Source organism: Rattus norvegicus, chromosome 9 (genome assembly GCF_021556685.1).
Source record: "Rattus norvegicus strain SHRSP/BbbUtx chromosome 9, alternate assembly SHRSP_T2T, whole genome shotgun sequence".
Classification (NCBI taxonomy): Eukaryota; Metazoa; Chordata; class Mammalia; order Rodentia; family Muridae; genus Rattus; species Rattus norvegicus.
The window spans coordinates 89,633,802-89,777,980 of NC_141542.1; the positions used below are offsets into that span (position 1 = coordinate 89,633,802).

General features: G+C 44.8%; 1 protein-coding gene and 2 long non-coding RNA genes across 7 annotated transcripts; 2 read left to right on the forward strand and 1 right to left on the reverse strand.

The window, feature by feature from the left end:
* The first annotated feature begins 21,448 nt into the window (after window positions 1-21,448).
* Window positions 21,449-63,834, forward strand: LOC120094704 (uncharacterized). Of its 4 annotated transcripts, XR_015629633.1 has the most exons (5): window positions 32,903-32,999; window positions 43,486-43,868; window positions 45,271-45,400; window positions 55,389-55,458; window positions 61,619-63,834. It is a non-coding gene; the product is annotated as an uncharacterized LOC120094704 (long non-coding RNA). The 4 variants fall into 4 exon arrangements; XR_015629635.1 differs by lacking the exons at window positions 32,903-32,999; window positions 43,486-43,868; window positions 45,271-45,400 and adding an exon at window positions 21,449-21,577 and having other exon boundaries at window positions 61,619-63,833; XR_015629634.1 differs by lacking the exons at window positions 43,486-43,868; window positions 45,271-45,400.
* Window positions 63,835-108,406: 44,572 nt separating this feature from the next.
* On the reverse strand, window positions 108,407-109,016 carry Tnp1 (transition protein 1). Its single transcript, NM_017056.2, has 2 exons — window positions 108,861-109,016; window positions 108,407-108,662 (listed from the first exon to the last, which is right to left on the reverse strand). The coding sequence occupies exons 1-2, from the start codon at window positions 108,997-108,999 to the stop codon at window positions 108,634-108,636; spliced, it is 168 nt and encodes a 55-aa protein (NP_058752.1). The 5' UTR covers window positions 109,000-109,016; the 3' UTR covers window positions 108,407-108,633.
* Window positions 109,017-109,143: 127 nt separating this feature from the next.
* Window positions 109,144-117,850, forward strand: LOC102548134 (uncharacterized). 2 transcript variants are annotated; one of them, XR_015629636.1, is made up of 4 exons: window positions 109,144-109,232; window positions 111,150-111,210; window positions 116,780-117,106; window positions 117,670-117,850. It is a non-coding gene; the product is annotated as an uncharacterized LOC102548134 (long non-coding RNA). The 2 variants fall into 2 exon arrangements; XR_015629637.1 differs by lacking the exons at window positions 109,144-109,232; window positions 111,150-111,210 and adding an exon at window positions 114,197-115,567.
* The last annotated feature ends 26,329 nt before the right edge of the window (window positions 117,851-144,179 follow it).

Below are 144,179 nucleotides of genomic sequence, written 5' to 3' on the forward strand. Positions count from 1 at the left end.
AAAATAAAGTTATTTTTATGCAATTTATTATGTTTATGGTTTCCCTTTCCTTGTCTCTTCTCAAATTCTTCTCACTTTCCCAAACTTTCAAAAGAACCAAAACAGAACATCCAAGGCTCCATATTCAATCTCTAGTACTGAAAGAAACAAAACCAACCAACCAACCAAACAAACAAACAAAACAGACCTTAAAATTGTGTAACGAGTCAGACATGGGAAGAGGACTGATGGATGGTGGAAAGGGTCTACTGATCACTGACTGCGGAGGCTGGGGGATGAACTATAACAGACGATCTCCAAGCATGACACACACTTGCTTGTGACAAGGGAGTGTTTATTCTTAGTGCAGGCTGATAGCTACGGTGGGACATGGAGGGCCTAGATAGTCTGTCGTGATTCAGTGCTCAGGGCATGATTGTTACCCTGGCCTCTGAAACAGAGCACAAAGTACAGTGGCACTTGTGTGACTTGTCTTTGGTTCTTCTCAGTTTGAGCCCTCTGTTTGAGCCCTCTATGTTCAGAATTCTATCCAATGACAAGCTTAACCTGTAAATTGGTTCTTTGAGGGCAAGTGATACATGCTGATGCTCTTTAGGCTTGTCTGAGGCCTCCTAAGTCATTCTATTCAAATACTTGTCCTTAGCCTAGCACCAAAATGCTAACCACCTCCCCACAGGATTCTCCCCTCTCTGCAGGATCCCAACATTTTCCTGCCTTGAAGTCACCAGCATTCCAGACCCCACTGCCTTTGTTGTTGAGGACTTTTTCTGTCTTCTAACCTCATTTAAGCCAGATCACTAGATTTGACTTCCATCTTGTGAACAAAGGCCATGGACAGTCAGCTTTAACCCGGGGTCATCATGACCTTGTTTCTGAGCACAACTTTTCATTTAGATTCAGAGTGAGTCAAACTAGACAACTGCTGGTTTGAAGGATTTCAGAGACCTGCTTGGACACCTCCACTGGTAGCCCCAGAAGGTTCTAGAAAATTCCCTGTTGTGATAAAGACAAAATCCCCAATAGTCCTCTCACAACACAGAGAGGTGGTAACTGTACAACCTGAAAAGGTGTGAGGGGTTGCCAGGGAGTGGTGGCGCACACCTTTAATCCCAGTGCTCAGGAGGCAGAGGCAGGCAGAACTCTGAGTTTGAGGTCACAACAGTCAGGGCTACATAGAGAAACTCTTGTCTCAAAAAAACCGAGAGAGAGAGAGAGAGAGAGAGAGAGAGAGAGAGAGAGAGAGAGAGAGAAACAGAGAGACAAAGAGAGACAGAAAACCAGAAAGTGTCTGGAATTTTCTTTTAACTGGTCAGATTTTGTGTGGGCACATACACCTCTACTTGTGAGCAGGAGAGAGATGAACAGGAGGAAGGACCAGAAACAAGAGAGATTCGAGATCTGGAGGATGCTAGAGGATCAATGGTCAGTCAGTCATGTGAGTTAAATACCAGGCCAGATTACTTCAAGTGGAAAAAAATCAGTCACATTGGTTTGGCCTTGCATTTTTTTTGAAATGCTAATTGCCACTAAATTGGGTAAACACATAATTTCCAGGTAATAAATGAGGTTAAATATTTATGTTCCATTCCAGTTAAAGGGTAAATCAGACAGGAAAAGGAGGGAAATGTTGGGGTCAGAGTTAGGGAATTTCCTGTTTAGACAGAATGGTGTCTGGCTACTTGGAGACAGTTGATTCTTTGGAGGACAGGAAGTCTGGGAGGCCTGCTGGACAGGACCCTAAATTTACACTACTCAGATACAACCCCAAGCCACCTACCTCTCAAGAGGCTTCTGGTTTTCTTTTCCTAGAGATAGCTGTGTTCAGAGCATTGAGGCCGAGAAAGTGATCTCAAGAGTCTGAACCACCCTTTTATACCAACCCTTTCTAGACTGCGACGGGGAAAGGACATTATCAGGTTCTTATCTGATCGCCCCTGCCTTCTTCTCCAGATCATACATCTGTCAAAGGAGGAAGAAGCGGCCTTGGCCATAGCTCCTGTGATGTAGATGGTGCTCCAGGTATAGGACCTGGGCTATTAGGAGCTCACACTCCAGTCTCTGGCCCCAGTTTCTAATGTTAAGCCTGCACTGGAAGGATGGCTGTTCACTCACTTGATATCATCCATGTTTAGGACTCAAGCAGGCTCTATGGTTCCCAGAAATGTTCAGCAAAGAAAACACTTAACTATTGCTTGAAACTTTATGAAAGCTCTAATCTAGACGCATAGGGAGTTCTTGAGATCGAACACAATTCCCTTCAGCTGTACTTGAGCCTGATTCTTTTTGGTTCTGTTTTTAGTTGGAACAAAGAACAAGTAACTTAGCCTCATGTCTCCTACTTCAAGGAGTGTCTGGAATTTTCTCTTAACTGGTCAGATTTTGTGTGGGCACGTACCCCTCTACTTGTGTATTATGTATGTTTCTAGGGATTTAACTCAGGGCCTTGTTCATGGTAAACAATACTCTATCACTGAGTTATACCCTTTGAGAACCTTATACAGTATTTTTTAAAGTCATATTCTTTCCCCTTCTCCAAGCCCTCTCAAATCATCCTTGTCTTCCTGCCCACCCAACTTTATGCTCTTTCTTCCCCTTCCAAATCACTCTCTCTCAAATAAAAAACAAAACAAAAAAAAAGACAAAAAAAAAAACAACACCAAACCATAACAAAGAAAGCACACATACACTAAAAAAACAAAACAAAACAAAACATGGAGTCAGTTTTGCATTACTCCTGAACATGAGGCCTGCCCTTAAATATGGTTGATTTACCCAGTGTTACTCATGGAAAGAACTGGTTTCTCGTTTCCCAGCAGCTGTCAGTAATAGAGTGCTTCCTGGTTAGGGGCGGGGCTTGGCTCTCTGGTTACCTTCTCCAGACTGGGCTTTTGTCAGGCTTATAGGTCTTTGTCATGTAGGTCTTTTGTATACTATCAGAGTATCAGGCCTGGTATGTCTGGAAGATGCTATTTTCTCTGTCTCCTACAATCTTCCTGTATCCTCTTCCACATAGATCCCCAAGCCCGAGGAGAAGGGTTCGATACAGATACCCAGTTTAGAGCTGACTCCAGGTCTTTTGCCCCCTGGATGATTTTTTTAAAAATTTAATTGTTTCACCTTGTAAATCAGAAAGGTAGGCTTTCCCAAAGCTGATGGAGAAACAATTCCTGCAAAACAGCTATTAGAAGAGGTGTGGGTGAGTCAGTGACATAAGAGTTCTTGGTTGAGGGCTCCCTTAATACAGGGACCCAGCCTAGGTAACAGAGCGCATAGATCAGTTATGGAACGGTCCCTGTAATGAAGGGGCTTTTGGAAGATGGCAAAACAGACAAGCCCCAAAGCAAAATTTCTACTTAACAACCACGAGCAAATCCTCGATAATCCATAGCATTGCTAGGAAGAGTATAATCATGATATTATTATAGCAATGCTAGCTGACTTTTGCGAGGTATTGGCTATGTGCAAGAGACCTTTTCTCAGACTTTTCATCATGTGCTTCCCCCTTATGAGAGAAGCTGCAATTTTGTCTTACCGAGGGGGAAAACGAGTCATGAGGGGGAAAACGAGTCATGAGGGGGAAAACGAGTCATAGAGACACTGAAAACTTGCTTCCCTTCACACAGGAAGAGGGCAGAGGAATTTAGAATGTGAATCCAGATAATTTAATATCAGAATATGAATGATTATCTTTTAGAATTTAATTAACAGTTTAAATAGATTCATTTGCATAGTGCCTTGTCTGCATGAATGTGTGCACACCGCATGCATACACTGCTTCAAGAAGTCAGAAGAGCTCCCCTGGAACTGTTGTTGCAGTTGGTTAAGAATCACCACGTGGTGCTGGCAACCAAACTTAGGTCTTCTGCAAGAGTAGCGCCGGCTCTTATTGCGGATCCATCTCTCTAGACCTATGATTAAGTCTTAAAGGGAGTGAAAACAAGGGGTTGGGGATTTAGCTCAGTGGTAAAGCGCTTGCCTAGCAAGTGCAAGGCCCTGGGTTCGGTCCCCAGCTCTGAAAAAAAAAAAGAAAAAAAAAAGGAGTAAAAACAATTTTTATCATTATATGAGGCAGATTCTAACATTTGTAAAGTATCTAGTGGAGTATAAAGAGGTAGAAGACCATTTACACACCAAACTCTTTGCAACTATAAAGCAGGGCTATGGTATCTTCTTCAACTTAAGTAGGGACTAAAGAGAATCTTTAGTTTATGTTTAGAGATATCTGAAAAGCTCCCGAGTCTGAATGTGGTAGAGAGAGCTGGAAGTTGAAAAACCAGTCTTTGCATTGCTAGAGGCACCTAGATAAGACACTTCCCCAACAGACTGTCTCTATCTGGAAATGAAGGAATATGGGACTTAATCTTTTGGTCCTATTCATCTCCAAACACTTTAGTTTGTATTCTTCTTATGTAAAAAGACTCCACGGGGCACTAAATTACTCAGTGCAGCTCAGAATAGAGCATGTCCAAAAGCTTTTGGTATTTTTGAAGGATGTTGAGGCCAGATGTGCTGTAATCACAGGCTTGTAATACCAGGACTTGAGGTCAGCTTGGTCTGCACAGTGAGTGCTAGGCCAGCCTGGTCTACAGGCTGAGACGCTGTCATTTAGGATGCTTATTTAGGAGGATGAGGAGGGAATGCCTAGAGGTGCTGGCAGAGAGAAGGTGGAGCATAGAATATGAGGATACGGTGCCGAGGTCACAGCCACCTGCCTTATCGATGAGGAACCAACTTTCAAGTCATTGGGTTGGGTTGAGGACTGTCCTTAGCCATTGTATTATGGAGTCAGTTGGGATGTGTTAACTTCAACTCATAAAACATTTTCCTGAAACTTGTTTATAGAGTCAAGGTATCCAACTGGGCTAGGGATGGTGGCTCATTCCTGAAATGCTAGGATGTTGAAGCATTAGGATTGCTAAATGTCTGAGGGCAACCTGGGCACAGTGGGACTGGGTATCAAAACAAACCAACAAACCAATGAACAACCAAACAACAAAACCCCACAGAAGTCCTACTGCATGAACGTCTTTAGGAAAAGTCTTTACTCGAACTCCAGTGCACTGGTTCCTCTGCTCTCCTCTGTGCATTGGGTTTGGTACAGTTTGCCTTTGTCTTATGGATTCAAGATGGTTTAATATGGGCAGCCATGGTTATGTGCCTTTTTGTTCTTGTCCACCCTCAAGACAAACCACTATCCTGTACAAGATGGGTTATTTAACTTGAGGGGGTCCCTATTTAAAAAAATAGGAAGAGTTTCAAGCAGGTCAAACCCCAATATTAAATTATATGGCCCTGGTAACTTCTGGGGTTATGTGTGTGACTAGAATAGTCACAGCCTGTGAAGTTGATCCTCTCATTGGTGTGGCTTGGCCCCATCATTGCATTTCCCAGGGGAATGCCTTGGGCCAACTGGATTAAATTAGGGTTGTTGTTGGTTCTCGGAACAACTCTTAAAGTAAACTGATGGGAATGTCTGGTTGGTTTGACTATCTGGAGCCACCCCTCAGAGTTGTAGGGAGGCCACCTTCTACCCAATCTGTAAGTGCTCCATGGTAAAGACAGTGAGGCCAGCTGCTCATCCTTGCTGGGTTTCAGTGGCTCTGTGCCTGTTTTGGGAGTAGATGGATCAGAAAGCATCTCCTTGCCTTTGGTGGCTTGACTGAAAAGACATTTGCCATAGGCTCAGGGATTTGAACCACTGTCTCCCAGTTGGTGGTGATGTTTGGGAAAGTGTAGAACCTTTAGGATGTGGAACCTTGATGGAGGAAGTATGCTCCTGGGAATGGGCTTCAAGCGTTTATGGACTCACCTCACTTCTTGTTCACCATCTCAGCTTCCTCAGTTAAACTTCCTTCCCTGACAGCCCGTTACCATGTACTTCTTGCCATTATGGAGACTGTATTAGTCAGGGTTTTCGAAAGAAACAAAACCGATAGAATGACTCTCTCTATATAAAAGGCAGTTTATTAAAGTGGTTTACAGGTTGTGGTCCAGCCAGTGCCAACAATAGCTGTCTCCTATTGGAAAGTCCAAGAGTCCAGTGATTTTTCAGTACACGAAGCTGGGTGTCTTAGCTGGTCTTCAGTACCTCAAAACCCAGGAGTAGGCTCTAATGCCAGTGAACTGATTGAGGGCAAGCAGGAAAAGACACAGGTTTCTTTCTTCCTAATCCTTTCTATAAGCTGCCAACCAGAAGGTGTGGCCCAGTTTTAGGGTGGGTTTTCCCACTTCAAAGGATCCAATTTACTAAAAATCATTTTTCACAGGAGTGCCCAGTGATTTGAGGTTTTAGTTAATTCAGATGTAGTCAAGCTGACAGCCAAGAATGGCCATCACAGACATTCTTCTGCAACCACCACCCAAAAGAAACACTTTCTACCCAAAGTTGCTTCAATCATGGTATTTTATCACAGTAACAGAAAGTAAGTAATACACTGCCAGAGGAGCATTCAGATGGGCCTCCTCTATCACTTCGGTTTCCATTTTCCCCCTCTGATCCAGGCTTAAATATGCTTCCTTCCGAGCAGCACAGAGCCTAGACTTCAGCCAGCGTGGTGTTGTGCAAAGAACTTGAATTTACCTGGAAAAGATTGGAATCAGCCTCTCCACTTTGTTCCCACTAGCTATACCATTTTGAACATACATCTTGATCTCTCTGGGACCAATTTTTCTTTAAAGAAAAGCACGCCTACAGTTCCTATTACATAGAGCTGATGACAGTCATCTTGGATTGCATATATGAAAATGCTTGTCAACGTGGTTATGATATAAAAGGACTGCTGGTAGTTATTTTTACTTTTGGGGACAGCATTTGTGGGCTTTAATATTTTGAGTGCTTATTTACAAATCTCCTTGAGATTTCAAGTGAGCAACCAAAGAATGGGAAGCGAAAGAAATAAAGAAGAGAGGGGGATTTGGGAAGGTCATGAAAAGACTCTCAAGTTTTGAAAAGTAAGAGTTTCTTGATAGGTCTTCCATACAGAGAACAGACCTACTGGTCTAAACAACAGTTTCAGAGGAAAATCATCACCGGCCTTTTCTAACATGCAAACCCACTGGGTCTCCCCCCATTGTCTCTGCCTTCAACACACCCTTCTCTTCTTCCCATCATCCAAGTATCCCCACACTCCTCTAGGGTCTCCTTTATTATTCCTGTAGTGCCCTATCTCCTATGTCTTGGGAAGAATTACCAATCACTAAGAGTCAAGAATGGAGAGAACAGAGCTAAGTTTCAACAGGTGCCCAGAACTCAAACTTTCCTCCTACCCAAGACCCAAGCATCCGTCATTGCTGACAGTTGTTTGCATGGGGAGGTCTTTTCCAAGTCTGGAAATCCCAGGTGCTCCAGCAGGAGGGCAGTTTGCCTACAGCACATTCACACATCTAGATGCTTATCTCGACACGTGCACCTGCAGTTCTGAACGCATCTGTACATAAATTAGACATGCCCATTATACCCAAAGCTGGTTATTCCAACAGCATATCCCATCATGCCTCAGCCTCTTTGCTTTGCTTACTACCACACTGAAAAATGAAAGTGTGGTTTTCCACCATCTCACAGAAAGACACACCATAATGGACAATGTCAAAGATTTGGTTCTGCTGAGATGTTTACTCTTAAATGTCTAGAAGGAGGAATTAAATATGTTACTTTGTTCTTCTAGTTCCAGTTAGTGTTCATTAAAACAACCCCAGGAGTGGATTTATAAATGAGTCCTCAGAAAGATCACTAAAGGAGACTCAGTACTCTCTTTGGGCTACCTGGTCTACCATTTGCGCTATGGCAATTTGGTAAAGCATTGTAATCAGAAAGGTATTTTGTTTGATAATGACACTACTATAGTTTCATGAGGCAGAATTACCCAAGAGCGTGGTTATGGTCTAACTAAACATGACCTGTTCTTGTCTAAGCAAGTGGTGGATGGGAGTTCCAAGCAATGCCAGTTGGGTGCTCTTTGCTAGAACTTAGTGGAGGGTAATTAGCATGATGAGTGGGCTCCTGAAAGTGGTCTTTTTCTTGCTCCCAGATACCCAGACCTGCTCTGGATCCAGCTTTTTCAACCCTCAGAGTTTTTCTTCTGGTCCTGAGAAGAACCCATACCAGTCCAGAAAGCCATCTCCATTTCCCAAATAGATTTTGCTTATGTTTGTGTGGTTTGTCTATATTTTCAAGTCTCCAATGTCATTTTAAAAAAATTCCCAATCAAAGGAACTCATATAAATTTATGGTCCTTAAATTGTACTAGGCAAGAATACTCCCACCCATAGTTCAACCAATCATTCTTATATTAGATTTCTTTTAAAAAATGATTTTAAGCTCCATGGTTATTTCTCCAATGACAAACCAGTAAGTCCAACTGGAGTGGGCTTCTTTATCAGGATGACAATAGATACACATGTTTCACAACTAGAATCCCCCTCCCTCCCACTTCAACCTGGGGTTTGAACTCTAGGGTCCAGTATGAGGCACAAAAAACCCAGGCATTCCATTCCCACAAGGTGCTAGTGTTATGTGGGGGAAAGTCTAGGACCTGGTCAAAAGATCCAGGAAGGTTCTTCCAGGAGATAAAGTCAAGGCATAACTACAAGATCAATAGAATTAACCAAATAAATGCCATCATGGTGTTCTTTCTACCTCTCTCTGACTCACAACACTGGTTGATTATCTGAAATACCTTCACTTCTGATGAACATGTGACAGTGTCAGGAAGCAGTAGCTTGCCTTCCCCCTCACAGTTGTCCTCATCGATAGACCAGCACACTGTATTGGCTAAAGGGGTTCTGAAGAACCATGTTAATTTGGTACACTGTATTTCAGCTGACTCTATTTTTGACATCATATTAACTATGGTTTCCCTTTTCAAACCAAGCACAAAGCATTCCTTTACCACCTGTCTGCTCAGAGTATCATTTTCTTGAGTATCTTTGCCACAGTTGCCTGGACTGTCACCGATGCAGCTCTGGCTGAAGTCCATGTGATTTGTGTTGTTCCTAGCTCCTTGCCAAGAAATGTAGCTGGGTTTGAGGGGGTAGGGAAGACAAAACATTGACTGATTTTATTGGGAATGATTTTTCTATGGAGGGATAATTCTTCTGTTCTGCCTCCCCTCTTTCCATCTCCTGTCCCAAACCCACAATCTCAGGAGTTGGTACTAGTTGTTTCAGAGGGCTGGATGAAGCAGAGGAGGGCCTAAGGCAACAGTGACTGGCATTCGTGCCCTCACTACCCACATTATTGTACATCTATTAGGCACACTGAAGGCTCACTGATACATTCTCAAAAACAATCTCCTTTGATCTCCAAAGAACCTTAGGAGGTAGTCACTACTATTAAGCCCATTATACAGATGAGGAAAATGGGCTTAGAAAGGTTACTATTTGGATTCTTAGTTACACAGCTGTACATCAGGGTGGGTAGAGACTTGAAGCCAGGCACTCTCAGTGAGGACATCTCCACAGCTCAGCCTGCTTATTTTGAGTGTACTGAATTAGCTTAGGGCTGATGTCCTTGGTGTGAACAACTTGGGGGCTATGCTCACCCTATCGATACAGTGAGTTACCTTTTTCAGGGGTGGTGGTGCTGATGATCATTCATATGTAAATAATTTTTCTTCTTCCTTCTTTTTCTTCTTTGTCTCCCTCCCTCCCTTCTTCCCTTCCCTTTCCTTCCTTCCGTCCTTCCTTCCTTCCTGTCTGTCATGTTCCTTTCTTTTTCACTTCTTTCTTTTTCTTTTCTTTTTCTTTCTTCTCTTTCTCTTCTTTCTCTCTCTCTTTCTTTCTTTCTTTCTTTCTTTCTTTCTTTCTTTCTCTCTCTCTCTCCCTTCCTTTCTTCCTTTCTTTCTTTCTTTCTTTCTTTCTTTCTTTCTTTCTTTCTTTCTTTCTTTCTTTCTTTCTTTCTTTCTTTCTGTGAGGCAGGGCTTTACTGTGTGACCCAGGCTCACCCAGGACTCTATAGACCAAGTTGGCCTCAAATTCTAGATCTTTCAGCTTCCACCTCTTGACTGCTGGGATTATTGTCATGAGCCCGGTATAAACCCTTATTTTTACCTCTTCTCTCTGTCTCTGTCTGCCTGTCTGTGTCTGTGTCTGTGTCTGTGTCTGTGTCTGTGTCTGTCTGTCTGTCTGTCTGTCTGTCTCTCTCTCTCTCTCTCTTTCTCTTTCTCTCTCTGGCAAACAGAATCTTAGGCATTCTCATACTACAGAGAGTTGTTCTACCGCTTTCAGTTATGGTTTGTGCAGTGTTTTCTCAAACCCTGGGAAAAGTCTTTCCCAATAGCACTGGGAAAATACCCTGCCAAGTTCTCTTCAAATGTTCACCTGCTGTGCCAAGCTCTTTACCGACCTAGAACCATGCGGAGGTGGGAGTGCTTTCTGCAGCTCTGCCTTATGTGAGGGCTGTCCACAGCCCTGCCAGCTGTTGGGCAGGTTCCTCCCTGCCCCCACAGATGAGCGGGTTCCCAAGTGAATTTAGGTCTTGTTGTGAGTAAGTAGAATTTTTGAGCAGAGGTCTAGCTCTGATGTGAAAAGACATACATTGTTCATAGTTCCAGTTTTGGTCATCACTAGGGTAATTTTTAACATGGAAAGCCTTCTCTTTCCTCAGCAAGATCATGGGATCATGAGTTCAGTTTTAGAGAGAAATTGTTTAACATTCTCATTTCCCAGATGAGGAAATGGAGGCCTAAGAAAGGTTAGACATTTATCCAAGAAAGGTTAGACGTTTAACAACGCTCACGGCATTGGCAGCACTCTGTATCGTTTGGGGGACACTATTGCTTACAGAAGCTAATCAAGAGTTCCAAAAGAGCCCCACAGAAGGAGGTTTGGGTTACTAGGGTGTGAGGCTGGCGTAGTCTTAAGAACCTTGGTTATCAAATAGATTCTGGGATAATTCAGTGTATCTATCTTTCATATGAACAGTATTTTCACTTGCTTAGAATCTTACCAAGGATAAGGAGGTTGGAATCCTCACAGGCAGGAGATGTAACTAAATGGTGAAATATTTACTTAGTGTTTGCAGAGTCATGAATTCATAATGCAGCACACACACACACACACACACACACACACACACACACACACAGAGGCACACGCACACGCGCCCACTCCCACGTACACATGCATGCACACATGCATGCAGTTTTGGGAACTGTTTGGGGACCTAGTAAGCCTTCTTATTCCTGAGTATACTCCAAAGGAGTCTGGATGTTAGGATGCCACATGGTGACATTGCAGTATGATTTGTAGGTGTCTAGGGACAGAGAGTGGTCCCTAAACTCTATTCTGCTCTCAAATTCTTAAAACCACTGGAAGTTGGGACTCAATCTTAGGCCCAGAGATGTTTCTTCACATTGTTTTTAATGGGGGCTCACTGTCTCTGCCCAGATCACTAGATTCATTGGGCCACTGGACTTTCCAGCCGGCAGAAGTCAATCATGCTGGAAACTATCTCCAGGGAGGCAAACACAGTCCTTCTGGAGCCCTGTGGTTTGGTTTCCTGAGGCCTAGGCTGTCCTTCCTCCTTGGGGCAGTGTTAACTCTTCTCTTCATTGTAAATCAGCAGTTGTGGATGTATCCACACTGCACCCTGCTTTTCATCAGATCACCCAGCCCCATCCTCTCTCCACTAAACACAGAATTCCATGACAGTTTTGGTTCCCAGGCAGTCTGGTTGTACTTGGGAGTCTCCATCACTCACAGGCCCTGTCTTCCCAGAGAGTTGCTCTGGGAACAATGCTTGTCAGAGTTCCACCAACTTCACGAGAAGTCCTGGTGATGAGGCCAAGCCGATAGTCACCAGAGGCAGCCTTGAGCACATGCCGGGCATCTTAAAAGTCAACATGCCTTCCACCCTAAGCCTTCATTTGCCCTGTTCACTTTCATTCTTCTCGGTGGCAACCCGGAAGTTTTCCATGTCTCGCTGTCTGTCATGTGATCTTGTGACAGATTGAATACAGAGGCAGCAGGAATGAAAACCCAGCTGTCTTTGATCAAACTGAAACAAAAGAAATTTGAAAAAAAAATACGGAACAATGCCACACTTCTCACTAAATTCTTTAAAAAAGTAATTTTTGTAACAAGTCAAGTCAACCCTTTATGTTAATTAATAACATTAGAATTTCTTTGAAATAAGCTGATAAATAGTAAAAGCCTTCTCAGTATTAATTTCCAATGTTATATATATATATATATATATACATATATATATATATATATATATATATCAGCAGTCATAACACACCTGAATAAAAGTTCTTTGAACTCTCCAGTAAGTTTTAGATGTGTGTGTCCATAAACATGTATGTATTACTGGATTCTGAATTTATAGGCTCATGCACTTTAGGCACATGCATGACCTCTGTGCTATATTTTTAACTATTTTTACTCTTTTGAGACAGGGTTTCGATCCATTGGCTTGGCTGGTCTGTGTAGTGCAGGCTGCCCTTGACTTTGTAATCTTCCTGACTCAGCCTTCAAAGTAGCTGGGACTGCAGGCCTGTACTACTAAGCATGGCTACTTTTTAGAATTTTAAAAGGAAAGTTTAACAACTGCAGTCTAGTCTGGTGACAGCTGTTGGCATGTGACTCCAATGAGACCAGTCAGATTAGATTAAGAAAGGATTTCCATTCCTTGTCACAGCAGAGCTTTCTCTGTTGTGTCCTGGTGGACACAAAAGCTTTAATGAGCATTGACAATGGTAAACTATTGCAGCCATGAGTGTTAACAGGGCATAGTGGATAAAGGGGTGGCGCTAAGTGGTTTGAATGTGAAATGTCTCCTGTAGGCTTATGCCTTTAAACATTTAGTTTCCAGCTGGTTACACTGTTTTGACTCTTGACCATGGGGATCAAGCTGTCATATGTAGGCCAGTGGGAAAATCTAGACAGTAACAGATTGGCTCCAGTTCTGGCCAGAATCTTTTGTTTCTTGGTCTGCTGATATGAAAGAACCCCAGTTATAGCCTCCTAGTACCATGAACTCTACTACATCTTTTCAATTATAATAGATTGGACTCTCTCAAACAGTGAGCCCAAGTAAGTCCTTCCTTCCTTAGGCTGTTTCTGCCAAGTCTTCTGTCACAGCCATGAGACCAGTAATTAATACTAGCAGAAAGAGAAATGATTATGGAGTGTTGAGGTATCACCAACACACCCATATTCTATTATCTAAAGCTACCCATCTCTGCTCTTCTAGCAACATGATCAAGTTACTCTCTCATCTAGCTGGAGTTGTATTTTCATGACTTTCCTTAGGGTCTCCCTAGCTGATGTGACATTTAGGAAGTGAGGGTTGGCATGGCTTTGTTGGTCCCAAACACTGGAGAATTCTTTTGCTGATGTGTATTATCTATAAACCACTATATTAGATAAGACCCAGAGACCTCTCCAAGGCCAAAGAATCACAGGGAAGGAAGAATGGGGCTGTGACAAAGAGGAAGTAGCAAGTGTGTACCATGGAGGCCTCACTACTTTCAGATATAAGATGGATCATATGGACAGAATGGGAGACAGATCAGCAAATGTGGATGCTGAAGTCCTTTAGGCCTTGTTGGTGTTCTAGCAGCTGGGCTCCACCAGTGACAGCCCCTTCCCATCCACGTTCTCCAGCACCCCCTTTTGCTATAGAGTATTTCCTTTGTATAGCAAACTGTCCACATGTCTTGGAGTGGATGGACTCATGGTAGGTTTGTTCCTTGCTTGGCAAGTGAGGGGACCCAATTTCAAAGCCTTGGAACTGTCACACTGGAGGTTCACACTGACAACTTGAGAAGCAAAAGGAGATGTCATGGAGCAGAATCCTTACTGCCCCTCAGGAAGTGCTTCTGATACCTTTGCTTTCTGATGACAATTGTGTTGCCTTCTGCCTTGCTGCTTTGTTTCAGAACTATCAAAGGATCTTGTAGGCGAACTGAGCTGGGGTGAGGTGGATGTAAACACTGTATAGAATCACCTTCGTGCCTGTTCAAGCTAGTCTTCTGACTATCGAATCAGTTTCCTTCTCTACTGGAAGTGAATTTGGTGTCAAGGGGTTGTTCACCAAGGCCTCTGGCAACAGTACCCTGTGCCATGGATGAGCTGTGAGTGTGCACATTCACAGAGGCCTCCTAGTTTGGAAATCATAAGAGGCAAAACAAAACAAAAAACAAAACAAAACAAAACAAAACACCCCCCCAAAAAAAACAAAACAGAAAACAAAAAACCAAACCAAACCAAACCAAAAAAAAAAAAACAAACAAGTGAAAACTTGATTTTCACTTTTGCCTTGATAGGCAGGAGGCGAATCCAGGAACCTTAAAGGTTCTGGACTTTAATTTAGCAAATTGCCAGAAAGACACAAAAACATCTCTTCCTAGAAGAACAACATTGAAAGGAAGCCACTTGAATTTTTCAAAACACGATACAAAATACACTAGGCTTGAGATAAGACCCTAGAGAGAATTTATATTGAAGTTAGGATCATCAGAAAGAATTTAATCTTCCCAGTTCTGGAACAAGACCAAGGCTATATTCAGCAATATGCGAAGCCAGTTAAAGCAGAAAATGTGATGCCCTTATTAGTGTTAGTGTCTGTTTTCATTTCACTGTATGTGTTTTTCATATTTAGACAATGTCTCGAGAAATTATTTCTATCATAGTTTAAAGATGTCGCAGGGAATAGTAAAGAACGTTTTCTAATCTTCATTATTTACTCCGTTGCTCTCAGGGGTCCTTGAAGCCAAAGAGTGTCTGTTAGTGAATTAGGAGAAAACCACGGATAATTACTCTGTCAGCCTCCAGGGCACCACAAGTTGCTTTTCATTGTAAGAATGCTGAGAAGTTGCCACAAAATTAAACCAATTAGGATAATAAGGGGAGAGGGAGAAGATTGAATTTATTTCTATCTGATTTAGCTTATTAATTTCTCAGGGGAAAGGGATTTTCCTGCCACTGGCCTCTGTGTTTTAACCTATGAACCCCTCAAGCTCTCAAGGCATATCAGAAATTTGATTCGTCTCTCCCTGTCTGTGGTGTTAAAGTCTCTGTCTTTGGGAAGGAAGTTTGAAGGATGGCAGTCAGTGAACAAGTTAGTCAATAAGTTTGTTTGAAACCTCTATTGTGGCTACTCATGGTCATAGACATCTGTGACCCAGCACTTGAGAAGCTAAGCAGGAAGACTGTTCGAGACCAGTCTGGCCTATCTGAATCTATTTATATCTGTCTGTCTGTCCATCTGTCTGTCTGTCCATCTGTCTGTCTGTCCATCTGTCTGTCTGCCTGCCTATCTATGTATTTTACATGTATATGCCTATCTCAAAAACCAAACCAAACCAAACAATAAAGAATTATAGGAAAAGATGGATGTGCATATACAATTGTATTACAACACTGGAAGGCCCAGACTGGAGGTTCATAAGTCTGAGGCCACCCAAAGCTATAGCACATCCATGTTTCACAAATGCAGAAGGAAAGAAAAAAAAAGAAGAAATATTCTTCTATTTGCCTAGTATGTCTACACTGGCAGGATCCAGTGTGAATAGAGCAGAGCTCCTGGCCTATAAAAGCTGATATTTCAGAAAGGCTAAAATGATACTAAACACACAAGCAAATCCATCAATAAGCTGATGCAGTACAAGTGATGCAGAAAAATGATGGCCTACAGAAAGGAGGCAGAAGTCACCTCCCCGGCTGGGGGTGTGGCTCGGTTGGTTGAGTGCTTGCCTCGCATGTGTGACACTCTGGATTTAATCCCCAGCATTACATAAATTAGACATAGTGGCACACACCTCTAATCCCAGCATTTGGGACATAGAATCAAGAATTCGATGTCACCCTTGTCTATACCGAGTGTGTTTGAGAGAAGTCCTTGTGAGTCGAGCCGAAGTTGGGGAGGGAGGCAGTGCTGTTTCATCCCCCTCTTCCTCATTTCCACTTCACTGTGGCCTGTGCAACCACCATCATCCACACCCTTGCTCTGCCTGAGGACCAGGAGAAGCTCACTGTGCACGAAAATGTTAGAGAAGAATTGGTTGAGGTCTCAGGCCTCCTAAGCTGTCAGTTTTGATGAACCATGAAACTACTGGCTCCTCTTTCCCAGCCCCATAGAAAATATGGCTTTGGAGCAGGCTTAGGGCTTGGCCCCATCACACTGATCTTGCCAAGTCACTCAGTTCTTCCCTTTGCAGCCAATGGGAACCTGCATCTATGGGCAGCTGATAGGAATAGGAGATATAGAATGCCAAGGGTCAACTGGACGGGATGAGTTTAAGATTAAGAAGTACTCTGCAGCCCAGAGCCTCATGAGAGCTGGCCCCTCATGCACTTAATGTGGAGCTGCAGTTCCAGAGGGCCAGGGGTCCACCTGCTTCTGCTCCATCTCGTTAGGTCATAGTCCTCCCTCTCCCCAGAATTCCATCCCAAATCAGAGTCTTGAACGATGATTTTCATTGTAAGCTCTTGAGCCCCACCCCAAGTCTTTGCTGCAATGTTGTTTTCAGGGGGGTGGGGTGGGGGAGCCTATGAAATTGGAGCAGGTGCTGAGCAAGGCAGTGTACCAGCCTGTCATCCCAACTAAGCCTGATTACGCCATCGCCACTCAGCCTTGGGCCTCTTTCCAGCCGCTCTCCTGTACTGTACATGAAGGACAGCTGAAAATCCACAGTCAATTTTCCTTTACAGCTTCTGCAGTCAGAGTGTGTCCGCAGGCAATGTTTGATCAGGATCCGGCTGGTTTCATCTGTCCAGGGATTGGAGGAAAAGTTGACTGAGAGATTGTGTTCTGACTCCAAGCTCTAAGGGAAGGGCAGCCATGACTGACTTTCCTCATTTTTTTTTTTCTGCTCATTTTTATAGCTGACATACTAAACATGGATCTTGACATAGAGTAGGCACACGGTAAATATTTATTAAGTAAACAAGTCAATGCATAAAAGTAGAATTGAGAGAGAAGCCCTTGGCACTGCATCTCAGGCGCGTTCGTTTAAGCCCATGTTTGTTTAACAAATGCTAATAACGCTTGCTGTGTTCTAAGAGCTTCACAAATATTAACTCATTCAACTCTCATAATTGCTTGATGAGATATGCACTATTATTAATCCCATTAAAAACACAGACTCAGAGAAATCATGTTACTTGCCAAGGTCACATAATCATGAAGTGGTAGAGCCAGGGATGCGTGGGGGATGGGCTCCCCTTACTCCCTTGAGCTATGAAGAGAATTACTGGTTACCAATTTGGTATCCTGGGAGCATCTAGAATGCTGATCTGTAGCAAGTACAAGGTGTGTAGGGCTTCCCCTTTATGGCCCCTCTGTCTCCTGCTCTGGGGTCCCTTCCAGTCTCCTCTAGATAATACCTGCCCAGGTATTTTCTACCTTGTTTTTCTTCCAGTACAGATGGGCTTGCTAGCCTCTCAGAGGTCCCATGAGTCTCAGCAGCCCAGATGAATTCCACAGTAGGGATGTGGCTGAGAGAACCTCCTCTCTGCCTGGCTTAGATCAGATATGGGGAATATATTTATATTTGACTGCTACAGCTTTCCCCAAAAAGCTTCTGGAGAGACCTCAGCAGCACAAAGTATGTTGTCTCCTGATGCCCTATAGGGTCCAGTGGGCACTCTCTTCTTTGCTGGTATATTTGAGGGAAATGGATCTCTTGTAAAGACAGTTGGAGAGACAGCTCTGAGAAAACTCTGGGGCCCTAGGAAAAATGATATTGGCAAAGACTCTGGAGGGCTGGCTTCTTATAGTTACAGGCAGAATAATTTGCAAAATATAACACAACAATAACAACAAAAACAAAACAAAACAAAGCAAACCACCAGAGACTTCGGACACTCTCACAGATCACAGGGGGCTGCCTGCAAAAGCAGCAGGATGGGGGAAGAAGGGACAGAAGGATTTTACTCTTCCTTCAGAGTGCTTCCCATCCATCACCCTGCCTCTGAGCACTGCAGCTCTTCCAAAGCTCAGAACAGATACCTAGCCCCTGATCTTCTTTAAGACTGTGGAAGTCTAGCCCCTTCTCTTACATAGGAGAAAATCCAACTTCATGTAGATTTGCTGCTAATGACAAAAAGTTCCCATGAGATTAGGGGGTTGAGGCTTTCTGCACGTAGCAAGAGCACCATGAGGTTATAGCAGACTCTACAACGCCAAGCTTTTCTCTTTATGAGTCTCAAAGCTTCATTCTCTGCTCATCTCTTCAGAGCATAGATTTTTCTTCGACTAATTCTTTTTTTTTTCCCTCCCTCTGGTGTTTACATGAACTGGTTGAACCCATCACATGGTGACGACTGTGTTTATATTTTCAGAAGCACCACCCGGGGAAGTTCTGTTTGCATAGAGGTCACCCCATCTCCTGGGCTTGGCTGCAGCCCCATGCTGGGGTTTCAGTAGCAGGATCTGAGTGCATGCCAAGGCTACCTTCCTTGTTCGCTCTTCATTGTTTTCTCTGCTTCTTCATTTCTAGACTCTCTAGCCCTTCTAGAGAGTAGGAAGAGGAGGAAGAGGAGGAAGAGGAGGAAGAGGAGGAAGAGGACAGGGGAGGAGGAGGAAGAGTAGAAAAAGGAAGGAGGAGGAGAGGAAAAGGAAGAAGAAGGAGAAGGAGAAGGAGAAGGAGAAGGAGAAGGAGAAGGAGAAGGAGAAGGAGAAGAAGAAGAAGAAGAAGAAGAAGAAGAAGAAGAAGAAGAAGAAGAAGAAGAAGAAGAAGAAGAAGAAGAAGCAGCAGCAAACTGGGTATCTTAGTGATGAAACACCATGACCCAAGGCACCTTGGGAAGGAAAGGGTTTATTTTAGCTTACAAGGAGCAGGCCACCCATCCAACACTGTGGAAAGTCAGAGCAGGGACTCAAGTTGCTAAACTGAAGCAGGGGCCATAAAGGAGTGCTGCTCACTTACTTTCTCCTAATAGCTCACTCAGCCTGCTTTCTTAGAGCACCCAGGACCTCCTACCTAGAGGTGGCACCACTCACAATGGGCTGGGCCCTCTCACATCAATCATCAATCAAGAAAATGCCCTATGGGCCAATCCTAAGGAGGCATTTTCCCAATTAGGATTCCTTTCCCTCAGATGACCCTAGCTTGTGCCAAGTATGAAAAATAGCCAGCACATTGAGTGATGGAAGGTCCGTTGTCTTCCCACCCTCTTCAACCTAGCCCATATCCCACTCTTTCTGTCCTCTTTCTTAGATTCTCACTTGTTGAGGTATGGTGTGTTGCTATGTATTGTAATGCTAAATGCTGTACCTGAAGGTCTGGGCCTATGAGGTTCTTCTCAGGTTTACAAGCTTTTGTTGTGCAAACTTTGTGGCCTAATTTAAAACTATTGGTTAAATAAAATTGGCTACAATCACTAGAGGTAGATGGGTTAGGAGTGACTTGGTTGGGGGCAGAGAAGTGAGAGGAAGGAAAAAGAAGAAGAGGAAAGGAGGGGGCCATCTTGAGAGGAGATTGACCATGAGCACTTGGCCAAGAGAAACAGCAAGTATTTGGGGTACACTGCTGGGGAGGTAACCAGGCCAGCAGTTAGAAGAGTAGATTAGGGGTTACCCTCCAATAATTGTCAAACTCAAATAAAATAACCACAGTTTGAGTCTCATCTATTTTTAAGCTAGTCAGGGATAAGTTTAAATCGGTTCTACAACATTTGCTGGTCCCTAAACTTTGATAGAAAAACAGATGAACCCACCCTGTGACACATGGGTAGCTATTACTCAGCCAGCTGGGTTTAGAGTCAGGTTGCTGTGTGGTTGACCTCTTCACTGGGATTCTCTTCAGGAGGATCAAGACCATGGACTTGGCAGATGAAGGAAGATGGACATTGAGACAAATAAAGATGGAATCATATCTTCCCTGACTGCCCCCAGTGTGACTTTGGACAGCACCTCTGAAGGTTGGTTTTATCATCTTGAATGAATATAGTAGTCTTTGGCACTTATGATTGCCAGGAAGAATAACCTAGGGCAGAGGTATAGAGTGTTGAAAGATGCTGCTACTGTGGCTGATATGGTAGAAAGAAGAACTGGCAACCTTCCCATCCTTGAGTCACACCTCGGAGTGGTGTTAACGGTTTTTCATTGGTGCTCCAAAGAAGAGCCTTAGTAGAAACGTCTTCTCTTCCCCCAGTTCTTCATTTCTATGAGTTGTGACACATTAGAGACACGGAGTCATTGTAATTTCTCAGATGTTTTTTAATCCTCTGTGTGGTTAGTGTCAACTGTCAACTTGAAAGACTCTAGAACGGTCAGTTAGATAGGCCTCTGGACATGCCTGTGGGGGATTATTTCAATTAAGGTAGAAGAACTGCCCACTCTGTGGTAGCACTTCCTGACTGCATCCTGAACTGTATAAAATGGGCAAAGTGAGGCAAGCACTGGTTAGTTGCATTGCTTTTTTTCAGAGCATTTTATCAGCACTGGAAGGAGAAACCAAGACCCTGTTTCACAGCAGCATTGCCCCACTGAGAACTGATTAGCAGGAGACCATGCTTGCTGGGAAATCTACAGGTGATTGATCATTAGCCTTTGGTAAGACAGAGTGGCAATAAACCCCAGTGTAGCCCTGGCTCTCCACAGAACAAATGTAAAAGAAATTGAATGCTGGTTTAATAATGGGGACCCATTGGCCACAATGGCAGGTTATTTCATTATCCCCATTGAAAGTTCATTTCAGAATAGCTCCAGATCAGGCCCATGGGCTGGAGCTGTTTCTTCTCCTGGTGTCTGGGGTTGTGTGGTGGCTGCGTGGGCTGCTCTGTCTGAGAGCAGGAAAACAGGATGGACTTAGGAAATGAGGCCAGTTTGAATGGGAAGGAGAGGAGGGTGATTTATGGAGAGAGGCATTAATGACACAGAGACAGGTATGTGAGGGCATGTGAGTGGTCTGAGTTCAAGTGACTTGGTGGGGAGGCAAGGCTGCTTCATTGTTAAGCTTATTGGTTTAAGAAACATCCAGTGAGGGCTGGAGAGATGGCTCAGCGGTTAAGAGCACTGACTGCTCTTCCAGAGGTCCTGAGTTCAAATCCCAGCGACCACATGGTGGCTCACAACCATCTGTAAAGAGATCCGATGCCCTCCTCTGGTGTGTCTGAAGACAGTTACAGTGTACTCATATAAAATAAATAAATAAATCTTAAAAAAAAGAAACATCCAGTGAATCCCAAGACTTAGAAAGACTTAGCTGATGGGCAAAGACCTGCCCAGAGTATGGATGGTAGCATCCTGGGGACTGGGGTCCCAGACTTTACAAAAGAGGAAGAAGAATGCCAGCTAATGCCAGACATTCACCTCTTTTTTCTGCTTCTGGCTTACTGAGATACAAGTAAGCAGCAGCCATATACTCTTACTACCAGAGAGCTACTTACCACTATGCCTTTCCTGTCACAATGAATGGTACCTTCTCCAGCTATGAGCCACCGCCCATCCTTCCTCCCTTAAGCTGTTTCTTATTGGGTATTTGAACACAGGGACTAAAGCAGTAACAAGGGTTGTGGGACACACTGCACACGTAAGGAAGGAGAGCCCATGCAAGTCAATCTACTGTGGGAAGGTGCCCCCAGGGAATGCACTGTGTGATTCTGCACAGATGGCCCTTGTGAAAAGGTAGGATGACCATCTTCAAAGCTCATTACAAAGTAGTCAAACAAGCCATTCCTTTTTGGTTTTTCCTAGTTCTTCAATAGTGATTTGCATGTTACCACAGCTTGGTGTGAAGGTTGGTTGGTAGCCAAGGAGTAGGAGAGAGAAACACACACACACACACACACACACACACACACACACACACACATACACACACACACACACACACGGAGAGAGAGAGAGAGAGAGAGAGAGAGAGAGAGAGAGAGAGAGAGAGAGAGAGAGAGAGTTCTCTGGCAGACAGTGGTAGTGATCTTCTTTTGGGAGAGCACGGTTCCAAACACTTGGGATGACCAGAGGGCCTGGTGAAGTCTGCAGCAGAATGTACTGTGGAGACTCATAACAAATAATTCATGTCATTGCTTGTTTGGTATTGTTGAAATATCTCACTTGGTAGCTCAGGCTGGCCTGGAATTTATAGCAATCATCCTTTTGATTGGGATTACAGGTATATATCTCCACAGAGGGCTGAAAACGACCTTTGATCAAGTCCTGAACATTCCTACCTAGGCCTGAGAGGGGGATACAGAATCTGGGGAGGACTCTTGAGTGACAGTCCTTTTAGCTGAAGCTTGTAGCTTGCAAGCAAGTGCTCAGACTCCTGTCATTGGTTGTTACTTAGCTTTGAGATGTATCATAAATAAAAATAAGTTGTTTTCCTTAGGTTGAGTCAGCAATGGTGTGTTTAGGTCCTTTCTGGTTCTGACATCTTGTGCTATTTACTTCAGATATTCTTTAAAAATAAAATCATTATCATTACTATTCATTATTATTGTTGTTGTTGTTGTTGGTGTGGTGGTGGTGGTAGTGGTGGTGTGTGCATGAAACACGTGTGGAAGTCGCAGGAACACCTTCAGAAATAGGCCTTCTCTTTCCCCATTGGTTTCCAGGAGTCACATTCAAATTTCCAGGCTTGAATGACATGTGTCTGTGGTTTTCCCTGCTGAGTCATATCACTGGGCCTGTCTGAGGGATTCTTCAGGCAGCCATGGCACAGTGTTCAGAGGAGATTGGGAGAGTGCAAGCACGTGTTTGGGCTTATGGTTCTTCCAGCAGCAGACACTTTGTGGGCTGTCCACGGCTTCGCTCAGCTAGAAAAGCTCAAACATCTCACATTGTCAGGGTGTCAACACTCTTGGTTTTCCTTTCTTCCCCACAATTTGCTTCCCTCCTAAGAGGCCTCTTTTGCCACAGTCCTCCCCCCGTGGGTGAGCCTCTACCTATCATGTGGCATCAACTCTACCTTTGCAACCAGGGCAACCTTTGCAGGAAACAGTCCTCATGCCAAGTGGGAGGGTGTGAGGGAAGGCGATGGCTTGGAAAAGCTCCTGGAGCTTGATGCACAATGCAATTGTGAGGGGAGTGACATTGAGAACCAGAGGACATGGGGCTGGAGAGATGGCTCAGTGGTTAAGAGGTCCAGAGGTTCTGAGTTCAATTTCTAGCACCCACGTGGTGGCTCACAACCATCTATAATGGGATCTGAGACTCTCTTCTGGCGTGTGGATGTACATGTAGATAGAGCACTTGCATACATCAAAACAAAACAAGTAAACAACCAAACATCTGGAAGACAGTGGTTGTAGCCTCAACTCTGGCTTGACTTGCCCAGTTTCTTTAATCAGCTAACAATCTGGGTGTCTTCATCAGAAAAGATAGCAATTTCTATGATAGTCATCGAGGCTTTTTTTTTTTCTTCTTCTATTAATATGTGTAGTAGTCAGTTTTCTGCTGCTATCATAAAGCAGCTGAGGCTTGGTACTTTACAAACAATGAAAAATTGCTTTATTTATCTTCTAGTTCTAGAGATTGAAGAGCATGATACTCTTACCCTTGTGGTTCTTCTGAAGCTATTCCTCCTACATCAAAATGTGACAGATGGTGACATGAGGATATAGGAAGCCAAGGATCAGGGAGGGACCAACTTGGCTCTATGGGTAACAATCCAGGGGACTAACCTGAACTTTGAAAGAACTAGATTAACCCTCTCTTAGCGTGGCATCCCCAGTGACCTACTTACCTTCCAGGAGACTCCATGCTTAACTTCTAGCAATTCTATACCACAGCACTGGAGACCACACTTCCAGCATATGAGCTTTTAGAAGCCAAAGCATATCTAAACACAGCAACATGCCACAGTCCTTGTCCCTATAGCAGGTATGTCTCATTTGCTAACCCCTCAGGGCTTGGAAAACATCACACTTTTCCAAATTGTGGTGCCCATTGCTCTGTGAGCAAGGAAAAACAGTTATCTTTACTGGGCCTCTTACTATAATGCGTCTCTATTGCTTCATACTCCCATCTACAACCCCAGGCCCATCTGCTTATCCATAGATGGGAGGATAATTTCCTATGGGGAGTTGGGTAAGGGAAGACCATGATAACTCAGTTACTGGAAGCTGACTTGGCTAGGAAGGGCTCTCCATGAAACCAAGAAGACGAATGCCAACTACTGATGGTGCCAGTCCATCCTTCTAATTATTATTGTAAAACTGAAAAAAGAAATTTCCAGTCTTCTCTCAGCAGGTGTCAGTCTCTGGAGAGAAGAGTCTTGCATATACCCCCTGTTGGCCTTTATGGTTCCATCACACATGTCTCGGGTTCTAAAGGCCACAGCAAGATTGTGTCAAAGCGAGTAGTGGACTGTCCCACGAAGTCCTATAGTTTTCTCTTTTTCTATCCAGCTAGTGGGAGCAGATATTTCTATGGGGGCTGGAGAGTGAGAAAGGGTGGACTTCTCTCCATCTTGGTCCTTCTAAGTTCATCCCAGTCTCGTGGACTGTAGAAGAGGTATTGAATGGCAGGATGTGTTAGCCCTCCAGTCTAAGGCTGGAAGAGTTCTCTCCTCAGAGATCTTCTCTACAATATGACCATCACCTCTCCTGCAGTCATTCTCTCAACAAAGCAATACCCACCCTGCCCACGAACACCTTTCCCTTATTTAGGCAACATGCTGTTCTGCACATGTTACACTCAAGGTCTATTTTGGCATCACACTGGAGAGAATAGGAAGATACAAGCTAAGTTTTGGCAGAAACAAAACAATAACTAACCCTAGCTAATAGTTAAATTTACAAGTCTCAAGTGTTGAAGAAGGATAAGATTGAAAAAAAAAAAAAACCTCAGGACTCCTTCAGTGCAACCCATTTGGAACATGCCGAGACCAGAGAAAGCAAGGTAGAGAGACTGTGTATGTTCAGGGCATAGTATGGTATGGTTCTGGGACATGGGAACATCTATGAGTTTGTTTTACAGAGGAAATTAGGATTTGAAGGACAGATCCATTAAGTATCGTCAAACACTAAGTGCTTTTGTTCGGAGTCACATATGTATCTCTTGGCATCTAGGAAGAACTGACCATAATTTACCCGAGACAGAAAGATCCAGGAACTTCAGTGGTTTATAATTTACCTTACGAGTCAGCAAAAATGTCCACAACAGCTTCGGTTTTCATTGCTCTTATTTTATTTGGACCATAGAGCCACAGAAAGGACGGCCTTCTGTGTTGTATTTGGATGTGGCCTCGACGGAGCTCAAACCAGGTGACTTCAGTCTTCCCTTTCTGGCCATGAATCATATTGAAGGTTTTTCAACATTCTTTTCATGAATCAGGCTTCATCTTAGAAGAAGCCTGCATCGGAAGAATGTGTATGACGTGGAGAAATGAGTGTGCGCTGAGAGGAGGGAAGAGGCATCACTATCCAGGAGAAAACATGGGTTGTAAGGTAATGAGAACAGGAGGAGACACAAGGAAATTTCACCCGAGATGCAATCACCCACATCCTACCCTCATTGTCTCAAGAGATTCCAAATGCATGTCCTTTGCAGAGTGTGGCTGTTGAAAGTAGGACAGGTGGTACCTACTCTTCCTGGTTTCCAGACTTGAATTACACTTTTCTTATTCTGAATGGTGGTTTTTCTGTTCCTTATTTCCTTTGCCTCTGATTTTTTTCTTTTTTGAAAAAGAATATATCATGTCATGTATTTTAGGCTAGCTTTGGACTTGCCATACAGCCTAGGATGACTTCGAACTTCTGATCCACCTTTCTCTACATCCCCAATGCTGGCATTATAGGTATGCATCATCTTGCCTGGTTTATATAGAGTTCAATATCAACCCCAGGGCTTTCTATAATATACTAGGCAAACACCCTACCAGCTGAGCTACATTCCCAGGGCACCTCCGACTTTCCCATGTACATAAACATGAGTAGGCACACACACATTTACCCACTTATTCTCTTCCAATTTAAGCTGTGACGAGACAGAGTGGTGCCTCTGGGTGGGAGACTTATACAAAGGTACTTCATAAAGGCCTGTCAGGTGGTCTTGACCTTCCTCTAGTCACCTGAGATACCAGAAACCCAGAGGCTGCAGAGTTGGACACGGGAGAACAGCTGAGTTCACTGGTGAACCGCTCTCTTCTTCTTCTAATCTAGTCTGAGGTAAGAAAGAAGAGAGTGCTAAGATCCTCATGCCTTTGAATCCACTCTGAGGATTCCTATAGGGGAGGGTAGGTGGAAAGACTCCTAAAGAGGGTGGCGTCAATGTTGTTGACACTCAGCCAACATGGCTACCACCCTCTTTCTCAGGACTTAGAGTTACACTGACCTCATAATAGACCCCCTGCCTTTCCTGGTTCTGGACCAGAGAACTATCTCCAAATTTGGCTGTGACTCCTGCCATGTCACCTATCCTCAGCGCCACAACAGTGTAGTGGCTGGGACTCGGGGTAGGAGATGCCCTCTCATATCTGAGTTCTTTTTACAGCTAATCATGCCAACGGTCAGGCTCGTCCTTGGCCTACAGACGTTCTAAACGCCTGGTTTCCTGAATTTATGTGCTTAGCGATCTGAGCAAGAAAGCCAGATTCTCGATCCATTTGCAAAAACCATCTCTCCTTGCTCAGGTCTGTAGCCCTTGGCTGCTGTTCCTGAGCTTGGCAGTGACTTTTGTTACTATGTGTGGCCAGTTGCAATGGCAACAGGAACTAATGTTTATGGAGCACTTGATAGGCATCAGGTGCTGTCTGAACAATCCCTGTGCTAACCCACTCAGCCTTGCGCTCTGCTCCACAGGGGCAGTTATTTATTAGCTCTTTTGCAGATGAAGAGGCTGGGAGGCTCTTGCCCCAAGGTCCCTTAAGCCAAGAACGAGCAGAGCCTGCTTCTGAATGGAAGCAATATGACTCCAGCGACCACTCATTCAGAGTTACTATCGTTCTGAGAGAGTGGAGATGACTCAAGGGAACATGATCCCGGTATCTGGAAAGCAGTTCTCCAACATGGAAGGGAGGAAAGGGGCTCGGAGGTCCTGCTGGTGTACCAAGCCACCATCTTGAAGCAGCCATATTGCTTCCCTGTGTGTCCCCAATTACCAGTGTGAAGCCCAACTCCAAGCACAGGAGGCTTGGCTGATTGGCTGTCTTACTGGGTTGCTAAGTACTTGCTTGAGTCAGGAAGAGTTCCTGGCACACAGGGGCAGGAGGCCTGTCTACCGTCATACTCTGCACAAAAGAAGCTGTCTGTGGAGGATGCTTAGCATGGAGCAGGAGTTCTGCTTACTGCTTCTTCCTTTTTATGTCTCTATCACCCTCCTTTTCCCAAGCACACATGTCACCATTCCTATGGTTCTGCCCAAGGGTGTTTCTCTGATGCTTAGCTCTAACACACGGCAGATTCTTTCTTCTTCCATGCCTTGGAGTAGTTGGCTTCCCCAACTCTTTCTCTGGGATGGTCAAACAATCATGGAGGAACTCCAAGACTCCAGGACAAAGGCTAGAATGTTTTTGTACAAACAAATTATGGGAAAAAACAAAGGAAAACCTTAGCCTGGATTTCAAGAAGGTTCTCCTGTTGTTATGAATGTTAAGAAGAGTTCGCACTCTCAGCTTCCAGGATGGGCCAAACAAGAGTGTATGATGGTGTTGGTGGGTGGACTTGTGAGCACAAGGGAACCTTGAAAGCTGGTCAGATGACTGTCAACGTGGATGCAGTACATTTGGCTTTCTTTTTGCCTGTGCCAGCTTTTACCCCAAACTAGCTGGACTCTATCAAAGGGATCATGGCTGTAAGCAAAGCACCCCTTTTCTAATTTCAGCTGGCATGAGAGCAAACACATTGTCCTGGAGGCACACCCCAGCTTACCAACTCCAGACTGTGGCAAGTGATGTCCAGGGCTCTGGCCTGGACAAGAGGGGCATTCTGGGTATTGACATGCAAATACCCAGGGCACAGTGTGTGTAGGAGGGCGGGAACCTTGCCTACAAGGCCTAGGCATTCCCCATGAGATCCTCAATCTCTCTCTAAGGCAGCGGCTTAAGGCAAGGATAGCCTGGTACAGTGGTGCACACTGGTGATCCTAGCATTTAAGAGGTTCAAGTCAAGAGAATCTCAGAGTTTTAAGTTATCCTTGGTTATATACTGAATGTGAGATCAGCCTAGGGCTACAGAAGACCCTGTCTCCAAAATAAATGGTGGAGGGGGAGGGAGTGTGTGACAGGAGAGGAGAGTTCCAAGAAAAGAGACGAGAAAGTGGGCCACAGTGGGAACCAGCTGCTAAGAAACAGTGCTGGCTCATGTTTCAGGGGGATGCTTGAGAATGGACTTGGCCAGACCTCAAATGAAGTCTTGGCTGCCCAGCGTGCCCATCAGAAAGCTGTCTCTTCCATCTCCAGCTGCTGCCATCCAGGGAGCTCTGCAGCCATACTCTGATGCTCTTGTTCTATTCCTGCCTCACTGGTACCCATTCTTGGTGGCATTCTCTTGGCTTCCCAATGTCCTGTGTCCAGTTCGTCCCTCATGTCTTTGTTAGCAGCTTCAAGGTGTGTGGTGCCCAGTGGACCAAGGACATACAGTCCTGTGGGCACATTTGGTGACCTTCTCTTGGCCCAATGACCCAAGACAACTCCTGAAATCTTGTTGCTGCCCCAAATATGGCTTTGGACTCAGTTATCCAGAGGGCTTGCTTCAGTGAGGGTAGGTCAAGTGCTTGATCAACATCTTAATCTTAGTGGTGTCATATGATAACTGTTGGTTCTTTTCTATGTCTTTGGAGGAAGAGGGGTAGAATGATAAGGGGTGGGAATTGGAGCCAAGGACTTCCATTTCCTTGTCACAAATTCTCTGATGGGTTTTTTTTTTTACTGATAGCCCTTGTGGGCAAGAGCTGGAGTACAACGATATAGTGTTTGCCTGGCATGCTCAAGGGTCTGGGCTCCATCATCAGCTCTTGTAAAATGAAATGAAAGCAACTCCTGAATTCTCTTCTGGCACTGTACTCAAATGCCAGCATGATCGGCAGTCTTCAGTATGTGGGTTGAGATCTCTTTGGAGGTTAAATGACCCTTTCACAGGGGTTTCTAAGACCACTGGAAAACACAGATATCTACATTATGATTCACAGCAGTATCAACATTACAGTTATGAAGTAGCAACACAAATTTTATGTTTGGGGGGAGGGGGTCACCACAACATGAAGAACTGTGTAGAAGGATCAAAGCATGAGAAAGTTGGGGAACCATTGACATAGTTGGTCTTGAGCACAGATACTTGTAATTTTGAACCACTGTCTTTGGTGTCAGGAAGCCTAGAGTGGAAAGGTCATTCCTCCCACTCAGTGGTGGGCTCACAAGAGAGGAGCCACTTCTATAACATCCTTTAGAGACGCTGTTGACTACTGAGGTTAACGATGCACAGACAGTTAATCGATGGAGCAGATGCTCAAAGCCAGGCCGGCGTACTGTGTAATTGTTAATTGGCTACTTGCTTTCTGGGCTTTTGGTTCTCCATCTGCACCGTGATGCTAGTGGTAATGGACAAAGTGATTGTTTAAATAAACCCGTCACACAGAATGTCACAGTCATTACTGCAAAGGATCCCAGGGTTGTTGGGTCTTGCTCAATCCTGCCATGGAAGCTGGGATTAAGAGGTTAAATTGAGTAAAACCTGTCACTAAAGGCTCTCACTGTTTTTAGTGGAGACAGCATGGAGGCTTCCCTTCATAGAGACCATGTTCTGAGGGGAATGAGTGCTTTGTCATAGTGTGTTAGTGAGTTTGGGGATTGGTGGCCCCAGAGATGTAGTGTGATATGAGAGGAGTTCTGAGAGGCTGGAGAAGTGGGAAGAAGCTGTGCCCAGGGCTGATTGGGGGGTGGGGGAAAAGACAGTAAGCACCAAGGCAGTAGGAAGAGGAGCAGTTCTCCTGCCCTCAGAATGATGGGAGACATAGCAGAGGACAGGGAGACATTAGTTAGGGCTGTGGGAAATGGCTCAATGAGTAAATATGTCTGCTATTGAGCCTGCAGATCTGAGTTTGGTTCCCAGACTCACACAGTGAGAGGGGGGACCAACTTCTATGACGTCCTCTGATTGTCCTCTGACTTCCACATGTGTGCCACAGCACATTTGCTCACACTCCTCATCCAAAATGAAACAAGTACATAAATAAGTGGGGGAGACAGAGAGACAGACCAGACAGACCCACCAACCCACACCCACCCACCTACCCACCCAACCACACAGACCCAGAGAGAGAGAGAGAGAGAGAGAGAGAGAGAGAGAGAGAGAGAGAGAGAGAGAGAAAATACCTGAAGCAATATTAGGAAAACAGGACAAAACAAATTCAAATTTGACTTTGGCCTGCAGACAGTACTTGGGTCTTCTTGGCAACTTCCAGTCTTGCCTTTCGCTTGCCCTGATACCAGCCTCAGCATGTTGTCACTTTTGAAGCCCCTAAGTCATGCTCTTGCAGTGTGTGTGTGTGTGTGTGTGTGTGTGTAGGGCTGCAGGAAGAGGGTGTGTGGTATCCGTCTGTTGGAAGCTTCTGGACCGTCTCTGCTCTGCCTCTCCCCACCACCCTGTTCTTTCCTTTTCCAACCCCTTTGCTCTGTTCCTATTTTTTTCTAGTGCTACACTGAGTCCATGTCTCTTCCATCTGCTTGGAATCCCCACCTTCCCCACCCTCAGCCCACCTTTGTCCTGTGGACAGCACTTGAATGCTGTCCCTGTGCGCATTTCATTTCCTTCCTCTAACAAACTGGCTTCTCTTTACACCAGCCCTCAGGGATAAGCAAACGTTTACTTCTTTCTCCTTCCTGACGGATACAGGTTGATTGTTAGATTCCCTACCTTATGAAAGACACAGTGTGTGGCAGCTATCAGTGCCATTGTCTGTGGAGACAGGCTTACCTTTCTCTCCCCACTTGAACTTAGGTGCTGCCATGAACCTGCCTCGGAGAACAAGGTACGGATGGAAGTGATGGTGGTCACTTGGCTTTGGAAGGTTTAAGAGCGGGTGTGGGGCTTGCCATACTCGTTCCATTCTGTTCCATCACCAACACTGATGTCTAAGCTGATGGCTACTCCCATCAGCCCAGTGGCCTGGAAGGGACAGCATGTGCATTGCAGCAGACATATGTAGAGAAGGTGTCAGGAAGCAAACCTGGGCTGTCCATCCTTAGAGACTTTGGGGCTGTTTGTTGCAGACCATAACCTGCCTGAATATCATGACTAATCACTAATCTAGTCATTGGTTCCATAGACTCCATTATTGGCATGGACCATCAGCCCTATGACGATAAAGTCCTAGATTTCTGTGCACCAGGTGATGCTCTATAAGGAAAAAGGTGATGATCAGGTAAAAACAGACCTGGTACCCAATAGGCTCATTAATATGTGACTTAGACAACACTGGAAGTTGTTGTCCAAAGAAAGACCTGAGGAGGCAGAGGCAGAGGCAGCTACAGGTTGTCCATGGAGGGTAGCAACAGGCCTCACGTGTGCTGGTTCACTTCCCACTTTCCTGCATTGTCTGTGCAGTCTTTCTTTAGCTCTCAGATTGTACCAGGACGCTTTACTAGTGGGAAGTCATCTTGGGAATGGACTTATCTCTGTGGACCAAGGAGCATGTAAATTTGTGTTTTTGTGGGGCTTGGAGAGGAGCCATCACATGTGGTTGGACTGCAGTGGAGGAAGCCGCATAGGAAGGTGATGAATGCAACCTTCTCAGCATCCTAGGGTGCTTCACAGTTACATCCATTTTGAATCCATCTCTTTCATTCATTCACCAAAATCAACACTTATGGAGGATTGTAGGCACTGAGCTCAGTGCTGGGAATTTAAAGGTAGCTAGGCTGTGACTTCAGCTCTCCAGGAATACTCATGCAGATGTGGAAGTCTTCTATGTTTACTTATTTGTGTGTGTGTGTGTGTGTGTGTGTGTGTGTGTGTGTGTGTGTGTGTGTGTGTGTTGGAGTGGGGCACGACCATACTAAAGCATGTGTATGGAAATCAGAGGACAACCTGCAGGAAGTCATTATCTTCTCCCACCAGGTAGGTTCCAAGGATCGAACTCAGATCCTCAAACTTGGTTGCAGGGACCTGGTGAGCCATCTTGCTGGCCCTAGAGAAATCCCTAAACTAGGGTCTACTACTCAAGACTTCCGATATCCACAGGTGAGTGGACTCGACGCTTGCAAGAATGTCAAGGTCCTGAGTCGCACCAGTCCTTGGACATGAAGAACTGATTCATTTCTAGCCAAGTGGAAGAGTGACTTTCCTTTCCTGCTAAGAGAATTTGAAATGGTCTCTTAACAGTCAGCAGAAAACACTGGAGTGGAGGGGTGGGAGTGGGGTCTGAGATCTCAAAGTTCCTCCAGAGAAAGCTGTGGGGCTTCATAAACAGAGCCCTGCTGTTTCGCATGGTGTGTTATTATAGCAAGGGAGGATGATTTGTTTATTTAGTTTTAGAGTGGGTTTCAAAACAAACTTTGACAGCTGGGGATGAGACGAGAGGATCCGGAGAGTACTGAGCCACATCTGCCCAGCCTGCTTCCGAAAGCTGACAGACCTGTTGCTACAAAGCAGCCAGGTGCAGACTTGCACGGCACAGGGTGAAGTTAACATTTTTTAAAATTTGTTTCTTCTACTTTGGATTTTGAGACAGGTTCTCACCGGGTAACTTAGCTAGCCTGGAACTTGCTTTATAAAACTTGTGGCAATTCTCTTACATCTGCCTCCTTAGCAAAAAGATGCAGAATCTGTTTGGACTCTGCCTTTCTCATTAAGTTTTCTCTTCTCTTCCTCCCTACTCCCCACCCCTCCCACCACTCTTCAGAAAGTCTGGAGTGAGACTTGAAGGTTAAAGTTTTGTCACCAGACCCAGAAGACCTTGCTTGACCATTAGGGAGGCTTTCGCTCCCAGAGGCGGAATACCACGCCAGGAACCTCTTTCAGCTTCTGTCTCTGCCAGTTTGTTCTGGTCTGAGCCGGTCAGGCTTACACAGGCATTGTACAGGGGCCAAAAAGGGACTGGACAGCCTATTCCTTTGGGGCTAGTGGCTCCAACTCCAAATTAGGGGCTCAGTGAATGTCTTTCCAAGAAGGTAAGCTTGGGTTTTGTTTCTAGATGGACTCGGGTGTTTGAGGAGGAGAAAATCATCTCTTTCAAAGCACACAGCAGGCCTGGCAAGCGGGTGAACTCTGGGAGCTAAGGCGATGAAGATGATTCGAGTTTGCGCTCAGCCCAGAGTCTCACCATTTTAAGATAAGCGGCAAGCCAACAAAATGACCGTGCTGCCAATCCCGGCTCACTTTCCCCAGGGAGGACAGCTGGATTTTCATCAGAGTCATGAGATTTGGTCTTACTGTTGTAAATATAGGCCGGGCTCTAGGATGTGGCGGCCCTGCGCTTGGCCACACTTCTCTTCAGCAACCCCTTCTTCTGTAGGTTTGGGTCTGTTGAGTAACACGGAGGCCGTTTCCCAAGGATGGCATCATATGATTGCTGGAGCCTCCAACTCACTATGTAGCTAAAAATGACCTTCAACTTCTTAGCCTCCTGCCTCTGCCTTTACATGTCGGGATTACAGAAGTGTGCTACCATGCCTGGTTTCACGTGGTGTTGGGGATTGGACCCAGAGCTTCATCCATGTTAGTCAAGGGCGTTACTAACTGACCTATATTCTTGCTCGCTCTTTCTTTTCTTTTTTAGTGAGTCTTTAACTGAAGAGTACATTTCACGATGAATTGTAATGTTTCAATATGCAACGCTCTTTTTTTTTTTTTTTTTTTGAGACAGACTTTGTAGTCCAGTGGTTCTGACTGACCTTACCTTCCCCCTTATCCTTCAGAGTGTAGAGATTACAGTCAGGAGCGACCATACCTAGGCGTTATGGAATGATTTTTTAGAAGACAGCTTGAAACACTGAAAACTTAAAACCAGGCTAAATTGAAAATGAGGATGTGGGGAGCTGATCCTGCTGTGGCATCGGAAGCCGCTAATCACAGCAGTCAGAGCAAGAGCATCAGGAGTTTCTGAGGTGCATGATAGGCCCATAAGATAAAACTGTTGATCAAAAAGGCCAAAGGAATACTTGTTATATGTAGGTCTCAAGGAAGTCAAGATATGTGTAATTGTAAATATGGTTCCTGCTTGTGAGTCTCCTTTTTTTTATCAAGTAGTCTTCACAGTGTATGTGAAAATAATCTTGAACTCCTAATTCTCCTAAACCCAGAAGACTTCCACCATGTTGGACTTTTGTAGGCTTAGATTTTTTTAAGCCTACTTTAATAAGGTTCTCAAACACTTCAACACCCCCTCCCTTTCCCCCCCACTTCTAGTCTATTGTCTAAAGGTTGGGAAGAAAATATGGTGAATAGGACAAGGGGATGTGGACCTGTTTAGAAGGGGACGATTCCAATCTCTGACAGGGTACCAGCAGCCCAGTTCAGTAGGATACCTACCATGAATCAGCAGTGGTGGCAGGATCTAGTAGAAACTGCCAGGCCTCCCCCTGGATTCGGCACGAGTCAGTGGGAGTGACCAGGACTAGCAGGAATAGCAGGATAAGTTCCCTGCTGAGTGTCTCTCAACAAAGACAAGACAAAGGCATGAGACCAGGGAAGCATTGCTCGGCTGACTATGCAAGCATGCCATCACTGTCTACTGAGTCCTATTTATACTCTCTCCAAACATCATGTGCTCTCTCGTGGGTCTTGCCTCAGCAAAACATGACATGAGTCGGTCTCACCACGTGAGTATGCGTCATGTGCCTCAACCAGAAACTTTTTCACTTGAGGTTTTTATGAGTCTTTTTGAATCTTAGCCAGCAAGGACAAAGAATTCTCATCTCTGCTGTGCCCCCTTAATTTTCTTTGTCTGAGTTGAGCACACTTGTGATTCTAGTAACAGTGGACTACACAGCAGGAGGATTGCTTCAAGGTCAGTTTGGACTACATAGCCTGGACCTGTCTTAACATCTCCTAGAAGCCCCCCTATCCCCAACTTCCCCCTATAGTCTTGTCTTTCTATCCTGCTTCAAGGTAAGGGAGACTTAATTGGTGGAGACCATTAGAAGAATCCTGTAAGTTAGAAAATGTTGTAGTCTTAGTTTCATGCCAAAGTCTAACTTGAGGTAGGACAATGGGTGAAGAACTAGTAACCATACTTTAAATCTGTGGACTCAGTCTCCTGAATGGGTGGGGCTGGTTGGACTGAGGCTCCTTGATGATGCAGGTGACACTTTGGGGGAGGGGCATATCAAGGTAGGTTTTGGAGAAGAGTTTTAAACAGTGCCTCATTAAACATGCAATTCTAGGGCCCAGGTACCTGCTCATGAACAATTACCACAGAGAAAGGAAGACTCAATTTGATACCAACACAAATATTGACAGGACCCCCTCTAAACCTGAGAGCAACCCAGAAGTCCTTCAACAGGTGAATGGCTAAACCGACTGCCATCCATTTGCATAGTAGAGTAATATTACCAAGCCATGAAAAAGAATGAGCTATGACAGCTATTGGGCTAATCTCTAGTGAACTATGCTGAATGAATGGCACCCTCCTTTTTTTATTTTTTTATTTTTTTTAATTTATTTCATACTTAATAATAATTCTTTGGTTTCCGGGCAAACATCCCCCTTCCCACTCCCATTCCTTATGGGTGTTCCCCTCCCAACCCTCCCCCCATTGCCGCCCTCCCCCCAACAGTCTAGTTCACTGGGGGTTCAGTCTTAGCAGGACCCAGGGCTTCCCCTTCCACTGGTGCTCTTACTAGGATATTCATTGCTACCTATGGGGTCAGAGTCCAGGGTCAGTCCATGTATAGTCTTTAGGTAGTGGCTTAGTCCCTGGAAGCTCTGGTTGCTTGGCATTGTTGTACATATGGGGTCTCGAGCCCCTTCAAGCTCTTCCAGTCCTTTCTCTGATTCCTTCAACGGGGGTCCTATTCTCAGTTCAGTGGTTTGCTGCTGGCATTCGCCTCTGTATTTGCTGTATTCTGGCTGTGTCTCTCAGGAGCGATCTACATCCGGCTCCTGTTGGTCTGCACTTCTTTGCTTCATCCATCTTGTCTAATTGGGTGGCTGTATATGTATGGCACCCTCCTTTAAGATAGGATGAAAGACCAAACTTAGGGCCTCCTGCCGGCCAGGCAAATGCTATGCCACAGAGAGATAGTCCTGGCCAAGCAAATGAACACCCTCAAAAGGTCGGGTGTGATTCTATTTATAATAACAAAGTATCAACTCATAGAAATAGAGACTAGTGATGAAGGAGTGGGTGTGTGGGAGGACCGGGGATGTAGCTGTGAGAGGGAAGGGAAGGATCTGATGCTGGAAATAGTCCTCATCACAATAAACAGCAGTATCCCAGCTTTGACACCGTGCCGCACAGTTTTAAAAGACCTCCTTACTGGGAGGAAACTGGACAAAAACACAAAGGGTCTGGCTTATAATTTTTTTTTGCAACTGCATGTAAATCTACAATTTGCTCAAAATATAAACTGTAATTAGAGGGGGAAAAGGTTGAGCTTTACAGAGGCAGCCCTGGTCTTGGAGCAATGGTTCTGTACCATGCAGCTTCAAGAAGAAGGAAGAACAGGTCCTTTCCTCAGTTTTGAATGTGAGCAATGAATTCACTTTCTCTAAAGCCCTGAAGGTTTTTCGTGTTCCTGTCTTGTTTTGCTTGAGGACGGGTTTCTAGTTCAGATAGTTAAGGAAGACTTTGCACTTCTAATCCGGCTGTCCCCCTCTCTCTCTTGAATGCTGGGATTACAGGCAGGCGCTGCCACGCAGGGTTTTGATGAGGTACTGGGGGTTAAACCCAAGGTCTCAGGAGTGAGGCAAACACTCTATGAACCCAGCTACATCCCAAGTTATTTTTAGCTCAGAATCAGGTTGATGGCTCTCCACAGAGGCTTTCCTCAATAGAGAGCATGTCTCTGTGAGACTCTGTGAGTTCTCTTTTGTGCTGTCACGCCCTATCTTCCTTCTCAAGGTGTCATAATCTCTGCCTGACAGAAGGCAGCCAGGGCCTGCAAGATGCAGAGTCCAGGAAGCCGGAGAAGGGTGACCTAAGGGTGCAAACAGTGTGGCTGTCTTTCTTCCCCTCTTTCTTTTCCCTCCTCCCTCCTACAGCCACGTGCAGCCTGGGGTGGGAGGCTGGGTCAGGGGTAGAGGAGGGGGTGGAATCCTTAGGTCAGCAGCTCCAAGCTGCTCATTCTGTCTGGCTCCACGGTTGGCTTTGCTCAAGCCAGAGCTGTCAACCCTGCCCTTTAAAAATGGAGCAACAAAGGAGAAAAGGGGGAGGGGACACAGGCAGGGTGGGTGCGCTGGGGGGAGGGCAGAGCTGAGGAACAGGTGGGGACTACTTAAGCAAAAAGGCCTGACTCAGCCCTTTCCTTTCAAGGACTTTTCTAAAGCACTGTTTGTTTAGTTCTCCAGGGGAGTGGTTGTGAGGCTGGGCCAGGAGGAGAGAGCAGGCATCCACTGGACTCCAGACACCCCTCTTTCTGGGGACGGGGTTAGGCACCTCCACGGACTCTGGGTGGGTTCTGCTTTCTTAGTGGCGGGGCTTAGCTGTCTAGGAAACATAGGATCATAGAGGTTGGAGGGAACAGTGGGACTCAGAAGCATTCAAGGGTTATATAGATCTCTCTACCCCGACCCCTGAAATAATGACATAACAAATCTAGAAAACGTGCCTGTGACTCCTGGGTTTGTTATTGCAACACAATTTGATTTTTTCCAGACTGGAGTTTGGAGTTCCCCTGTTATGTGTTCCTCCCCCACATTGTATTTGGTGTTGGGGCTCTCAAAAATCCCACTAGGTAGAGCCTAGGTAGAGACTAGGGACATTATCGGTGTATGGGGCAGGGTAGGGCTCTTCTGGGGGGCGGTGGAATGGTTTTTATTTTTTTTTTGGTTTGTTTGTTTAAGTAATTATTTATAAATGAAAGCTGATTTCGATGGTTTCGAAATGTTTAGCCTTACTAAGCCACTAGCAGTATCTAGGAATCAATGAAGCAGTTGTAGGGTTAGTCTGATTTTTCCCTACTGAGTCAGGCTCCACCTGAACTCAAGTTTAGAACAGTTTTGTTCTAGAAGGCAAAAAAATCTGTGCTTGAAGCAGCGAGGAGACATCTAAGGAGGACTATATAAGTCATGAACTCTCTATCTTGCTTCAAGCGAGTGCAGCCGGGAGCCTTCTCTTTAAAAGTAGATTTGTCTCCAACTCTCTGTTCTGTGTTGGCTTTTCCCTCTGCCTCTTCTTCTCTCTCTAACTGCTACTTCGGCATTCTCCCTGCTGCCTCGAGGTAGCTTAGCCAGCCTCTGGTGTCAGCTTGTCTGGTGTCAGGGGTCAGGGGTCAGAGGTCAGGGTGTCTTGACACAGAACCCAGGGCAGAGGCAGGTGTAGATGCTTATTAATAACCATCTTCTGACTTTGATGCATGAAAAGGGAGGGGAGGGCTGGGACCAACCAGCAATATTTTACCTGGTTGTTTTGCTGAATGTCAGACCAGAGTCAAAAGGTAAAAACGCCGGTGGTTTGCTATTTTTGACTAGATTTGTAATCCATGCAGAGAAAGAAATGGTCTCTCACAAGGGTGTATCAGAACGAACGCCTATTCTAATCTCTCTACCGTAGCTGAGACCAAGGACACGGGACACTCAATCAGCACTCTGGTGACTTGGCCAAGTAGCTTCTCTCTTCTGTTGTTAAAAAAATGGACAGGCTTCGTGAAATAGCAGGTTCCTCTGTGTGTTTTTGTTTTTGTTTTTTTTTTTTGTTTTGTTTTGTTTTGTTTTGTTTTTGTTTTTTCCCCTCATTTCTGAGCTACTGATGATCCAATTAGTACATCATTATATGAGCTCTATGTTGTGGGGTATTTGTGACTAGACTCTTTAAGGATAGTATTTTATATTCTAAAGCTTTAAAATCAGAAGCTTTGGTCTGGAGTGGTAGAGCACCCGTCCAGCCTTTGGGAAGCAAACACGTGCTCTTGAACACGTCACCCCAGTTCTTACCACATAGAGTTTTCTTAATTCCAAGGAGGAAACAACTACACTTATTATCACGACTTCTCAGTGCTAATTCCTCTTCGAAACTATTCCATACACAGTCTTCCTTGCCCTCACCCAAACCTGTATGCAGTGCATTGTAAGACAGAGATAGCTGTGGTCCATTTTCACTATGAGGTGTGATTAGAGTTCATCAGAGTGCCTGCAGGAGCCTAGCTGTCTGCTGGCGCCTGCTTATCTCAGGCTCTGAGAGTTAGAAAGTTTCAGGGAGTCTGTTACTTAACTGAGCCTAAGATGGGAAAGGGATTTGAGAGGTTTAAAAAACACCATCATGGGCTGGACACAGTGGCACATGCCTTTTATCCCAGCTCTTAGAAGGTGGAGGTAGGTGGACCCATGTGATTTCAAGGCTAACCTGGTCTAACCTGGTCTGCATACATTTCAGTACAACCAGGAACACACACAGTGAGAGCCTGTAATCAAAACCAGAACAGAACAAATCAAAACAAATCAAACGCCACCGCCTCTTCTCCTGTCAAATCAGCATCCAAGTGGATCCTCCTACCCCTTTTCAAAAGCTTTTCTTCATGCCTGTATCCCTTCCCCCCTCTTTAAAGAGAATTTTATGATAAAGACTGCCTTTTTTCCATTAGCCTTCTGAATTTGTTATTTATTGTCTTTTTCCAATATATATTACCATCTCGACCCTGTACCAATTTGTTGATTAATTAATTATATGAGGGTCAGGAAAGTTAAATAACTTACTCCAAGCCTCATGACTGTAGAAAATCTTAAGAGTTGGAATTCAAGCTCAGATCTAGCTCACCCCAGCCTCCTATCCTTTGTCTCTCAATGGTGCTTCCTAGACACAAACGTTTACTATTCCTTTTAGGTTGCTGGCTTTCATTTGGTTTGTCTTTCTGTCCCCTGCCTTTTGACATCCAAGGATGAACCGCCACATTTAGGCAGACAGAACAGCAAGATAAAATACCCAAAGACAGAGACAAGAGGTAAAAATTCTAACAGATAAAATTTTACCTCATTAAAAAATATCTGTGTTTTAAAGCAGGGCTTCTTCAACTTTAACCATTCGCAACCCCTCAGGAGATTCATGTAATGTAGGCATGCGGAAATGGGGCTTCTTTTGTGCCTTGGTTCTGTTTAATCTCTTCGGTTGTCCGGTTGTCCCGCAGGCTTTCAGAGGAAGGTAAATAGCTCTGAGGTGACTGGGCAGTTTCCCCAGGTTCTTGCAGTGCCAATGGTCACTGTTTACTTATTTCCTTCAGCACAATTAGTGAGCAGAAGTACTTTCTCCTCAGTGGTTCCTGCCCAGCACAGCTTATTGTCATCTTCTACCTGCACATCAGCTCCAGAAGTAAAAACGCAGCTGTTACAAATGTCGTTCATAGCTCTTCCCCCATGCTCCCCTGCCTTTGTCACTGAGCGGTGGTTACAGGGTATAACTTCTTACCATCAGTTTCTTTATTACGGTTGGTAGCCAGACTATGCATGTGACAATGGAGTTACAATGGACATTAAAGAACAGGGCTGCAGAACAGAGAGAGAATGGGTAAGTTAGAGAGAATGGGTAAGTTAGATTCCTGCATGGGGTGACAGGAGCCTGAGTCTGAGCCTGAGCCCGATACTGGTGCTGTCCTTTATGACTTCCCTGGGAGTTAAAACACGTTGTCGAGCTAGCAGGAGGAGGATGCATCCACCAGTGGAGGTCACCTTGTTCTCATGAGACACGGGCTCTGTAATTCATGCCCCATGGAAGGTGCTTCGCTGCAACCGTGTTTTGTACCCCAGGGTTTGTCTCAGTGAAGGAGGGTGTTATGGCCGAGCCAGCGCTGTTTCTCCTCATTGAGGAACAGCACCTGGGTTGCTCTCTGCTTAGTTCTTGTCCTGTCCACCGCTGTCATTCCCTCTATCTTTGACTGCCCAGTCCTGTCCCTCTTTACCGATGGCCTGATAGATGGAAAGCAGTGGGCATAACTGAGCATGTAGTTTTTTTTTAAATTTAATTTTATTTTTTCTCCATCTTTATTAAATTGGATATTTCTTATTTACATTTCAATTGTTATTCCCTTTCCCGGTTTCCAGGCCAACATCCCCCAACCCCTCCCCTCCCCTTCTATATGGGTGTTCCCCTCCCCATCCTCCCCCTCCCCTCCCAAATCCCGTTCACTGGGGGTTCAGTCTTGGCAGGACCAAGGGCTTCCCCTTCCACTGGTGCTCTTACTAGGCTATTCATTGCTACCTATGAGGTTGGAGCCCAGGGTCAGTCCATGTATAGTCTTTAGGTAGTGGCTTAGTCCCTGGAAGCTCTGGTTGGTTGGCATTGTTGTACATATGGGGTCTCAAGCCCCTTCAAGCTCCTTCAGTCCTTTCTCTGATTCCTTCAACAGGGGTTCCGTTGTCAGTTCAGTGGTTTGCTGCTGGCATTCGCCTATGTATTTGCCATATTCTGGCTGTGTCTCTCAGGAGATATCTACATCCGGTTCCTGTCAGCCTGTACTTTGCTTCATCCATCTTATCTAATTGGGTGGCTGTATATGTATATGTATATGTATATGTATATGTATATGTATATGTATATGTATATGTATATGTATATGTATATGTATATGTATATGTATATGTATATGTATATGTATATGTATATGTATATGTATATGTATATGTATATGTATATGTATATGTATATGTATGGGCCACATTTTCTGTATCCATTCCTCTGTTGAAGGGCATCTGGGTTCTCTCCAGCTTCTGGCTATTATAAATAAGGCTGCTATGAACATAGTGGAGCATGTGTCTTTGTTATTTGTTGGAGCATCTTTTGGGTATATGCCCAAGAGAGGTATAGCTGGGTCCTCAGGCAGTTCAATGTCCAATTTTCTGAGGAACCTCCAGACTGATTTCCAGAATGGTTGTACCAGTCTGCAATCCCACCAACGATGGAGGAGTGTTCCTCTTCCTCCACATCCTTGACAGCACCTGCTGTTGCCAGAGTTTTTGATTTTAGCCATTCGGACTGGTGTGAGGTGGAATCTCAGGGTTGTTTTGATTTGCATTTCCCTTATGACTAACGATGTTGAACATTTCTTTAGGTGCTTCTCAGCCATTCGGCATTCCTCAGCTGTGAATTCTTTGTTTAGCTCTGAACCCCATTTTTTTTATTTATTTATTTTTTTTTAATTAACTTGAGTATTTCTTATATACATTTCAAGTGTTATTCCCTTTCCCGGTTTCCGGGCAAAATCCCCCTCCCCCCTCCCCTTCCTTATGGGTGTTCCCCTCCCAACCCTCCCCGCATTGCCGCCCTCCCCCCATAGTCTAGTTCACTGGGGGTTCAGTCTTAGCAGGACCCAGGGCTTCCCCTTCCACTGGTGCTCTTACTAGGATATTCATTGCTACCTATGGGGTCAGAGTCCAGGGTCAGTCCATGTATAGTCTTTAGGTAGTGGCTTAGTCCCTGGAAGCTCTGGTTGCTTGACATTGTTGTACTTTTGGGGTCTCGAGCCCCTTCAAGCTCTTCCAGTTCTTTCTCTGATTCCTTCAACGGGGGACCTATTCTCAGTTCAGTGGTTTGCTGCTGGCATTCGCCTCTGTATTTGCTGTATTCTGGCTGTGTCTCTCAGGAGCGATCTACATCCGGCTCCTGTTGGTCTGCACTTCTTTGCTTCATCCATCTTGTCTAATTGGGTGGCTGTATATGTATGGGCCACATGTGGGGCAGGCTCTGAATGGGTTGAACCCCATTTTTAATAGGGTTATTTGTCTCCCTGCGGTCTAACTTCGTGAGTTCTTTGTATATTTTGGATATGAGCCCTCTATCAGTTGTAGGATTGGTAGAGCATGTGGTTTTTAATAAGAGACCTAAAGGTAAATTTGGTGGTTCCTAGTGATGGTTCTCATTTACTCAGAGGAAAGATGTATTTGACCCTTCCTGGCAATGAAAACAAGATTTATTTTTTCAGTATATAGTGCCTAGAATACCAAAGCAAGTAACAATAGTGGATTTAAGAAACTGTCTTAGATTGTTCTCCATCCATCCATCCATCCATCCATCCATCCATCCATCCATCCACCATCATTTATTCATCTACTCATTCACAGCACCTACCCACCTGTCTGTCTACTTCCCTATCCTTTCATTTACATATGAAAGTATTCCATTCATCCACCCGCCTACCCAGCTGACCACGTATCCACTTACAGCACCTACCAAGCCATTGATCTATCTACCCACTCATCAATATATCTGCCCATCCTTTATGTAATCTTGAGTGTAGTCATTCATTCATTCACTCACCATTTATTCATCTGTTATCCGTCCACTTACCCACTCACCTATTATCTATTCATCCATCGTCTATCCATCTACTATCCATCCAAACATCCATTATCCAACCATCACCCATCTATCCATCTGTCCATCTACCCACCCACACACGCATCTGTCCTTCCTTCCTTCCTTCCTTCCTTCCTTCCTTCCTTCCTTCCTTCCTCTCTTTATTCCACACTTATCAATCTACTTACCCAATCATTATCCTTTCCCTTTGGCAGGCCAGCTGAGACCATCTGCCTTTGGACAGGACCCAAGAAGAGCCTAACTAGAAGTTGTGAAGTTGCCCATAATCTCTGAGGAGCTTCAAGCACTCCCATACAGCCATCCTGTTTAGAATATCCTTGACCAGGGGAAATGGGGCCATAGAAAGCCCCCCTTGGGGGTTGGGGATTTAGCTCAGTGGTAGAGCGCTTGCCTAGGAAGCGCAAGGCCCTGGGTTTGGTCCCCAGCTCCGGAAAAAAAAAAGAAAAGAAAAAAAAAAAAGAAAGCCCCCCTTTCTCTCTTCTCACTAACATTATCTTTGTAGACTCTGCCTAGTCCTGCCTCTATTTTCTCTTCAGGCATTTTGAACTTTTGAAGAATGCCTCATGTGTGCACAGAGGTTAGTCCCCTGAGGCCAACACACCACCTTCCAGTGCTTGCCTTAGCTACCAACCATAGTGCCTCAGACTTTACGAATGTTTAAGGGGCAGTTATAGTCTCCCTGGCTGCCAACAGGGGTTTCCATAGGAAGGTCTGACTGCTATGTATGTTAGATGAGAAAAATCCTTCAAGAGCGTATTCAGAGAGCTGTGTGGGTCTGGGTATTAGGACTCCTCACCATGGGAGCCTTTGGTATAGAGAGACCCACAGTAGATGTGGGCAGGGGCAAAGGTGGTGTGGTAAGGAGAATGTCCCAGACAGAGGCACAAGTCTACCCCTCAATGCTATGAGTTCTGCTTGGTGCCTAGACTTCATCTCAAGAGTCCTGCCTGCTTGCCTGTTGCAAAGAGTCCAAGTAAACTGTTCTCACCACCAGCCTGCTTCAGACGCCAGCTGCATTCATCCGTCAGGAAAAAGGAGGCCAAGTTCTAGCCTTGGGCCTACAGGTCCCCCCACCAGCTACATGTCATCAGCAGGTTCTTCCCGTTTCCTGACATCTTGGACTGGTGGTCTCTCCCCACTCTCCTTAACCCAGATGATGAAGGATTTTGCTCAGTAATTGGCAATGTTGTTAGTATAAGAATTTCCCCCAGAATGCAGGTTTATTATTGCTGTTGTTCTTCTTGTTGTCAAGACAGACTTTAGCTGTGTAAACACAGATGGTCCCTTAAGCCCTGAGACTGCAGTTGTGTGCAATTGCACCCAGCAAAAGGAAAGAATTCACCTATGGCATGGCTCTGGGTTCCTCAAGCTGGAGTATTTCCAAGCAAGCACTTTCATTTTTAACGTCTGCAGTTCTATGGATGGAACCCTGGGCCCTGTGCACGGGCACAGCCATGTTGTCACTGAGTCACACCCCCAGTCCTCAGGGCTCAAAGACAATGGGGGGGGGCGGTAGAGCATGAAGAGGAGTAGTTATAAGGTCTGTGTACCAGAATCACCTCTCTCTCAGGGTCCTTGGATACTTCTGGATAATCTGGGAGGTACCAGTTAATTTCTTTAGAGGACTTGGAAAAAAAAATCCAAGACTGTCTACAGAAATAAGAGCAGTTTAAGTTTACCCCACCCCCAAGGAAAAGATATGCAAAGTGAGGGTGAGCCTACAGACAGCCATGGGTACCTCGTGCCTAGCCTTGGGCTCTCAGCCCAGGTGCCCAAGGGCTGTGTCTGGATGATAGCTTTAGTTCTTGCCTGGTGTGCTTTTGGGAAACAGTGACATTGATAACACCTTTAGAGTCATGGAGAGTTTTAGATGGCGCTGCAAAGATACTCAGTTAGGAGAGGGAAGTCTAAAAATAGTTCCCAGAGAGGGCTCTTGAGGCCATCTCCCCTGTTTTCCCTATCTGTGTTGGACAGAGCAGCTGAGTACAGTCATCCTCCCGGAGCAGGAGTGAAGATGCTGTGTGGTAGACTGGGAAAGGGTCCAGAGACAGGACCTAGAGGTGATGAAATGGCTGAAAACTAGAGCTGGAGGCCAGATCAAGTGAAGAGGTGCAGTGCCCTGTGGGGAGCAGGGGTGAGGGGGTGCAATACCTGTGGGGAGCAGGGGTGAGGGGGTGCAATACCTGTGGGGAGCAGGGGTGAGGGGGTGCAATACCTGTGGGGAGCAGGGGTGAGGGGGTGTAGTGCCTGTGAGGAGCAGGGGTGAGGGGGTGTAGTGCCTGTGAGGAGCAGGGGTGAGGGGAAACAGTGCCCCGTGGAAAGCAGGGGTGAGGAGGTGCAATACCTGTGGGGAGCAGGGGTGAGGGGGTGTAGTGCCTGTGAGGAGCAGGGGTGAGGGGAAACAGTGCCCCGTGGAAAGCAGGGGTGAGGAGGTGCAGTGTCCCATGGGGAGCAAGGATGAGGAGGTACAGTGCCCTATGGGGAGCAGGGGTGAGGAAGGGAAAATGGTAATGACATCAAAACACCCTCTGTGTCTGTTCTCTGACCCCGGAGAGGATAGAGTTGTACCTTGGCTGTGCTCTTGAGACTAGACCATGACTTCCTGCATGTCAACCTCCCAGAATGGGCAGCTAGGCTTCAGACGGTCAGGGCATTGGCCCCATGTGGGTTTGAGGGAGGAAGACTGACAGCCACTGCTGCTAGCAGATCGCACAGCCCTCAGAACCCGGAAGAATAATGACTCATGAGACAGCTGGCTCTGGGGACAGTTCGGAGCAGGTGGAGGCCTGCCTGGTTTCCATCAATCACCCACTGTTACACCGGGTCATGAAAGAAGGAACAGAGGCAGGCTAGGTGGGTAGCAAAGGCCTTCTGTAAGGAAAGGAGTAGTTAATTCTATCCATGGACTCAGCAGCTTTGAATAGATGGATTATTCTTCCAGTTTTAGGAATCAATAGACGGGGTGGGGGGGAACAGGCAAAAAGAGATTGACCCACCATAGCATGCTTTTTAGTATAGAGTTTGTTGGGACTTGAACCTGGGTGTGTCTAATTCCCCATAGTTAGGAGGGAAGTGTGAAAAATTACAGTTGGCTCTTTTTGTCTGTCCTCAGTGAAAGCCAGAGAGTATCCTCAGCTCACTGTCCTGAGCAATTTTGTCAACTTGATATAAGTTAGAGTTAACTTGGGAAAATATCTCTTTCAGATTGCCTTCAGGCACATCTGTAGGGCATTTTCTTGCTTAATGATTGATGTGGGAAGGGGCTATGTCACCCCTGGGTAGGTAATCCCTGGTGCTATAAGAGAACAGACTAGCCAGTGAGCAGCACTGGTCTAAAGAATTTGTCTCCAGATTTCTGCCTTGACTTCCCGTCTTGGCTTCCCTTGATGATGGATAGGCTGTAACCTGTATGCTGAACAGTCAAATACACCCCTTCCTCCCCAAGTGGCTTTTAGTCAGGTTTTTTTTAAACATTCTTTTTTTTTTATTTTTTTAAAAGATTTATTTATTTATCATAGATGAGTACACTGTAGTTGTCTTCAGCTGTGCCAGAAGAGGGCATCAGATTCTATTAGAGATGGTTGTGAGCCACCATGTGGTTGCTGGGATTTGAACTCAGGACCTCTGGAAGAGCAGTCAGTGCTCTTAACCGCTGAGCCATCTCTCCAGCTCCCTAGTCAGGGTTTTATCACAGCAATAGAAACCAAATTAGGACACTCACAATGGCCAATGACTCTTGCAGTCTCTAAGTTCAGAGAAAGTCAGTGGAGGGTTGATCCTGCCCATGGGTCAGCCTCACAGGGCCTGATTTGGAGCATCCCTGTAGTCTTTCCTTGGCTTAGAGCAGAAAGATGCATCCCCCAAGTCCGGATTTTCACTGGGTATCTGGTTGCCCTAGCTTGGAATCTGAGCCGGTCCATTTTTCCACTGGTGAATTAGTGGAACAGTGCTCCTTAAGAAGGAGCACCTCTGACCAGTCTGTGAATGGGCTCAGAGGAGTGCTGGGCTCAGGTGAGCTGCACAGGGTGGGGAGAGTGCTGGCTAGAAACTGACCTGCTCTTGTCTCACTGCCCCCTTCTCAGCTTGGGAACCTGCAGCGAGGCTGCTCGCCTTTCCCTGCCTGCTGAACGGTGGGAATTTGCTTCCGTGGTAGATTATATTTTCCCGAGATGGTTTGAATTACCTTGCCGTCCATTCACTTAATTAGGCCGAGGCTGGTGTCTATTGTGTCCAGCAGGCCTTCCTGCATGAATAAATAGTAACATGTTTGTTTTCCTGTAGGTGGGGTTCATTTTTAAAATGCTGGATTGGCACAAAGAGGAGAGAGTATGGGAGTGGGGGCAGGGGTTGTGAAGTCATGGGATAAGAGGTTAGAGGCGAAGTTTTACTTCCCTGAGCCAGCCCCGTAATCTTTCCTGTTCTTTTTGTACAACGTATTCAGAACACCCTCTGTTCTCACCTGTCTCTAGCTGGTGTGTGTGTGTGTGTGTGTGTGTGTGTGTGTGTGTGTGTCTGTGTCTGTCTGTCTGTCTGTCTGTCTGTCTGTCTGTCTATGTTTCTGTACTTCTCCTGGGAATCTAGGCACTTCCTGCTTCAGCACTGTTTGCTTAACCTTCTACCTGCTCATTTTACTGTAGTTTTCCATCTGACCCTTCAGCCTTCTGCCCTGTTCTTCTCTAGCTCTTGGCTACCCCAAAGCAACAAGGAACTTGATAAATAAGCCACAATACAGTCTTGCTCTAAAATATTATGCAGCCAAGAAAAACAAAAGAACTCAGAGATCTTAGAGTGGCTTATCAAGAGACACTATAAAAAAAGGAAGTAGTATAAACCACTTGCACTTTTAAAAAGGCTTTTCAACCTAGGTACACAGCATTTCTGGAAACATCTGAAAGATCTCTGAATAATGGTTGTTTCTAGAGAAAGGGAGTGGAGGCCAGATTTAGAAAGAGATCTGCATTTGTATGTTTTAAACATTTACATTCTCTCTCTCTCTCTCTCTCTCTCTCTCCCTCCCTCTCCCTCTCCCTCTCCCTCTCTCCCTCCCTCCCCACCTCTCTCTGTGTGTGTTATTGTAACAAGCATGTGTGTGGAGGTCAAAGGACAAGTTTCAAAGGACAAGTTTTGGGAGTTTGTTGTCTCCTTCTACTGTGTGGGTCTGACTCAGGTTGTCAGGCTTGGCAGGGACAACCTTTACCCCTTGATTCATCTCACTGGCCCTTTTTATATTGAAATTTTATAGCATATTTTTGTAGCTATGTGTATTTTTAAATCATTACAGACATATACCACTTTTGTAACCAAGGCTGATTTATAAGATGAAAATATGAAATTTGAAGATATGCTAGGAGACAGTACATGCTTAACCCCATGGTGAAACAGTGATTGGGAGCTAGCTGGCCTAGAGGAGTCAGGCTTATGTTATAGTCCCACTAAACTGCCAGGGAATTGTTGGGAATTGACTTTATCTTTCTAAACCTCAGTTCCCCAGTCTGTGAAATGGGATAGGAACGGCTGCTGCTCTCTGAGATATGGAAGCTTATACTTTACCGTGAAGACTGTTACTTAAGAATGTCACTGTATGGGCTTGCTTTAACATCTCCACAAAATTTTGCATGAGATGCAGATTCTGCAGATCATTTAGGGCAATTTTTAAGAGCAGATGTCCCAATCCTCTTTTTAGAAAGACAGGGTCACTGAGAAGAGCTCTGCATCTGAGATAGGTAGGAAAGTCCACCGAGGAGTCTCCTAGACTGAGTCTTGGGTGCTGGCGTTAGGGGAGCAGCCGAGGCTGCTCTGTGAGGCCTCACCCTCTGGTCCTGAGAACCGCTGAGGCCTGAGTGAGTGGAGAAAGCATGGAGAATATAGGCGAGGCCTGTAGAGCAGTCAGGCCGGGGATGTGTCCTCTCCGGGGTGATGAACAGTGACAAAGAGGCTGGTACTGAGTTATTTAGGACCTTGAAGGCTGCATCAGGCACTTCAGAGTCGTCTCTATGGGCAGTGGGAGGCATGAAAATGGGACAAAAGCAGTGCTTCTCAACCTGTGGGTCATGACCCCTTTGAGGGTTGAGTGACCCTTTCACGGGGATGGGGTGTTGCCTAAGACCATGGGGAAACACAGATATTTACACTATGATTTACAACAGTAGCAAAATTATAGTTGTAAAGTAGCAGTGAAAATAATTATATAGTTGGGGGTTCACCACATAAGGAAGCGTATTAAAGGGTCACAGCATTAGGAAGGTTGAGAAACACTGGGCTAAAGGAATGGCTGAGGCTTCTAGCAGTGTCACAACGGCCTGCAAATCTAGGGGTACAAAACCACCATTTGTCATGATCAAAGTTCCGTGTGTCAGGAACTTGGACTTGCTAGGGTGTGGCTGCAGATGGTTGTCTCTGCTCCCCAGGGTCTTGTGGTACCTCAGTGGCTGTGTCTGGGCTCCCCTGGGGCTGTCTGTGTTTACATGCACTGCTGGCAGGCAGCCGAGTCTTCAGCTGGGCTTCTCTGACAGAACATATCATCTGGGGTTCACCAGGTACTCTAGTTCCTCACAGCATGGTAGATGCACTCTATGGGTAAGTCAGTCAAGGTGGTTATAAAGCACCTCCTCAGACAGTTCTAGAAGTCTGGTAGCAGCTTATCTGCAGATCCTCTCATCAGAGCAATCACAAGGTCTTGACTGAGTAGAAGGGCAGAGAATGTAGAGATCACTCCTTAATGGAGGAACAGTGGTATCAGAGACACTGGGACCAATTTTGCAAAATGTGGTCTGCTGCAAAGAAGGGTGTGGGGAAAGCCAGGCACTGCAAATTAACCAATATTTGTCAGAATTTGCTCCATGGTAGACTCTGAAATAGGGGGTACAGTGATGAGCAAAACTAGACATAGTTTGAACTTCCTAGAGATGACGGCTGGAGGAGTAGACACTGACCTGCCACGCCTGCAGTGTAGACTGATGTGGTAGGTCCTTGAGAGGAACTTAGGGCTCTGAGTTCGTAGACTCTTGCTTTTACAGTCAGAGAGTGGAGGAAAGGGTTCCCTGAGGTTATCTGAGCTGAGAAGAAAGGGATGTAGAAGCAGAGTAAGTAGCATCAGGGGAAGAAGGTGGGCTCTATCCCAAGACAGGACGGAATCATATTGAATGATTGTGTAGTCCTGAGTAGAGAGGAGCGTGACTACAGAGCTCTCGTCCATCATTAGCTGGATTCCTTCTTTCTCCACTGTTTATAACATCTGGTTGACCATACTTTCCTGAAAGAAGCCACAGCTTTGCACCAAACAAATGAAGATGAGAATATGGGAGATGAGGTGGAGCAGAAGCCTCCCTTTCTGGTTCCAACTATAGACAGTGGTTCACAGGTCAACGGAAGTTAACAGCTGATGTGGGAGTCACTCTACAGCAATCTGGAAGTTAGTCTTGGGATCCAAGCAACATACCTACCTCATTGCTTTTCCTTGCTGGACTTGGGGGGAATCCAAGGAAGCATTGACACCCTCGTCACTATGGAAATCAAATGGAGAATATTTATAGCCAGGAAAGTGTTAGAAGGAAAGTCCATCTTGACCAAGTTGGTCATAGAAGCATGAAGATATCTTGATGTTATTGCTAATAGCAATGGATCAGGTGATAAACACTGACTTGGGTGGGTTGCAAAAGTGAGAAAAGGTTCCAGGTACTTTCCCAATCCCAACAACGAACCCAGATGATTATTCAGTGCACATAGCACTTGACTAGGTCTCTGCAGATGCCTCCTCTACCAACAGTCTGTGTAGCAGAGAGAGAGAGTGTATAGTGCTTAGCAACCATCTCCACAAAGATCGTCAAGGGTTTCTGGTTGTGCAACTTGCCTTTTCTGTTGACAGCAATGACAGGGACTCAACTGCTCCCAACTGCAGTTCTTGTTCATTCAAAAGTAGCCACAGTATTTGGGAGTTTACAGTTTTCAATAGCAATGTGATTCAATGAGGTAGCCAGTGTTGTGATGCTTATAGAAGTTTTCTTGAGTCTCTCACTCCTGAGAAGCATTGGCCTTCATTTGGTAATACTTGGATACCTTTCTCCAAAGTGTCCTGGGTAGAGAACTGAAGAGTCTTTCCATGTTCTGAGATAATGTTTGCTGCATATCCCTTCCTCTTTGAGAAAGGAGTGTCTGAAAGGTCACCACAACCTCTGTCCGGTGTAAAAGGAAGGGCATACCAATTCTGTCTGTGTTTTCTCTTCCCTGGAGAGAGTGTCCAACTTCATCAGCGTATCAGGCCAGTGCTGTGGCCACTCCCGTTTGAGCATCTCTATCATAGTTGGATACAGAATGTCTTCAATGTGGTTCTCCTCCTCCCAAATACTCATTATTCCATTTGTGATCAGCTCCATGACACTGGGTTGCAGAGGGACTTCCCATAGAGACATGCTGTTCCACCAAAACCTGGCAACATGCTCCAGGATCTGAAGGGCAGAATGATCATGGTGGTTTGTGTTTTCTCAGCCAACCTCAAGCCACACAGGACATGGATAGGCACCTTTCTTTAAAATTTTCACAAAACTTGAGTGCTTTCTGCTGTTGGTGCTGGGTGGAGCTGGCTTCCATCACAACTGTCCTTGCTTCCCCCAGTTTCCCACTTAGTGTGTTTATTTGTACCAACTCCATGTTGGTGCCAGGAACACCACTCTCATCCCAGAGCACAAGGCATGCACGGATCCCTTAGTAGGACCACATTGATCCCAGGCCATGCCAGGCTGGTAATCCTCCAGCATTTTTTTTTTTATTAACTTGAGTATTTCTTATATACATTTCAAGTGTTATTCCCTTTCCCGGTTTCCGGAAAAACATCCCCCTCCCCCCTCCTCTTCCTTATGGGTGTTCCCCTCCCAACCCTCCCCCCATTGCCACCCTCCCCCCATAGTCTAGTTCACTGGGGGTTCAGTCTTAGCAGGACCCAGGGCTTCTCCTTCCACTGGTGCTCTTACTAGGATATTCATTGCTACCTATGGGGTCAGAGTCCAGGGTCAGTCCATGTATAGTCTTTAGGTAGTGGCTTAGTCCCTGGAAGCTCTGGTTGCTTGACATTGTTGTACTTTTGGGGTCTCGAGCACCTTCAAGCTCTTCCAATTCTTTCTCTGATTCCTTCAACGGGGGACCTATTCTCAGTTCAGTGGTTTGCTGCTGGCATTCGCCTCTGTATTTGCTGTATTCTGGCTGTGTCTCTCAGGAGCGATCTACATCCGGCTCCTGTTGGTCTGCACTTCTTTGCTTCATCCATCTTGTCTAATTGGGTGGCTGTATATGTATGGGCCACATGTGGGGCAGGCTCTGAATGGGTGTTCCTTTAGTCTCTGTTTTAATCTTTGCCTCTCCCTTCCCTGTCAAGGGTATTCTTTTTCCTCATTTAAAGAATCCTCCAGCATTTTTTACAGGGATAGCTTCAAGCCAGAATAGCGGTATGTATTTATTTTGTTCACACATAGACAAGTTTTGTTTTGTTTCTTTTGTTTCTTTTCTTTTTCTTTCTTCCTTCCTTCCTTCCTTCCTTTCTTTCTCTTTCTTTCTCTCTTTCTTCTTCTTCTTCTTCTTCTTCTTCTTCTTCTTCTTCTTCTTCTTCTTCTTCTTCTTCTTCTTCTTCTTCTTCTTCTTCTTTGTCTTCTTCTTCTTTTTTGTTTTTTTGCTTAGCATGAAATCAGACCATTTGAAGGCAGAATTGATAGTCATCTCCTCAAGAGAGAGAAGCAGACAGTGGAAAGAGGTTTTCTGGAACTTCCATTGGCTAAGAGCTGGAAAGACTGGGATTGGTCAGCTAGTAGGAGGGGTAGGATGCCAATAGATCAGAGCCCAAAACACCCAGGAGAACGTGGAGGTACTGTGAGGAGTCTCTAGCCAGAGGAATGATAACCAGATTGAAAACTAGAAAGCAACCCTAATCAGACCATTGTCTTGATTTAGTCTGATGACCCTATTTCCACATAAGCACAGGTTCTGAGCATATATTGGGACTTTAGTCTTTAGTACTGTGGGGTAAGGATCCAATTCAATCCACTGTCACATAAAGGGATGACTACTTCAAGGCACATATGTATTACTGACAAGGGGCTAGGGGATATGACCCTGAAAGATGACAGTAGGAGGCAAAACATCCTAGCTGGGCAGAGCAGCAAAGACAGGAAGACATGGGGAAGATTCCAGACCCAGGAGAAACAATAGACACTCTTGGGATCCCTACTAGTTTGCAAATATCACATTAGATGTTATATGAACCCCTTATCTGTTAGATGCTATGTGAATAATTCCACAGTGTTATATCCCCAGGTTATAGAGAAAGCATGATATGAGTTAGGAAGCAACTGTCACAAAGCAAGACTGCAGTGTGGCTCCATGGTAGGGACAAGAATCCAGACCAGTGCCCCATGTCTAGTGATTTACCTAAAGCAATGGACTGAAATTACTCACAGGTGGAAGAATGTTTGGAGGATCAGACATGTTTTTAGCTGTGCCTAATACCATTGCAAAATGACCAACAGAGAGAGATATTTGAGAGAGATCTTGGGATAGCCTTTGAATGCTCACAGACATGGTGGCTGAGACTATGGGATTATAGTTCATTGTTGCACTTGCCTTCTTTAGTCCTTATACTGGGACAAGCCTTTCTCTCATGAGAAAAGTACCTATCTGTTTCCTATGTGGTGGTAAGGAAACTGTGACCTTAAGAGAATTAGGATGACCAGAAAGTCCTGACTCAGTTGCCCCTGTGCTTTGTCCATCTGTCCATCCCCATCTACTGCCTCCTGAGTCCTTATAAATACTAGGTGAAAAGGATGCACCTTTCAAGCGCCTTCGGATGTGGTGGAATGTGGCCTCTCTGCTTCAGGCTTTAGATGTAAAATGTTCCCCCAATTCTTATGTATTGAAGTAGGGATTCTGGGAAGTGACTGGATCATGAGGGCACTAACCTAATGGATTAATCCATCAATGATTTCATAATTGAATGGCATTATTGCAAGGTGGTGGGAAGTAGGAGGCAGGGCCTAGTTGGAGGTAAAATGTCACTGGATGTGATGGTTGGTCTTGTCTGTCAGCTTGACGGGGCTGAGAATCACCTTGGAGATATAACCACTGGTCAAGTTTGTTTCTGAGAGCCTTCCAGAGAAGTTAACCCAGGTAGAAAAAAAATCACTTTGAATATGGGTGGTATTTTCCAGGGATTCAATAAGAAGGGAAAGGGGAAGAAGCTGAATGATTGACAGCATTCACTTCTTTTGCTTCCTGACCGAGGACACGTTATTAGCTGCCACACAGTTCAGTCAGCACAACTAGACCTGTGCCTCCCCTGCCACTATGATCATGTCTCTTCAACTGCAAGCCAGAACCTTAAACTGATTTTGTTGGGCACTCTGGTACTGAGATGAGGAAAGTAATTCAGAAACTGGGTGCACCCTTGAAGGATGTACCTTTTCCCTGGCACCCCATCTTTGTGTCACCTCCTAAAGGGCAAGAAGGAAGAGCCAGGCATGATGGTGGACATGAAGAAGCCAGCTTTCCTCTGCTCTTCTCTGTTCCAGTGTCTCAAGTCTTGCCTCCAGCTCACCACAATGGAATGGACTGACCACAGACCAAAAACATCAAATATGTGATCTGGGAGAGAGAGGGAGAGAGAGAGAGAGAGAGAGAGAGAGAGAGGAGAGACAGAGAGACAGAGAGACATAGAGAGAGAGTCAGAGACAGACAGAGATAGACAGAGACAGACAGAGATAGACAGAGACAGAGACAGAGAAAGAAGGTATGTTTCTCTACATTGTTGGGGGTTTATGTATTTTTGTCATGGCAATGAAAAACTACATGTAGCACAAATACTGTGCTGTTTCAGCTTGTGTCCTCCCTCCTACTGTGTGTCTATGGTTGTGTCAGATTTGCCCCTCAGTTTTCTCATGTAGACACTGACATACTACTTAACTCACAGGGTTGAGGTGTTGTTGACTGAGACTACAGACATGTCTGTTAGTTAATATCAGAGTGCTGGATATCTATGGGAGTTATTGAATCCGATCAGTACATTTAGGACTCTTCATAGGGTTAAGTAAGACAGTATCTACCACTCTCTCTTTCCCAGATGGAATCTTCCAGACCAGTGGTTCTCAATGTTCCTAATGCTGAGACCCTTCAGTACAGTTCCTCATGTGGTAAGTCCCAACTATAAAATTATTTTCATTGCTACTTCTGTAATTTTGCAACTTTTATAAATTATAACCCAAAATATCTGTGTTTTACAATGGTCTTAGGCAACCCCTGTGAAAGGATCATTGACCTCCTAAAGGTGTAGAGACCCACAGGTTGAGAACCACTGCTATAGACTAGTCATAGCTATGGTCTATGAGCAAAATATTCTCAACCTTCTGTTTTGTATAGTATGTGAAGGAAAGGGTGATTTTTACATTTATTTATTTTTTTTTATTTTTTTTTATTTTATTTTTTTTTCCCAGAGCTGGGGACCGAACCCAGGGCCTTGCGGTTGCTAGGCAAGCGCTCTACCACTGAGCTAAATTCCCCAACCCTATTTTTATTTTTTTAAATTAATACTTTAAATTTGTAATTATGTGTATATATATGTGTGTGTGAGTATGTGTGTGTGTGTGAGAGAGAGAGAGAGAGAGAGAGAGAGAGAGAGAGAGAGAGAGAGAGAGACTATACATAAGTGTAGGAGTCTGAAGAGACTAGAAGAATTAACTAGAGTTACAGGTTGTGAGCTGAGCCCCCTGATGTGGGTACTGGCAACCAAACTGCAGGTCCTCTGCAAGAGCAGAAAGTACTCTTAATCACTGAACCAGCCCCAACTTTTACATTTAAACCATTGACGAGAAGAATAGTATTTAATGGCACATGGAAATAATATGAAATTCAAATCTTCATGTCCATAAATATGGAGTGTTATTAGAATGCAGTCATGTATATTGCTTGATGCCTGTGGCGACTTCCGCCCTGGTCCTTTATTGTATGTGGTTCCTGTCCACGCCAATATAACAAAACCAGGTGATCAGAACTTCCAGTGAACCCCAGTCCTGTGGCATCGTTGGGCTGTGTCCATGACTCTCAAATCGCTGGGCCTGTGATAAGTTCCTGCAGATCTGCTTTCTATAAGAACATCAGCCAAATCTGTTCTTCCTTAGACAGTGCTGACAGAACCCTTGAGAGAGAGAGCCCTTGTGCCCAAGGCAAAGAGAAAGGCTCACCCCTTTAGGGTAGCTGCAGCTGTCTGAGTCCAGAGCCACAAATCCCACCCTGCCTGCCGCACTGGAGCTACTGAAGTTGCCTGTGTGTCAGCTGGCAGAGGGTTTTGCCTGGTGACAGGTCTCCTATTTAAATATAATCACCTTTTTATATCCTCAGAGCTCTCTGAATGCCTCTCCCCACCCAGAGCTTTCCCCGATGATTGAAAAGAGCTAATCCAACAAATGGCATTATCTCCTCTGAATGGACCCCGTTTATCACCTGGACAAGCCCAGAAACTTCAACCCCAAGCTTCTCTTTGTTGTAGCAACAGGTGCTCCGGAAGGGAGTGCGGGTGGGCGGGGAAGGATGTGCTTAGCACCGGAATGGGGCAAGAAGAAGAAGGAGGCTGTGGAATGCTCTTTAGGGGAGACCTTTAGAAGGGGAGTCAGCTTCACTTTGCCAGACCAGGCTGGAGCAGAGTCCTTGCAGCCCTCAGAGTGACAGGTGTCAGTCACACTGATCTTGCAGTGTTCTGAAGCTGAACTGAGTATTCTAGAAAGTTATTTTTTTCCTGAACTATAACAAGGGAAGAAAAAAATTTGAAGGAAGATAGATTTTTCTTTGTTTTCAAATTCTTTATGTTAAAAGTTTCTTAATTTCTTAATTAGCAACTAGTTTCTTAAGTTAGTTTAGTGACCAGAAAAGAAAAAAAATAAATAAAAAGAAAAGAAGTAGGACAAGCCAGGCATGGTAGTGCACACCTGTAATCCCAGCACTTGGTTGGTAGGGGTATGAGGGTCAGGGGTTCAAAACCAGCCTTGGCTATGTGAGGTCTTGTCTCAAAAACAAACCTCAAAACTCCAGAAATTAAAAAAAAATTAATGAGGAGGAATGAAAAAAGGAATAGGAAAAAAGGAAGAGGGAAGGTCTAAAGAGGGGGAAAATAAATGCATGAAGGAATTTCTTTTTTTTTCTCTCTTTGGTGAGGGGATTGAACCTTGGTGCATGCTAGGCAGAAGCTCTGCTATGTCATGTGTGTGTGATCCCGCATGGCTTTCTAATTGCTTTATTTGCAATGTTCCCGCCCCCCCTCATGAATCATGTTGCTTTTGAGAAAAGAACCCAGGTTATAGTAGCATGGTTACTCATGAGTAGCAGAATTGGCATAAAACTTCTGAGGCGCAAAGGGAATTGTTAGTTCCATTAACCAGACCAACAGAGAGCAGAGTAGTGACCAACGGGGGCAACTAGGGACATAGAAGAGACGGGGGCTCGGAATCCCTGACTTTATGGGGATGGTCTTTCTGCACTTCATGCACTGGTCTTTCTGACATCTTTATCTCAGGGAAGTTCTGCCCTTTTCTCCTGGAGTTAAATCCAGGAAGTCTCGAGGAAGCATTGGCCTTCCTTGGCTCATGAGCTCATCTTGTACTCTGGGAAACAAAATTTCAGAGTTGGTTGCTTTAGTAGAATCCAACTGGCTTTGTGTGGGAGGAAGATGACCCTGGAGGACAGAGGGTGCATTTCTAGAAGTAGTTTGAGGTGTCCCAGGCAGACAGAATAAGAGACACCCATCTAAGCCTTCCCTTTTTGAACAGCCTTCCTCTCATCTTGATTCTGGGTAGAGACACACAGGGATACTGTGAGCCATTTTCCTTCCAGGCTACCATTCTTTGTTCAAAAATTGTCTTCAGGCTGGGATCGCCTAAAAACAGCCTTTCCCAGAGTGTACTCCCTCTTACATCCCCTATAGATCAAGAACCTTCTTTTTGTTTTACACAAAGGCCGTCTGAATCTTAGATTTGTTCCCCTTTTCTAGAAAGTTGTGTGCATGAATATACAAGGCCCAGCCTTTGAGCATCCAGTTGGACGATTTCCACTACTGTGACAAAATACCCAAGAGCAATCCTCTTAAAAGGCTTTGTTTTGGCCCACAGTTTCAGATGTTAGTTTATGAGTTGTTTGGCCCCATTAGTTTTGGGCTTGGGGCCATTAGCACCCTGAAGTGTTCAAGACTCAAAGAGAGGCAGAGAAGAAGGGGATGGCATGCCAAGATTGCCTTAAAGGGCTTTCAATGCCCTTACGTCTTTCCCCTAGGCCTACCTCCTAAAGATTCTTCCACCTCCATGAAGGCTCCTATGTCTGTATTAAAAGCTTGAAGACATTCTAGAGACTTAAAAGAAGGTTTTGAAAGTCTTGAACTCAGCAAAAGAACCAGGTTCTGGCTGCCCACACTTGTGCCTGTCAACAAACTTGAGTCTGTTCTGTGTCTTATAAGGGGATGTGACAATTTCAAATAACTGATGAGAAACCAAAAGCACACACACACACACACACACACACACGCAAATAAACAAATATACATATATATGAATGAAATAAAAGAAGGAAGGGACATATGAGAGGGAGGGGGTCTCTACAGGGAAGAGACCAGGTACAAGAGAGGGTAATAGAATATATGTGTCAGGAAACAGAAGTGTGGGGTTAGCAGCAAAGCGGGGGATGAGAGAGCTGAGGGGAGATGAGTAAGAAAATGGAATGGTGGATGTGTATACACGTGTCACAACAAAACCCACTTCTTCGTTAAAGTGATTTTTCAAATGAGTTTTTTTTTAAAACAGGGTTTCTCTACATAATCCAAGCTGACCTTGAACTTGGAATCTTCCTGCTCTCACCTCTTGAGTGTGTTGGATTACAGGCATTCACTTCATGCCCCCTCAGTGATGGGGGTGTACTGTGCAGCCCCTTCCTCAGCACTGAGTGCTGATGCCCACTTCATTGCTAGCAGCTGGCCAGGTTGCTACTGCAGCAGCCTGTGGGGAGAAGGGGAGGGTGTGGCAGGGCTCTGCTGATGCTCTGGGTTTCTCTCCCAAGACCCGTTCTCATGCCCAGAGCAGTCTCTCGGCTCAGCCCATGGGGCCATGGGGCTCTGATTCCAGTTTCTTTTTTCGTAGTTTTCAGGATTTCCCAGCTCTGGTCTCTTGGGGTTTGTGTGTATGTAGCCTGGGAGTATAGAGTGGGGCAAGGGCTCAGGGAGGGAGAGTTGAGTGGAGTGGGTGGTAATATTTTCCAGCTCTTTCTCTAAAGTGTCTGCCTTCCCCTAATGGACACGGAAGTGAGCCAGCCGCTGACTGTGCTGGCCGTGAGATTGGCTACTGCTTACATCATCTGCGCAGCCAGACTGGGGACAGGATGGGGGGGAGGCGGGGAAGAAACTGAGTAGGGATTAATCCATCCCTGAGGGAATTGGTGGACAAAGGCAGTGGTGATCAGGTAACCTTTTTCCCAAGCACATGTCTTGGGGAGGTGGAGGAGAGCCAGGGAGTGACATTAGTACACGCATGGGGTACTTCTTATTTGCTTCACTATTTGCCAACATCTGAGGTCCATTGCATGCCACTCTATGTAGCTCTATTCTGTTAGCTTGGCTTGGGGGTTGAGACTATATTATGAAGAATTATCTATCTTGAGTGACATTGAGTGGCCCGACATTAGAAGCTTTCTTGGCATGTGGTCGTTATTGCATAGATTAGGTTCTACATGAGGAATCGTCTCCATGGTTGGAGATGGTGACAGTATTCCTTTATCACAGCCCCATAGTCTGAAGAACTGTATCAAGGAAGAAGACATCTCTGATCTCAGCTTGGGGGCTTAAGTGTTCTGATAGGCTGATGGAGCACTTCGACAGACATAGACATAAGACTCACTTATTCTACCTCATGTATGCTCACTCCTCCTACCCCAGGAGAACTTGGGCAGCCATAGGGTTTCCAGAAGGTGGAAGGCATTGTTGCTTTGGAGAACACTCCATTATTGCTCAAGAAAACTACAAAGCAGCTTGCATTCAGGAGATGGTCTCTCTCTCTCTCTCTCTCTCTCTCTCTCTCTCTCTCTCTCTCTCTGTGTGTGTGTGTGTGTGTGTGTGTGTGTGTGTGTGTGTGTGTGTGTACACTGGTGGAGGCCAGAAATTGATGTGTTTTTTTTTTAGATAAGATCTCAAACTAAACTTAAAGCTTAATAATTCACCTAGCATGTAGCATGGCTGGTCAGGAAGCCCCAGGGACCCTCCTGCTTCTGCCTTCACAGCACCTTCCTGATCTTGACTTTTGAGGTGGGTACTAGGGATGGTACTCAGGTCCTTGTGCTAATGGGGCAAGCACTTTGCTAGATGAGCCACCTCAGTTGTTCCACAACTATTTGCTGTCAGTGCTATTATCTTCATCGGGAGGCAAAACTCCTGAAAATCTCCCAAAGCAAAAAACAAAACAAAACAAAACGAAAACAGCAACAATGAAAATCCCTTGCAGCTGGCCTGACCCAGCTTTTTACCAAGTCATAGCTCGCCCTCTGCTTCTCTTTTCCTCTTGGGCTCATTCCCTACTTGCCTCTTTCCCACTGTGATTTCTGAGGGATATGGATCTATGATAGTCAACAAAAAAGGTCAAAGTAGCGCTTCCCACTATTCCATTGCTAATGAGAAAAAAAAAATCAATCTGTTCCTCTTACTTTGTGCTGGGCCCCACAGATACATCATCTTTCACCCTTGTAATCCTTGTTCAATCCTGGGCACGGGGTGGGTGGTCAATCTGTTCCTGAAAATATTGTACCTAAATATCAGAAGGAACTGTAGATTCGATGGGGCTCTGTTGGGTGTCATCTTGGGGAGGTGTCATAAAGCTCAGGGGATTGACCCTGGACTAGGATGGATGTATTCAAAGGACCGCTCCATTCTGACTCTGTCATCTCAGAACCAAGTTACTGGGCGGAGTTTCAAGGGCAGCTTGGATTCAAACCCGTTGAATCCACTGGCCTTCATGTCCCATCCTAAGTGCTGTGTTTTGCTTTCTCGGCAACTGGCAGTGAAGTAGAACTCGATGAGGGAGACTTAGAAAAGGAGCAAATAATGACTAATAAACCAAGGGAATCTAGTCTACCAAATTATGCTAAATGATCTAATTACAAAGCAGGGAAGAAAATGAGAGGGGTAGGGAGGTAGAAGATAGAGAAACCACTCAAGCAGAGAGGTCAAAATAGATATACCTTTATTAATAGGGAAAGTCCTGTTACCTACCCCTTCCCTCTGCTCAACGAATTGTGGTTTTCATTTTTTTTTTTTTTGTTTTTTTCTTTCAGAAAATCTGAGAGGGAGAGCGATGGCTAATGACTCCTACACCTACAGATGTTTCAGCAGGCTCTGTTGTCTGGTCCTTCAGATTCATTTGTTTGTTTGCTTTTGGAGACAGGGTTTCTCTTTGGAGTCCTGGCTGTCCTGGAACTTGCTGTGTAGACCAGGCTGGCCTCAAACTTCCTGAATACTTGGATTAAGGGCATGTATCACCATGCCTGGCCTGTCTGATTCGTCTGTATCTGCCTCGTAAGGACATCAATGGCACCAGCTGCTGAACTCAGGATGCCAAGATACATAACCTGATTTTATTTAGTCATCGGCCAAGTTCTTCTGGAGCTGAGAGGTGCTCAACCGATAGCTGGAGGAGCTCTCCCTCTATTCCCTGAGTCAGATGCCCTGGTGAGCAGGGACAGTCTCTGAAATGTGTGGAGAATCCAGGCTTTGCAGCGGCTTGTATATGCAGATTTTGTGGATGTATGTGTGTGCACACTTGGTGTGTGTCTAGAGGCAACATTGTGCCATGAACTTGGCTGTACTTCCTCCACGCAGGAGATGGGATCTTGGCCTTGGCAGCGAGTGGGCGTACGTGTGGACTTGAGTCACAGTAGGCTCAGAATCTGGGCTCAAGCATCTGAAGGCCTGTCACCTGCAAGGCTCATTATAGAAGGGGCCAGGTGCTTGGAGTGTGCCCAAAGCCATACTGACTGTGCTGTCATGAGTTTGAATAGTATTCCTGTGAGAGCTATAAATAACAACTCTGAGCCCAAAGCCAGGGTTTTAGAAAGCCATCCTTAAATGCACAGTGCTTTACAGTCCCTGCTGTCCCTTCCCTGGGTGACTCAGCTCTCTAACCCAGTAGGCCCAGCCTGATCCAGTAACCTTCAGGCTTGGCTAAAAAAGGATAGAGCCAAAGCTGGTCTCAAGAACCCCAGTGATCCCATCATCCAGTTACCATGTGAGGTTTTGCTACTTTTTTTTTTTTTTGCCTCTGTTCCCTAGCGGAGACATGGATGAACAGGTCCTGTACCAAGAGGCAAGGGCACAGACGTTCCTAATTGGTTGATTCTCGGAAGCCTATTCTATGCATTTGGGATCACAAAAGGTTCTCCCATCCTCAGAATGGATTGGCTCAGATCCCATTCCCTCTAATCTCCAGTGTCCTGAAGCCACAGCACTCAGTCTTGGGAGTGGAAATCCCAGGATAAGGTCCTGCTAAAAGTATGTTTTCCCCCTCACTCTCAGATGTTTGGGCCAGTAGGAGAAATAGAAATGAAGATAATTTTCACTTTGGCTTAAGAAATGACTACTCGAGGTCTGGAGAGATGGCCTAGTGGTTAAAAGTACTAGCTGTTCTTCCAAAGAATCCAGGTTTGATTCTCAGCAGACTACAACAGTGTATAACTACAGTTCCAGGGGATCTGACTCTCTCTGGCCTTCGTGGGTACCAGGCATGTATGTGACTCGCAGACATACAAGCAGACAAAACAAACCATGTGCATAGAATAAATAATTAAAAAAAAAAGCACCCACGTCTAGTGCCTCAAATGGCTGAATAGAGTATCAGATGGCAATAGGCTTAAACCTGGAGGTAAAGGTATCGTGGGAGGCAGTGAGCTAGACACAGAGCTAGATATTGGATTCTCTCAGCCCCACCCTCCACACCCGTGCCTGCTTTCTTTCTCCAAGTCTTTACTAGGCTCTTAGGACAACACTGTCCGAAGGAACAGCTGAAGGTTCAGAGGGTGCATGGAAAGGCCAAAGGGTTTTTTTTTCATTTTCTTCTTTTCTTTTTTAAGACTTCCAGGAGTGTGCAGAGTGCTGGCTTGGCCTTTTAGCCACATGCCTTACCCCCGCTTGGAGCTCAGCGGTGTTTTTATGCCAAGGCCCATACACCTGGCTGTTCAAGCAGAAGGAAAAAAAAATCCATCATTCAGGGTTGTTTTAAAAATAGTGTAACTCTTTGATTAAATGGCCAAACAGCCCTGAGTCAAGGTTTCTTTGCTCTAGCCTGTGATTTGTTCAACTGACCTAATTTTAGTATAGGGCTCTAAATCTAAGAGGAATGCAATGAGGGTAACGATTCCTTAAATTGGTCATGAAGTGTTGTCATTCAACATGCATCGATTAAGCCTGTGTGTGTGTGTTTGCATACATGTGTTTCCTTATATGTGTATCCTCAAAAGCCTTCAGCTGCAATAACACTTTATGATGCTGTCACCTAAATTCTGGGTACATGTTGTCCTATGCTGACACTAATAAACAATCCTACACACACAGACATACATATAAACATAACACACACACACACACACACACACACACACACACACACACACACTTCCTTGTACTCCAAACCCATAGGGACCAACTTTATAAAGGACAGAGAACAGAATGTCTTAGTCACTCTCTACCTCAAGTCATGGCCTCTCTGCCTGCCGTGGCCTGGCTTTGGTGGATTCTGAGAACTTCCTCTATACACTCATCCAGGCTTGGGAAGTTTCTAGTTCTCTGCTGCTTCTTTCTGATCTTTATAGTCCCAGAAGACTGAGGTATCATGTTCTGAAACACTCTTTTTTTTTTTTTTTTTTTTTTTTTTTTAGTTTTTTCCGGAGCTGGGGATCGAACCCAGGGCCTTGCGCGTTCTGAAACACTCTTAACCAACCACATCCTTTTTGAGTGCTCAAAATAAGGCAGACTGTACTCTCTTCATAGGTGTGGATCTGTGGCATCTGTAGGACAGATGCCGAGACCCCTGCATGGTTTGGGAGGAAACTGACCAGTAGACGTGAAAAGATTTGCAAGTTTGCAGAGGTATGAAGTAGCCATGTGGCCATTTCTTATCCATAGCTGATATAATGGTTACATAAAAGGTGCAGACAAAACCCACAAGGCTGTCAGTCAGGACCAGAGCCCTGGGGTGGTGCTAAGGCTGGGGACAAGCTGATCTTTTTGTGTATCTGTTGCTGACTGCTACACTTAGGGCAGCATTATTTGGCTCAGTTTCCAGCAGCTTCTTCTTTTTTGAAACCTACACACTGCTTTGGAATTCATAGACCTAGCTGGCTTGCCTTAATGTCACTTGCTCTCGAAGTTTGCAGCTACCAGGCAGGAGAATCCCAGATCCACCAGTCCTTCCCTGCTTCCAAAGATGCAGGAAGTTTGTTTGGTAGAAGTCCAGTCTTGAGGGTCTGTTTTCCCTTCCTGATTGAGAGAGGTCCCTTTTGATGGGCTGCAAAGTTAACCTTGGGCACCCCACACTGTACTCGCTTATCCCATCACACACACACAACACACACACACACACACACACACACACACACACACACACACACACACACACACCCCCCTTGTCATTTGACAGGGTCTCCCACAGCCCCGAGGACACAAAGCTTCCATGCCGCTGGTTAGAGCTGGAAGGAAGACAAGTATACACGAGTATTCTATTGCTCAAACAAAAAGGACTGTGTGCATGCACATGGAAGACCGATGGCCTCTGGCCAACGAGACATAATTGTGACCTGACAGACTTGTAAGATGGCCTGCTCACGTGTATCCCAGCCTAGGCCGAGGTCACGGTGCACATGACAAGCCTGGGAAAGGGAAGTCTGGCATAAAGAAAATTTAAATTAGCAGGGAACAGGAGAGAGAGACAGAGAGAGAGAGAGAGAGAGAGAGAGAGAGAGAGAGAGAGAGAGAGAGAGAGAGAGAGAGGCAGGCAGAGACAGAAAGACACAGAGACACAGAGACACGGAGAAAATTTCCATCTTTCCAACCAACCCCCAACTTCCCTGAGTCAGAAGAGCCCACAGCATGGGACAGCCCTGGACAGCTGCCCCTGCACTGCCCATGCCCTGTAACTAGAGCTGGTACTTGCAGAAGCTTCCTGACAGCTGTGGAGATAAGGGGGCAGGGCCTCTAAAGATTGGATAACCTATGTTGGCGCCCATCTGGGGTGGGGGTGGGGCAACTGAGCCCATACATTTCTTAAGCCAGTGGATGGGAGTGGGAAAAGATGGGGCCAGGTGCCAGCCACTGCTCATGGCGGTCGATTTGGGGAGCTCTCCGTTAAACCTGCATGTGTCCCCACCGACCTTCCATTGTGAGTGGGATCCTTTACAAAGGTAAGGGAGGCTCAGTGTGTTCCCTTAGACTATTTCTCCTCACCATTTACCTCTGTCATCACAGAAACCAGAAAAACAAAACAAAACAACAGCAAAACATATGTTGGGGCTCTGGGTCAGGCAGGGGTCTAGATCCTGTGGTCAACCGACCTTTCCACTCCCAGGACATTGGCCCTTACTCCTGCCCCAGGCCTTCCCTCCAAGGGTAGCCTTGCCTTTCTTCCTACCTGAGTTTCTTCAACCCTAGGAAACAGTGCCGGGATTTTATTTCTTTCTTCATCACCTCCTGTACATCCCAAGAGGCCAGGACACAATCCTCACTGCCTGACTGATATGGTCCTTCCAGACAGGCTCAACCCTCAGGTTCTCCCACAGGCTAAAACACAGTGTGGAGTCCCTACTCTGAATCTCATATTCTGGTCTTTCTTTCAAGTCCCTCTCTCCTTCTCTTCCTCCTCCTCCTTTTCTCTCTCCCTCCCTCTTTCCCTCCCTCCCTTCCTTCCTTCTAGTACTGGGGAGTGAACTTGGGGCTCCAAAGATGTTAAGCAAGCACTTAACTGAGTACCACTGAGCTAAATTTTCAGCCATCTTTTTTCTTTAGAACAGAGTACATTGAGATAAGATATCTTTACAATCTTGCCAAGCCACCCATGGAAGAGGGAAGTTCCAGGGCTGACTTCCAACTCCCTCTATTGTCCAGGTGGCCTTGAACTTGCTATCCCCCTGCCTCGGCCGTCGAGTGCAGAACAGGTTTGCACCGCCAGGGTAGACTACTCTGTTTCTTCTCTCCTATTAATTTGTATCTGGTGGCTGCCTCTGTCTGTGCCCTGGCCCTTGGTCTTGGGTGTATAGATACATCGTGTCCTGGTTTGCAGTGTTCACACCTCGAATAAGATTTGCACAAGGTTAGACGATTCCTTCTCGGTCTCCTATTCCCCGCCTCCTTGGCAAAGAGGATGGGGAGACTTAGCCCATGCTGGTGCCCATCCTTGTATACTTAGGCTTTATGCCAAACAACTAAGACAGTCTCTGCCCGTCCCCTTTCTAATAGCATGGCAGCCTTGACAGGAATGGAGACAGATCATGGAACTTGGCAGAGTTTGCTCAGCAGCTGCCCCAGACAGACCACAGAGCAAGGGAACAACAAAATAGGAGGCATTGACAGCTTGTGATCTGAGTGAGGTCAAGGCCATGCATAGATACTGAGTGGACATGAGACCCCAGGCAGCCTCCTCATCACTTAAAATAGGAATGAAGAAAGAGTCGTGCATGTAGATATTAGCGTAGATATCATTAAAGTCTTGAGGTGGATATTAGCATCATGACAAGGAGGAAGATGCGTGGCAAATGTCTTATAGATAGTTCATGGTGGCTGTTACTAAAGAGAGGAAAGGAGAAAGGGGGACCTCAAAGAAAGAACTTCCTGGACCTCCACTTTTGCCAGCTCTGAAAAAGAAAGTTAATGAGACAGACGGCTGTGGAGTATGGGTTCTGGTTCCACATCTGTATCTCCATTTTACCGGTTCCATGATGATGAGGATTCGCTTTCTTTTTCTCCTCCTTGATCAGAGACTCGGAGTGCCCAACACAGATCCATTTTCAAAGAGATGTTGGCTTGTGCTCCACATGAGTCCTCCAGCGTCTTCTCCTGTTGTGCTCTAGTCTCAGCTGACGTCCTACCCCAGGCCCAGTTTTCCAATCTTTGTCAGTATCTGTCACATGGAGGCCTATGTCAGCTTTCCACTGTACTATTAACACTGTGCATTAAAAGTCACTTTCAGGATCGTCACTCTCCCAGAGGGCCCTGAATAGGTCATTGAACCCTTCTGGGGTTCCACTCTCCTCTCTGTAAGGAATACCTGTGGCTTGTTGGAATGTGATAAGGGAAGTATTTATCCCTTACTGTATACAATGGCAGCAGCACTGTTGTTTTTATTCCTTACAATAGGTCCCTTCTCTTTGTTCTTGGGAGCAATCGCTTGTCACTCAATTTCTCAAGCCAAGTATGGCTTTAGGGAGAGCATCTCTATTCTTCCAAGTCCCCGTTTCCTCATTACCACCAAAGTCAAGCCTGCCACCCCCTGCCCTACCTGTTCAGATCTATGCTTTCTTAAATGTGGGAGAAGCTATAGAGATCTCTAGACTGCACACAGTCCTGCTAGCACGTACCAGATGGGTAACTTTCCTGGTGGGGCCACACTAGGAGCTCTGTTGGGCATTTACCTTCCATTTGACTTTTGGGTGTGTTTATGTATGTGTGCATGCATTTGTGTACGTGTGTGTGTGTGTGTGTGTGTGTGTGTGTGTGTGTGTGTGTGTGTGTGTGTGTGTATAAGGTCAGAGGACAGCCTTAGGTATCCTTTCTTAGCCACTGTCTACATTAAAAAATGGTTTTGAGGAAGGATTTCTCATTAGTCTTGAGCTTACTAAGTAGGGTAGTGGAGACACCAGCAAGTCTGTGGCCCCAGGGCTTCCTTTTGGAAACAGCCAGGAGAACTGCTGGGAAAGGAGGAGTGAGCGACTCCAGCCATGGAGGATTGTAGCATGGGTTCCATAATCCCAGGCCAGCCATAACAACTGCTGACCCAACAACTTCAACCAGCTTGGTTTCAACCAGGAACAAACTGCTATTGCATATGGTCCAGCTGCCATGATCCTGGTATTGGGCTGACCCTCCAGGCCAGGTAAGTTACACCAGGCTACAGTCCCAGTGGGGTACCATTGAGACCACATGCTGAGTGAGGAGTTGAGACTCACAAGGTTACTCATGGACTCTGTTCTTCTTAATGGACCCTACTCAAATGGTTGCTTTTCCTTTTGTTATTTCTACCTCTGCCTACACTGCCTCCTACATGCTCCTCTCAAACTCAGATCCTAGACCCAGGGGGTTGGACAGGACCCTGAAACAACCATTTCTGACAATATATCTAGTCTATGTATATGACATACATGTTCTTACACTGGGATGAACCTAGAACCCATTATTAACCAGCTATGAAGCTTTGGAAAAGCTATTCTTACTGTTCCTAAGGAGCATGCCTTGCACTTAGAGGGCTCAGAAAACACTACCTAATACTAGTGTATAGGGAAAATACCACCTCCCAGCACAGCTGACAAATGGCTTAGAGATGAATGAATGCTACTTGTGCTTCCCTACAAGACAGGGGCCCATCACTCATGGGTCCTTGTGATCTTGCTCGAGTTCTCATTTTCTTTGTGTGCCCTTTGCAAGCAGCAATAAGGAGAGGGGAGTAGAAGTAAGCTGAACAAATGTCTTGCAGTCCTACATGATTGTGTTTGGAACACACACACACACACACACACACACACACACACACACACACCTTTGATTCAAGTGGAGCCAACTGACTCTCACAGGTTTTTCCAGACAAGCTCCTCACCTGTCCACAGCATCTCTGCTCGGGTCTCTCTCCACCATATCAGCTGCTTTCACACACACACACACACACACACACACACACACACACACACACACACACACACACACCAGCTGCTTTCACAAACACACACACACCAGCTGCTTTCACAAACACACACACACACACACCAGCTGCTTTCACAAACACACACACACACACCAGCTGCTTTCACAAACACACACACACACACACACACACACACACACACACACACACACACACCATTTTCTCAGAGACCCATTCCTGAAGATCTTCTGTCCACACATGCACAATCTCTCACACACTGGTGCTCAGGGAAACACATACAATCACATGCTGCTGTTCACTCTCAGAGAGACACTTGGGCCTCACCCACACTCTGTTACTCACGCCTACACCACAGTCAAAGGAAAGAGGGCTTTGTTGGGGGTAGCAGAGGGTGGCAGGGACTGAGGAGAAATGGGTGGGAAGACTTCAGTGATCATCCATGCTTATTCACTCTGTGTGTCTCTTAAGGAAGTGCCAGGCAAAATCAGACTTGATATGGTGTCCTTTGACTGAGAGTCCATGAATGAAACCAAGCTTGTTCCAAAGTTGAAGACCTCAAAGGCTGGGTGTGGTTGAAGGGAGGAGGCAAGTTTGGTGAATCCTTGGAACATGGCAAGAACGATGCCACAAGAGTGTGCCTGATGCCCTGGAACTAGAGTTATAAGTAGCTGTGAGCTACCATGTGTGTTCTGGGAATAGAACCCAGGTCCATTGCAAGACAGAAAGCACCGTTACCTGCTAAACCATCTCTCCTTTACTTCTCTTTAGATTCATTTAGTGGAAGTTGCTTTTTTTTTGTAAGTTTTCTTTGGCAGAGGAAGAACAGAGTTGTACCCTGTGGTAATTGTTAAAGAATAGAATCTTTTATCCCACACTAATGCCAGTACCGTATGGCCATGTGGCTTCTATGGGGTGTCTTCATCTCAGTCAGCAAAGCACCTTACCCGCTAAGCTCCCTCCCATCTCATGCTGCTGATGGCTACTCTCTGAGCCCACAGCAACCTGTCCACCCATCTCGTTCCCAAGGCGGGTCGCTGCCACGCCGGTTTCATATAGAGACCACCTATCTTGCAGCTCTTACTGTGGACTCTGCCCACACTCCCAGCAACTGCCTCCTGGTCCCAGCAGTGGCTACCCCTCGTAGTTCTGTCACTGCTCTGTTTATATTCCCAGCGTCTGCCCCTAATAGTTATATTATAAACTCCCAGCAACCTGTTAAAATCAAGACTCAATAACTTATAGCAATCAGATTTATATGTTAAATTCTCAATCCATAATACATCCACACAATAAATTCACAACCAATTGATAATGATATAAACTGCTCACCTAGATAAGATAAATTGACCCATAGAAGTTCACCCCTTAAGAAATATTCAAGACTACCTGTGGCCATCTAAGGCCACATGGATCTGGGTCGTCCTTCTCTGCCTCCATCTTGGTTCTCCCTCTTTCTCCTCTCTCTTCCCTTACTCTGTGCCCACTTTCCGTCCAATTACAGGCCTTGCCTTAACTTGTGTCAGCCCTCATATAGTCATCAACCTACAGTATCTGAGGATGATGTTCTGACAGAATGGGTGGGAAAGGTGACAGCCCTGAGGAAAGATGCTCAGATGTAGTTTATATGGAAGAAAGGAAGTGAAGATTCAGGGAGAACCAGTTGTTAGGAGTCATGCTGGCTGGTGGGATATACGTCACTTCCAGAGTACGGTGAGCAGGTGGTCTGACTGCAGGAAGTGCCCATAAGAGAGAAACCAAGGGGACCAAGTTTGACATGTACACTTGTAGCAAAGATGTTAGAAGGACAGCGGTCTTGTGAGGGAACATAACAAGAGGATTAAGGGGATGACTGCTGCGAGGGACGGCAGCCTATGCGCCTTTGGAGGAGGCTCAGGGAGCAGGAGTGGGGATACCCAGTCACTGGAGGTTCTGCTGAACTGTGGGGTACTCTGTGGCAAGCACGTGGGGCAGTGCCCTGAGGAGAATGCATGTGTGGGAGGATGGGAGAGCCGCCAGTTCTGGACGCCAGAAAGGTCAGAGTGAATATTCCACTGAAGAAGAATGGCCAGTGTGTGTTTGGAGAGGCTTCTTGCTGCTTGTCTCTGAGAAGCCCCCTATCTCCCCCTGTAGAGAAGGGTTCAGTGTCTGCTGGCTTCAGCCAACCTTTCCTCCAAACACTAAGTCCAGAGCTCCTGTCTCAGCTCTGCGCTCTTTCTAATTCTTCACTATTCTGGAAGAAAGCAAGAGGGGCTGTGGGTGATCCTTCTCATAGGATTGAAGACCAGAGCTAAAGCCCACCGTGAGGAGAAGGAAAGGCAGCCAGAGGTGTAATCCATCCCCTAAACCTGAGTGGAATTGAAGTAGACGGTAGCTAGCAGCCTTCTCTTGTCCATGCTTTGGACTCATCCCCAGAATATAAAAATAAAGGAGGGGGGTAATATGTACACACACGAAGTACTGTTTAACCTTAAAGGAAGAGAAATGCCTGCCATCTGTAACAAATGGGCAACCCAGAAGACATTGCCCCAAGTAAAACAAGACTCACTCACTCATTTGTGGAATTTAGGAAAAGTCAGAATCACAGAAGCACAGGGTTAAACGATCCTGCATGGAGATGCTAGGTACCGGTATGCCTGTCAACTGGGAAGGAAGAAGGAATTAACCCCACAGGATAGCCTGTGACTAATGTGGGGTGAGAGCTGCTGTCATTTGGATGTGGTCTGTTTGCCACAGCTTATACATTACAGGCTTGGTCTGAGTCTCTGTGTTGCAAGATGGCAGGCCCTTTAAGAGGTGGGAAGTCCTTAGGTCACTGAGTGTTGCCCAGGGAGAGGATTGAGCTAGTTCTCATAAGAGCGATTTTTTTCTCTTGAGGTTCAGTGTTGGAATCACTGGATGTCCTGCTTTTCAATGTGATGTCCTACCAATGGCAGTGCCACTCACTATGGTGACTTCACAAAGGGGAGCCAACAATGGAGTCATGCATTCAGCCTACAGAGCACTGAGCCAAACGAACTCCCTTTTCCTATGAAATTAACCTGAGTTTGGCTTAGTAACACAGGCCAATCTTCTTAGCTATTTGGGAGGCTGAGGCAGGAGGGTCACAAGTCCAAGGTCTGCCTAAGACACAAAAGGAGGCATGAGACAAGCCTGATCAAAGAGGTGAAACTATTTCAAGTCAAAATATTGCAAAAGGGACTGGGCAGGGTACTGCCTAGTATATCCAAGGCCCGACATCCTCAGCAGTGTAAATAAATAAATGATGTTAGCTTGCCTCAGTTCTTATTAGAGAACATACCCACACAGGGGTTTGTGGATAAACAGTCCCCTTTCTGTCGCCCTAAGGAGACTGTTAGGAGGCACTTTCTATATGGTATTTCAAAGAACGTCAGCAGAACTGTGCTTCAGTTTCCTCTGGTGGAAGTGACAGTCCATGAAGTCGCCTTGGGAGAGCATCTCTCCCTTCATCTGATTTTCCTGCTGCTTCCTGGGGTCACTTCTAAAACTAAACCACCTGCCTTCCAGCCCTTGGCACAGGCTTGACTCTCTGGGGGCAAGATCAGGTCAGGAGAAGCTTGGGAGAAGAAATTAGATCTCATGGCTACACAGAAGTTTAGTAAATTTGATCTGGAAGAATACTTAGAGACCGTATGGCACATCTACACATTTAACAGATCTGAACCTGGGCCAGACATTTACCCCAAACTCTCCCTCCAGAGAGAATCTGGAATGTGTGCCCTTCATGAGGCAAGCTAATCTCTATAAAAACACGGCCCTTAACACACAGCAGGTGCTTGGTAAATGTAAAGATAAAGTCACACTGGGAGAGGCTTGGATGGAGGGCAGCTGTGGTGTTGCACAAAACATTTCCATATGTCTGTGACAGATTTCTGTCTGCAGAGTGGTGGCTCTCCTTCCACCTGCTGCCAGTCTTCTGAGCTGTGATTTGCATATCGGAATGAAGGAAATGCTAGCCCAGTGGTTCCCAACCTTCCTAATGCTCTGACTCTTTAGTACAGCTCCTCATGTTGTGGTGATACCCAATCGTAAGATTATTTATTTCCATTGCTACTTCATAACTTCATAGTAATTTTGCTACTGTTGTGAATTGTAGTCTAAATATCTGATATTCAGGATATCTGATATGTCACCTCCCCCTGGAAGGGATCATACCCAGGGAGAGAGAATTGTTGCTCTTGAGAGCTAAAAACATATAAGAAAGGCAGCCATTAGGCAAGAGAGGCCCAGTAAAACATAAAGAAAAGTAATGGAAATTTATTTTCTTCTTCTTCTTCTTCTTCTTCTTCTTCTTCTTCTTCTTCTTCTTCTTCTTCTTCTTCTTCTTCTTCTTCTTCTTCTTCTTCTGCTTCTGCTTCTGCTTCTGCTTCTGCTTCTGCTTCTGCTTCTGCTTCTGCTTCTGCTTCTGCTTCTTCTGCTTCTTTTTCTCATTATTATTACTATTATTATTATTATTATTATTATTATTACCAGAACCAGAGAGTATAGACAAAGTTATCAATGGAATTGTATAGTACCTCATTGGATCAGCTCAACTCAAAGGATTTAGTTTGGTTCTACAGCCATTTTTTGGGCTACAAACATGATAATTTTGAAGAGCTTAAAATGGCCAGTGTGGAACCACTAGACCCAGCCCCCCTGCACATACGTAGCAGAAATGCAGCTTGGTCTTTATTTTGTCCCCCAACAACCAGAGTAGGGGCTGCCTCTGACTTTCTGACTCTGTTGCCTACCTGTGGATCCTGTTCCCCTAGCTAGGCTGTCTTGTCTAGCTTCAGTGGGAGAAGATGTGCCTGGTTCTGAAGTGACTTGATGTGCCAGTGTGGGTTGGCATCCAGGGGTCCTCCCCTTCTCAGAGGATAAGGGGAGGGGGGAGGGGAGAAGGGGTATGTGAGGAGGGCCTGGAAGGAGAGGGTGTGGTCATGATTCAAAGTGAATAATAAATAAGTTAATGGGAAAAATGGCCAGTGTGGTCTAGTGTATGATCTAGAGCATGTGAAACCCAGTGGGAGGAAGTTATGTCACCAAAATTGTGGCCTTGAAGAGGATGTTGAAACCCCAGTCTCTTGTCTCTTTTTTACTTTCTGACCATCGTGAAGGGAGCACCTTCTTCCATCACACGTTCCTACCAATTTACTGTCTCATCATGGTTGGTTCAGACCATGGCCTGGAAACTCCAAAATGGTGAGCCAAATTTTATTGTTTTCTTTTCTTAAATTGGTTACTTGAGGTATTCATTAAGCTAATGAAACTTCAACTTCATAAAGCACTCAAGTGCTTCTCTTAGGTGTATGACATAGTTTGGAACCACTATCATCACTGTCATTACTTGGTCACTTTATAGTCCCTATGCCAGAGGATTCTCCAGCAAGAAAGGAGTTGTCTTACCAGTGTGCGTAATTGGCCCCAGTTGATAGGACGAAGTGTGGTGGCTTCTCTATACTGGTGGGCAGAGGGCCATGTGTGCAACCTAGTGAGTGTGCACTCTTCATGTATGCTTTCTCCAGTGACTTTGATGAAGAAACATTTTCATGGACATGGTCTGATGAGGTCAAGGCAACCGTAAAGCTTTCTGTGGGTCCTGATGATGTCCAACCAAGAAAGTAACCGAGGTCAACCATTGTAAAGACGTTAGCAAAGCCATTATGAAGCGTGGTCATGGAAACTAGGAGTGGATATTGTTGAATGCAGCCACTGGAAGCTGGCAGTGATGGCGACTAGTTGCTATCATCCCGTGGTTGTCTGAATGAGAATGGCCCCCATAGGCTCACATATTTGAATGTTTGGTCCCTACTTAGTGTGACTGTCTGAGAAGGACTAAGAGGTATGGCTTTGTTGGAGGGGATGTGTCATTGGGGTTTGGCTTAGAGGTTTCAAAGAGGTCATGCTATTCCTAGTTAGCTCTGCCACCTACTTGTGGATAAGGATGCAAACTCTCAGTGCCTGCTCCAGAGCCATGCCTGCCTGCCTGTTGCCATGCTGCCTTCCATCATGGGCTTGAACTCTAATGCTCTGCAACCGTGACCACCAAATTTGATTTTCTTTTACAAGTTGCATCGGTCATGGTGTTTTGTTTTGTTTTGTTTTTTTTTTTTATAGCAATAGACCAAACATTGACAGGTATGAAGGCCAGCTGCCTGATGCCTGCATGTTAGGATTTAAAACGGGATGCCAGTCAGGACCAGCAAGTAATGGGTCACAACAACTAACTCATCAATGTTCTAACCTCTCACTTCCCATCTCTTGCTGACACCGTCCCTATCTGAATCCGTGGCTGAATCCAACCATAGTCAGAGGACAAGGGAACCTGTTGTAAAGCAGTCTCCTGGAGCGTAGAGCAGCACATAGGTCAGAGAGTCTAGAACTGGCAGTTCCTAGTGACTTCACACATTAGAAACATATCCAAGTAGTAATAATATATGGAGAAAAGTTGCAACTCAAGGAACTGTTGATAAGCAAATAACTCAGAACAAATGTGCAAAGGGTATGAGAGTAAGGCCCAGTGTCAGGAGCCAAGATATGCTTCTGGCTTCTCTGATTAGTTTCTTGGTAAAAATGGAACATTGTGGTTGATTCTGTGAGTAAAGTAGAGGAGGTGGACTAAAAGAGCTTGCCTGTTTTCCCTGTCTCACTTCCTAGGGTGGGTGGGAGCAGAGCAGATTTCATTAGCTATAAGGTGTATCATTTATTAAGTATTTCCTATGTGCCTGTCTCAGAGAACCAGAAGCTGCAGAGAAAACTGAGGAAGGTTAAGACATGGCATCCTGGTTTTATATTCTGAGTGTGGGTATATATTCTGTAGATGATATGGAATAATAAGATGTAGAAAGCCCTGGAATAGGAAAATGTGAGACCCAGAATCAATTACAAGAAATTGAAGGCAAGGGCTACCACATCCAAGGAATGATTTTGTAGGGTGCTCTAGAGGCCTGCAACTGGATGAGAGAATAGGTGTCCAAAACTTGGCAGCAAGACTGGGGAGAAGACATACTTGGCCTCTTAACTTCCTTCCCTTTGAATAAAAGACTCTTGAATCTTCTTGATTCTTGTCTTAGTTAGGGTGTCCATTACTGTGAAAAGACACCATGACTAAGGCAACTCTTATAAAGGACAACATTTAATTGGGGCTGGCTTACAGTTTCAGAGGGTTTTGAAACTCCCTCTAGGAACTATAGACCACAGAAGTTCCCAAACTCAGTTGAGTAAAGAATTAATTTTTTAATGAAAACCCAAAGAGGTACTGTGGGACACTAGTATCTCAGGGTATTGTTTCAGATATCCTTACTATTCATGGAGTTTACCTTCTAACAGGGGATGACTGCAAAAGACAGCACTCTAATATTACAGGGTTTCTGCTCTACGATGGTTTGAACCTCTGCTCTCACTCCATTCATTATTGAAATCCTAATGTTCACAGCTATGATACAAAGTGTGGAACCGCAGGAGATGATTACAAGTGAGCACAGAACCCCCAGGAATGAGATTAGTGTCTTTATGAAAAACACTCAGGCACATAGCTAACTGCCTCTGCCACCATGTGAAGAAGATACCTAAGAGTGTAAACCATGTACAACTGTGAGGCCATCCTCACCAGACAGACACCACACCTGCTGCTGCCTCTGTCTGGAACTTCTCCACCTTATGAGTTAAAAGAAACAGAATTCGATTGTTCTCAGGACATTTTTGTTATGCAGCTCTAACAGACTAAAACATATAAGCATAGAATTCTTGAAATTGGGGAGAGGGCACAGTTCTCCCAGATTTTCAGAATTTCTCTTTGACTTCCATAGTCTTAATAGCAGATGGAATTGAAGGAGGGCTGTAGATGAGATGTGGCTTGGCGGCTCCTCCCTTGAAATGATGGACAGGACTAAAGAAAGTGAGAGGCAAGGGATTTGGAACCACGATAACAAAATCCAAGGGCAGAACATGGCGGAGAGGGTCTTGGGGTCTTGGGAGACCTAAAGAGACCCCCTCCTTCCTTAAAAAGGCCTCTTGTAGCCTTTTCTTCCTTGCTAAGAAGCAGAGGACATATCAAAGACATGAACATTTCATCAAGAATGGATCCTTTCCGTAGGGTTTCTAGTTCAAGGACTTGTCTGCCAACCATGACTCTAACTCAGGGTTGTGAAGAAGGGACAGCCGCCTCCTCAGCATATTTAGATGGTGAGATGTTTTTCTCATTGTCAAAGTACCATCAGCAAGAAAAATTATACAAACAACTGACTTTGACTTAAAACAGGGAGGTACAGAGATTGCAGAAAAACCCAAAGTCTGGGGATTGAAAGAGGGAAACGGATCCTAGGTCACTGATGGTCAAATGCTGGTGATTTCATGCAATCCTACCCTTAGCTGGCCAAACATTTAGGAGAGACCCTGAAACGGGGCAGGGAAGGAGTGAGAAAGCAATTGAGGAGGAGGGCAAGTGTGAGAGAGGTGTTGCTGGCTTAAATTGGACAGAAATGCTCTCCTTGATGACAGGAAGGCAAAATAAGAAAGTTCTTGGTGTGCATGACATGGATATGAATGCCCCCCACCCCCAGCACATGTGTTGAAGGCTTGGTTCCCCGTGTTGTTTCCATTAAGAGGTGATTGGATTGAGTGTGCTTGCCCCATGGATGGACTCATTTCTGATGAACTCCTAGCTGAATGAATTACTAGGTGGTAGAGACATAAGGTCCACTAAACCATCTCTTGTCCCCAGATGCTTCCCCATGTCTGCTTCCTTGCTGCTGACTGAGCATGCTCCTCTATGATATGCTACCATTTCTGTGTCACTTGGACATGTCACAGGCCGAAGGAATGAAGCAAGTTACTGTGGACCAACTCTCTGAAAACACGAACCAACCAAGCCTTTCCTTCCTTCGATTTGTTTTTCTCTCGATTATTTTGTCACAGCAATGAAGAATTGACTAGCACGTCTCCCATGGACATATTTCCAAGCAGTGAGTAATAAGGTTACAGTTTTATGAAGAGCTGTACTGATGGAACAGGATGTTGAAGCTTTAGGGACTAGCTCCTGGGAGCCAGAGTGGAAGAACATGAGGCGCAGACCTGGCCTTTGGACCTAAGGTGATGGAGTCTGCATCCGATATCACATCAAGCCACTTCGTACCCATCGTACCCAAGGCCTTGCACCTGCTCATCCAATGAGCTGCATCCCCACCCTGGTTTAATGACTTAGAAACAAGCAAACAGGAGGTAAGGAGCACAAACTGTTAGAAAAGTGGACCCCAGATTTTGGACTTGTGGGATTCTTCCTCACTCTTCAGTTTGTTCCTTCCACTGCCTTCTCCCATTAAACCCTGAATTACAAAGTGATGACCGAGGCTGATGTGGGGGTGAGTGCATAGAGAATCGTGGCTGGTGTAGGGGAGTGTGAAGTTAGAAGTCCCCACCTCATCCCTTCACCCAGTCCTTCTGAAAGAGAAGTGTGACTGTGGCAATGTTTTCTCCTTTCTATAATAGCTTACCATATACAAAGCTGCCTACAGATATTAACCGGTTTATTTTTTGTTGTCAAACAACCCACAAAGAAGGAATTAATGTTTCTGTTTTCAAGATTAGGAGAGCTGGCTCGAAGTACGAGTTCCCCTGAGGAATTGTCAATGACAATGGACAGAATCAGGTTCAAATCCTGTCTTTGACTTCACAGGACTAGAAGGAGGCCCTCAAACAACCAGAAAACTCTAATGCAGAAGCAGTGTGGATGGGCCAGGTAGGTGAACAGGTACAAATGAGGTTGTCTAGGTATAGGGAGTGGAGGGGGCTGTGGCCCAGGGCTGGTGAGCCAATGCCTTGGTTATGGGAATCCCTGTGGCTTGCTGAAAGGCTAAACTGGTCTTTTTGGGATAGAAGTTGGGGATATAATTAAACAGCTATTTATTAAGTGCCTAGTGTATAACAGACACGGGGGATGAAACTATGAATAAGATGGTGAAATATCTCTATATTTGATGTGAACTTATCCAACTCCTAAGTGTTGAGAACTAATAAAAAATTTGGAAACAGTGTTCAGGCCAAACAAAACACATCTGTGGGCTACATTTGGCTTGCAGGCTGCCGCTTTGTGACTTCTGTCCAAAGGCTTCGATGGTGCAAGTGTGTTCTGAAGAACCATGTACTAGGACCAGGGGGAAAGAGTGCATATTTGCTCTAAAAATCTCATCAGTTGAATTTTTAAAAAAGTTTTGTGTATGCTATATTATGCACATGCCATTCATAGAGCTTTTTCACTGCATTATAGATATTTAAAGATGCATTACTTATATACATTGGGGTATGTGATTGATATATTTTTACTGATGGCTATAAATTTGAAAAAGTTGAAGACTACTGGGATAGTTCTTGAAAAGTGTGTAATTGTTCATCTGCTGGAAACAAGACTGATGTCTCTAGCTCCGTGCTCAGAGGCCTTCAAGGAATGTGAGCTTGGGAAACAGTGTCCACAGCATGGGAGCACTGTCCCATGAGTGAAGCATTCAAACCCTTCTTCTACAGGACTGCATTTGAACCACCGTGGCTAAGGCTATGGGGCTGTTACAAAGGTAACTACTTTTGTAGATGATGACCCTGGCATGTAGTTTTGAGTGGTGTGATCTGTGGCTCAAGGCTGCTGAGCCTATGTGCTGCTAATGGGAACCTTAGGGGAGCCCAGGAGTTGGATCAGCATGCAGAATGTAGTTCTGACAGCAAGTTCCATGAGAGTCCTCTCCTGAAGCCTGTTTAGATGCTGGTTTTTACTGTTGGCTGCAGCGGGATAATGTGGTCTTCTGAGAACTGCACTGCATGGGTAGCCAGGAGATGAGAGTCCAGTCTACCAACATCCTTTAGTTTCTGTGACCTCAGGCAGCTCAGGATCTGACCTAACCCCTTTCTGTGATGAGGAAGGGTGTGGGGCTATGGTCTCTGAGCAACTTCTATTTCCATCATTGGTTTTATACTAAGTGTTGGTATTGCAGAGCGGATGCTCTTCAGTGTTTTCTTGGTCCTAAGATGGTTGCCTCTAACCCAAATGGATATATTAACCACAGCAGCTAATGAATCTCAAAGTTTATAATGTCTTATGGTAGCAGTCTCTCTTTTTAAAAAAATTATTTTTATTTGTGGTGTGTGTGTGTGTGTGTGTGTGTGTGTGTGTGTGTGTGTGTGTGTGCTCGCGCGCGTGCAGGGCCTTGTAAAGGTCAGAAGAGGCTGTAATATCTCCGGAAGTTGGAGTTACGGCTGATTGTGAGCCACCCATCATGGTTGCTGTGAACCAAACTTAGGTACCCAGGAAAAGCAGGAAGTGCTCTAAACTGCGAAGCCAAACTTCCCACCCCAACATTTATTTCCTTTCCACAGAAAGTACAAAACATATTTCTCAGTTGGCAGACCATTTCCTTCCAAATGGTGACACAGGGATCCAGGATCTTTCAACCTCTACGTTCTTTCATTTTTGATAATTGGCATCAGGGTGGGCATGGTCATTGATATCTAGAGAGTGGAAGGAGGAGGAACAAGGATGACGGAGCCTGGGCAGATTGAGAAAACTGCAATAATTTGTTTCAGATTCTGTTGGTTACAAATTAGTCCCATAATGATTACTAACTGCAAAGGGGGCTGGGGAAGGAAGCGCAGTTCAGCTGTGTGACCAGGAGAAAGAGGAAATGGTTTTTGTCAGTAAGAGGAAGCCTTAGCCCCTGGAAGGAGTGAGAGGAGACAGGGTTATGTTTGTTGGGAAAGAGTAGCATTCAAGTGGTGTTATCTTCTTTCTTAAGTACTTTAGAAGGACAAGTAAGGTGGCCCAGTAAGGAGGAATGCTAGCTGTCAACTGTGACGGCTCAAATTTGATCTCCAGATCATATATAATGTAAGGAGAGAATTGATTTTGCAGTCAGGTTGTCCTCTGGCCTCCAACATGCATGCTGTGGCTTTTATGCATGCAGGCTTCCATACACCTACCCATACCTACCTTCCTCACCCCCTACCCCTGACACCCTCACAGAATAATTAAATGTTAACAAAATAGAATTCAGGAAATCTTCAGCTGCTGAAAAATGGTTGAATCTGGGCCTTAAGAGCTTTCCTGGGCCACAGGGTAGAGCTCTGGGCTGAGACTCAAGCCATGCTAGGCTCTGGTCTGGGCTGTGTCTAGGACTAGTTATGTGTCTGAATATAGTTTACGTGACCTTTATGCTTCAATTCCCTACTTATAAATGACAATCCAAATGCTAACCTTGTATAGACAAGTTCCAACAACAGACATAGTTGTTTTAAGAGCCAGGTATAACTACATCATGCACATTTTGAGAAAAGGAAAGATTAAAATGGGGAATGAGCTCAAACTGTAGTTAGAGAAATTATAGGTTTTAAACAAGAAAGAAAAAGGGGGAAATTTCCCCACAGTCTAGCGAGAGAAAAAAATTATTTTTGGAGAATGTATAAGTTGCCAAGAAATCATGAAGAAAGGATTTTGAGAATAGCAGAAAGAAGATGAAGGCACAAGGAACCTGTGCTCAAGACTCAGACTTTGGTTCTGGTTCTGTCTGGGGGCCGAGGGTGTAGTTCGGTGGTAGAGCATTGGCCGAGCATGCCCAAGCCTTGGGTTCTAGCCTCAGTATTGCAACAAGCAAATAACCAACCACATAGATACACAGGTCCTTAAGCTGCTGTTTGACGGAGCGACTATTAGAGTTTCAATATAAAGGTGCACACTTAAAGTTGCATACAGTGAGAGTCTGGTTGTTAAAAAATTAGAGCCTTTAAAACAGAAGCCAAGAAATACTTTGTATCGGGAATAGAAAAGATGTCTTGAAAATCTAACGCATTGCAGATCCAGGGGCCTAAAAATATGATCTCCAAAACACTCACCCTCTAGAAGCAAGGCCATGTAGGGCTGCCAGTGGGAATATTTCTCTGGTGAGACACCCAGGCCTTCAGAGGCTGAGGCCACAATGTGAAGGGTCTGTCTTCTACTTGAGCTAGTGGAAGACCTTGGTATTTGGCTATGGTTTTGCAGCGTAAGAGCTCTGGGACCCTGGAAGCTTCCACCCAGATTCTGCAAGGCCACAGTTTCTGCTGGGAGCCCTTAAGAAGGCCGTGCCTGAAGCTGTGAGGCGGTAAAGCTTAAGTTGCAATGGACCCAAGGAAGTTTGGGATCCCAGGGAAATGTAACTAGCCCCAATGACAGCCATATGGCTTGTGACAAGTGAAGTCACAGGGGCCGGCTGTGCGGTCTTTCAGAATGTACACCCCACTACTGCAAGATTGATGATGGACAGAGAACAGACAGATTTAAAGTCTGTCTTGTTGGGGCCTGGTCACACTTTAGTCTGGTCTCTTATGTCTGCGTCTCCACACTTTCTTGGAACACAAAAGTCTGTTCCATGCCATTGTATGTTGGAAGTAGATGCCTTTTTTCCCTGCTTCTCTTCCTCCCTTCCTCTCTTCCTTCCTGTGGGACAAATCCAGGGCAAGCACTCTGTTATCGAATCACATTTCCATTCTACATGCACACACACACACACGCACGCATGCACGCACGAATGCATATACACGTACACACACACATCCGTGCACAGTACACCACACTACCAAACTTTTGATTTTGACTTTCGAATAATATTGGAACAGTTAGACTCTGGGAACTTCTAGAGATGGGCTAAATGCATTTTGCACTATAAGATACCCATGAGCCTTTGGGGGTCAGGATCAGAATGCCATGTCTTGAATATGAAATGTCCCCATGGGCTCACGTGTTAAAGGCTTGCCCAGCTGCTGGTGCTATTTTGGGAGGTGCTAGACACTTTACAGGGTGAGTCCTAGCTGAAGTAGCTCCCTGGAGACATGTCCTTAGCTAGATCTCACCCTGGCTCCTTCCTGTCTCCTTTTCTGATTCTCAGACACCTTGAGCAGAGCAGCTCAGGAAACCTAACATTTTTCCACAGATATCCTGTAGTCACCTCACCCAAGCATCGCTGTCCAGTAGGAATCTTACCCAAATGTTAGAGTTTTCTTTTGCTACAAGTTTTCTACTGCAGACTTCCACATCTTGGGAACAAAGGCAGCTGCTGTAGGCATCTTTTTCTGTTGTGTGTGTTCATGTGGGTGCATGCATATGTGGGTTGGTGTGCATATGTGTGTGTGCATGCATCTTGTGTGTGTGTGTGTGTGTGTGTGTGTGTGTGTGTGTGTGATTCTGGGGCCAAACACAGATTCTCACACTCTCCAGGTGAGCATTTTTCTAACTGAGCAGTTATCTCAGCTTTGCAAGTCTTTTCTTTCTACTTCTAGCTGGTATCCCGCTGGCCGCAGAGTACTATTGCCCTACTTTCAAAATACTTCTGATCTCTCCTGCCCCTGACACCATAGCAATTCGTCACTCCTCTCATCTACACAGGGCCAGGACTCCTGAGGGTTCTCTGGGCCTACTCTTGCTCCTTAGCATTTGTCTTAGGGTTATCATCCCTGTGATGAAACACCCAGAACAAAGGTGAAGAAAGGGTTTATTTGGTTTATGTTTCCAAACCACTGTTTATCATGGAAGGCAGTCAGGACAGGAACTTGGAGGCAGGAGCTGATGCAGAGGACATGGAAGGGTGCTACTTACTGCCTTGCTCTTCACAGCTTGCTCAGCCTGCTTTTATATAGAACCCAGGACCGCCAGCCCGGGTGGTCCCACCCACAATGAACTGAGCCCTCCCACATCAATCACTAAGAAAAATAATGTCTTATAGGCTTGCATATAGCTCAACCTTGTGGAGGCATTTTCTTAATTAATGATTCCTCCTTTCAGATGACTCTAGCTTGTGTCAAGTTGACATTAATCTAGCCAGCACAGCATTTGTTTTTCCTTCCTTTTACCTTTCTCACCACATGGGGATTGACATCATAGTCCTTACATTAACCTATGGGGATTCTCCTTTGTAGCCACTCAGCTCATCTCCTGCTGGTCCTGTCCACTGCCTGCCACAGGACTGTGGTCATCGGCACTGTAGCCATTTGCACTAGGTGCTCACATGCTGAGCCCATCTTAAGGCCATTGCCCTTCTTCTTGGGGGCATCTCCTTCCATGCTTTCTTCTCGATCCTTCTTTGAAGGAGTTTGTCTGCATTGATCATTCCCTCTCACTCCAACTCGACTTAAAACACTTCTTACTATCTGACATAATGTTATACCTTGACTTGGGGACTTTAATCATTCTCTGCTAAGATATGAGCTTGTAAGTGCATGGCCTTTTCGCATTTCACTGTATTTGTTAGGGGACATGTTTGCAACCATTTAATAATATTAACTCAACGAATCAAGGTGGTGAAATTGAGCACAGGACCTCTTTGGAGACTCACTTTCCCATGGTTAGTACTCTCAGCAAAGGGAGAAATACTCCCTTCCTGGGGATTTGGGTCTGATGGCTGGGGTGATCCTAGACTATCTTATTTAGTGTATAGCACCTGAGCAGGGCATAGACCCCTGGCATCAGAGGCTAGCTTTTCTCGCCTTGCAACCTTAGTCAGTTTCCAGCACAGGGAGTCTGTGCTCCCCATTTCATCTTTATAGGGGTGCTTGACTATCCAGGGTGTGGATCTGGCTTCTTCTTCAAGATATTCGCTTTTGCAGTTGGGAAATGAATGAGCAGATTCTCCGTCTCCTGGTGGCCAGCTGCCAGCCTGTAAGAGTCAATGCCACTGGCCCTGACACACTTAGGAGGACTTACCTCCTTTGAAAGGAGCCTCTTCCTTTACTTTACATGCAGAGGAAGCACAGGCAGATGCCACCTCCACTGGTTTCTATGAGATGCCTTCCTGCTTTTTCTTGGCATGAGCTTTGGGTTGGCTCTGCAAGGAAATGGAGATGAGTGTGCCTTAATATTCTTACCCTCATTCTTTACTGGCCAGGGCATGTTAGGTTTTGTAGAGTGACTGGCAGAGATAGGTCAGAGAGTGGCATTAAAATGAAAACATCATTTTTTCTTACTCCGTAGCAACCATGCTGCACATCTGATTCTCACGATGATCTTAAGGTAAGTACCATGACTTTACAAATGAAGAAGTGGATACAGAAGTTTCCAAATATATTTACTTGCCTCACAAAGGCACTTGTGTGTACAGTCAGGCACAGGGAAAATGAACAAATGATTTTTCCAAATATTTGTTCTATCGCCACCTTAATTCATATGAGGGACCTGATGCTCAATATGATGACCTCTGCTCAATTGACTGAAAGGTAACAGGTTTGATGTGGAAATCTGGTTTAGAAGTATTGTTTAACACTACTCCTGTGAAGGCACGCTCAAAGGTCAATTCAACCCAGTGGGGACCCAATGAAGGACTAAACTCAAGACACTGTCAAAGTCATCTTGGGGAACCAATGAGTTTTTTGGGGTTGTTTACAGGGGTATGGGCGAGTGGTTACTTGCTGGAGCAGAAATGACTCAAAGATAGCTGCCTTTCCAAAGGCCACTTCAGCATGGGTGACAGCTCACAAAAGTTGGAAGCCTGGAGCACACTGGACAGCCTGTAGGTAGCTAAGCTGGAGCGTGTCTCTTTTGGGTGACCGAGTGTTCTAAATCTCCTCCAGGCAGCTTGGCTGGTCTAAACTTCTAGGCAGTTCATTTTGCCTCAGACAGCCCTGCAACAGTCCTTACTGCTTATGTCTGCTCCAGGAGAGAGGAGCCTAGTATATCTGGTCAGTTTCAGGGACTTCCTGATGCCTTGAGTTTAGAGAGTATCAGGGCAGGCTGGGATATTTTAATAAACTTCCCCACAAAGTGGAAGGATCTGTCTTAGAGAACATCGCTAGGCAACAGAAGAGGATTGAAATGGAAGCAATTGGGTTAAACGTACACCTAGAAGAAACTTTGAGAAAATGCTGGCACTTCTTGCAAATCCTCAAGAAGGAGATACACCATGCTGCCATTCCTAAATTTAATTGACTAAGAGATGTGTCTCTTCCTTTCCTAAATATTTTTTTGGGGAGAGTCTAATGATCCACAAACATTCTGGAAATTTCTGAGTTGGCTGAGTCACTGAAATACAAAGAAATCCTAAGCATTGCTCCTTACATTCTTTAACACACAACTTTCTGAATCTTGAATCCATCCATGCAAAGTGGTCTGTATTTCAGGCACTACATTTGCCTATTTTTCCATCCTATTCATTTGCAACAGTGAGTGGGCTGGGTTTAAATCTAAATTTCTTAATTATGATTCCCTTGCTTTTGTTCTATTCTTGGGTTTTCTTCCAGTTGACCATTCTCTTTCTAAGTAAATACCAACTCCCAACCCAAATCTTGTTCCTTTCCGTGTTTCCTTTCTTCCTTACTTGCCCTGTGCAGAGAGATCCCTCCCTCTTAAACTGGTTAGTGGGAAAGATAGAGATAGATAGATAGATAGATAGATAGATAGATAGATAGATAGAGTTAGCTTATGGCTGAGGGAATTAGCAGACAATATGGATCAGTTACTTGTCTACCATTACAAAGCAAGTCAGCAACGAAGCCACTATTTTAACCTAATTTTTCTAGTCTAGGGACCCACATTCTTTTTTCTATTTTATGCTGTCTCCACCCAGCTCAACTATTATTTCATAGCTAAAGGAGCCAAGGCCAATGGAGGGAAAATCACACAGCATGTAATGTCAACAAAAGGGCCACCTGCAAAGGCTTCACACTAGGGGCATTTCCTTCTTAGCAGGCTGTGCCCCCTGGTTTGGTAAGAGCCCAGACCCTGCTGCCAATCTGCTCCTGCTACCTGGGTGCCATGGAAATTGCAACTTGTAGCTCCAGCAACAGCAGGAGGTGCTGGCCTCCTCCTTGGAGAACAGCCAAGGCAGGTCAGCCTACTAGCCTGCAGACCTAGCATCTAAAATAAACCAAGCAACAACTCCAATGGAAACCAGGCAGCCAGCCCAAAAGAAACAGCACAGCCTTCTACCAGCCAAGGGCCATGGAGAACACACACTTGGAGGCTGTTGTTTCATTCTTGTCTTTTAATGAGAATGAGCCATAGTCACCCTGGTTCTAGAATTTTGGACTGGTAGATACTGAGTGAGCTAAGATCCCAGAGAAATTTTGTTGTGGGTCTGAGTGTGCTGTGCTAGGCACATGTGTCTTCCTACCATATCAGAATTTATTGAATAATAAATACACAAGCTACAGTATGTATAGTATAATTGGCTACAATTTTCCTTGGTAACTGGCTGTTGGAATTAATAGATTCTTTTATTCCAATCTTAATTACTACTGTAACTCTCAGATCACGCTGTACCCCATGCAGTGCCTTGCCCCAAGAGACTCCATTTTACAAGTAGTATCTCACTCCATTTTGAGTGTATATGCAGAAGAAGGGTGGCTCTGTACTTTGCTGAGCACATTAGCAATACTGACAGAACCTTGCACAAGCCACAGACTGATACATAACTTATTCCTATTAATTGGGCAATAGGAACATGCAGGTACATTAAAATCACATAAATATGGTGAGAACCTGCTGATTTTTAGAACGTTTTTTTAGTTCTCTGAGACTTTCATATAATATATTTTGATTGTATTTATCTGTCCTCCTCCAAACTCCTCCCAGACTCACCACTTACCCTTTCAAATTTGTGGGTTTTCTTTTTCAAACCTATCAAGCACAGTTTGTATTACCCACATATTCTTGGATGTGTGGACTTCCGGTGGAACATGTTCCACCTACTAGGAGCTGCACTCTTAGAGAATCTCCCCATTCCAGCTATGGGTGGGACTTCACGCCCATCTCCCTCTCTGTCCTGGGGTTTTGCCTGGCTTCATCTTACATGACTTTCGTGCATAACTATTGTGGGCTCATATATGCAACTATCCTGTTGTTTTTACAGAACACTGCTTCCTTGTAGTCTGGCTCTTAAAATTTTTCCATCCTGTGGTGGTTTGAATATGAATGAACCCCATAGGCTCATATATTTGGATGCTTAGTCACTGAGGAGCGGCACCATTTGAAAGGATTAGAAGAATTGAAAGGTATGGCCTTGTTGGAGAAAGTGTGTCACTGGGTGTGGACTTTGAGGTTTCAAAAGCTCATAACAAGTCCAGAGTATCTCTCTCTCTCTGTCTATTGACCAAGATGTACTCTCAGCTACGATTTCAATGTCTACCTAGTGCTGCTCTGCTTCCCACCATGATTACAAAGGACTAAGCCTCTGAAACTGTAAGCACCCCCCTTCCCCAGTTAAATGCCTTCTCTTAGAAGAGCTGCGGTACACAGGTATTTCTTCACAGCAATAGAACAGTGACTAAGACACACACCATCTTCAACAATGATCTCTGAGCCTTGGGAATACAGGCTCAGATACAGATGTGTGATACAGATGTTCAATAGGCTTGAGCATTCTGACATCTCTCATTCTCACTTTGACCAGTAGTGTGTGAGTTTGGATGAGATGCCCCTCCTGACATCATTCTTGAGTGTTTGAATACTTACATGGTCTCCATTTGGCAGCTGTTTGGGAAGCATTAGGAGGTGTGGCTTAGTTGAAGGAGGTATAGCACTGGGGTTAGGCTTAAGGTTTCCAGACTTGTCATCCCCAGTACACTCTAGCTTCCTGTTTATGCATCAGGATCTAATCTGTCTGCTACTGCTCCAGTACCATGCCTGCTTGCCTACTGTCACGCTCCCTGGAATGATGATAGGTTTCCTATCCCTCTGGAACTGTAATCTCCAATTAAACACTTCTCCCTACAACTTCCTTTGGTCATGGCATTTTATCACAGCAATAAGAAAGTAACTAGTATAATGGATCTCTATGTTAATTGCCATCTACTGCATAAAGAAGCTTCTCTAATGAGGGTTGAGAGATGCATTGATCTATAAGTATAATAAAAAGTCACTAGAAGCTGGTTTAATAGTATCCCCATAAATTAGAGTAATAATATTAGATTTTTCCCTAGGGCCCATGACTTGTTTAACTTCAGGTTCTTGTCCTCAATAACAATTCTCTGAGAACTTATGACACATACCAGACAAAGTAAAGGATAAAATCTACTCATCTGAACTCCACAAGGAGGTGGACACCTAACAATGGTGACAGTAGCTCCACTAACCTGTCACCCAACCATCTGGTATGTGCATCACAGGCAGAGAACTCATGGCTATTGTGGGGATTCAGCTCTACTTGGTCTCAGTTTGCATCCTCTTATTGAATTGATATCCTTCTGTCTAACCATCTGTGATGGTTTGAATGAAAATGGTCCCAATAAGTTCATAGAGGATTAGGAGGTGTGGCCTTGTTGGAGTAGGTGTGGCCTTGCTGGAGGAGGTGTGTCATAGGGGATGGTCTTTAAGGTTTCAGATGCTCCAGCCAGGCTTAGCAGGTCTCTCTCTTCCTACTGTCTGCTTATCTGGATATAGAACTCTTACCTCTTAGCTCCTTCTTTAGCACCATGTCTAACTATATGTTGTCATGCTTCCTACTATGATGACAATGGACTAAATCTCCAGACTATGAGCCAGCCTCAATTAAAAAAAATTTTTTTTTAAAAAAAATAAGAGTTGCTGTGGTCATGGTGTCTCTTCACAGCAGTAAAATCCTAAGACTGAAATTAATACCAGAGACTAGGGTATTTCTTTGACAGGACTGACCATGCCTTTGTTTGGAGGAATATGGACTTTGGATTAGGGAAGCAGAAGAATACTTTAAGTGGGGCTTAATGGGTCAAACTAGTAGGAACATGGGAGACAGTGGCTCTTTGAACTGGGGTGATGTGAACTGTAGGAGACAGGCTCAAGATGTTTCAGAGGAGAAGAATATTAATATGTGGTCTGGAGATCATTTTTGTGATATTTCAGTAAGGAATATGACTGCTTTCTACCCTTGTTCAAAAAATCTGCCTGAGGCTAAACTGAAGAGCTATGGATTAACAGCTTTGGCAGAGGAGATTTTCAGAAAGCCTAGTATTGACTGTGTTGCTTGGTAATCAGTGGCCACTCTTATGCAGCTCTATAATGAAAAGGAGCAAGCTAAGGGAGGGAAAACACAAAATAGTCAATGTAAGGAGAAAAGAGGCACCAGGAAGCACAAGCAGATTAAAGAAAAGCCTGATGCTCAGGGAGTGGTGATTTCAGAGAAAAACTCCACCCAGCTAAGCTTCCAACTCTTGTAAAGCAATGAAGGAAAATTGAAAAGAAAGTATAATTAGGGCCAGGTGTGGTGGTGCACCCAGCACTCGGAAGGTAGAGGCTGGCAGGCATCCTTCCTTTGTAAAAGTTGCTATGGTCATGGCATCTCCTCACAGCAATAAAACCCTATGAGGTCACCATTCCATCTGAACCTGCTCTCCATCTGTTTGCCTGTTTATTTATTAGAACTCTATCCTGCACTTTGTCTCTACAGCCTCCAGGGCCTCTTGTTTCTTTTTTTTTCTTTCATTTTTAAACTTGATTCTGACCCCCCCAGAGCCCTGACCCTACAACAGCATCTCTAGCAGATTTCACTATTATCTTATTCCCACAGAGACTTTCTGTGTATCCATATCAGTTTATGACTCTCAGGCCTTACACTCTGTTACAGCCCTTTTAATCCATTAAAAGTACTTCATAATGAACATACATGCATGTTTATGCATCTATATTCTATTTATCTGTCTTTCCATCCATATGTCATATATGTATTATCTATCTATCTATCTATCTATCTATCTATCTATCTATCTATCTATCTATCTATGCTTTATTATGTGTTATAAGAGTTAATTTTAATAGTTAAGATCTTAAGATCAAAAAAGAAAAACCCATGCTTGTCTCATCTGGCTATCAAGGAAATCAGTACCACCTGGCAAGTCACTGCCAACAAGACTACTTCACCTTATGGCTGCATTATTATTCAGTGATTTGACATTTTGGAAAGACACAACTATGTATGTCTGTTTCTGATACACCACACATGTGACAAAGGCTATCTCTACTTCCTAGTACGCTTGACTCTGTTTTCCACTTGTATCTCTGATTACACAATTATGTAATAAGTAAGTTGTAAAGTTGAAATTAGAAATTCTCCATGCCATTATGAATTGGCTTGACTAAAAGTGTCGAATGGGGCTTTTGTTGTCTTATCAAATTTTCCTATTAAATTAAATTTTAGAAGGGTTCTGCTCTGGGAGAGATGAGTGCTCCTGAAGGAGTTGGTTCTGAAGAATACAGATGTTGAAAAGTCTACCTCTGAGGTCTTTGTCACGAAGGCAGCCCACAGAAGTTCCAGGTGGCTGGGGTAAGCAGCAGCTGTCAGGAGATGATTTCTTATCATTCTCTTTGCCAGAAGCTAGACACACCAGCTGAGAGAGGAAGGTTTCTTCTCTTCTTACTTAGGAAGCTGTGAAAAATGACTATCTTCAGCTACAAAAGCAATCAAGGATTGGTGTCCCTGCAAGGAGTGGCCTTTTTTCCCTTCCCTATGCCCTAGATGAAGTAAGAGGACTTTGAGGGGGTGAGTTGAGGATCTCCTTAGGTGTTTGAAAGACTAGAAAGAAAAGCACAAGAAGACAACTCTTTTAGCCAGATGAATTACATGGAAGATGTACTGGCTTGTTTTGTGTGTCAACTTGACACAAGCTGGAGTTATCACGGAGAAAGGAGCCTCCCTCGTGGAACGGCCTCAGTGAGATCCAGCTGTGAGGCATTTTCTCAACTAGTGATCAAGCGGGGAGGACGCAGCCCATTGTGGGTGGTGCCATTCTTGGGCTGGAAGTCCTGGGTTCTATAAGAAAGCAAGCTGAGCAAGCCAGGGGAAGCAAGCCAGTAGGAAGCACCCCTCCACGGCCTCTGCATCAGCTCCTGCCTCCAAGTTCCTAGCCTGTGTGAGTTCCTGTCCTCACTTCCTTTGGTGATGAACAGCAATGTGGAAGTGCAAGCTGAATAAACCCTTTCCTCCCCTACTTGACTGTTGGTCATGATGTTTTGTGCAGGAATAGAAACCCTGACTAAGACTGAAGAGGAGGCAACCCTGATGCTCGTAGGGAGACATTCTGTGGGAGCTCAGTGCACAAATGTGGAGATATTCTTTTCTGTTCAGGACTTTGGGGAAGGAGGCAGTTGGTAGAAGCTCACTAAGAAGAGTATCAAACTCAATTTATCTTTAAATTTTGAATTTCATTTTATTTCTTTCTTAAGTTAATATTTTTGATTAGCACAGTGACATTTTCAGAAATATTCATTACATTTTGTTTTTGTTCTTTCCCTTTTCCCTTTTCTCCTCTTTGCTGACCCCTTTCTCCATCCCCCAAAGTATCACTCTTGTGCTTTCATGGCATAAATAGTCTGTTCTCCCCTCTCATTCCTCTCTCCTCTTCCCTTTAGATCTCTCCCTTCTTTCCCAAGATCCTTTTGTCCTCTTTCTTCTGTCATACCCTCTACACCCACAAATTCCAATCTATCTTTCCCATAAGAGAGAAAACATGGCTTAAATCGGAATGAAAGAGGTTGCTTATCTCAGCCAGCTGTTGGGGAAACGAGGATAATTTGACAAACTACTGCCAACAAAACCTTGTGAATTTGCAGTCATTCAATAATACAGACGTTGTGGAAAGACACAGATGTGTCTTGTCGGTCTATTTAACCAAGTCTGGCTTATTTTGCTTAACATAATGATCTCCAATTCCATCCATTTTTCCCATAAATGTCAAATTTCCATCCATTTGTAGCCAAATAAAATTCTATTATGTATACGTGCACCATATTTTCCTTACGTATGCATTTGTGGGTGGACATCTGTGGTTCAGAGTCCTCTGTTTCCTCTCTCTCAGGATGTCTAGACATGGCATTGAAAGGATGAAGCAGAGTCTGGAGTGGATGGGGCCTGCAGGATCCTGGTCCAGCTAGGAGTGAATACCAGGGTCAGGGAGGAGGCCTCTGAAGATTTTAGTGTTGCAGCTCCTTTAGACAAAGGCCTTCTCCAACGGTCTTCAATGAATCAGCTTTCTGACATGATCTTAGCTTTTGTGCATACCTTTATTCAGGGTGGGCTTGTATACATACATTTTATTTGGGGTGAACCAGGTGTATACATGGTCCTTGAAGAGTGGGAAGGAGTTTTCAGGGAAAATTAAAATCATCGGCCAGAGTTTAAAGTTCTGTGAATGCCTCATGAGTATGAAGAGGCATTCCAGGAACCTCGAATACTTGCTGGGTGGGTTCTCATCAGGGAAGAAGAGGAAGGGGAAAAGAGAAAGTTGAACTTGTAGGTCTGTCAGATGACTACTTGACCTTTCCCAAGTAGAGGGTATTGGGGTTCAGCCTTCCCAGACAAGGTCAGAGAAGGGGGATTCCTGCTGGTAAAGGGAGTCCTCCATTTTGCACTGAACCCAGAGAAGCTATCAGTCAAGGTAGGGTCCATGTTTTGGCTGTTGTAGGGCTACAGCCAGCATGTGTGTATAAATGTTCTCTCTGTGTGTCCTATTTCTTTAGGTATAGGAATAGTATGGCTTGACCATGTGCTTTGTTTTTAGTTTTCTGAGGAACGTCTATACTTGGTTCATGGATTCTATTCTATACCTCCTAGGTACATAGCACTGAGAGAAAGAGAAAAAGATAATGTCTCTAGTTGAATGCCTATTCTGACTTAGACTAAGCATCACATTAGGTTCAGGGAAGTAAAATTATTAAGACTGATATTTTCAAGAGATCTGCTGTTAGAGGCAAACACTGACTGAGAGACCGATGGCAAGTATCTGTCATGTCATTTGCAGAATGGATTGACCCTTGAGTGCCATCTGCTTGTGGGGAGGGATGGATGTCAATTGCTATGTCTGGTTCTAAGTTGAACTGTGCTGTCTGCTGCTGGAGTATGCTGTGTGTGGATGCTTCAAGAAGGCTACTGGAGACATCAACGTTCATGTTGTCCCAGATTGTATGTCCCAGTGGAGATAAGATGTAGAAGACAAGGCTTGGGAGGGGGTCCGTCCCCAGATCCTCTTCTGAACTCAGAGATTTTTTTTCTTATTTTTTGATAGTTCTAAGCCTCAACAGTATCAAAATGAAGACTATGGGTTTCGTTGGAGTTCCCTTTTTGATACTTAAAATTTTTTCTAAATCTTTCTCATTTTGAAGTGATTCTTAAAGGGAGAAAAACTAGATCCGATAAACAATTTATATCAATGAAGTTGATTTATAAAACTCTAAAAAGGCTTCTGTTGTAAAGGAAGGTGGAGATTTTTGTTGGTTTAGGTCAGAAACCAGCAAACTTTATATATATGTGGGCAGGAAGCAACCATTTTTGCTTCATAAGTCATGTAGTCATATAGTCTGTAGTTCTTTGTAGAGCTTGAGTTTGAACCCAGATCCCAGAACATGCTGGGCAAGGGCTCTACCATGGAGTAACAGCCCTCAGGCAGTCTTGGTGGCAGGAACTAAGCATGTAAGCATGGCTGCACATGTTACCTGTATGTGAATGAGAGTGGCTATGTGCCCTCTAACTTTTATTTATGAATGAAAAATTGGTTTTTGTGTTTATTTATTATGAAATATTATTTTTCTTTGCCCAACCATTATTTTCCAAACCACTTAGAAACATGGAAAAGAGTCTTAGCTGATGGAATATAAGTGAAAAACTCAAGATTTTTTTTTTTTTTGCACACATTAACTCTTGTTTTCCCATCATTCCTCAAAATGGAAGATGACTGTTTCTGTGTCTGGGGTCATTGTACTGCTTGGCGTACTTTGTGTAGTCCCACAGTCCATCCCTTCAGTCATACCCTATTGTGTTCTGGGGTTGCTTCATGCGCAGGGGGTTGACAAGTGAGTGAGAGGATCCGCTTCAGAGTAACTTGCATTGCTCTAGCCTTGGTAGGAGGATTTGATGACAGAGCAAGGATTTAGATCTCAGTCCTTACTTCCCTGAACAAGGGTCTCTCAGTCCTGGGGGTCTGGCTTTCTGGCCTTGTTGAGCTGTGATATCATATCCCAGGTAACTTTGGTTGTCTAGGGGGTTGGAGTGCTGTGGGGGTGGAGGTGACATGCTTGGAGCTGGTGTTCTGAGGTAATTTTAGTATTATGAATTCCCAGCTGAGAGACCAGCCAAAAATTAAAAAAAAAATAGCATAGAACCCAAGACCTTAGTGCTCAGTGTATTCTGGTACTACATTCCAGTGGGATTCTGGGATGCTTGTCAACAGCCGTGGCTGCTCTTGGACTTTCCCATGGCCTATTCCAGGACAACCACAGATCTGCAGATGTTCCCTCAGGACCCGGTCATGGCAAAGGCCCATTTTGACAGCAGCTACTATTGCTCCCAGGGCCAGAGGCCAGTGCTCATGTGGCCTCTGGCAGCAACCCACTCCAGATCCCACCCACTCCACAGCAGGTGAATGGCAGTCCCTGTGAGTTCCTCTTTGGAGATGAGAGGTTTTGGTTTTTTTTTTTTCCTATGGTGTGGGAGCAACAGATATGGCTTTGTGGAAAGGGACTGGAACCTATGCAGGGGGTGGGAAGTTACTCCCATGATCCAAAGGGGCATTCTTTGTTGCATATTATAGGGTAGGGCTGAAGAAATGAGCTTAGAGCACAGAGGGCAGACAGGTAAGGAAGTCATATCCTTCTGATGTACAAGAGTGAAGGAGAAAGGATATTTCAGGGGAAAATGAAACTATTCCCAAACTTACTGGCTTTTAACAGAAATCATTCTTTTTCACACCCTGGTGCCTTAATGAGTAATGTTAGACACTTTCGACTTCAATAAATACCTAAGAAAACCACATAAAAGGAGGGCAGTTTTACTTTCACTTCAGGTTTTAGAGATGGTAGAAAGTCCATGGGGTTCTATCACTTGTGGACCTGTGTATGCTGAGTTAAAGCAGCATCAATGAGAAGACAGAGTGGAGCCAGGTGGCTCACTCTAGATAAACAAAAGGCAGGTAGGCAGGCAGGCAGGCAGACAGACAGACAGACAGGAAGTGCTTGAAGACAAGATCTATACTTGGAACTAGTGAACTGCTTTGTTTGCCTAGGCTAGATCCCCTATTATAGCCCATTAAGTTATGAGTTCATCAGTGGATACAATTACTGATAAGGCAAATGTCCCTATGTCTAACAGGAACACACCAATTGGGGATTGTTTCGACATGTGAGCCTCTGGGGGGATGCTTCTTATCCAAACAATAACCCTTAGGCTCTTCTGGGTGCTGTCTCATACCAAGGCTCACTTGTTCCATTGTTTTCTGATGGATGTTGGGGATGGAGTCATACAAAGGTTTGATTTGGCTCAACATTCCAGACAGTTCCTTATTTCACATAGGAGGCCTTGGACCAGTTTGGATGGAATGGCTGTCAGTTTCCTCTCCCACCTGTGGCTGTTCCAAATGGCTAATTTTGGGTTTCCCTATGCTGTAGAGGGCTTAGGAGAGTTGGCCTTGTAAGGAGACCAGATTTCTTCAGAGGAAGTGAGGAGGATATGGCTTAACTTTTTCAAGACTAAATTAAGACTGTTCTGGAGTATTTTCTGTATTAACCTGTTGATCAAACAATCCCATGGCAGCTCAGGTTCTAGGACACAGAGGATTAGACTCACCTCTTTAAGTAGGGAAGGCTGGTGCTTGCAAGAAGGGACAGGATGAATGGTGACTATCTTGGAGAGAAGCTAAGGCTGAGATAGAAAAGGACCAGAAAGGCAGCCAACACTTGGTAGTCAGAGGACAAGGAAAACAGCTCACTGTTGAGCCATTGTGCAGGAGAGGCAAAAGTGGGAGGTATGCTGTATCCTCATGAGCTGTGATATGGACGTTAAATTTTATTTTTTCAAGTATTTTAACTACACATTAATGATGCATAATAGTGGGTTCTTTGTGACATTTTCAAATATGTCTATAATATATTTTTTATCATAATCACCTCCATTACACTCTCCTGTTCTTCTCCAACTCCCCCCATTCCTTCCTTTTCTCAACTGGCTCTCCTTCTGCTTTCCTGCCTCAGGTTGTGTGTTGGCTTCGGTGATCAAATGAGCTTAATCAGAGTTGCCTCATAGAGCATGAGTAAAGATGTATTTTCAGGAGCTTGAGCAGCTTAACAGTGGCTTCACCACTGAACATGTTTCTCCCTTTCCCAGTTACTACCTATAGAGCCTCAGGGAGGCATGGGGCTTGTGAACATGAGTTGGAGGTTTTTTAGCACACGCACACACATGCACACATGCACATCTCATGTGCTAGTCTTTCTAAGGGCTTTTAACCATTAGATATCTGTCTTCTGCTTCCTCCCAGTCCATCCTAGTTAGTTGTCTTAATGTTCAGAGTTCATCTATGTTCTTTGGGCTCCCAAGTCTTCTGTGATTCCCAGCCCCCGTTCCCCCAGCACTCAGCCCGATGGTCCAGTCTAGGTCTTAAGGTTCTTTACTGAGTTTGTGCTCATGTCTTTTTCTTTGTCAAGTGGTCATGTTTGGATCCCTTGTTCTCCTAGGAGCTGCCTTCTGTTCCCCTACCTCAATGGCTTGTCATATGGACCCTTCGAATGTCTTCCCCAAACTCTATCATTTCAAAATTCTTTAAAATATACCTCCAGGGATTGGAAAGTTGGCTCAGTCAGTAAGTGCCCTACAAACACAAGCAAGGATCTGAGTTTGGCATCTCAGAATCCATGTAGAAGCCAGGCGTGGTGGTAGATGGTTGTTATCCCTGCACTTGGTAACAGAGACAAGAGGATCCTTGAAGCTCATTGGTCAGTTAGCATAGCTGCATTGATAAGCTCTGGGGTCAGTGAGAGATGCTTCTCAAAACGTGAGGTGGGGAGCAATAAGGAAAGACACTTGACCTCTGGCTTTTGTTTGCGTGTGTACACAATGCATGGTATCTATGGTGTACAACATGGTGTACAACAATCATGGTGTACAACAGTGGCCACATCCATGCAAATGCTCCCCTTCTCCTGGAGACCCAATGCTTTGAGGATCAGCGACGTTCTATTTGTGTCACCATCATTCCCCTTACCATTGCTTCAAGGTCTTCAGGGACAAAACCCACAAGACCTTGCTGCTTTTGCCCCACGGCTCTATGCCCTGCACACAGCAATCATTCAGTCGATGGCCTATTGAATTTAACAGTGGTTTCTCTGGGCCACCAGCCTCTGATTGTCTCTTTCCTTTCCCATGGCAAATTGCAGCATTCAGCTCCCAGCAACTCCTGGTCCAGGGCCCTGAGGTTCCTGGCAGGCCATTCCCTCAGGACCATGGGACTGCTGTTCCCAGATGGCCAGGACTGTGCAGGCTGGAGCTGGATCCCAAGGAGGTAGCGAGCCTCTGACTCCATGGACTTCCCTGGCTCCCATCTCCAGCTGCCCCATACTTATTTCCCTTGGCACAGAAAGCCCTCAGTCATCACATGGACCATTTATAGCCATATATCCATCTCTTATTCTTTTAATGAAAATTACAGTGACCTTGACTTAGAAAAGGAGAAAAGAAAGAGAATGGAGACTGTCCTGTTGCAAAGTAGATATTTCACAAGGCCACTAGGGCTTCCTGTAGTAGTCTACCCACTCTGGGGAATTGATACCAGTGTTCCTGGCCAGCAGGCCCCTCCCCATATCTCTGCCTGTGTCCCAGCTCCTCAGACTTCATTAATGGATTACATTAACGGGCAACAGATATGACTGAAACTCTTGCTGCTAGTCAGGAAAGGGGTGTGACTGCTTGGCTCGGGCCTTGTTCATATTACAGAATCATTCAACTGACACCAAAATATTCAGTGGCCCCTGGTATGAGAAGTGAGGAGCTGTAGTCAGGCTACACCTACAGGCCAAGCAAAGACTAGAGCATCAGTCATTCTGTAGTCCCCTGCCTCTGCCAGCCAGTGTTTGAAGCAGCTTGTAAACAGCAGCTCATGTGTCCCTCACAGTCCCCCTTTGAAGGAGTGCTGTTATTATCCCCAGTTTAGAAATGAGGAAACGGAGGCAGAATAGGCTAAGAGACTTCCCCGTTCACTCCAGTGTTAGCAGCATGCTGGGTTTTGGGTCTTGGAGACTTGGCTTCTGTGTCTGCTGATCAATTGGTATTTCCTTTGTCGTTCATCCAGTGAAGGTGTTGAAATACTAACAGAGCCACCTCGTCCTTCTTACATGTCCAAAAGCACTGAAAAGGGCAGAGTGTCTGAGAGCTGTGGACAAATGACTGGACGAGTCCGAACCAGTTCTCGGCACAGGTAATTCAATTTGGTTCAAATTCTGACTTTCCCACAGATTTTCGTTTCTCAGCCTAGCTTTGTGTGCCTATTTGGAAGGGCAGATTAACAAAGGGATTTACTGGGGTTTCCAAGAGCAACCTCCTTCCCTTGGCTCCAATCTCTGGCCTGGGAATTCACTAAGTAGCCAATTAATTCATTTTCTTCTCTCCATTCATTCATCAAATTCTGATCCCACTTCTTGTGTGTGCAGGACACCTTATGGGCAGCAGGAGGGTGTGTGGAGGAAAGTCTAAATAAATGGAACAGCCTGTGCTTCGAAGCCATGGTCAGTGCTCCTGTGTACGCAGCCATTGGAATTGGGAGCCCAAGCAGGATGTGGGAGCACATGCCTGTAATCGCAGCCCATTCAGAGGCAGAGGCAAGAGGACCAGAAAACTCACTCCCAGTTATGTATCTAGTCTAAGGCCAGCCTGGGCTACATCTGATTCTGTTTTAAAGACAAAACAAAACAAGGTCAGCAAGATGACTCAGCAGGTAAAGGTGGTTGTCAACCAGCCTGATGAGCAGAGTTGAATCCTGGGTACCCATGTCATGATGGAAAGAAGAGAACAGACTCCTGTAAGTTATTCTATGAAAACACACACACACACACACACACACACACACACACACACACACACACACACACACAGTTGTTGCTGCAGGTTTTGTGTTCTTTGGAAGGATTTTTGCTACTCTCTGGAAGACTGTGTGAGGTGTGCTTTACTGGTCTCCTGTCTACACAAAGAGGATTTCACATGAGAGTTCACTGGAGTCAGATGTCCTTACAGGGAGGCTGTATAGAATGGTGATGTAGATTCCTGCTCCAGGATGCACGGTACCTGGCGTAGCTGAGTAAGGATGTAGATATTCTTTCATTCTTAGGGTCTGTATACAAATAATCACAGATTTATTACCTTTATTCTCTAGATGATAACTGGGCTTTGGAGGCCATTCGCCAGTGTCCCCAAATCCAGGTGACAGCAGCTTATTTCTTCTGGAGGTCTCTCCTAGCTACTGGTGGTCCTGTGCCCACACTCCAGTCTCTGCTTCAGCTGCACATGGTCATCTTTTCTCTATTATACAGGCTATCTGGACAATCCTCGACAACCCTAATCTACAGAACTAGAGTAGATGCTTATACCAGACACGAGCCACTTAAGGTATGAAGGGTTTATTTTGGTGAATAGTTTGAGGGTACAGTGCACCATGGTCAGGAAGCCATGATAATAGGAGTTTACTGCCACTGCTTCACATGGTGTTCATAGTTAGGAAGCAGAAAGGCTTGAATGTTGATGTCTAACTTATCGTCTCATTTTTATTAGGCTTGGGGTCTCATGGGACAGTGCAGCCCACATTCAGGGCAGGTCTTCTCTCCTGTTACATTGTTTTGGAAATAGCTTGTAAGACAAGCTCAGAGGTATGTCTTCTAGGTGATTCTAAACCCTGTCAAGTTGACAATGAAGATTAGCAACAAGCAGCAGACATTCAAATTTCACCAGCTGTTTCCTTTTGCTGTGCTTAACTGTCTTTAAAGAGCTTGGCTCTCAGTCCTTGTTTTCTCTAGGGGATGGGAATCCCTCTAAGGATGAATTGGGGTATTGAAGTGAAGGCTGGGAGGAAAGTTTGGCAACAGGAGGATGGGGAGAAAGGCTTTGGGAAGATGCCAGAGGTGAGTTAGGTGAGGTAGCAATCTCTCTGGGGATTTCTACTGCTCTGTGGGAAGATAGATTGAGACTTAGGGTCAAGATTCTGGTTTGCTTCACCGCAATAGTCCAGAAGCATTGAAGAAGTCTGAACTTTAAAGCCCCAGTTCTGATCCCAGTTCCCAAGTTCCTGGAACCACAGACATTATTCTGGAGAAAACATTGTGCTAGCATTCCAGGTGGCCAGGCCTGATCCCCCGAGATGCCATTCCTGGACTCACTATGCTGAGTTAACTCTGGGCCTCAGTGTTATCAAAGGGCAAGTGGTAGGCATCGAGAGCCTCTCAGAGTTCCCTGTAGAGGGATACCTAAGCTGTGGGTTGGAAAGCCGAGGGTGGCTGTAAAAAACATGTGTCTAAAAGGTTGGAGAAGATTAAAAAAAAAAGCATTGGGTCAGCAGCCCTTTGGCTTTCAAATAAGGCTTGGGATGGATGGTAGGACTGAACCACTTCATCCCATGAAGAGCCCTTCTCTTCCACTGCTGAAAGAGTGCCCTTTTTTTCAGGACTGAAGAAATTGAGGTGTGTGTGTGCAGACTCCTCAGGAAGAGCTGGGTACCTGAAGGGAGTCAGTCCAGGGTAATACAATAGAATAAACTGATGAGACTCATAGGAAAGACTTGGGGAATTGTGTCAGGAGTGAGTTTTTAGTAAGATCTTTCCCACATTCCCAGTTTCATGGGAGAGGAGACTGACTAGATTCCCAGAGAGCAAAAATACTTGCCCAAGTGTTCACTGTAAGTGATTGGTGGAGTTGAGAATTGTTCCCAGGTCCTTTAACCTCCAGATGGCATGTAGCAATGTATTACAGCATAAGAAGTTACCTCTCAAATGAATGACTTAGAACTACAAACATTATTTTACAATTTCTGAGGTTAGGAACAAGGATTTGTTTGGATGGGTCCTCTGGCTCTGGCTAAATCTCTGAAGACTCTGTGACCAAGTGTTAGGTCATGTGACATGAGTGTTTAAGCCTACTTCTGACATCACTGAGCAAGCTGAGAGAGAGAGAGAGAGAGAGAGAGAGAGAGAGAGGGAGAGAGAGAGAGAGAGGGAGGGAGGGAGGGAGGGAGAAAGACAGACAGAGAGGGAGGGAGGGAGGGAGGGAGAGAGAGAGAGGGAGGGAGGGAGGGAGAGAGAGAGAGAGAGAGAGAGAGAGAGAGAGAGAGAGAGAGAGAGAGAGAGAGAATTCTGCTCATTACAGTCGACTGGACCAAGCTCTCGTATTTCCCACTGGCTGTAGGCCAGATGCCCTCTACCTCCTGCCCTGTGTTGCTTTCCACATTGCAACGGACACATCGCTTACTTCTGTTAGTGTGGATGGAGTGAAGAGTGGCAGAGGTGTGCAAGACAGAAGTGAAACTGTCGCCATCACTTTTGCTGTATCTCCCTCAATGAGGTGACCGCTGTGCACAGTTCCTACTTCGGAATGCCAGACACAGAGTCCTCTTTGAAGTTGCCCACTATTCTGAGTTGTTTCTGATCTGATTTGTTCCTTCTAAAGCAATGTAGTAGAAAGGCAGGAGCAGACACCTCTTTGGAGAAGATACTGTGACTCTCAAAAAGGAGAGAGCACAGTTAGTGGGGTAAAGAACACTTTACCTCCAGGTCGAAGTGATAACAGTTAATACTTATCCATTTGCCCCAAATAATTCCCTTCCCCCGTTCTTTGCCTTCATCCCATTTCTTTTTGATAGTCTTGCTTTATAGCCCAGGCTGGGTCATCCTGTCTTAGCTTCCTGGCTGCTGGGGTTATAGGCATGCAGCACCACGCCCAGCCAAAATTTCTTTCTTTCTTGTTAGTAATTTGTTTGGTTATAAGAGTGACTATGAAAGGCATTTGGCAGCCCAGACAAGTTATTGACTCTCCCCTATCCTCAATCTTCTCACCAGGATAGCAGTGTTAATTTCACGGAATTAATTAAACGAGACGTCATATCTTTTAAAGCTAACTCTTTGATCTAGGAAGGCCAATGAACATGAACTTATTACAAAACCAGCGAGCACCTCTTTTCTCATGGTTGACCTTTCAACTTTAAAAATTGTGAGTGCAGTAGTCAAAGCAATTGGACAGGAAGCCAACGAGAGGGAGAGCTCTATGAAAAAAGCAGCCAAAATTCATATTATTTTCTAATTGGGTGATGATATATTGACTTGCTAAGGTGGTCAATATAAAATACCACCGTGGCATGGAAATTAATCTCACATTTCTTTAGACCGGAGGTCTCAGGTAAAAGTGGACAGCAACTCTGGTTTCCTCAGAGGTCCTTCTTCTTGGCTTGCCAGGCCTACCTGTTGCCTGGGCCTGGCATCTCATGTTTGTCTCTGTCTGTACACATCTCTCTGATTTTTTCTTTGTACACTCAAATTTTATCATAATAGGGGAACAGCTGTCAGCTCAGCTTCATTTTAGTGTAGCCTCTCTCAAGGGCCCTCTCTAAATACAGGGATTCTTAGGTGGACACAATTCAGCCCAGTGCTGATAATATTCTGAAAACACATTGAAATAATTGAAAACCCAAGAGAAAGATCAGAACACTTTACTGCAGCAATAAGCTATTGGAAACATATAGAAAGACACCATTCCTAGTCAGCACTCACTGAGGCAGAGGACAAAGGTGCTTATCTTGGCCCAGGGCTTCATTTGAGGACCTGTTCATGGTATAAGGGCTTGAAGCTAGATTCTTGCGAGAGTTCTTATGAAATTATTCCATGCTCTGTCCTCAAACTTGCTAAGAATCCTGCTAATGGGTGTGCTACAAGTGGCCCTCCATTCCTCTCTGGCTTCTCATTCTTTTCTCAGCTATGTCATATATGACATGTATCCTCAAACACTCCTTGTCCTGGTTCATTTTGCTCCAACCCAGAGACATGTTAACAGGGAATATTAGTACTCCAAAAACCTTTTCCATTTCTGTCATCGAAAGCCTCATTTGGGCACTTCCCTCAGACAAAAAGAGACTCGTTGCTAAGGGACTAGTGATGCTCTCATTCTCTATCAGATAGAAATTGCTCACAGCCCAAGGAAGCTTAAAATAATTATAGAAGTGCTGTGTAATAAAATGTACAGTATATAAAAAAATCAAGTCTTCTATGTTCCTTCAGTTTTATTCTTTTCTTGAGAGGTGATCAATGTCAGCAGTGTGAAAACAAAAAAACATACATTTGATCAACTTACCTTACATATATACATGAACATGCCTTAATGAAACTGCTCACTCCACATCAAGACGCTAATAAAGAAAAAAATTCAAGAGATATGAATATTTATTGTATGTATTGTTTTGTATCTCTCTTTTGCCCCACCCAATAATGACTTGAAAATTTATGTGTGTGTCTTTAATCTATGTGTCTTTGTGTTGTCTACGCATATACACATATGTACTTGAGCTGAGTGTGATGGCACATACATGTAATCTCAGCGCTTAGGAGGCTGAGGTAAGAGGCTTGGTCATTTGAGGTCAGCCTGGCCTATGTGGTGAGTTCCAGGCCAACCCATGATACAAAGCAAATGCTGTCTCGAAACAAATGAATAACCACCCACATAGGTAATCTTCTTAACTGCTGTAAAATAATGGCACAGAGGGCATAGAAGGAACTTGACTAATCTCCCGGGATGTACTACAATGGAGAGGTCCAAATTAGACTTACAGATGACTCAGTTTTATAACATGAGTAGTTCTATGCTTTGGATGCTGCCCTGAACTTTATTAAACACTTCTGGTGTGGAGGTACGGGGACCTCTCTAGAAGATATGATGTAGTCTAGAGAATTCAGTAGTATAACAAAATACCAAGATGTCCAGTGGTCTTCGATGTCAAGGGGCTGGCAGACTGGGAATCTACTGAAGGCCTGAGACTTGAACATCCCCGAGTAAAATGGGTTTCTAGTTCTCTCCAGCCCTTTAAGAAGGTGAATCTCTCATGGCCCAAATCAGCCTTAATGCCATTACATTGGGGACTGAGTTCCAATATGAATTTGGAGAGAACACACATGTCCAAGCCATAGTGGGTCCTTCAAGTGAAATTTCTGGGCCCAATGTTCTTCATAGTGTTTTTGTTCTGATTTCAATCCATCCAAGTTTCAAAACCTATACTCCCTAGATAGATGTGGGGATTGACAGTTTGGTTTGTTCAGTCCATTCTGTCTCCACAACTTTGTGTCTCATTCAGTCTTTTTAAAAAACATTTATGGCACATGTGCATGTGTGTGTGTGTGCACGTGGCAGTGTGAGAGTATGTGTGCTTGTTTATGTTCGTGTAAGTGTGTGTATATATGTGCTTGTGCATGTATATATGTGTGTGTATGTATATGTGTGTGCATGTGCACGTGTGTGTGTATGTGTGTATGTGTGTGCGTGCGTGCTCACGCGTGCACGTGCAAGCAGAGGTATGTGTGCCATGGTGTGTGAGTGGAAGTCAACCTTCCAGAGTCAGTGCTCTCATTTCACCATATAAGTCTCAGGGACTGAACTCAGTTGTCACACTTCGCAAAAAGCTCCACCATGAGTCAAACTCATTATGCCATTGTCTACCATTGTCTCTTTTCTGATTAGAGTCCAGAGTGTGAATAAGAGGCAACAGGCACATCAGTACAACTTACCTTGGTGTACTTAGAACTCTGAAGTTTTCACCCTTCTCCCTCTTGGACACTATTGGCTGGCTGTTTGCTTTTTCACATCCATTAGTGGAAATGTCTGTCCTCAGCCCTCTGCCCCAGCTTTCAGTTTTACTCTCCCATCTAATTGGCTCCAACAGCTATGTATTTTTCTCTCATCCATCTTCTGTTCTTCTGTTCAGACCAACTTTATAGTTACAAGGTGACTGTTTTCCATAAGAGCTACTCTCACATCTATACAAATTAGTTTATAATTGAGCAGGGATATATAATACACACTTAACAGATACTTATTCAGTTATGGTGGTGAACATTTGTCCCACTGACAAGAAACCTCAGTGATGGACTTCTAGCCTTAGGAAGCTTCCAGTGAAAATGTCCTCTCTCCACAGTGTTACAGCTATGTTAGAGAGCATTCTAGCACACTACTAGAATAAAGAGATCTGACCTGTCTAGTGTGGCTAACGGAGAGGGGCCTTGTTTTGCAAAGGGGGCTTCTCCACCTCCACTGCCTACCAACACTACTATTCAGTCTTTTCAGAGAGCTCCAGTGCACTCATTCCGTGTTCTCCATACTGCCACACACTGGCCTCTAGATTCTAATCTAAACATTTAAGACTGCAGTAAAAAGATTGAGTTTTGTTTCCCCCATGGGAGTTAAACAGTGTCCCCTGTCAAGAGCGTTCCCCCATTCAGTGTATTTAAAGTAAAAAACACTATCCTAGCTTTTCTGAGGCAAATTCCAGGCTCTGACCTCATACTTGAAATGTTGGAGATGTGGGCAGCAGGGAGGATATTTTCCTAACCTAAGAGGGCCTGTTGTGTGTCTAGAAAAGCTGTGCTCCATAGGGCCATGAGACAAATCTGCAGCTTTAATGTTTTAGAACTAGACCTTTGTTGTTGAACAGTGCCACCACGGTGATGGTGAAGCACAATCTTACCCTCCAGTGAAACCTGTGGAAGTCAAATGAGTTTGCTACCACTACCAGTTTGTCTTCTGTTTTGTTCAACAGCATAGAATGTGGTCCATAGGGAGATGGAGAGGATGGGCCCTGGGCCTTCGTCTGAGGGCTCCATGATGTTTTGAGTGTCTGCCTATGAGCCACTCATTAAAAATGGAACTCAATTACAAGCTGAAAATAAGAGACATTTCTGTTTTTCCAAGTCTTTGCCCACACCTGTCCCCCTCTTATGGATGCCTCTACCCACCTGCCCTTGCAACATAGCAGACTAGGCACCATGCCAGCTTTCATTCAGGCTGGCCCACCACTGTTCCAAGCCAGAGGCCTCACCCTCCTCTCTTGCGAGACACAAAGGCCTTCTGTGACTCAAGCAGGCCATGGTGCTCTCTGCCTGGTGGTTGTATTGCCCAACTTGCTGGGGAGTGAATGATGTGGTTTCTGTTCAGTCCCTGAGGCAAGCTTCTAGCTAAACCTACACACTATTTTATCCCATTATAGACCTCTGGGTGGAGATTAAGGTTCATCTGGTCCCTTTTGATGCCCCGGGTAGCTGTTCGTGCATGGTTCTGACTCGGTAGAACAGGTGACAAAGCTCAGAGAAGTTGAGCAATTTGTCAAGTGGTCAGGAGAAATCTATGGTAAAGTAGCCTGGTGCTGAAGCTTAGTACTTGAATCAGCTGGTCTGGGTGTCTCTACCTGGGGAGAAATAACATGTTGCTCTGTATGGTCACTGTCTAGACATCACAGCATGACTAAGAAAGCACTGGAATTGCTTATCCGTTAGCACAGGCAGGCATGGTGCTGGAGATCAGGACAGGACTGGACTTGGTATCCCTCACATCAAGTTCCAATGACACACAAGCCACACCTAATTCTTTCCAAACATCTATAGGGGCCATTCTCATTCGAACTGGCCTATCCAAAGAACCCAAGTGTAGATATTACCTTCCAGAAAAGGGGAAAGGGGAGGGCATGGTGAGGAAACACTGGACCAAGATAAACTATTCCATACATAGTTTAGCACTCCATTTCTTGAACAGCAAAGCCATTGTGATGCGCCATATGGCATATGTAGCCTGAGACCTTTATACAGGGGTGGCTCAGTTGGTGACCAATTTTATAAAAAAGCACCAGAGACCGTGGCTTATAGTTTGATGGAAATGGGGCATGGGAAGTGAGATACCCTTAGTGCCAGGGCCTTCCCCTTGGACATGCCAACCAATATGTAAAGGGAACCTGGAACTGCTCTTCTGATTAATACTGCATTCAGAATCAGGGCATGCTCAGCATGGCAGCTTTAAGCTGATCTAGGTGCTAACCTTCCTGTTGACTCCAGAGATACTCCACCCACGGTCCTTGAAGGATGTTACAGTAAAGACCAAACATCACCCAGTATGAGGCTGTTCCAGTTGCCCTAAAGCATGTTCCCTAAGTAGGGGAAGAGGGATGGATGAATGTTCTGAGCCAACAGACTTTCTCACCACTGGGTGGGTTCTGGCTAGCCCCTCTGTCCATACCTACCTACCAAGTCTGTTAGGCTTGCTGTATACAATCAGAAGTTGACTTTCAGCACACAGGGCATTCCACTAAGCATCCACCCAGACCCAGAATACCAGCTCTCTCTGGAGGACCACATTCTGGGTAGGCTCGGTTGGAACATACTTCAAAGTGTAATTCAAGATGAACCAGACGGAGGGTCATAAAGGTTTTTCTTCCAACCCTGCTTAAGTCCACAAACAAAAACCAGAGACCATTTCAGTTTTCACAATTTTATTTTGTTTTCAAAATTGTTATTGAGATGTTGGGGAGAAACAGCCAACATATACATTCCGAATTTCGTCACAACTGGCATTTTACCCACTCTGATAGGATCTTTCTCTGGCTTTGGTCTAACTTCAGATCTCTCTGGCAGTCCCCCTCTGATGTCTTGTTGCTGCCTGGTGTAGTTTGAAGACCACCAGGCTAGAGCTCATTGCCGCATTACAAGTGGGATCGGTAATTGCGACTTGCTGTGGGGAAGGACAGATTTACAACAAGGACACCCATTAGAACACAGCCATCAGAATCCTTAGCCCTAAGAATTCAGCCCCTAGAACGCTGGCATCTCAGGCTGAGATTGCTGGTTACTACTGAGGTTGGCCTCCATGAGGGTGGCTGGGAGAGCATGTCCTGGAATCTGACTGCTCTCCCGCTCGCCCTGCACTTACCATCATCGCCCCGTTTCCTACTCTTCAGGCTGCTCTTCCGGTATTTTCTCTTGCTTCCTCCTCTCTTGACGCCCTTGTGAGGAGCTCGGTTCTTGCCTCTCCTCATGCCATGAGTCTTTAGTTTGCGGCTGGTCGACATTGTAATTTCTGCCAAAATGAGGGGCTTTGCAAGGCCGGCAGGGCCAGTAGTCCATGTATTTAAGGCCTTAGCCATTGTGACCGAAAAGGGGCGTGGCTTAGCAGCTGGGTGGGGCTCTCTTGTGACGTCACTACATACATACATACACCTAGGTGGTACAGAAGAAATAAGGAAGCAGTCCCTTCAGTGCTGGTCTGGTCCCCATTTTAGGTTAAAGACGGCTTTTCAGACAGGTATTAAACATCTAACTCCCATTCCTGTACTAGGCCTGTGAAGTGCTTTACCAGTGGTCATTAATTAAAGTATATTTGTTTGTAGAGAACTTAAAAGTCACTGAGTGTAGATATTTGTATGTGTGCATGTGTAAGTCTCAACAGTATCCTCAGGAAGCAAATGTTTTTCCATAAGCACTTGAGTCTAGGAGAGCTGGTCAAAAATAGGAAGTTTCGGTCCCAATCTTTATTACATTTTTGATACCAGGGACAGGGTTAAGTTTTAGTTTGCTTCATGTGTTTTGGGATCTTTGTTGATATTCCTAGCTTCTACTGCTACAAACCATTAGAGCCAGAACCCTGGCAGATGTGACAGATATCTCCAAAGATTGCCACCTGTCATTTTGGGAGCCTGGAATGCAAAATCTGTTAAGTTTTGGTCACAAATTTATTGCTTACATAGGATATGTATATCACATGTTTGGACACTAGGGAATTGACCTAAAGACATAGCTTAGAGACAGAAATCCTGTGTGTGCAGCCAAATAGTGGGTGGAGCTTTGAGACTCTTCTGGAAGAGTTGGGAGGCGGGGAAGGATTGTGGGCCCTAAAGGAGATAGGAACTCTACAGGAAGACCAACAGAGTCAACTAACCTAGACCTTAGGGGCTCTCAGAGACTGAACCACCAACCAAAGAGCTAGACCTAGCCCCAGTCCTCCCCCAGATGTAGCAGGTGTGCAGCTTGGTCTTTGTGAGGGTCCCAAACAATAAGAACAGGGCTATTCCAAAAGCTGTTGCCTATCTATGGGATATGTTCTAGCTGGGCTGCCTTATCTTGCTTCAATGGGAGAGGATGTGCCTATTTCCAACAGTGACTTGATGTGGCAGGGTGAGGGGAAACCTAGGGAGCCCCTACCCTCTCAAAGGACAAGGGGAAGGGGAAGGAATTTTTAGAGGAGGGGCAGTGAGTGGGGTGTGGTTAATAAAAGGTTAGTAAAATGAGAAAAAAAGTCCCGTGTGTGCATGGACCTTTTAGCCTAGTGGATGAAATCCATTATGCCAGTGGTCAGGAGACTACAGTGAGTCCCGTTCATGCTGTTGAGTGAGTGATTGAGAGATAACCTCTATACCAAGGCAGTGCATTGTTCAGGAGAAAGTATTTTATAGTGGCTTAGCTGTGGGAGTGAAGGGGATGTTTTGGTTGAGGTAGAGAGCTAGACAAGGACTGAATCTTGGAGATGGATGTAGGAGATGAGGACAGATAGTGTCAGGGAGTGCTCTGTTTCTGTGTAATGCAGCTGTATGGATGCTTGAGGTTCCAGGATCAGCCTGGGCTTTTGAATGTGGGTTTGAAGTGCTTTTGCGACTTCTAAATAGAGGAACCGAGCAATGACTATTGAGTATATGAACAAGCAAGTCTTCACAGTCAACATTTTGGCCTTTATAACTCATATCAAGTTCATTAATAGATTTCAATAGACACTGAAAGTTCATTCTCTCTTCACCACCATTATCCTTTTTCAAGAACTGAGCAGACACATAGGAGGCTATTGAAATCTATTAATGAACTGGTGGAGTAGAAAAAAGGATGTAGTTCAACAACTTGCCTCATATTTCTCATGTTTATAGGTAAAAATGATAGGATGTTTTGAGTGCCAGATTCCTCCCATGATTTTGTAGCTTTTCCCTGTTAACTTCAGGTCATCATGACAGCCTCTTTACATTCTTAGCACTTCCTGGTGCACTTGAAGATGGTTTGGCAACTGCTTTTCTCCCAACCATCATCATATAAAGGATCCCTTCCACACTAACCAAAAAGACTCCTTAAGAATGGATTTACTGATTCCTTGGTGACTTTCACTCCCACAGAGAGGGTAAAGCTGCCCTTTTGCATCTCAAACTCCTCTGTTCATTTCAGCCACTTCTTCCTCTTACAGACCCATGAGAACACACATCCCCAAGAAATCCAGGACTTAGCTTGCTACTTAGATCTTGGTGGTAAGTGATTCTGCCATAGAATGGGGTCTCAATGAGCCTTTGTTTCCACATTTGATAAGAGAATAGAATTTAATTTGCTTAAGTAACCCTATTTCTCCCACTTCTCTAATCTAAGGAAGATTTACCCCACTTTTCACATGCTTGTTGCCCTTTGACCTTTATTCAAAGTCTACTATCCTGTAACATTGCCCTTCAGATTGAGGCAACAAACTATGTGAAAGCCCATTTTGTATCTGGATTGCTCTGTGGTGTTGGTGTGGTGTTAAGTTGGTTTCAACAGAAGACAGTCCATCTTGGTTCTGGTACTGGTTGGATTTCTCAAGACTCATCTCTATTGTTCTAAAATAAGCAGGCTGCATTAGGTGACTGGGTGGTCTCTGAGATGAGTTGGCAACCATGGTGGTCCTCTCAGAGTTACCAACACTTTCCCATAGCAAATGTTCTCCCCCAACTGTGGCTGTCTTTATTCTACACCTTGCCTTATCCAATGGAACTCAGGTTTTGTTCCTTTTTTTAAGTTTCTGATGAACAAAAGGAAGTAGTTTCTAGTAGTAGTTGGTAGAATGTGGGGTGGTGGTGGCAGGGAGATGGCCTTTGTTGAAAAGGGATGTGTATCCTTTTCATGGAATTATTAGGTGAATAGACCTTCTCTCTTGAACTGGTCAGATGGAGAGATAATGTAATGTCTTATCTCCTATAAGGAGAGTTTCCAACTTCTACCTCCATAGAGGCTGTTCTGCTCAAGGTGAGTTGAGATCGCAGTGGGGAAAGCAAATGAATTTCAGAGCTGGTGAAGAAGAAACAGAAAGGTCCCAGGTTCAATTGTACTCCTGCCATCCTACCGAGAACCATGAGGCACAGAGAGCCATTTGTGGAGAAGCACATCACAGGCTAGGCAAGGTTTGGTCTGGGGGTCTGAGGGTTGGCTCTTATATCATACCCCCTGGGCTGGACAGAGTAAGGTTGTACATCAATCCCTTTTGAGCTCTTTCTGCCCCAGTGGAAATGAGCCAGCCAAAGGCAGCTTAGAGACCAGTGAACTCACCCCTGACCCTTAGCAGGTTCAGAGAAAAACACCCATCCCATTAAGAACCATCTGTTAGCTCCGTGTGCTCACTGTCTCTTTACTTTGGCTTCTGCTGTCTAATTTTGGTGTGGAAACAGAATGGACTTTTGCCTGAGCTGCTTCAAGTAAAGCCACAGAGGAAGAGCCTGGTAGATCTGTTCCTTCCACACCTTGGCTTGTCCTTTGGGATTCAGCTTTTGTGCCTTTTATTTCTGGGAGATAGAAGGAAATAGCTTCTGATAGTTATTGGAGAAGGGTGAGGGCAAGAGGGGGGGAGAAAGAGATTAATTTCCACAGGTGGGTGGATGGCATGGTAGTCCTTAATTACACTGTAGTTCAGGGGTTTAAGGCCTTTTCTCTCACTGGCTCTGTTCTTAGAAAGGACAAGTTCAGAGTCTTACTGTTGTGACAGGCATATCCCCAGTTGGATCCTCTCTGACCTCTGAACTCTACTGATTTTCATTAGGACTCCAACAGGCATCTTCACAGGGATGGATCTACCCAGCAAGTTAGGACTTGGAGTTTATTAAGAGGGAGAATAGAAAAGTTTCAGACAGTCCTTACACATGGGTGGTGACTAAGTTTGAGATCCTCTCTGAAATCTAAGTTTTTCCAGATGTTGACTTCAGCTGGGGAGAGGGGACCTTCTATTCTGCTCACGTGTACGTCCTGTCTGTGTACTGCTGCTGCTGTTTTTGTTCAAACATGTCATGGCCATTGGGGGAGAGGCTAGGGAAGGTGAAAACAGGTCAGGGTCAGAGCCTTCTGAGCCCAGAACATATCCAATATCTTAGGTAGACAATCTAGAGAGACCGGAGACCCAGAACAAATTGTGGTTTTCTGAGAGGAGGGGCTTTCACTCCGTTCACTTCAATCGCGAAATGCTGGAAATATTTTGGAACATGGGTTTTACAGATATTGTGTCCCACCCTCCCCTTCTTTTTTCCTGCCTGGCTCCCCTTCCATCTTTTCTACAGAATTCCCTCTGTCTTTCCACAAACATCTAGTAACATAGACATTGAACAGTTAAAAGGTAGGGGCTCAATATCTATGGGAGACCTTTTGTAAATCCTTGTCCTGCTTATTTTAGGGTCTTCTTTGTCTAAAGAAATGTACCTAAACAGTGGAAGGGACAAGGCTGTCTGACTCTTGCTGCTCTCAAGGCTAAAAACTGCCCATGGCTCCACAATGTTTCTTACTTGGCTTAAAAACATGTCCAGCCTTGACTCTACACTCTGCCTTTTCTCTCACATGTATGTTGGAACATAGTAGAAGAAACATGAAAGGAAAGAGCTGGGAAAAGTGGTCTTTCTGGTAGAGGCAGGCAATAAATCTGTTGGTCCTCCAGGGGAATAAATATCTGATTTATTTGGACTTCACTTTGCTTTCCCAGAAGCCATCACTAATAATAACCTGCATGGTATGGTTATACACAAAGCAAAGCCAAATTTCATGCTTCAGAAGGTCCCAGATAACATTGACCACTTTCCTGCCCCCACTAACCTTAGTCTGCATCTAAAGAATATACCAGTTGTCAGAATTCCTTGGCAATGTTTAGATAGAGGCAAAATTCAGGCCACATATTAGGCTGTCAGAAAGGCATGTTTTAAATTTCATATGTGTGTTACATTACCTACACATGTGACTGAGGAATGAATGTTTTAATCCATTTATCTACTGGAGCAGGGACATTTGAGTTGGGGGGGGGTTTCTAGAGAACATAGCGAATAGACCCAGGATGAAGTTAACTTAGGCAAAGTCACAAATTATAAGCAAAGTCAGACACTATGCCTAGAATTGCTCATCCCCGTTCAGGCTTCCTGCCGCGGGCCACGATGCACAGTTGAACTTTCTTTTCTTTGTTCTTTCTCCTCATACCCCATGGATTTCCCTACTTCTTTATTCTCTTTATGTTCCAAGAACAATGTGCTGGGTTTCTTGCCTTCTAGAATTCATTCCACCACCCAAGGGACATCATTTACTATGAGAATTACCCCCACCCCCAAATATTTGCCACTAAGAAGGGAAAAGATTCAGAGGTTCCCCCATGTTGAGACAAATACCTTCATAATTGATATAAAGCACTGTGACCCCCAGGCTGGTGCTGGGGCATCAGGCAGAGGAGGTAACAAGTGGTTACACAACGCTTAACAGCAAGGATATATTCTAAGAAGCATCCTTAAGGGACCAAAAAATATCTTTATCACCATTACTACTGTATTTTTTTTTAAAAAAATCATTATAAAACATTCTGACCAGGCTTGGCTCAAGGGATGTCAGAGCTCAGTTTTGTTCTGAGGGACACAGAGTATCTGTTTGCTTGTGGCTACAGAACGATGGAACTGACACTGTCACTACCCCCTGGTAGAATTGTCATATGTGACAATCTCAGAACGATATGAAAAAGAACAGAGTAACTTTCCTGTCCTTTATGGTTGGAGGATTCAGCAGTAAGCAGAGGCGTGGAGTGCTTACATTTTACCCATGCCCCTCATGTCCCCGTGTTGGGAAAGCACATGTAACTTGCCTAGAAAAAGTTTAGGTTTTGAGGTAAGGACCAGAACCATACCCAGTTGTATTGGAATGCTGCAGTAGCTAGACTTTATTGTCAAGAAGCTCTGGACACAGAGCAGCCTTATTCTCATCAGAGTATGGAAATGTGAAGGGTAATGGTACAAGATGGCCTGGGTTCTGTTGGGGACTTTGTCGCAAGCAGAAATGTGTTTCCTCCAGAGTGCACTCTTCCACAATGGTATAGGGACATTTCCTTCATGCTGTAATGAAGCAAAGAAGAAAAAAAAACACTGAGCTTAAAACAGTTTCCTGATTAAAGTAGGAGAATCTAAAAACCTCTTCAGGTGACATGCAGGTGCTCTTGGCCTGTCTTAGTTGTCACTCTCTGTACCATCTGCTCCAGGAAGTGTCTGCCTCTCAAAGCCAATTGTATTTATTCATGGTATAAGACAAGTCCACTGGCTTTTTGTTTAAAAAAAATATCCAGTGACACCAGCAGCATGAACCTAGGGTTCCTCTGAGTCCTGGGCTCTTTGTGATGCATACAGTCCTTGCCTCCGGCACCTGCCCATCTCCTTGCTCAGCCCAGGCACTTTGTAGACATGTATGCATGTAGTGTACACATCACTCTCTTTCTTCCTGCCCCTTGCACTTCTTCCCCCCTTTCTGCTCTTCCGGGGGTTAAAACCCAAGGTTGCCAAGAATGAATGACAAGAGAAGTGTGGAGCTCCTGCCTTTGTCTTCCTTTGTAAAGAAATTCTAGACAACGCTTTCAAGGTTAGAGATTTATCTTAGGACCTCATTGCCAACTTGACCCTGGGTGCATTCTTGGACTCTCTCCTTTTCTTTCTTACAGTTATTAAGTCTGCAGTTGTGGTGCCCACCTTTACATGAACATAACCGGTAGCCCATTTAGAGAATCCTTGTTATTTTTCTTTCAGTGCTGCTCAGGGAAATTTCCTGAAAACATGGCTAACTCTATAACTCTTTGGTTGAAGAAGTTCAGTAATTCCTAGCAGATGTAGTTCATATTCTTCATTTCTCCTTTCTACCTTCACTTCTGTAGCCAAATTATTTAACACAAGAAGAGTCAATAAGTGAATCTACTCATGGAAAAATCCGATTCTTAACACTCATTAAATAACTTATATAATCCAAAATCCAAGGATGCCACACTCTATGGCTTCACCACACATGAAATCTAAGTTCTCTTTTTTAAAAAAATGATTTTTAAAGATTTATGTGTATTGAGTACACTGTCACTGTCTTCAGACACACCAGAAGAGGGCATTGGATCCCACTAGAGATGGCTGTGAGCCACATGTGGTTGCTGGGAATTGAACTCAAGACCTTTGGAAGAGCAGTCAGTACTCGTAACCACTGAATCATTTCTCCAGCTCCCAAAAGACCTCTTTAGGTCACATTTCATATTAGATTGTCCTGATTTTTTCTTTACATGATACCTTAGCTATTTGGCTTAAGCTTAAAGTTGTATCTCTGTGTTGTTTTTGGGAGAAACAGGGGTAGTTGACTTTTAATAAAGGTGCTGGCTTAGAGGTTTAGCCACCACACTGTTGGAGAAGGACTGGAGAAGGAGAGGGGAAACATTCTGGAAGGACATAGGGATACATTTACTACCTTGATATATGACAGTGTGGTCATTGGTTATATATAAATGTCAAAAGTTCTCAAATTGTTCCCTGGAAATATTGAAGTTCATATGTTGATTATACCTCAGGAGATACATTTTGAGAATTCAATGTTTTTCAAGTTCCCACTCAAGAACCTTCTAGAATCAAGACACTGACACCAATAGGGCATGCTTATCCAACATGCCAGACTTGTGCTCGAAAGGCACATGGGGATTTTACTTGGTTTAAATCATTCATATAAAGTTCTTATGTGAATACTGATTGAGTATCAAGTCAATTTAAGGAGGTCTCAAAAGTATTTGCTTGACTTTAATGAAATATCCCCATACTTTCCCAGCCACCCAAGCAAGCTTTCGTGCTGACTTTCGGCCATTGTGACAGTGCCTCTTCAGTCACCAGGCCCTCTCTGGGAGAGTCCGTGTCACAGTCACTTATAAAGGGAGGATGGCTGGGCTGCTTTGGACTGATGGACTTGGGGTGAGGGAAAGGGATGTCGGGAAGAGCAGCCATTGAACATTATTTCAACTGGAACCTCACTGCTGACCAGAGTTTGGGACCTCGAGAAGATGGCAAAAGTCTGTACATGTTGGTGTCCAAAATGTTACATGAAGGGTTTCCCAAAGAGATACAAAGCAAAGAAATCATGCCAGAAAAGGAAGAAAAGGTACTGATGACGCCTTCTCATTACAAAAGGGACTCTCAAAACTGTAGTTACCATCTTGGCTTGGCCAGTTCTCTAAAACAGGACACTTTTATCTGAAGTAGGCATGTCCAAACTGTATGACAGCTATGAACGTGCCCAAAGACATTTGTTGACAAATGCACCAGAATATCAAAATGTTAGACCCCCTTGCAAGCTTAGGGCATAAAGTAAGTCATTACGCAGCTTCCAAAATTCTGCCTTAGTTGCTTTTCCACCTGCTCCTCTACTTTAAACTGCACAACTCTTTTCCTACTTGTACACAAAGAACCAGATGCCTGTGTTTACTGTCATTGTGCTGTAAAGTCTCTCTCTCTCTCTCTCTCTCTCTCTCTCTCCCTCCCTCTCTCTTGTCCACTCAGTAGGAGACACTGTGTCATTGGCCCTACCTCTTTGAAGGTGGGCTCTGAAATTCTTTGAGACCTTGTCTTTGACGGGATTTCCAGATAACAGTGTTAGTAAGGTCCCTTTGAAGAACACAAAGCCCTTTCCAGTGTTCCCTGACAGCTCCTCATTTGTCTCCTCAGTGAGGTACACATTCTTTGGCTGAAGAAGCTGCTTGATACCATGAAGTACCAAGTTACATTTGTTCCCGTTGATTCAAAGAACACTGGTTCCCGCTGCAAGCCCAAGACCACCATAATCATCATTGAGCTTGCTACTCCACCCCAGGGTCTCTAAATAAAACCTCCTCTTTCTTGGAAAAAATGTTTTTGAGTGTAATTATTTAGTTAAGAAGTTATCTGTGGTCCCTGGAGCACCCATGATCCCCCCCTTTTAATGTAATAAGATAGTAGGGTGTGGTAGGTTGAGAGAGACGTGAGTCAGAGGAAATATGTCACTTTTTTCTTGTTTGGAAGGTTACTAATGAAATTCATAGTTGGGCTTTGGTTTGGAATAAGTTGAGATGCTCTCTGGCTCGGAAAAGGCCTTAGTTTGATAACCTCTATAAACTGGGCCAAAATACTGGGTAGTATGTGCTGGTGGAGGTGGTGTGAAACGGCTCCATCAGCTTACACTTCTAGTCATCTGTTGGCCGCAATGGAGAAGCATCTATTTCTAAGAACAAGCCATATCATTCCAACTCTAGTATAAGGATAAGAGCAAAGGTAGTTATCCTACAGCAATATGTGCCTGTTCAGAACATCTTTAAAGGGCAACATCCCCAAATGTCTCATAGTGTGCCCAGTTCTGATGCGTGTTGGGACAACTTGGGGATGAAATACAGATATGTGGTATTCTTCGTATAATTGAATCATGTGTGATTTACACAGAGCTAGCAGCTCTACCCCCAAGTCATTCCTCACAAACTGCAGACGTTGTTCTACACAGAGGACCTTCTTCTGTGGCTTTGAAAAATTGGCAAGGCGTTTCAGGGAGGCGGTATAGCGTGTAAAGTGCTTGGTGTGTAAGCCCAACGATGAGCGTTCAGAACCCTAGAACTCAGGTAAAACGATGAGTGAGTGTGATGACCCAATTTTAATCCAACACATGAGAGGCAGAGACAAGGACTTTCCGGACCAAAGCTGGCTAACTGGACTAGCCTTGGGTACCAGCTGTGGGTGTCAGTGATAAGATAGATATCTGACATCAACCTCCGCCTCTGTACATCCACATACTATGCCTTACCATATATATATGGTATAATATATATATATATATTTTAATACACACACACACACACACACACACACACACACACACACACACACACACACACACATCTTCCTCTCAAACCAGCAAGTCCAAAACTAATCTGTAAGTGTGAGGTCTCAGAAGTGGCTTTTCAAAACTCTTCCTTAGACTATGAAAGGTAGAGAAAGTGGCAAAGGTTAGATAGGTGCTGCCTCTTGGGGTTCGGCCGACTTAGGCGGTTCGCAGAGCCTAGGCTCAGTTTCCTAGGCTTCTCTGACGAGCACTTTTGCACTTTGGTCATCATATTTGGACTTGGCATGAGGTTGGGGAGAAATGGTGCTGTATTGTTTGAAGACTTTATGATAGAGTCTCTGGGCCCAATAGCAGAGAATCTTGGGGTGCAGTGTACTGGAATAGTACTATAGGAAAGTAGTTGGTCTTTTGATGATAGTAGTGATATTTTGTGGTCCTCCCTGCTCTCTGTGGTTGTTGCCCACCAGCCCACGAGGACAAAGGGAGCAGAGTCAACAAACAGGCTTTCGGACAGCCTGTGAGTGTGAACAGAAATGACAACACTCCAGGATCAGCTTCGGGGAGACATCAACTTTATGTGGGCTGAATCAAGGATTATATAGTTTTAGAGAAGTGGGTAGGAATATCCAGGGGGACAAAGGTCACTGGCTGAAGGCTAAGGTTCTGAGAAACCTCATTAGCATGGGAGGCATCCCAGCAATCTTGTGTGTTTACTGAACAGGTTTCTTATTGGGAGAAAGGAAGCACCAAGGCAATATGACATTCTGCAGGTAGAGGGTTTGGGATTTCGAGCTCCCCAGTCAAGGTCCGAGAAGGAAAAGCCCTGCTGATGAAGGGAATCCCACATTTTATACTGAGCTCAGAAAGGTCTTTATTCAGGCAATGGTAGATTTTAAGCTTACTTATCAGGGACCAGCAATATTTGACAGGCACATCTCATGGTAGGCAATGGTAGCTCTATGGAAACCGATGGTCAGAGTAACCTCAGAGAGAGCAAAGATAGAAGCAAATAGCCTTCCTTGCTGTTTTGTGCCTCTATACTCCTTAGTTTTGTAAGTTTTCCACAGAGTTTCTTTACTGCCGAGTAATGTTGCTGTGTTTACCCCTGTGCCATGACATATATGTTTGCATCCTCTAAGGGAAGGCAGCAGGGCTGGGAGCTACAGTTCCACAGAAGAGCACTTGTCTAGCTTGTGCATGGATACAGGGTTTCTACTCAGCACCACAAAACAAACATACAAGTAAACGCCAAACAGTGCAAGAAGATCCAACAGGTGCCCAAATCCTGAAACCTTTAGAGAAGCTAGATTTTGTGGAAGAGAACTTTGGCATCCAAGAGTTTAACTCCAGTGTATAAGGCATCCCAAAAGACTTATTGCTCAAAAATCCTGGAGGAAGCAACCAATTATGACCCAAGTTTTCTGTGAGTTCTAGAAAACGATAGACATTTAAAAGGTAGCACAGTGTTAGCCTATACAGGTGAGACCAGCTATAGTAAGTTAATGGCCGTGGCTGTGATTCATTGTTACAGAACTGTAACAATGTATGTAGGCTGGGTTTGGGCCTGTGGGCTGGTAGTGTAGCAAGCTTTTCTGGAACTAATACTAATCATGTTTTATTTATCTTATATCACTGAGGTAACTGTGATCTCAATTTTCGACGACTTGGCGTCTTGTAGACACAATATGACCGTCACATTTGAACTCCCGGGGACTGTGACAGTACACACAGCACCTGTAGAGGTTCACATCAAACTCTTAGCACTAACGAGGAAAGGTGGCTGTAAAAGTCCCAGCCCGGGGGTTGGGGATTGAGCTCAGTGGTAGAGCGCTTGCCTAGCAAGCACAAGGCCCTGGGTTTGGTCCCCAGCTCCGGAAAAAAAAAAAGGTCCCAGCCCTAGTCAAGAAGCTATTTGTGGCTGCCAGGAAAGGAAAAAAAATGTTCAGCGGAGTGTCACTGAATACAGCAACCATGACCCAAGCCTGGCCCCATTCCCCCCCCCCCCTTTTCACAATGGGCTTTATGGTTCAGTCTCTCTCCCTCCCCCACCTTCCCTCTCTCTTATGCATGCTTATTGCTCTCTCTTGATATTCTTTCTTTCTTTCTTTTTTTTGAGAAAGAGCACAACCATGAATTTAGGTGTGTAGGGGGATTGGGTAATCTGGGAGCTGGATAAGGGAAAAGATAAGATCAAAATGTATTAAAAAACAAAGCACTAATGAGAAAGGGGGCTGGAGACACCCTTCAGTCATGTCCCCACTCTTGGATCTCTGGTTCCTGGGAGATTGGATTTTTGTACTTCATAATGGTATGTCAGTTTTTGCTTCATTTTCCCAAGAGGTCCACGAACTGTTGTGGTATTTTTCCTTTGAAGATCTTTCTTTTGGATCTCTTTGTACAATGGGCTCTTGCTACTTTTTTTCAAGTGGGATGGTAGTTTTTTTTTTAAATTTATTAATGGAATCATTTGTGTGGGAGTGGAGAAGGTTGGAGGGGCATAGAACCTACTGGTCCAAACCAGATGCTTCTCAGGCAGTTAAGCCAATGAGAGGACAAACTCAGCCAATAGACTATTTATAGGATGAGGACTTGTGTGACAATACTGGCCATAACATTGCAGTCACATGATCCTGTATTCATGCCAGATGATGCAGCCGGGCCCCAATAGAACACTAGGAACTCATGAATTTGAGTTCCTCATGTCTATTTAGAATTCATCCCTTAAAAATCTTCCTTTGTTTTTCTGCTTTTCAATATTTTATAATTGTGCATTTCTATGGGCTTTCAATACATGCTCCAGTTGCAACAGACAATTTCATTGCTGAAACATTCCTAGCTGGTGGCTTAGAGGACAAATGTATCTTTTCTGTCCTACTATGTGGGTCAATACAGGATAAGCATTTAAGTTAGTTGCTAACCAAGAAAAGGTCAGATGGGTTTTTTTTTTTAATGTGAAATTTACATTTTTTTTACTCCATTTTGGCTTTAAAAAATGCAATGTCTGTCACACTGGATCCTCACTTCTTGGAGCCCTCATTTTTCACACACCCCTGCCCACAGTCCTTACACAGCCTTCCTGAACTCTAAGTGACTTTGTAACTTCTGTTCTAAATCCTGATGGAGGGTACCATTGTCTCTGCTGGTCCTGCATCCTGCTTGTCCACATCCAACAACTGGTTCGAGGTGAGTTTGATGTTCTCCGTAATAAAGAGAAGTGTGAGAACCCAGCAGGGCATAGAAGAGTGACCATCTTCCCTTGGAGCTTGTCCTCAGACTTCCACACCTGATGAGACCGCTTTGTTTTGGGCACAGTTTGAGAGCCATAAAGAAATTCTAGGAATTTAACCAAGGAGAAGAGAGACACCCACCCCCCCCCCCAAGTATGGGTATGGCCTGGATTCATGGGGCTAGTAACATTGTAGCCTTTCTATCCTTTACACTGCTGGATGCCGTGGTCTCTAAGGCCAATCCGTTACAAAGTAGCTGGGACAGCAAGAGAACTGTGTAGGGCAGAGGAGATGCCATAAATGGGTTCTGGCCTTCTGAGGGTCTTTCCAGCATTGGGGGCTCCTGGAGGACAAGGATCAGGTCTGACCTCACTGGGTGCCTAAGTGTTTGGCAGTATAGCAACAGTGATATGGTTGGATTCTGACAAAATAACTCACTGAATCAGATTGCATGTATTCCACTGTAATTCCCCCCCTGTTCCAAGCAGAGAACCATAATTTCCTTTTGTGTTTTCTTGCTTAGACCGAGGGATTGAATTGAAGTTCTTTCTACTTAGCTTCCTGAGTCTGTGATACCTAATAAATAACTGGGCCAAAGGGGACATTGTGTTTGGGGGATGACTTAATTTTATCTCACCTTCCAGTGAAGCTTAAGGTAAGGGTGTGAATTCAGGCTTCTTAAGGAGAAGTGCATTGTAAGAAGGCAGGAAGGGAGAAGGGTGTGTGGGTCAGAAAAGGGAGAGCACAAGAATATGTTAGCAAGCTGGTCACTGCTGTGGATGAAGTGGGTTCAATCCAGCTGGCTATCCTGTGAGCAGTTCTGAAGAATGTGTCAACCTCTTACCCATGATTCCCTCTGTTCTGAAAAGCTTCACCTAGGAGTGTGAATTGCCTCCTTCCTGCTGCCCTGCACCTTTGTTCTCCCTCTCCCTCTCCCTCTCCCTCCCCCTCCCTCCCCCTCCTCCTCTCCCTCTTTCCCTCCCCCTCTCCCTCTCCCTCCCTCTGTCTCCTGTTAAACACTCTATGATTTGGATTTACATACTCTATTAACCAACCATGATGTATAGTGTTATTTCCAATGATTTGTTTTTGTTAAAATACATGCAGGGGCTTCTACCTTAATCTACTATTGTTCTTAAAAACAAAACAACCTAGTGTATTACAGCTAACTGTTGAAGTGGAATGGCTAGGTCAGAGGGGATTCATCCCTTCTCTAGCCTCTTCCAACTAAATTGCTCCATATAAAGTTTTTTATTGACCTGCAGTCCCATCAGCATTGTGAGAAACCATTAAAGGTGAACTCTGGCAATGACCTGAGAGTGAGTGACTAAGAAAGATTGTCAGATTTATTGCTCAGAGAGTTTTTAACACAGTAGAGGCAGCTAAGGGCAGTCTTCCTTAACTAGGAGGGGATCGGAGGCATTCTCCCATTTTCTTTGCATTCTACAAATAGCAAATGACCACCAAATATAGATTTGTGTGTACATACAGAACATCTTCCACTGGCTATGTTTTTGCTTTCCATGGTTTCATTTAGCCACAGTCAACCACTGTATGAATACATTAAGCGAGAGTTTAAAAGTAAGCAGTCCTTGAGTATTAAAGTGTTCACCTTTCTGAGTGTTGCACACTCTCATCTCTTTGTTCCCTCCAATTGAGACACGAGGCATCTTCATCAACTGTACCTGCACTGTACACACCACCATCCCATCAGAAACTTAAATGGGCTGTGGTATTGCAGCAGTATGTTCAAAGAATCCGTATGAAGGTCTGGAAGTGCAGGGTAGGCATGGTAGCAATTTTGAACCGAAGAGAACCTGAGAGCAAAGGGGAAGGCGCTCAGTGTCACAGAGGGCTGGCACTGTGAGTGACTTGAGGCACTCAAGGTCTTGGAATGAACTTCCCACAAGTAAGGATTATTGTAGGAGGTGTCTTTTTTTTTTTTTTTGAAGAGTCTCATTTGGGAGCTATTTAACCGAGCTTTCAAAGGTTCTGAATTTACCTGCACATTACTACCCCTTTATCTTCTGTGTATTCATGTAATAATTGGGGTGTTAGGTATTCCATAGTCCAAATGCTCATGATTATGTGGGAAAAGATAACTCAAATAAATACAGGGCCCTTGGCATTTCAAGTTATGTTACTAAATGCTTCGGAGAAATTCTGACAAAGAGAGAGCTTAAGCTAGTTATCGATGAATTGAGTTCGAATGGCCTTGACTTTTCCTTTGTTTCTTCTTTCCCAGGAATTAAATAAAAGCTCAGAGAAAGAGATTAAATGTTGATCATGAAAAGGAGGGAACTATAAAGGCCAGGATAATCCAAACTTCAGTTTAGGCTTTTTTTTTCTTTCAGATCTGCATGTATGCATGTGATTGAGGGACACACGTGTGTCCCTCAATCATACGATACAGAGGTCAGAAGACAAACTCAGGCGTCCTTCCTCACCGTCCATTTTATTTGAGATGAGATCTCTATTTTGTTCAGTGTTATCTAGCCTGTGAGTATCCCAGGATTCTCCTGTGTTGACTCCCCATTTCATTATACATCCCCGTAGAGCATGTGGGTCTTGGGGATTTGAACTCAGATCTGCATGCTTTTGTGAGTGACATACATTTTACTTAATCACTCATCTCCCCAGCTCCAAAACCACATTTCTTGCATAGAACTCAGGTGAAAGGTGAAATGCACACACACCTGAATTTTCCAGTGCCTCATGAGTCTTTCTTGCTTCAACAGAAAGCTTGTTTATTCTGACCCCTACCCAGGAGCCAATCATCACCAGAAACGGGGAGAATAGAAACTAAGAATTCTAAACCTTAAGATAAACTGAGATGTACATGTTTCCTCTGAGGCCTCCTGCTTAGGATGGTCAAAGGTCTTACCTTCAAGGTTGAATCAGGAGAGCCTCTGATTTCTGGCTTGGCTGGTCCCCACACAGTCTAAGATTGGCCATTCCTTGAAAACCCCAGCAAGAGCTATTGGCTACCCAGTTCTGGCATCGGCACATGCCATGGGAGTGTATGGATAGAGTTATGGATTTCCATACCATGGTGCTGCTAGCTCATACGATACAGAGATCAGACTGCAGGATTTTTAGGGTTGGGATGAGCTTGGGGTTTCCAGAATCATGGTGGCTAGCAGAATATGGGATTTAAAATATGTGCCTATGGTATTTGTGCTCTGTTGCTTTCCCAAAGTACCCTTAATAAAATGACCAAAAGTTAATTTAGAATCAAATATGCCTTGAATCCAAAGTGGCTTTGTCAGTGTTCATATTATCTTATCCCTCTTAACTTGGTCCTCCTCTCCTCCTAAACATACATTTATTTATTTAATGTATATGGGTATCCTTTTCTTGAAGAGGGCATCAGATCCTACAACAGATGGTTGTGAGCTACCATATGGACCACTGAACAGTCAGTGCTCTTAACCACTGAGCCATCTCTCCAGCCCTGGTCTGTCTTCTTAGCATGCATGCATCATGTGCATTCTAGACTGTACATGTCATCATGCCACATGTTACTGCTATCTGACATGCATCCGCTCAGACTGGAGACCACTGAATGTTATGGATTGCGATGTTTTCACTCTACATAGTCCTTTGGCCTTAGAAATAGAATGGCCTAATTATTGAAGACAGATTTTAAAATATTTTCCTACTAACGGTTTCACTCTTCAGAATGGATCAAATTAGTACATATCTGGCTTGAATTGTGTTAGAATATTTTGTTTTAAAAGTTGCTGACTTGTCCCATAAAAATATTGTGAAGTGAATTCTGGCTGGGAATTTAGATAGAATTTTCAATGAATTCTGAAATAGCTCTAAACACACTTCTGTCATTCTGTAATATGTATTTATGTGAGGTGACATTCTTGGCATTGACAATTATAAAATGAAGGTATCAATTAACTTCGAAAAATGCTGAAGATGTTCTGTCTCCAATAATATCAAATATTCATCACAGATTTAATTACTTAAAAGTAAGTATACTTTTTAGAAAGCAAACTTGCTTTTTTCTTTAATAAGTGGCAAAATTATATGCACAACAAATATTTGTCTTACAACACATTTCTTGATGATTTATTATCAGCAAAAGTTTGATTTATACATGTCTTTTACATATCATAATAATTATTATTTTGTATGTATGTGTGTGTGCATGATGTTTGAGTGAGTGTGGGTGCATCTGCATTCCTATGTGGAGGTTAGGGAACAACTTTTGGGAGTCAGTTCTCTCCTTCCAGTGTGGGTTCTGGGGATTAAACCTAGGTCATTAAGTCTGGCAACAAACAACTTTACCCACTGAGCCATCTCTAATCCCTATAGATCTATTTTATATGCCCGTATATGAGGGGCCATGTAAAAACTTCTTGGATGAAAAGGGCTAAGTGAAAAAAATGTCAAGAAGATCTGTGTTGCACTAGCTAGAATGATTTCTGTCTCTCTGGGATAAGAAAAACAGGGGTCCGTCCTAAACTGCCAGACATGACAAGCCTTTGCTTATTCACACAGAGGCTGGCTCATGTCTGCCAGAGGCAGCTTTCTCAAGAGTTCACCGTATTGAGCCTGTGAGAAGAAAAGCACACAACTAGCATTTGAAGAGGCCCCACTAAAGGGATATGGGGGTTTCTGCATAGCACTGTGGTGGTTGCTGTTATATGGATACATAAAAGTCACAATACAGACCAAAAGGCTTCAGGAGCCAGATGGCCAATCCAGTCAGTGGATGTTTCATAAGTTCACAGCAAGGAAACATCAAGGACAAATCAGAAAGTCTCCTGCAAGAAGAGCAGTGCATAAAGCTCAGTGGGAGAACACTTGACTACCTTGCATAAAGCCCTAGTTTTGATCCAGGTAAATCACACTTGTACACAGGCATGCGTGCATGCACGCATGCACCACAAAAGTATTCTCCCTTGTCCACATCTTGCTTAGTTTTTATTGTTAGCTCCATTCAACAAGGAATCACCTGCAAGAGGAGCCTCAGATGAATTGCCTATATCAGCTTGGCCTGAGGCATTCTCAATTGTTATTTATATAGGAGGGCCCAGCCTACTATGGGCAGCAAGACCCTAGCCAGGTGGGCTTAGGCTGTATAAGAAAACTATGTGAGGAAATCAATAGGCACGTTTTCTCCATGGTTTCTACTCTGTTCCTGTTTGAGTTCCTGACCTGGAACTTCCCTCAGTGATACAGTGACCTGGAGGTTTTAAATGACTTTCCAGGCTGTTTGCAACTGTAAATTGTTGGTTTGGAATGTGTGGTCCCAGTCGGTGGCCCTGCTTCCCTCTATCAAGAAGCATTTGCCCTGCTTCAAGGAGCCTGTTAGTGTAGTGTCTGGAGCTGTCTTGTTGTGTGACTTGGTGTTTTCAAAGTCCGTGTGTGCAGCTACCATTGAGGTATAGACAAAGTGGTCCTCACCTTCTTGGCAGGTAAATGAAGGACTGCTGGAAACAGGTAAATAAGATGTCTGGGGTTGGCAGCATCCCTTGGAAAACCTGGACTGGTTGGCTCTGTATGGGGGTGGGTGGGGCCACTTGGGGGAAGAATGGACATGCTCCTCTGTTAGGGGACACTTGGACACTTGGAGAAACAGGGGCAAGCTTGTTCTTATCTAACTAAAGAACCAAGGAACTCATGGCTACACCTCTAAACACTGCATAGTGTGGATGGGTTCAGGTCTAGGCTCTCCATTTATTCTCTGATGGCTTAGCTATTGGATGTGGAACCACAAAGGGAGTGGAAATACAAGGGGGCAAGACATGCTAAAGGGGAGGGAACAAGAAAAGGTCTGAGGAGATGAGAGGTTGAAGAAGAAAAACCTGATTCAGAAGGAAGGGGAAAGCACCTTCCTGCTTCCTGGGGCCAGGTATGTGTATGGTGGTGGTCTGGTGTGGGGCTCAAGTACCCTTACAGACTTTCCAAGAGCTGACTCAGCCTGGAAACGGACCTTGGGGGCAAGTGGAGCTTTGCTAAAAGGCAGATGCTTGCCTCTGAGATACAGGAATATTGCCAGCTGGGGAGAAAGGTGCTCTGAGACCTTCCTGCCCGCAGAAGTCTGGTCTACTAGCCTGACTTGACCTGGGAGTAAAGTTCATCTCTTTTTCCACAGTCTACCTCACTTCTCCCTCCCTGCTGTGCTCCCCACCCGCTCAGATTCTCAGAACTCATTCTCAGTGGATTCCCGGAAATGGCTGGTGTAACTTGGTAACCAAATCCTCTGAATCCTTTGTATATCTTTCTGCTTCCCTGCCCCCTCCACTGGTGTCCTTAAGGGCTGTGTCTGGTTACAGAGTAGAGACCTGCCAAGCCAGGCTGACCCCTGTGGATTATATCCTGCAGTTCTGGGTTCTCACAAGTGCTACCCCGTGGGCCACTCTTCCCTCTCCCTGACCTGACTTTCTTGGAGGAGCTCAGCAGGCCTGGGCTTCCTCTGCAGAGACTTCTCCTTTTGCCCACGGGTCTCCTCTTGCCCAGTCTTCTTCATAAACTGAGGGATTCCAGGTTCTGGAAGGTGCATTTTCATTGTCTCCAGGGAAGTCTGTGATTTCTAACCCAGGCTGTTGGCTGTGGTTTCCTATAGTGTATCTCCTTTGTCTAGATCCTTCCCCTTCTCTGTGGGGAATTAATATCTTTGACCACATATCATTATACCAGAGAATGGAATGGATCACATTAGGGGTATTTCTGGTAAAGAAATATAGCTTGGTTTGGAGGCAAAGGCTTATAAACAGGGAAGTATAGACATAATTGTTACTCAGGGCGCTGAGACAGGAGACTCACAAGTTTGAAGCCAGGTAGGGTAACCCTGCACCAAAATGAAAAATAAAAAGAGGCCCTAGAAGGTACTCAGTCAATACTGTATGTGCTTCACAGACATAAGGACCTAGTTTTGATCTCCAGCACTCACAAAAGAAGCTAGGCATGGTGGGATGTGTTAACAACATCAGCACTGGGGAGCTAGCAACAGGAAGATGTCTAGAGCCCACCGGTCAGCCAGTCTAGCCTAGTTACTGAGCTCCAGGCTGGTAAGAGACCTGCTTGTCTCACAGGAGGTAGGGAGCACAGCTTTCCTGAGGATGACACCCAACATTGTCCTCTGGCCTCCCCATATGCATGTATACATGTAGACGCTCACCTTCACATACATGTACATATACCTGCCCACACACACAAATGTGCATGCACATGCAAAATACCATGCATTAAAGAACAAACTTGTAGGGACACATAACCCAGTGACAGGCGGCTTGCTTAACATGTGAGGGGCCTTAGAATTAAAAACCGATCAAGCACCTTAGTCTACATAAGTAGGGTGCTGCTTAGATCTTACAGGCAAGAAACAGGCAAGAGAAGGCCACAAAGCAAGTGAAGGAAAGTTGACAAGGAGTAAAGTGCTTGTCCAGGTGCTTAGGGCTTCTGATGTGAGTGCGTTGAAGGTTTGGGAGTAGGCCATGTTTGCTAACAATGATGCTCTCTTCTCTTTAGCACACTGTCTTTGGCTTTTACAAAATGTTCTCTCTCTACAGTGGGCAGGCATTTTCTGGACAACACAATCACACCGCTCAACTTCCTTACAGTACAACTGAGAAAAATGTAGTGCCAGGAGGTCTCACGTCTCAGCACTGTTCCACCCTAGACTGTGGGGAGGGGACAGCTGCCACTCCCCTGCTAGAGTCTGTTTTCCTAGTGGGGAGAAGGATTGAGGAACAGCTTAGAGACTAGCTGTGCACTGATGGATATGCTCAGTTTGGACAAAGGCCATGACAGCAGGTCCTAGTGTGCCTGAACCAGCGACATGCACATCACTGAGAAACCTGTCAGACTTGCAGGTCGTTCACCTCTCTCACTTAATGAAGGATACATAGCTCAACTAGGATCCAGCTAGGGTTGGTGGAGCACAGCCTGAATTTGTAGATGCAGAACATAGGAGGCCCAGGACCCCATCTTCACTAAAATTTTGGCACTTACAAAGAGGCTCTTGAGAGAATTCGATTCTTCCCAGCTCCCCACGAACTGCAGTGTTTCTTGTATCTCCCTTTCACTGGCTGTATCTATCACCCCCAGCACCCCCCTCTCATGGGGCTGCAGTTTTATTTGTTATACCCAGATAAAGAGTGACTTGGGCTAATCAGTCTGACTGGACAGCCTGGCTCCGGGGAGGGTTGCTGATGGTGCCACAGCCAGAAATAGAGCTGCCCGTAGAGCTGGACTCTTTCTCTACCTGTGGGGTCCCATCGTTACCACACTTCTTCTCTAGAAACTGCTGGTACTTGCTTGGGCTTGCTCCCTTTTAATCAGCCATGAACAACTGTATTCCCAAGAAAGATAGGAGTGGCTGTGTAGGGTTTCCATGAAAACCACAGGGGCAAAGTCATCTGTCAAGGTCATGCTGTATCATGGGTGACTGCTAGAGGAAATTTGAATGAGGAGGAAATTTGCCAGAGGAAAAAAATGTCTTTGCATCTGTTAGTGTATTGTGAGCTGAATGTGAGCCACCATGGTATGGCAGGTTGTCTGCCAGAGGTGAGGATTTTTACTGTCTTTTGGGTACTGCCTGCTTGTTATTATAAAGTGCGTGTAGGAAGAGAGGCGGGATAGGGTCCCTTATTGCAGAAGTGGAAGTAGGCTGAGAATATTTCAGAGCACTTGTTGATTTTTCTCCTGGCCTTTGCTCAAGTCCTTGGCAGGAGCTGAGACCCAAAGCTCTGTCCTGGTATTGTGGCAGGAACCAGGGCTCATGCCCAGGAATGCTGTCTACCAGGGAGGTCGACTTATGTCCCTCCCAGGCTCAGCCTGTGTGGCATGAAGGATCAGTTAAAGGGATTTGTAAGCCTCGGGAAAATGGTCATCATTCAAGGCTGGATCAAAATTAGTTAAGTCTGCCGTGAAGGAAACTAAGGAGGGGACACACACACACACACACACACACACACACACACACACACACACACACGGAAAGAGAGAGAGACAGAGAGAAAGAGACAGAGAGACAGAGAGAGACAGAGACAGAGAGACAGAGAGACAGAGAGACAGAGACAGACAGACACACACACATACACAGACACACACACACAGATGGGGGGGTAGGCAGTCATACTATTTTCAGTTCTGTGGCTGTGATTAAATACCCTGACCAAAACCAAAAGCAACTCAAGGGAGAAAGTCTTTATTTTATTTACAGTTCCAGGTTACAACCCATCTTAGCAGAATTTGTGGCTACAGGCAAGAGCAGAGAGAAGAGACTGACACAAGCTTATTGCCCACTAAGCCTTCCCTTTATTCAGGACTCCAAACCCAGGAAAAGGTGCCAAGTATAGTAGGTAGTTCTTCCCACCTCAGTCAACATAGTCAAGATAATACCCCCACCCCTACCCTGCCACCAGACTCTAGATTGTGATTCTAGATTGTGTCAAATTGACAACTAACTAACCCTCACAAGGACTGTCATTAGCTCATGCTCTTTGGGGACAGCAGCCCTGAGGTGAGAGGGTGGCTGGGCTGGGATAGGGGATGATGGGAATTATCCAAAGGCTCAGCTAGAGCCAGAGGAAGCTGACGACGCAGGGCTTGTCTGAATGCCTCTGCTCTGCTCCTCTCCTGACTATGGCTCCTTTTTCTGTTTCTGAGTTTTTTCTTCCATCTGCCTGCCTGCTCCAGGACTCAGGGAGGAGGGCATCCTTAACTGCCTGATCACAGAAAAGACAGTGATCTATTATTTGTTAGAGTAGGGGTTAGGAGATAGCTGTTTCTGGAGAGGTCAGAGCTCCTCCATGGTGCTGCAAATGTGTTTTTCTTATAAAGTATTAGATGACTCTCCCTCCACAGAGCCTCAGTGTAGAGGAGAGGGTGTTCCATAGCAGACATAGGAAGAGGACGATAGTCTTTTCCCCTCAGATGCTCATCGTCTCTCTCATTGGCTTCTTTCGGGACCCTAGGGATCCACCTGAAAAATGACATTGACTCATTTGGAGAAACTTAATTATTTCTTAATTTCTTAATCATTTCTATAATTATTAAGCAGAACATGTGAGCTCTCTAGAGCCTTCAGTCCAGGAGTCTGCCAACAACAAATGGCTTTCGTACTCACTAGGCTTCATCATTAGTGGCTCCATAGTCCAGGAGTGGTTTGTTTTCTTAGAAAATCTGAGGTAGCCAGTAGGGTTGGCTGGCTCTCTCCCACCTCCCCCCTCCCATGAGTGTGTGTGTGTGTAGGTATGTGTGTGTGTGTGTGTAGGTGTGTAGGTATGTGTGTGTGTGTAGGTGTGTAGGTATGTGTGTGTGTGTGTGTAGGTGTGTAGGTATGTGTGTGTGTAGGTGTGTATGTAGGTGTGTAGGGGTGTGTGTGTGTAGGTGTGTAGGTGTGTGTGTGTAGGTGTGTGTGTGTAGGTGTGTATGTAGGTGTGTAGGGGTGTGTGTGTGTAGGTGTGTATGTAGGTGTGTAGGGGTGTGTGTGTAGGTGTGTATGTAGGTGTGTAGGTGTGTGTGTGTGTGTGTGTGTGCACGCATTGCTTGTTCACATTGGAATGAGCAAGTCTGAGGCTTCAGGAGGATTTGGAAAGAGCAAAGAAACATCAGCACAGTCCACAAGAGCAATTATTTTCTAGGTCAGCGTCTCTTTCTTCTAATAGTCCCTATTTGGGTCTCCATAATGGAGACTTTGAAGGAGTGTTTACACAGCTGGTGCCATAGAACATCAGGCCCTCTAGGTCTTCACCTGGGACCCCCACCCATATTTTTTTTTAATTCTAGCAAACATGTTTGGCAAGTATAGCCACCCTATTGGTGAGTCCTCCCCAAGAGCATATCCAGGGTCCTGAGAGAAGTGGCCAATGAAACACTGGTTGCTCCTTGCTCAGCCTGCCTCTCCTGTCTTTAACAATCATCTGGTCAACATCCTGAGGAATTAAGAGCTTCCTTATATTGAAGAAATGTCTCTGCCAAGAGGGACACTTGTTTGCTGTTTATTGAATCTCTTCCTTTGTAATATTTATTATACTTTCCATATAACTAGAGACTTTAACTTAGAACAGTGCTTTCCAACTTGAGTACTAGAACAGCCAGACGTCTGCCCTGCTTGTGCTCATGTTTCTGCCAGGAGGGCCCTCACTGACCTCTACCCTCCCTAGTCCATGGCTACCTCTTCTCTCTAGTCTCTAACTCACTTTGCTGTGGGGTGTTTTTGGCCACCCATCACTTGTCACCATCAATCCTTGGACGCTCTCCGTCTGGACACCTGTTCCTACTTGATCAGATCCTGCCGGCTTGGCTATCTTCTCAGGGTGAATTAAGGAGAAGAGACTCCATCCAGGGAGCAGTGCATGGCTTACTGCTCAGATGTTGGTGCCGCTGAGGCTAAGATAGACAAGAACAGGCCCTGCCCTTGGGACCCACTACTCGTTTGGGGGAGTAGGGAAGTAGCTAGTTGGAATACTAGAGTCACCTCTTCTGTTCCAGAAGTTCCCATTAGCTTGTACCTGCTAAACTGACTGGTGGTTTAAAGACCAGTCGATTTGACCTAATAGCTGTTGGTTGAATCATGGTGAACCACAGCCCTAGAGTTCCTACTGATACACATCTGGCTGAAATTCCCAAACTGTGGGAAGAAATTGGCTCTATGGAGGTTATGATGAAGTCTATCATCTATCTGACCTCAATTTTATTTTTTGACCTGAGATACATTTTACACATACAGCCTTGTATCAGCAAAATTTATTTTATGTATTCTTTTTTTTTCTTTCTTTCTGGAGAATGGATTGTTGTTACCCACCATTCTCTTGCTCCATACCCTTTACTGGATGATATTGAGATCAAGTGCTGTATTTGAAGAGAACCAGGTGCCCTATGTTCAAAGGGAGACTGGACTGGTCTTCTGGGTCCTGTCAGACTAAGAAGTTCATTCTGGTTGGTGAGTCAGGTTAAAGAAATGAAACTAAAGAATACTGGAAGGTTCACAGACACAGTCATAACCATGGAGGCACCAGTAGCTACATAAGAACTAGACTTGTGGGGTTGGGGATTTAGCTCAGTGGTAGAGCGCTTGCCTAGGAAGCGCAAGGCCCTGGGTTCGGTCCCCAGCTCCGAAAAAAAAAAAAAAAAAAAAAAGAACTAGACTTGTGTCCCTGGCATGAGCCACAGGAGCAAACCAGCATCCTCCATGTTCCTCCTCCTCCAGCATACCTAATTTTCCATTGTGATTTTCAGGGTCTCAGAGACACTCTTGGCTTCCCTCTGTGGCTTTCTGAAGAGAGATAAGGAGTCAAGAGCTGAAGGGGCTTGCATAGATAATGTGTGTTGTATCCCAGGGCATTCTGGAACAATGCTATCTAGCTGGGTTCTTGACCTGGCAGACACCCTTTGGACATGCTATAATACATGCAGTCAAATGAATAATTTCTCATCAGAAAAAGGCTTGGATGATTCCAAGTTCGGCGAAACCAAATCTGGTTTGGAGGGACAGAGGGAAGCCTTTTCAGAGAGAGTAGTAAGAGCAGGGCTTAGAGCAGACTGGATACTCATGCTTTAAAAGGAACCCCAGAGGCATGTCTCCATGGTGACCATCAATGGCATCTCCAAGGGCCCTACCCATCTGCTTGTCTCTTTACTGTTCTTTGGAGCCATGATTTAAGGAGCTGAGAACATTCAGATACCTAGTTCTTGATAGGTTCCTAGACCTGTAGATAACCAGTGCCAATTTGAAACCACTGGAGCTAGGAATGATGTGCTAGGTCACATACAGATGAGCCTGAGAGGTCTGCTATGGATTTCCTTTTATTAGCTGGAGGCTTGAGAAACCTACTGGTTTTCAATATCTAAAGCTGGGCACATCATTCAGTCGTGCTTGCCACACAAACATGAGGATCTGAGTTTGGATCCCCAGTATGTACAAACGAGTTGAGTATGATGGTAGGTACTCCTACCCACAGTGCACAGAGGCATGGGCAGGAGGGTCCCAGTGGTGTGTTGGCCAACCAATCAGGCTAGCTGAAATAGTGAGCTACAGGTTCAGTGTGAGACCATGTCTCAAAATAAAATAGTAAGGTCGATCAAGATCAATGAGGAAGATGTCCCAATGATAACTTTTGGCTTCTATATTTGCTATGAGTACCCACACACATTCACATACATCTCTATCCCCATCTATCTTCTATCTACCTACCTATCTATCTATCTATCTATCTATCTGTCTGTCTGTCTATCTATCTATCTATCTATCTATCTATCTATCTATCTATCTATCTATCTATCTATCTATCTATCTACTGATATTCATAGTCTAAACCTTTCACTATGATTACAGCCACATTTCCTGTCACAAACTAGAGGCCCAGAGCCCAAAGTAGCTTGTTGCTGCTCATGTGAGACTTTTGTTCTTTTTTCCCTCACTTCTGGATTCAGAAAATATCAAAATCTCATTTCCCCTTAACCTGGGGCCGTCATTGGTATTAGTATTGGGATGACAGTAGATGGTTGTTAGCCAGCTGTGCAGGTGAGGCTCACAGAGCACCCCAGACAAGGCAATACAATGATGCTCAACCTTCCTAATGCTGTGACCCTTTACTATAGTTCCCCAAGCTGTGGTGCCCCCCATACCTTAAAGTTATTTTCATTGCTACTTTGTAACAGTAATTTTGCTACTGTTATGAATTCTAATGCAAGTATCTGTGTTTTCCAATGGTTTTAGGTGACCCCTGTGCAAGGCTTGAGAACTACAGGTTGAGAACTGTTACAGTGGAGCTTGGATCCAGAGTCTGGAGACAAGAGAGGTGACCAGAGTAGCCCTAGAAGGCCAGGTTGGGCACCAGGTGCCCATCATCCTCTTACTGATGTATGGAATCCAGGCCACTAGTCTCAGCCAGGAGCCTCAGGAAACAAACCTTTCCTACTCACTACTTCATTCTCGGCAGCCTGCTGGGTGTGGATCATGGCCAAAGAAAGGCCAGGAGCCAGCAGGTGAATGGTGCCCCTGAAGGATGCTTACATCACCCAGCTGGCATCAGGGTTGACTCGTAGGACAGGGTCTCATATCACTGCTGCCTCCCATGACCCCCTTGGCAGTTTCCCTCCTGAGTATAGACTGGGCCAAGCTCAGCGGCACTTACATAATGGAACATGGTTGCGCCTAGTATGTAGGGGACGGCAAAGTCCAAAAATAACCACTATTGACTGATAACATACAAACTGGAGGTTGGGTGGAAAATGAGAAGGCATGGTGATGACAGATGTTGCTACTGCCACTGAGGGACAAGAAAGAGGCAGAGGTTGCTCACTGCCTTTTCTCCCTTTAACCATTACTCTGTCCATGGCGGCTCTCTCACCGCCATACTTGACAGTAACACCACCAGAGGGGCATATTACACATGTAGTTTTAAAATCATGTCCTTATTGAACTAGAATCATTTGGGAACTTGGGAGGGATCTCTTAGCACCCCCTTACATGCTTAGACAGTGTGGACTACAGGCTTAAGCAAAGTCTCATCCTGTCAGAAGAAGAGGTAGTTTTGGAACCATGTTTTGGGATATCAAAACGAGAACTATTTTGATGTGTCTTATATACCTGTACTTTGCTACCCAAACACCAATGCTTAGCTTAACATTATGTAAGTCTGAGAAGACAAACCACGATTTAGGAAACATCAGGGTGGATGATCAGAAAGGATTCATTTTTTTTTGCGTGGGTGGCATGGTGGGTTTTAACATAGGATAACTTATCAAGTAAAAATATGAATGCTGAGTTCAATTTAAATTTCAAAAACAGCAGTGAACTGTTTTGTTGTACAAGGCCATCTCAAATACAGACCAAGACAGACAGAGCTTATACACATTGATCTTAAATTTAAGTGGAAGTGCCCTGTGTTTTGTCTGATAGTCCTGTTTTCATGGCCCTATGTCATAGCCTGTGGCCATTACCTTAATTACTCCTAAAGCTATCTCTATGAGAACATCAGATTCACCAACCAAGGAATATGCTCTAGAAATCAACATTGAGAGGCAATCTTCAGGGAGGATTCAAATTTAATTGTAACCAGAGAGACGGTGGGACTGGTTGACTCCTTAGATCTTCCCAACTTGCTCTGTAGCTCTTGGGCCCTTTGCTGTGTTTTGGTTTCATTTGGTTTTGTTTTCTGCCTTTATCTGTGTATCCCACCACCTCCATCCCTCCAACCTTTGTGTCTCCATCTGTCTAATTTCCATCAGCCCCTCTTCAGGTTCACTGAGCTTTCCCTCAGCTGTGTTGAGTCTATGAATGAGTCACCTCTGGTTTTCAGTGGCAAAGACCAGGTTCCCAGAAATGAAAAAGAGCTCATCGCCAGGAAGTTACAAGATTCTCCCTTGGGAGGATGGACCTTCCTCAGATAGACCGTCCCAGGATAGAGCTCTCTAGTTGAAGCTTAAAGAAGGTTTGGGGGGAGGAAGGCAACAAGCTAAGTGAACTGGGCCCTCTTTAGCCAATTAATGTCCTTTTCTGTGATTCTGATGGGAAAAGGGTTTACCCACCCTTACTCCAATGGCATCAAAGCAGATCCCACATGGACCTAAGCAAAGCTTTGAGTCCCATGTTCGATAAACAGGAGATGTTGGGAAGAGAAAGGCAAGTTTGAAAACCTTCTACCCTTAGACAGGAAATTTTGTCCTCTACTAATACAGAAGGTTGGTCACACTGGCTGAATCCTTTGAACACATCGTTCTCTCAAGACCCCAGTGATGGTTCAGGTAAAGAATATGTGGACATTATTGACCTTGTTTTGTAAAGAGCACAGACACCAGGTCTTTGCTAAGCACCTACTAGAGCTAAGGCACCGAGACTGCAAGTCCAGAGGCTTCCATGTTAAATAGAAAGTCGTCCCTGAGTTATGAATATTCTAGTCCAGAATTGCCTTGTGTGCTTCTCCAGGCTTTTGCATGAATTAATACCGTTTCTTCTGTCACTCGGGTTGGAATTGGGCTGAAATGTTTTTTCTGTCCCACCATCACAATCAAAAGGTTGTAGTTTCTTGCTTATTTCTTGCCCACCGACTAGCCCCAGCTGGGACCTGGAACCGACTGCTTCTCTTCAGGGCTGTACGACTCTTGCCTGGTAACGACAGGTATTCAGCAAAGTTTATAGAACAGAGGAACGAAGAAAAGCAGCCATCCTTTAGCTGCCACAGAATAAACGTATGACCTAAAGAGAACTCGAGAACTCTTTTCAAGCCTTCTGCTTTTTTGTTCAGCTTCGTGTTCAACAATCTTTGAAGTCTTTTACAAAAATAGGAGGCAGCGTGGCCTCGGGCTGGAAGCCTTTAGAGCACCACATCTGTGATTCTCCTTTCACAGTGTCCAGGATAGCAGAGCTAAACGTGCTTTCCTGGCTGATTGATTAATGAAGCCTTAAGCCTGGGAGGCTGTGGTCCAGGGGCACATTCTTCTGTGATCAGCACTGCTCTCCCTACTCCAGCTGCCTGTGGCAGAAGAGTAGTGAGTTCCTGGAAACCTTGAAGGACAAAGAACAGAGATTGGCAAAATAATGGCTGCACGGGTGTCTACTTACACGATGACGGTGACTTTACGTTGAAGCAAACGAATTTTCACTGCGTGGCATCCTGAAGTATAGCTCTTGCAGGAAGCAAGTGTAATTTTAGACACCCAAACAAACCATAAAACCCCACAGTGGCTCTCGGATCTGTTCAGTGTCTCTGGAGCGCCTGCTTGAGTTCTTGGAACAGCCTTTTGAAGCTTTTAGGTCAAAGGTTTAGGGCTCCAGGTGCTGGGGTCACCACAAAATTTGACCCGAGGAATTGTAAACTAAACAGACTTGCCTTTGTCCTGGGGGTGGGGTGGGGAGACAGAGAGAGACAAAAAGAGAGGGAGAGAGGATATGGAAGTGGGACAGAAGGTTCTAGAAGGAGTAGAAAGAGGAAGAAGAGGGACAAGAACCAATTAATTACTTAGTTTAATAAGTTGTTTAGTCTTTCATGATTTTTTTTTTACCTCTGACAAAAGGCTAGAAACATTACAATGTCTGTTGCTGTGGTAGGATGAACGAGATACAGACGCCCACCCTGTAGGGTGGAGCCTTAATAGCAAAAAGGGTACTGGTTTAGGAGATGCGGGGTGAAGGATGAAACGACATGATGACATGCTGGTGACTTGTGCCCTGAGTGATGTTGAGTCAGTGGCATCCAGTAGTCAGTGTGTAAACCACGAACAATAGTGTGCCAACTCTGTCCTCAGAGCCCCAGGCTCGCAAACACAAATCCTTAGTGAGCTTTCCTCTGGACATCTCTCTCTCTCTCTCTCTCTCTCTCTCTCTCTCTCTCTCTCTCTCTCTCTCTCTCTCTCTCTGTGTGTGTGTCTGTGTGTGTTCATGGGTTCATATCTGTATGCAAGTGTTCCAGAGGATAATCTAAGGTGTCACCCTCAGGAATATCACCTTTTTCGAAATAAGGTCACTCTTTGGGCTGGAGGTCACCAGTTAGGTTAAACTGGCTGGCCACAGGCCTCAGAGGACCTTTTGTCTGCCCAGCTCCAGGATAACAAGCATGTATCACCATGCCTGTTTTTTTCCTTTGTATGTGGGTTCTGGAGACCAAATACAGGTTATGGTTATGAAGTAGGTTTACCAACAAAGCCATCTCCTTAGCTCTCACTTTGACATTTTAAAGTAGTGTGTCCACAGAGTACACCTGGTAGATAGCTTCTATGCTCTGAGCATGGCACTACCCTGTGCCTAAGCCCAGAGCCCAGACACCTACAGACTCCTCCCTCTATCTCTCTACCCATTTCCCATTCCCCCAGTATTTGAAGTCTTTTGGTTTCACCTCAAAAGTCTTGAACCTTTACCTTCCTGCTTCTGTTTTTGAGGCCTAGCTCACACTGCCACCATTTCCTACCCGGTCTCCCGTAACAGACCCTCTTTCTTCAGTAGTTTCTCTGGCTCTCAGGAAGATGGCTGAATTTTCCATGAACTCACAAGGCCTAGCTTCTGCCTTCTCTCTCATTTACTCAGTTTGAAGCACGGACGTTTTCCTGTCCATCCTATTTGCTATTTTCCTACCTCTGCAAATGCTACTTATTTGAGGCAGAGGACTATGTGGTCAATCCATTAGACAAACATATTTGCTTCCTGTATGAACTATGGAAATGGTGTCTGAGGGGATAGTTAGATTCTCTTCTGACAGCTGTGTGAATTGGATGGAGTATCCTCTCAAGGGTGCACTCTATAGAGATGGATGCAGAAAGGAATGATAAATTCCCAGCATGCTTCAGCCTCTGGGTTCCCAGGCATTCAGTATGGTAGGGTAAAGAGTGATCCTGGAGGCCTGTGAAGTTTCTTTGTCTCCATATCATTCCTCATGCTAAGACCTGTCAGCATTGCCTCAATAAAAGAGACCTAACAAAAGAGAGTTTAAGTGGGAAAGAAGCAAGGCAATCCTGACCTCCACTTTACAAGAGGGTTTGAGAAAGGAGAGAAGCATATCCAAGTCAAAAATGCCCCAGAAAGGTAGCTGGAGGTAGGGGGGGGGGGAGGGAGCTAAAGTTCCTCAGGCAGTGTGGAAGAAAAAGTCCAGAAACAGGGTTGAGTCAATACTCTGGAGCCAATGTTATAGAGCTGGGCTCCCAAGAGGCTTATTAACAAGCCACTTTCCCAAAAGACTCTTCTCCTGGACTGCACTTAGTAGTTTGCAAAGAAAGCCACTAGGAAGTCAGTCACAAAAACTACTCTCATCCCCGATCACACGCTTGTGCCTTACCTGCACTTCTGTGAGACAGTTCTTATGGAGAGTTTGTTAACGCGGTTTCTTTGTCTTGAAAATTGGCAAATTGTTGAATGTGTTGGTGCACACATGACATAGAACCTGAGATCAGAGACCAAATACAAGGGCTGGGGTTCAGGGAGATAAAGATCCCAGTGACAGGGGATGTGGTCTCAGAAGGCAGGACTAGAGACAAGTGTTTCCAAACACTATTGTTACTTTGAGAATCTGGCCAAAGCTAGAAATTGAACAGTTCTGTGTTACAGATGGGAAGGAGGCCGGGCAGAGGGTGATTTGCTCAAAGCAAGCATCAGTCTGCCCCAGAGATGTTATTAGTAGTCAAGGCTTACCCTAGCCCTCACCACTGTACTCTGGCCTCACTGGTATTTGATGCACTAAGTTCTATAAAACAGCAGTCTGAGAGAGACAGGGAAGAATTCTAAACTTCTTTTTCTGAGACAGCATCTCATGTGGTGAGGGCATTCTTGAACTCACTAACTCAGTGGTTCTCAACCTTCCCTATGCTGTGGCCCTTTAATACAGTTCCTTATGTTGTGGTGACATGCCCCCCCCAACATAAAATTATTTTTGTCGCTACTTCATAACTGACTTTGCTACCATTATGAATCATAATGTAAACATCTTATATTCAAGGTATCTCATATGCAATCCCTGCAAATGGTAGTTTGACTCCAAATGGGGTCATGACCCTTGTGTTCAGAACTGCTATACTAAACAGAGGAAGACCTTAAACACCCCATCCTTTTGGTCTACCTTCCAATTGCTAGAATTATAGGTGTACACCACCAAACCCTGCTAGAAACTAGTTTTCAGTGCTCTGAAATTGTAATTTATTAATAGAAGTTGTCCAAAAATTATAGGATGTTTTCAAACTCCATGCAACACATTTTGATTGCAAGTGTATTTTATTCTCTTACAGCTATAGCACATTGCTTCTTTAAGGTCTTATACTTGGGTGGGTTTGCCTTGTGGCAAGGTAAACAGATTTACTTCTACAATGAGTGCTCTACCTGTAATCTACTGAGCCAACTTTAGTGACAACGATTACATTCTTTTCTGTCGTTTTCTGTTGGCTGGAAAAGTTAAGAAAACTGTCGACAGTATTCTACTGACTTCTGTCCTGGTGTGATTTCCATTGCCCCAAAAAGTCTATAACCAAAACCAGCCAGTCGAGTCTATCAGTGAAGGAATCCAAGGTAGAAGCTCAAGTTAGGAAGCTGGAGGCAGGAATGAAGCATAGTTAAGGGTGGGATGCTGCTTTCTGGCTTGCTCTGCGTGGCTTTGCTCAGCTTGTTTTTTTTTTATACAACTCAGGACTACCTGACCTAGGGGTGGTGCCACCCATGGTGGGCTGGGCTGTCCCACATCAATCGTTAATCAGAAAAATGCCCCACAATTTTGCTTACAGACAAATGTGATGGAGTCATTTTCTCAATTGAGGTTCCCTCTTCCCAGAAAACCCTAGCTTGTGTTACATGGATAAAAAAAACAAACAAAAACCAAACCAATCAAACAAACAAAACTAATTTGCATGTCTCCTTTGGTCATATCTTAGGTAGAATATACAATTGCCTTTCAACCTCACTTTAAGAGAGATACAAGCTGCCATTTAAAAGACCATGCAAGTAACAAACAGAGAGAGACTGAGAGGCCAGCAGGGAAGTGCAGGGAACCCAGAGTTTATGACGTGCACACGGTCTTCTTTCAAGGTCTACACAGTTATTTGTATGAATTTATTACCATTTTAATGACACTAGAGTCAAATGTTGTCAAAAATTACGTTGAAAACTCTGAGACATGTTCTTTGTATTTTGAAAAGATGAGGTCACAAGAGAATGTAGAACGGATGTCAGAAAGACAATGGAGGTAAAAAGAGAGTAGAAACCACCTGGCAGTATATTGAGGAATGTATTAGAAGTCTGGAAACAGTTCAGTTAAGCTTTCTGATTCATTCTAAACTGTACTTTTATTTGCTTGTGGAGTAATAACTTATTTTCCCTAGAACTTACTTTTGTAGGTCCTTTGCTTCTGGGACTTGAAGACCATTTAGGCCTGTGCTGCACTTTTTCCCTCCTTACTGGTTAGTCTTGAGTTCTTGTCTGTTTAGGAGGGCTTCAGGTTGATGATCCGGTTTTGCTTCCAAAATGCCTGCCTCTCGTCACCCACAGGATTGGCAGATGCTAGAGAGGGTCTGGCTCCCTGCCACATCTTCTTCAGAGGTTCCCTTAAAAAATTCCTCTCAGTGGCCATAAAACTGAAAAATTAAAACAAAACAGAAAACTAAGCAGACTGTTCTCTGGATGGATGCTTAGAAATACTCCATGTGGTGCCGTCCTAAGTTTTCGATGAGTCATAGGAGTGAGATCTTGCTCTTCTATCGTTGTAAGTTGCATTTTTTTAGATAAGTCTGTTTAACTTATGCTCCCAACTAGAGTAATGTTTTCCTGTCTTAGTCTATTTTGAGCCACTGTAGCAGAGACTGGGAGATTTGTAAAAGGCGAAAGTGTATTAGCTCACAGTTATGGAGGCTGGGAGATCTGATGCCCAGGTGTCCAAACCTAGAGACGGTTGTTGAGGACATAACCTGACAAGAGGCACCATGTGTTGGTTCCACACTGAAACCACTGCGTCAGTGCTCCCATCGACGCTGGTGTGCAGCCATGCTGTGTTGAGTTGGTAGCCCGGTCACACAGAAAACCTGCTGTTAGGTTTTTCTCTTTTCTTCTTTGCTTTGAAATTGGGAAAGAACAAATTTAGTCAATAATATAAAAAAATACCACAAGAAATCTTCCTCAACTCCAAAGGCAAGGGTGGCTTGCAGACTAGTGAAGGGGCACATGAAAGGCATGGATCACTACTGATTCCTGGTGACGCCATTAGCTTCAAAAAGGAGTAATAAAAACTTGAATAATCTCTACAATAAAGCATATAAATTTTAAAAATTTTTTATTGATTCCCTGTGATTCCTTTGTGATTCTGCTGGTCTTCCTGTCCCCTCATATCCACCTTCACCCTTGCAACCTCCCACTCCCAAAATAACACACACACACACACATACCACACACACACACCACACACACACACACCACACACACACACACCACACACACACACACCACACACACACACCACACACACACACCACACACACACACACACCACACACATACACACCACACACACACCACACACACACACACCACACACACACACCACACACACACACCACACACACACACACACCACACACATACACACCACACACACACCACACACACACACACCACACACACACACCACACACACACACACCATACACACACACACCACACACACACACACACCACACACATACACACCACACACACACCACACACACAC

Excerpts from the sequence above, each read along its gene's own strand:
- Tnp1 (NM_017056.2), bottom strand. The coding sequence starts at position 108,999 with ATGTCGACCAGCCGCAAACTAAAGACTCATGGCATGAGGAGAGGCAAG. Across the intron at positions 108,663-108,860 it reads TAGGAAACGGGGCGATGATG|CAAGTCGCAATTACCGATCC; the intron begins GTAAGTGCAGGG and ends CCTTCCCCACAG.